We start from the raw sequence: 124,461 nt of genomic DNA on the forward strand, positions 1-124,461 counted from the left end.
GCAATAAATTCAAAGTAAAGGCATCGAAGCAACACAAAGGAAGATATAAGTTTCAGCAGTTGCTTTCAACTTTCAACATGCATATCTCATGGATAATTGTCAACACAAAGTAATATGATGAATGCAATAAGCAAGTATGTAAGAATCAATGCACAGTTGACACAAGTGTTTGCTTCTAAGATGGAAGGAAGTAGGTAAACTGACTCAACATAAAGTAAAAGATAGGCCCTTCGCAGAGGGGAGCAGGGATTAAATCATGTGCTAAAGCTTTTCAAGTTTTGAAATCATATAGAGAGCATAAAAGTAAAGTTTTGAGAGGTGTTTGTTGTTGTCAACGAATGGTAATGGGTACTCTAACTACCTTATCAACCAGACTTTCAAGAGCGGCTCCCATGAAGGACGTTATCTCTACCAGCAAGGTAGATCATCCCTCTTCTCTTTTGTTTACACATGTACTTTAGTTTTATTTATTAGATGACACTCCTCCCAACCTTTTGCTTACACAAGCCATGGCTAACCGAATCCTCGGGTGCCTTCCAACATTCACATACCATGAAGGAGTGTCTATTTGCAAAGTTAAGTTGCTTACTGATAGATCAGAGCAAAACATGTGAAGAGAATTATTAATGCAAGTTAATTAATTGGGGCTGGGAACCCCATTGCCAGCTCTTTTTGCAAAATTATTGGATAAGCGGATGAGCCACTAGTCCATTGTGAAAGTCTGTCAGAAGTAAATGACAAGATCGAAAGATAAAACACCACATACTTCCTCATGAGCTATAAAACATTGACACAAATAAGAGATAATAGCTTTTGAATTGTTTAAAGGTAGCACATGAAGTATTTACTTGGAATGGCAGGAAATACCACATAGTAGGTAGATATGGTGGACACAAATGGCATAGGTTTTGGCTCAAGGTTTTGGATGCAGGAGAAGCATTTCTTCTCAGTACAAGGCTTTGGCTAGCAAGGTTGTTTGAAGCAAACACAAGTATGAACCGGTACAGCAAAACTTACATAAGAACATATTGCAAGCATTATAAGACTCTACACTGTCTTCCTTGTTGCTCAAACACTTTTACCAGAAAATATCTAGACCTTAGAGAGACCAATCATGCAAACCAAATTTCAACAAGCTCTACAGTAGTTCTCCACTACTAGATTTAAACTACATGATGCAAGAGCTTAAACATGATTTATGAGAGCTCAAAACAATTGCCAAGTATATATAAAATTATTCAAAACTATATGAAGCATTTTCAAATTCCAACCAAATAGCAACAAGTGAAGCGATCAACTTTCGCCCTTGAACATTAAAAGTAAGAATGAAGAACACTAGTGTTCATATGAAAAAGCGGAGCGTGTCTCTCTCCCACATGAGCATGAATTTATTCAGAGAATGAAAATAACAAAACGAAAATAAAAGCACACAGACGCTCCAAGTAAATTACATAAGATGTGATGGAATAAAAATATAGTTTCACTAGAAGTGACCTGATAAGTTGTTGATGAAGAAGGGGATGCCTTGGGCATCCCCAAACTTAGATGCTTGAGTCTTCTTAAAATATGCAGGGATGAACCACGGGGGCATCCCCAAGCTTAGACTTTTCACTCTTCTTGATCATAGTATATCATCCTCTTCTCTTGACCCTTGAAAACTTACTCCACACAAAACTTAAAGCAAACTCATTAGAGGGTTAGTGCATAATCAAAAATTCACATATTCAGAGGTGACACAATCATTCTTAACACTTCTGGACATTGCACAAAGCTACTGGAAGTTAATGGAACAAAGAAATCCATTCAACATAGCAAAAGAGTCAATGCGAAATAAAAGGTAGAATCTGTCAAAACAGAGCAGTCCGTAAAGACGAATTTTACTGAGGCACTTAACTTGCTCAAACGGAAAAACTCAAAACTAATGAAAGTTGCGTACATATCTGAGGATCACGCACGTAAATTGACAGATTTTTTTGATTTTTTACAGAGAGTTCTGCGCAAATTCGTGACAGACAGCAATTCTGTTTCTGCGTAGCAATACAAATCTAGCATCAACTTTACCATAGAGACTTTACTTGGCACAAAAAACATGATAAGGAGAGGTTGCTACAGTAGTAACAACTTCCAAGACTCAACAATACAGTAATAAAATAAAACATGGGTTATCTCCCAAGAAGTTCTTTCTTTATAGCCATTAAGATGGGCTCAGTAATTTTAATGATACTCTCGCAAGAATAAGAGTTGAAGCAAAAGAGAGCATCAAGAAGCAAATTCAAAACACATTTAAGCCTAACCCACTTCCTATGAAAAGGAATCTTGTACACAAATAAATTCATGAAGAACAAAGTGGCAAGCATAGAAAAGCAACACAAGTGCAATTTCAAGATTCTCAACATAAAGAGGGGAAACTTAATATTATTAAGATGCATATAACCATGTTTCCCTCTCTAATAATAACTTTCAGTAGCATCATGAACAAACTCAACAATATAAGTATCACATAAAACATTCTTGTCATGAGCCACATGCATAAAATTATTACTCTCCACATAAGCACAATCAATTTCATTAGTTGTAGTGGGAGCAAATTCAATAAAATATCTATCATTATTATTCTCATCACCATAATCATCATATATAGGAGGCATATTGTAATCATAATTAACTTTCTCCTCAATAGTAGGTGGACTGAAAATATCATATTCATTATTGCAAGCATCATATATAGGAGGTAAAGTATCATCAAAGAAAATTTTCTCCTCTATGCTTGGGGGACTAAAAATATCACAACCAGCTTCCCCAAGCTTAAATTCTTCCATAGCTTTAGCAATAATGGTGTTCAAAGAGTTCATGGTAATAACATTGCTACAACTATTTTGCAAACAAAGTTCCATGGGTTTTTTAATTTTCTCTTCAAACACATCATGTCCTAATTCAAGATATAGTTCATAAAGATCTCTGATTTTTTTGTTGTTTTCCATTAAGCCTAACTAGTGAAAATAAAAACAAGAAACAAAAATATTTAATTGCAGGATCTAAAGGAGATACCTTCGAGCACTCACACACCGGCAACAGTGCTAGGAAATAGCTTAGTAGTCGGAGGATGTGAATACCTTTTACCTTACCTCCCCGGCAACGGCGCTAGAAAATAGCTTGATGTCTACGGGTGCTTCTATTCTTGTAGACAGTGTTGGGCCTCCAAGATCAGAGGTTTGTAGAACAGCAGCAAGTTTTCCCTTAAGTGAATCACCCAAGGTTTATCGAACTCAGGGAGGTAGAGGTCAAAGATAGTCCTCTCAAGCAACCCTGCAATTAAGATACAAGAAGTCTCTTGTGTCCCCAACACACCTAATACACTTGTCAGATGTATAGGCGCACTAGCTCGGCGAAGAGATAGTAAAACACAGGTGGTATAGATGAATATGAGTGGTAATAACAATCTAAAATAAATATAGCAGCGAGTAAACATGCAGTAGAACAGTAAGTAAGCGGTGTTTGCAGTATTGGAAACAAGGCCTAGGGATCATACTTTCACTAGTGGACACTCTCAACATTGATCACATAATAAATTAATAGCTTCTCCTCATTTGTGCTACATATACTCTTGTTGGATGACAAACACCATTCATTGTGTAGGGCTACAAGAGCTCCCTCAAGCCGGAGTTAACAAGCGCCACAACATTCAGCATTCATATTTAAGTAACCTTAGAGCATAATAGATCTTTGCAATTTAAACCGAGTACTAACATAGCATACACACTTTCACCATTACACTATGAAAGGGGGAATAGATCACATCAATACTATCATAGTAATAATTAACTCCATAACCTACAAGAGATTATGATCATAACCTACGCCAAGTACTTCACGATGCACACACTGTCACCGTTACACCATGAAGGAGGAATAGACTACTTCAATAACATCACATGAGTAGCACATAGACTAATAGCGATACAAAGCTCATCATATGGATCTCAATCATGCAAAGCAATTCATGAGATCATTGTATTGGAGTACAGAGAGAGAGATTAACCACATAGCTACCGGTACAGCCCTTAGCCTCGAGGGAGAACTAGTCCCTCCTCATCATGGGAGACAGCAGCGTTGATGGAGATGGCGGTGGTGTCGATGGAGATGCCTTCCGGGGGCAATTCCCCGTCTCGGCGGCGTGTCGAAACAGAGACTTCTGTCCCCCGAATCTTGGCTTCGCGATGGCGGCGGCTCTGGGACTTTTCTTGTATCGTGGTTTTTCCGTGTCGAAGATTTAGGTCACGAGGCATCTTATAGGCGAAGAGACGGAGTCAGAAGGGGTCTGGGGGACCCACACACTAGGGGGGCGCCCCCCCTTGGGCCGCGCCGCCACCATGTGTGGTGGCCCTGGGCCTCTCCTCTGGCCCCTCTCAGGTGTTCTGGAAGCTTCGTGGAATTATAAGATACTGGGCGTTGATTTCGTCCAATTCCGTGAATATTTCCTTACTAGGATTTCTGAAACCAAAAACAGCAGAAAACAGGAACTGACACTTCGGCATCTCGTCATAGGTTAGTTCCGAAAAATGCATCAAAACGATATAAAGTGTGAACAAAACATGTAGGTATTGTCATAAAACTAGCATGGAACATCAGAAACTATAGATACGTTTGAGACGTATCACAACCCTGCAATTAAGATACAAGAAGTCTCTTGTGTCCCCAACACACCTAATACACTTGTCAGATGTATAGGTGCACTAGTTCGGCGAAGAGATAGTAAAACACACATGGTATAGATGGTGGTAAACGGTAATTGCGATCTGAAGTAAATATTGCAGGAAGTAAAGATGCAGTAAAACAGTAAATAAGCGATGTTTGCAGTATTTGGAAACAAGGCCTAGGGATCCTATTTTCACTAGTGGACACTCTCAACAATGATCACATAATAAATAAATAACTTCTCCTCACTTGTGGTACTTTCAAACACTCTCTTGTTGGATAACAAACACCATTCATTGTGTAGGGCTACAAGAGCACACCTCAAGCCGGAGTAAACAAGCTCCACAACATCTGGAGTTCATATTAAAGTAACCTCTAGAGTGCATAATAGACCGTTGCAATTTAGACCGAGTACTAACATAGCATACACACTGTCACCAATAGCTATGAAAGGGGGAATAGATCACATCAATACTATTATAGTAATAGTTAACTTCATAATCTACAAGAGATTACAATCATAACCTACGCCAAGTACTACAGGATGCACACACTGTCACCTTTACATCATGGAGGAGGAATAGACTACTTTAATAACATCACTAGAGTAACACATAGATTAATAGTGATACAAAGCTCATGATCACATAAAGATCACACCATGGGAGAGAGAGATGAACCACATAGCTACCGGTAGAGCCCTCAGCCTCGGGGGAGAACTACTCCCTCCTCATCATGGGAGACAGCAGCGGCGATGAAGATGGCGGTGGTGTCGATGGAGATCACTTCCGGGGGAATTCCCCATCCCGGCGGCGTGCCGGAACTGAGACTTCTGTCCCCCGAAACTTGTCTTCGCGATGGCGGCGGCTACGGAACTCTTCGTGAAATATGACTTGATTTTTTAGGGTTTTCACGACGGAGAGAATATATAGGCGGAAGGGCGGCCTCGGAGGGGCCAGGGGGTGCCCACACCACATGGCGGCGCGGCCAGGGGTGGGCCCGCGCCCCCCTATGGTGTGGGTCCCCTGCTGGCCGCATCCGACTCTCCTTGATGTTCTGGAACCCTCCGAGGAAAATAGGACCGTGGGCTTTTGTTTCGTCCAATTCCGAGAATATTTCCTGTGTAAGATTTCTGAAACCAAAAACAGCAGGAAACAGGAACTGACGCTTCGGCATCTTGTTAATAGGTTAGTTCCAGAAAATGCATAAAAATGATATAAAGTGTGAACAAAACATGTAGGTATTGTCATAAAACTAGCATGGAACATCAGAAATTATAGATACGTTGGAGACGTATCAAATATCCACCATAATCTAAACATGATTATGCAAACACAACAATCTGAACAGAACATTCACAATAAGCTAAAAAAACACAACAATCTAAACAAAACATTCACTATAATCTAGGTAGAACATAAGACTAGTCATAGTGGTTAGTAACATCAAAGTAGTATCATAGATGATTTCATTAATTAGATTATAGACTCATTGTACATTGAGTAATGCAAGTAACTTCACTAGTAACTAAGTGTCCAACTCAGTAAACTTGTTTATGTGGCAGTGAGTTAATGACGAGCGAGGAGGATGAAGTAACATAGCTAGTTATTGTAACGACACACTTTCCAAGATACAGTGAGTCTATAAGCTAATTAATAAAGACATTTATGATAGTACTTTGATGTTACTAACAACTATGAATGTAGTAACATAGAGTAGTAACATGCATGTGTTACATGTTACTACTCTATGTTACTTCCCACTATGACTAGTCTCATAGTAGAAGTAACATAGATAGTAACATCACACACCCCAATAAGTTTTGGTGACATGACATGACAATAAATGAAAAAGAAAGTGAGGTGGTAACTAGCTATGCTAACATAACATCACACATTTTTTCAAGATAAGATGAGTCTACAACCTAATAAATATGACTTTGCATGATACTACTATATTTTACCACCCACTATATATGTAGTAACATGTGCATGTTACTACTCTATGTTACTCCCGACTATGACTAGTCTAGCAAATTAAAACAATATTATGATAACAAAATATTCACAATAACGTAAATAAATAAAACACCTACAGTAACCCTAGCTATGAAGAAACCTAGTTCATCGGCATGATGACCGTCACAAAGATTATACCTTCAAGTCGGCGGGAGTTCTTCGTTGTGCTTGGTCCTGTTGGTTCTTCATTGACGGTGCCGCCCGCGGATCGACACACCATGGGATGGAGGATCTATCTGTGTCGCTTTGTGTCAGTGTCGAACTACACCACACAAATGAGACTTCAAATGCTCCAGGCACTAGCTGGATGCACCCACTGTCGGTCGGATTCATTTTCGTCGTCTCCCAGGCCACCTCCTGCCCGTCACGACTAGATCTGGCCAAAGAGGAGGACGAGGAGGAATCGTTGTGCCTCGACATGGAGGATAGCAATAGGACGCGATAGACAACGAGGTCTCTGTGAGCACCGCCTCATCGCGTCCAAATTCTAGAGTTATCATTCACACGTGACAAGAATGTTAAAGCAAAGTATGTGATAGCTCTTGAAATTGGTGGAGCTAATGGCTCATTGGTTGAAAGATTCCAAATAACACATTGATAAAAAAAAATGTACAAATAGATGCCGCCGCATGTTAGATACAATGAAAAACTTAATTCACATGAGTATGTCATAGAAGTATATTAGCCACACCATCAGATGAACACTAGAAATTCATTGATCATGGGTGTAAAAGAATCATAACGTTGAACACGATGTAATTATAATGTTTCAAGTCACATGCTAAATCTACGCTATAGGTTGACAAAACAACCTAGGCAAACAAAAAAGTAAGAGGGTTAGCGGTCGACATGTTGTGTTTGTTTCGTGTTTGATTAGTCTACGATATCACAATGTTGTTTTCTTTACTTTTCTCGAGTCAAATGATAGCTTTTATATGGCAATAAGCACGTTATTTATAGGACCAAATTTGTTGCTCGCTCCGGCCCAAATTAGTTGGACAGAGGTAGCATTGACCAAGTGAGGGGTCAGAGACTGCAAACATCATTTTAGGGGCAAATTCCTTTGAAAAATTCCTTTGCATTGGTATCACCTAAGATAAGATTTGGAATTGTTTCGCGAGAAAATGAAACGGAATTCAACGAATTTCTAAAAGTTGGACTCGGCGGCGAAGCCGTCAAGCCGGTGATCGCCGGCACAATCAAAACCAACGCCCACCAACCTTCCACGCCGAGGAGTCAGCGGCCGCCGCCGCTCCAGCTCACAAGTCCGGCCGCCACCACGTGTCGCGCCGCGCCAAGCACCGCCGGGGCATCTGTAAAGCCCCCCTTGTCGCCGCCCGGAATCCGTCCTCTCCCACCACCCGCGCATTTATTCCCCTCCTCCCCGCGTCATGCCCTTCCCAACGCCCGCCGCTCCTCCACCACGCCTCTCACCCTGGCGCCCTCCCCCGCCGCCGTAGCGCCCACCATGCCTCCCGCAGCGATGCCCGGCGTCGGCGAGGAGGAGGAGCAGCAGACGAAGCAGGGAGGCCCCGCGCTCGAGGGCCTCGTGGTGGGGAGCTACTGCCACGACGTGCTCCTCCGGGGCGGCCGCGTGGTGGGCGAGACGCTCGGCGGGGCGGCGGCCTTCGTCTCCACCGTGCTCGACGCCGCGTCGCCCCCGGGGGCCTCCTTCTCCGTCGTGTCCAAGGTCGGGCCCGACTTCGCGTACGCCTCCGCGCCGGCGCCCGCGCGCCACCCGCCGCTGCTCTGCCCCGCGCCGACCACCTCCTTCCACGCCCGCTTCTCCGCCGCCGCCGCCCACGACGCGCCCGACCGCCAGCTCAGCCGCGTCCACGCCTGCGACCCGATCTACCCCGACGACCTCCCCGACCGCCGCTTCGCCTACGGCCTCGCCGTCGGCGTCGCCGGGGAGGTGCTGCCGGAGACGCTCGACCGGATGGTCCGGCTCTGCCGCGCGGTGCTCGTCGACGCGCAGGCGCTCATCCGGGTCTTCGACGCCGCCGCCGGCGGCGGCGGCGGCGCTGCCGTCCGTCACGTGGCGCTGGAGGGTACGCCGTATGCGCCGCTCCTGCAGCGCGTAGCCTTCCTCAAGGCGTCGTCGGAGGAGGCGCCGTACATAGGGGTGGAGACTGCGAGGCGGCGTTGCTGCGTGATCGTCACAGAGGGGAAGGAAGGGTGCCGGCTGTACTGGGACGGTGGGGAGGCTCGCGTGGCGCCCTTCTCCGCCGTCCAGGTGGACCCCACCGGCGCCGGAGACAGCTACCTCGCTGGTTTCGCCGCCGGGCTGCTATGGGGGCTGTCAGCTACGGATGCCGCGCTGATCGGCAACTTCTTCGGCGCAGCTGCTGTCTCCCAAATTGGCGTTCCCACATTCCATCCCGAGATGTTGCAGGTTTGTACCCGTGATACTTACTCCAGACATCAGTACTCAATTTAGACAATTCCCTTTGTGGAAGTTCTCGGCCGATGAACTAAATGGGAGGCAAAATAGTAGCCTTAACAAGGCACAACCTAGAACTACCTGCAATATGTACATGCATTTTCGTCAATAGCATTTCAGAGTGGAGCAGCAATTGATATGTAGAAATTTGCATGATTTGAGCGGCCTATGTGATCTATATGATGTTGCATTTCCTCTATTAGTTCTCTTTTTGGATTTGCAAGAGACACAACTCTCTGGCATGTTCTCGAAAACCTTTTCACTCATCCGGATGATTGTAGGCCTAGACCTGTTCTTGAGCCGGTTTATCCAGATTAGTTCCTGGAAGATCTTCTGGCGATGCATTAGCATGGCATACAGTGTGGTCAGTTCTGTGTAACCAGCAGATGTTCTGAAAATCTGAAGTCAGAAGATAATGTTAGAGAGCTGGTGAAAACTAGACATGACAGATTTTGCCACGGAGTTCTACAGATCATCTTGCTCATCCATGTCCAAGGCACAATTAATATGTCCAAAATGGTTTATCCAAACATTGCTAGGTTTATTAGGTTTGTGATGGTAACATGCAGATGTTGTTAAGTTGGTTTCGGAATTACTTGGGCCTGAGTGTTACACGGTGAATATTTTGGTCATTTTGAATGGGGTAAATGGTGTTAACAATAAAACATGGGAGATACCGGGAGAGTGGTTTAGTGTAACTGTGGCATATCATGATTCATCAGTTAAAATGAATTGAATGCGGTTTCCTAGAGTTCCATGTGCTGTATCATGTTATCCTCGTTTTTTTCAAGTGAAATGAATGTCTAGTGGAATTATTACGGAGAGAATTGTTAACATGGTAAATAATATAGAGTTCTACGAATATATCAGGCCTGACAGACCTCATCTAGGAGCATGAACCCAAGCAGGTGTTTTAACTGCTTGGCTGATCTTCTTATGTGTTGTTTTCATGCACGCTCAGTTCATGTTTGCTCTGTTTTGCATAATGTTTATCATTATATCCTCTTTGCCATGAAACTAAGCAGCAAAGTACCCCAAGTCTGCTTTCCTAACTCTACCTTACAGTCCACATTGGGAAATTTGGTTGCCTCAAGGATTGTAACCATGTGTGATAATCAATAAAGTTTCAAACTTGGTAGAACTTAGTACAATGAAAGTTTGACAAATCCATATTCTGGTATTACTATACACTTAACAGCCATGTGCCTAATGTTACCTACAATTTGTTGGTTTTGTAATGACTGATAAATACTGCAAATTGGTGTACTGTGTGGCACAGTATCAGTTATGTAATTATTATATGGTTTATATATACTCAATCCTCATTCCACAAGGATTAAGGAATATATGACAAATCAGATTCACAAATTTTACAGTCAAGTGTTGTATTAGATCCGACAGTACAACCTTGTCTGGTTTTGAGTTTTGACCCAAAATAGACCTGCTGTTGTGGTTCATAGATCATAAGGATTATACAGATATTGTTTGTGATTTAACTAAGATTTTGTGTTTTCAAATTCAGCAATTCGAATTTACCAAACGTTAATGACCTTTCATTTATTTCGATTTGTTGCAGGCTGTCAAAAAAATACTGGAGGACAAGGCGATACAACGGTCTAGTCCATGTATAAACGGCGCTATGTTTACCTTCCAGAGATCAATTACGCATGATGAGCTACACGCATCTCTGGAGGAAGCGGCGAGACTGATGTGCGAGCAGAAGCAAACTGATCCGGCAACTAATAACTGTGACTAATGTCGCTCGGCGCAAGAGCCGACTGCACGGCCAAGTGGATGCTGAGTTGAAGTTTGCCTGCAAAATTATGGGAAACTGCCTTCCCAGATTTCACATTGAGATCTGTACTGTATATGGCCAACAAATGAAGAGTGTATACAATACAGATGTATCCTGATGCTCGTTTAATAGATTTGTTCTGTTAGAGCTTTCAGTCATTCGTGCGGTTCGTCTTGTCAGGCATGCCGTCGATGCTGCCATAGTGGCACACAACGCCCCCACCTTGCACGAGCCCATCATACCATGTCTGTCACCATGAGGCCACGCTGAGACTCGTCATCATTGACGTGGTAGATGCACACCACTCCACCTCCTGCCTCCGTCATCCATCGTCTGCTTAAAAAACGATGCTCTCCAAAGGTAGAGCGACGCTATCGGCCGATCCAGATAACTAGATCTAGGTTTTCCCCAAAGCATCACGAGTGAATAGACGACGGTTACGACGGCGATTCCTTTAACAAGGTAATGACTCCTACAGGCCCGACATCGGCTGGGTGTGGCGGATCCTTAGTCCCACATCTATTTTTTGCCACAAGTTGGGGAGGTAGTGAAAAGGAATCCTTGAATGTGATGTGCTGTCCCAAATCTAGGTGGTTGTTCGCCTCTTTTTTCGCCGCCACGATGGTGTGGAGGTCGATGGATGATGTTTTGGCGAAGCACAGGTTTCTCAAAGAGTGAAATTATAGTTTTACTTCTTACGAGTTTTTTTGGGCAAAATTGATTGACGGGCATGTTTTCTTGTGTGGGTATATGTAATCTAGTCTAATAAAATATATGGTTAAATTTAAAATTAAAACAATGTGGTTTCAGCAAAACCCTATAACTTTTATATAGGTAATAATATACGAACGCTTGTGGGAAAACTTAAAACGAAAACCGAGCTACACGTAGCCGTTTATTTATAAACACTCGTAACTTGTATTTCAAAGTTTCAAAAAAAATCCGAAATAAAATTCTAGAGATAGTCAAGTGTGTATACTATAATGGTGTAAAATCTTAATACAAACTATTTCATATTCTAGGCTACACAAAAATAACAAATTCTGATAAATTTTATAGTAAATAGTGCACTGAAATTTTACACCATTGCAGCATATTAGCAACCTCTAGAATTTTGTTTCAAATTTTTCTAAAATTTCGAAATAAATTTTTTAACTGTTTAAAAATAAAGAGTTACATGTAGCTCAGCCTTCAAAATGCTGCAATGGTTCTATAGATCGCAAGACTGGAACGTTTTCCTAATGAAACACAAAAACATCTGAGATTAAATGATACATGTTCAGGTTAGAGGTAAAATGGCTGAGATTAAGTAGTCTATGACCATATACTACCAAATAATACCTTTAAACATATCTAAGATATTTGTTTATGGATACATGGAGTAGTTGCTTAACCAAGAGCGAATAGTTGCCACTTGCCACTACCAGTACCAGGGAGGATACGGTTCTCGAGGAGCAAAAATAACCTCGCGTTCTGTGGCTTCCCGTTCCCTGTGCGGTGAGGTTTCTCCTTCGTTATCTCCCCAGCCACCGTCTCCCGCCTCCCCATCCTCCATTTCCACCACCAGGCACCAGCACCAGCTGCAGGTAATTTCACGGGGCTCAAGAACCGCGCTGCAGTTTCCCAATCCATTACTCAACTCCTCACACTCTGCTTCTCAATTTTCAGGTGGGCGCGGGCAGGCGGCCACCATGGAGCTATGCTGCTCGGGAGTCGTCAGCAGCGGCGGCGGCGCCGGTGCCGGGACACCCCGGTCCCAGAAGCCCAGGAGCTCTCCCGGGTTCGTGGTTGCCCCGCCCAAGAGGCGGCCAAGCAGCCGCGCCGGCAGCCGCCAGCTCTGCGACGAACGGGTGGCGGGCCGGCCCGGCGCGGAGGACGTCGTCCACATGCTCCGGTCGGCCGCCGACCCGGCGGAGGCCCTCGAGCTGTTCAGGTCCGTCGCGCGGCAGCCCAGGGTCGTCCACACCACGGCGTCCTGCAACTACATGCTCGAGCTGATGCGCGCCCACGGCCGGGTCGGGGACGTGGCCCAGGTGTTCGACCTAATGCAGAGGCAGATCGTCAAGGCCAATGTGGGCACCTTCACCACCATCTTCGGCGCGGTCGGCGTCGAGGGGGGCCTCCGGAGCGCGCCGGTGGCCCTGCCGGTGATGAAAGAGGCCGGGATCGTCTTGAACGCCTACACCTACAACGGCCTCATCTATTTCCTCGTCAAGTGCGGGTGTGAGAGGGAGGCGATGGAGGTGTACGGGGCGATGGCGGCAGACGGCGTCGTGCCGACTGTCAGGACCTACTCCGTGCTGATGCTGGCGTTCGGGAAGAGGAGGGACGTCGAGACGGTTGTTGGGCTGCTGGGCGACATGGAGGCTCGTGGAGTGAAGCCCAATGTGTATAGCTACACCATCTGTATCCGGGTTCTTGGACAAGCTGGAAGGTTTGAGGAGGCGCACAAGATTTTTCGGAAGATGGAGGAAGAGGGTTGCAAGCCGGATGTCATCACCAATACTGTGCTGATACAGATTCTCTGCGATGCCGGCCGACTTACTGATGCCAATGATGTGTTCTGGAAGATGAAAGCCAGCGATCAGAAACCTGATCGAGTGACCTATATTACTCTCTTGGACAAGTGTGGTGACAGTGGTGACTCGCGTTCAGTGAGTGAAATATGGAACGCAATGAAAGCTGATGGCTACAATGACAATGTTGTTGCTTATACTGCAGCTGTGGATGCGTTGTGCCAGGTTGGGAGGGTCGATGAAGCTTCAGATGTTTTCGATGAGATGAAACAGAAGGGTATAGTGCCTCAGCAGTACTCATACAACTCCTTGATATCTGGGTTTCTGAAAGCCGATAGGTTTAAACATGCTCTGGAGCTGTTCAACCATATGAATGTTCACGGCCCTACTCCAAATGGCTATACATATGTTCTTTTCATAAATTACCATGGAAAATCTGGCGAATCTCTGAAAGCAGTTAAGAGGTATGAGCTTATGAAGAGCAAAGGGATTGTTCCTGATGTTGTTGCTGGTAATGCTGTTTTGTATAGTCTTGCTAAATCTGGTAGGCTTGGAATGGCAAAAAGGGTCTTCGATGAATTAAAAGCTATGGGGATTTCTCCAGACATCATCACCTACACTATGATGATCAAGTGTTGTAGCAAGGCATCCAATGCTGATGAGGCTATGAAGATCTTCTCTGAAATGATTGAAACCAGATGTGTTCCTGATGTTATTGCAATGAATTCGTTGATTGATATGCTCTACAAGGCAGGCAGGGGAAATGAAGCCTGGAGAGTCTTCTATGAATTGAAAGAAATGAATCTTCATCCCACCGACTATACTTACAACACACTTTTGGCAGGATTAGGAAGGGAAGGTAAAGTCAAGGAGGTAATGCATCTGCTTGAAGAAATGAAATCTAAAAGCTTTCCACCTAATTTAATAACGTACAACACAGTTCTTGATTGTCTATGCAAAAATGGGGAGGTGAACTATGCACTGGACATGCTATACAGTATGTCAATGAAAGGTTGCATGCCCGACCTTTCATCTTACAACACTGCTATGTGTGGCCTTGTTAAAGAGGACAGATTGAATGAGGCATTCAGGATGTTTTGTCAGATGAAAAAGGTCCTTGCTCCGGATTATGCAACAATGTGTACTATCCTCCCGAGTTTTGTAAGAGATGGACTGATGAAGGAAGCTCTGCATATTGTTAAAGAGTATATTCTTCAACCTGATGCTAAAGTGGATAGATCTTCGCTCAGTGCACTGATGGAAGCGATACTGAATAGGGCTGGCACAGAAAAGTCAATTGATTTTGCCGAAAACATAGCATCAAGTGGTATTCACCTGGATGATTTCTTTCTGTGCCCAATAATTAGGCATCTCTGCAAGCATAAGGAGGCTCTGGCTGCACTTGAACTCGTCAAGAAGTTTGAGAATCTTGCTGTGTCGCTAAAAACCGGGTCATATAATGCTCTTATTTGTGGCCTTGTGGATGAAGACCTGATTGAGATCGCTGAAGGTTTGTTTGCTGAGATGAAGAGTCTGGGATGTGACCCTGATGAGTTTACTTACAATTTGATTCTCGATGCCATGGCGAAGTCAATGCGGATTGAGGACATGTTGAAAGTCCAAGAAGAGATGCATAACAAGGGATACAAATCAACTTATGTGACCTATAACACGATCATTTCTGGTCTTGTAAAGTCAAACATGCTGGACGAGGCTATAAACTTATACTACCAGCTAATGAGCGAAGGCTTCTCTCCCACACCATGTACATACGGTCCTCTTCTTGATGGGCTGTTAAAAGATGGAAACATAGAATATGCAGAAGATCTTTTTGAGGAGATGCTGGAGTGTGGATGCAAACCTAATTGCGCCATCTACAATATTCTGCTAAATGGTTACCGAATAGCAGGTGACACAGAAAAAGTCTGTGAGCTCTTTGAGAATATGGTCGAGCAGGGAATAAGCCCGGATATAAAATCATACACAGTTCTCATCGACACCCTCTGTGCGGCCGGGCGGTTGAATGATGGTTTATCTTACTTTGAACAGCTGACAGATGTGGGAATTGAGCCTGATCTCATCACCTATAACCTGCTGATTCACAGTCTTGGTAAATCCGGAAGGTTAGAGGAAGCCGTCTCCCTCTACGACGATATGGAGAAGAAAGGAATCACCCCGAACCTGTACACGTACAACTCACTGATTCTCTACCTGGGACAAGCAGGGAAGGCTGCTGAAGCCGGCAAAATGTACGAAGAACTGCTGGCGAGAGGCTGGAAGCCCAATGTTTTCACATACAATGCCCTGATAGGGGGATACAGTGTTTCTGGCAGCCCTGATAACGCATTTGCTGCCTATGGTCGGATGATTGTTGGAGGGTGCCGGCCTAACTCGAGCACCTACATGCAGCTTCCGAACCAAATGTTGTAACTTGTAACTAACAATTAACAAGCTAGTTGTTGGACGAGCTGTTTTATGTATAGTTTTTTTTTCTAAATGGAGAAATGATCAACTGTAGATAGTAACCAGCAGTGACATGTATCTGAGGGTACACTCCTAGATGTATTCTCACTGATGTTCCACTTTTGCTGGCAAAAAGTTCCGCGACACGCGGTTTAGTGGTTTGTCTTTGCCCTTTCTGCTTTCTGTTCGGGCTTTTTGGCCTGCTATTTGGCTCATTTGACGTCTGCTTACTGGCTTACTGCTGGTGTTTTCCTTGATCTCCGACATGGCTTCTTGCTGTATATTTTTTCTGAACTTTGTTCTAGCTGTCAGTTGAGTTACGCTGTGCCTTGGTTTGCTTGTACTACTACGTTGTATGTTGATAGGGTCTAGGATTTCAGCCTCTTTAGAGTTAATTTGTTTACGCGTAATGTCTCCGTGCTATTGAATTATCTCGTCTTTTCAGATGGAGCTTGTCTGTTGTTGCGCAGGGCTGCATTCATGGGCGGTTTGCTGCTACTGTGCTACACACTACTACTAATCTAGAGTAGGGGCGGTGAGAGGGGCGGTGAGTAGCAGGCAGCGACGAATTTGTGACCATACGGAGTGCAGATGGGCGGCAGCCGAAAGGGCCGATCCAACAGCGTTGTAAATTCGAAAACTGTTTTTTAACCCCAGCACAGACCTGTCCCGTTTTTGATAAAACTGAAACATCAGTAAATATTTTTTCACAAGTTTTAGACATGTTTCACAAATTTCAGACATATTTCACAAACTTTTAGAAACTAGATCAGCACATGGGTGACATCAGCATGACATCACCACTCCGGTACCTACCGTAGCTGGTAAAATCGTTGCGTTCGTTGTACATCTTTGTGTGCTCTAAACTAAATCAACCTACATACTTGAATCTTAAACTAGGCTCTAAAAATTCTAATTAGTGAAGATAAGAGAAATGTGGTAAGGGCAGCTTCACTCCAAAGCCTTGCTTTCTTTAACCAGAAATTTCCGAAATAGATGAAGTAAGGAAAAAAGATCACACCGGGAACATCAAACATCTAGATGTGGGAGTGGGCAGCCGTCCTAAAGTACATAAAAGCCCCCACAAAACAAAGAAAATACAAACATGCCCTTGGAATCACTCTAGGGCTCCAGCGTGGTCATGTCCGAGGGGAAGACAAACCAGACCGGAGCAACCGTCTATTTATCCTTTAGATATGTAGACAAAACTTCATTGGAGTCGCTGTAGTATCCACCTGCCGCGTATGGCTAGGTCCGAGAGAATAGATGAGGCACATTGCAATTATACGGATGTCTAGAGGGATATGTTGAATAAATGATTTGAAACTTCTACGATATTGGCTTGAAATATGCAAAATAAAACTAGAGTTTAATTTGTTAAGCACAAAATCCTAGGCTCAACTTTGTGCATCAACAAGCTATGCTAAACAAGGTAAGCAACTATGTGATAGTGATGCATGTAAAATGCATACATGAACTTTGTCCTTTATTAGAATGAATTCCCACATATTTGCAACATATATGATGATAATACCATGTTTTACATTGATTTATATGGATTTACCAATGATCCCCTTTATTTGGTTTATAACTCTGCAGAATAGGAATTTCCTATTTTGTGTATTTTTCACTTTCAGAGACCTATACGGAGTCAAATTGAGCTAAGATTTCTGGACAATCATTTTTTTATCAGGAGAAGCAACCTGGGCCTGGAAGCACACCTGGAGAGGCCCAAGACCCAAAAGAGACTAGTTGGCGCGCCCAGACATGTAGAGCGCGCCACCCCCTCTTTTTTGGCTGTCTATCGTAAATCGCTTGATTCTTTCGTCCACCGACGTATTTTGTCCTAAAAAACACTATATATATCTAGCCCCCAAGGGTTCTTGGAAGGAGAGCGCCACGGAAACAAAAAAAACAGAGGTTGCAACAACAAAGATTGGAGGGGAATACTCCGTCGGAGCGACCGCCAGAGGGATCTCCACCTTCTCTAACGTTTTCCTCATCATCACCATGATCAAGGGGGAGTAATCCACATCTGAACTACGAGTTTGTGGAAGTAGCTTGATCTATTTCTCTAATGTTCTTCATAGTTTTTAGTGACATGTAATACCTATGTGGATGATCTTTATTCTATGGTACGGTACTATGAGATTTTGCTATATTTTGTGTAAGATGTATTGATAGATGCAAAGTATGTACCCCGTTCTTAAGTATTGGTTCTGATCCAACTTGTATGCAAGAACGTCTGTGGGGTGATGTGTGTGTTAGATGTAATAGCATGGTTTTAGTGATTGAATAGTGACAACAAATTCATGATCTATTATGGCTTTTCCTTTTCTTTTGCTATCTCACTAGGGATAAAGTGAATGCATGTGCTATGTTCATTATGTGACAAAAGTAATGATCTTATTTGTTCAAGGTAGCATATTTGATATTCAAACATCATGTCAAGTTCTTATGGCTATACTCTGTTAATTCTTAATATCGTATAAGATTACTTGAAGTTATTCCTATCCTGTGGAGTATAAGAGGGATGTGTTGCATCATCTCTATGCTATGACATGATGCCTGATACGTCTCAAACGTATCTATAATTTATTATGTGCCATGCTACTTTTATTACAATACTTGAATGTTTTATACATACTTTACAGCATTATTATACATTTTCCGGCACTAATCTATTAACAAGATGCCGAAGCGCCAGTTGCTGTTTTCTGCTGTTTTTGGTTTCAGAAATCCTAGTAAGGAAATATTCTCGGAATTGGACGAAATCAACGCCCAGGGTCCTATTTCTGCACGAAGCTTCCAGAAGACCGAAAGGGAGACGAGGTGGGGCCACGAGGTGGCCAGACACCAGGGCGGCGCGGCCTGGGCCTGGGCCGCGCGGCCCTGTTGTGTCGGCCCCTCGTGACGCCCCCTGACCTACCCTTCCGCCTACTTAAAGCCTCCGTCGCGAAACCCCCTGTACCGAGAGCCACGATACGGAAAACCTTCCAGAGATGCCGACGTCGCGAATCCCATCTCGGGGGATTCAGGAGATCGCCTCCGGCACCCTGCCGGAGAGGGGAATCATCACCGGAGGGGCTCTACATCATCATGCCCGCCTCCGGATTGATGCGTGAGTAGTTCATCCTTGGACTATGGGTCCATAGCAGTAGCTAGATGGTTGTCTTCTCCGCTTGTGCTTTCATTGTTATAGATCTTGTGAGCTGCCTAACATGATCAAGATCATCTATTTGTAATGCTACATGTTGTGTTTGGCGAGATCCGATGAATATAGAATATTATGTTAAGTTGATTATCAATCTATCATATATGTGTTGTTTATGTTCTTGCATGCTCTCCGTTGCTAGTAGAGGCTCTGGCCAAGTTGATACTTGTAACTCCAAGAGGGAGTAATTATGCTCGATAGTGGGTTCATGCCTCCATTTAATCTGGAACAGTGACAGAAAGTTCTAAGGTTGTGGATGTGCTGTTGCTACTAGGGATAAAACATTGATGCTTTATCTAAGGATATTTGTGTTGATTACATTACGCACCATACTTAATGCAATTATCTGTTGTTTACAACTTAATATTGGAAGGGGTTCGGATGATAACCTGAAGGTGGATTATTTAGACATAGATGCATGCTGGATAGCGGTCTATGTACTTTGTCGTAATGCCCTGATTAAATCACATAGTAATCATCGTTGATATGTATTGAATCTTTATTTGTCAATTGCTCGCCTGTAATTTGTTCACCCAGCATGCTAGTTATCTTATTGGAGAGACACCACTAGTGAACTGTGGACCCCGGTCCATTCTTTTACATCTGAATACATTCTACTGCTTTTACTGTTCTTTGCAAACAAACACCATCTTCCACTCGATACGCTTAATTCTTTGTTTTCAGCAAGCCGGTGAGATTGACAACCTCACCGTTACGTTGGGGCAAAGTACTTTGATTGTGTTGTGCAGGTTCCACGTTGGCGCCGGTTTCACTGGTGTTGCGCCGCACTACATTCCTCCACCAACAACCTTCACGTGCTTCTTGGCTCCTACTGGTTCGATAACCTTGGTTTCTTTCTGAGGGAAAACTTGCCGCTGTGCGCATCATACCTTCCTCTTGGGGTTCCCAACGGACGTGTACATCTACGCGCATCAAGCGACTTTTTTCTGGCGCCGTTGCCGGGGAAACTGAAAAAAAGTTACACCACAGAGAATTGCCTCCCACGGCAACAGCTTTTTTCTGGCGCCGTTGCCGGGGAGATCAAGACACGCTGCAAGGGGAGTCTCCACTTCAAATCTCTTTACTTTGTTTTTGTGTTGCTTTATTTTATTTACTACTTTGTTTGCTGCACTTAAACAAAACACACAAAAAATTAGTTGCTAGCTTTACTTTATTTACTGTCTTGTTCTCTATATCAAAAACACAAAAAAATTAGTTATTTGTCTTTACTTTATTTGCTTAGTTTACTTTGTTGCTATAATGGGTACTCCTGAAAATACTAAGTTGTGTGATTTCACTAGCACAAATAATAATGATTTTATATGTACTCCTATTGCTCCACCCGCTACTACAGCAGAATTCTATGAAATTAAACACCTTTCTTGAATCTTGTTATGAGAGAGCAATTTTCTGGTGTTAATGCGATGATCTTCTGCCCATCTTAATAATTTTGTTGAACTCTGTGAAATGCAAAAGTATAAGGATATAGATGGTGATATTATAAAACTGAAATTGTTTCCTTTCTCATTAAGAGGAAGAGCTAAAGATTGGTTGTTATCTTTACCTAAGAATAGTATTGATTCATGGACTAAATGCAAAGATGCTTTTATTAGTAAATATTATCCTCCTGCTAAGATTATATCTTTGAGAAGTAGCATTATGAACTTTAAACAATTTGATAATGAACATGTTGCTCAAGCATGGGAGAGAATGAAATCTTTGGTAAAGAATTGCCCAACCCATGGACTGACTACTTGGATGATCATCCAAACCTTTTATGCAGGATTGAATTTTTCCTCAAGGAACCTATTGGATTCAGCTGCTGGAGGTACGTTTATGTCCATCACCTTGGGCACCGCAACTAAACTACTTGATGATATGATGATCAATTACTCTGAATGGCACACTGAAAGAACTCCTCAAGGTAAGAAGGTAAATTCTGTTGAAGAAACCTCTTCTTTCGGTGATAAGATTGATGCTATTATGTCTATGCTTGCAAATGGTAGATCTCATATTGATCCTAATAATGTTCCTTTAGCCTCATTGGTTGCTCAAGAGGAAAATGTTGATGTGAATTTCATAAAGAGTAACAATTTCAACAACAATGCTTATAGGAATAATTATGGTAACAACAACTATAGGCCATATCCTTCTAATAATGGTAATGGTTATGGTAATTCTTATGGTAATTTTTACAACAATAATAAGAGTGTACCCTCTGGTCTTGAAGTGATGTTTAAAGAATTCATTAGTACACAAACTGCTTTCAATAAAACTGTTGAAGAAAAACTTGGTAAAATTGATGTTCTTGCTTCTAAGGTTGATAGTCTTGCTCTTGATGTTGATCTTTTAAAATTGAAAGTTATGCCTGAGAAAGTTGAAGATGCTAGGTTTGCTAAAACAAATTACATCCAAGTTAGAATTAATGATAATATTAGATTGTTGGCTGAATTGCATGCTAGGTGGGATAGAGAAGAAAAAGAAAAACTTGCTAAAGAAAATAATGTAGCTAAAGTATGGACTATTACCACCACTAGTAATGTTGATTCTTCACATGTTGCTGCACCTCCTACTATCAATGGTAAAATAATTGGTGTTGGCAATGTTTCTACTCCTAGTGCAAAACGTACAAAACTGCCTGAAACTGCTGAAACTGCTGTTTGTGATAAAACTGCTGAAATTTTTCAAAATATTGGTAACAATGATTTCATTGCTGTAGAACATAATGGTTTAGATTTTGATGATTGTCATATTACTGAAGTTATAAAGTTCCTACAAAAACTTGCTAGAAGTCCCAATGCTAGTGCTATAAATTTAGCCTTTACAAAACACATTACAAATGCTCTTATTAAAGCTAGGGAAGAGAAATTAAGACTTGAAGCTTCTATTCCTAGGAAGTTAGAAGATGGTTGGGAGCCCATCATTAAAATGAAATTCAATGACTTTGAGTGTAATGCTTTATGTGATCTTGGTGCAAGTATTTCTGTTATGCCTAAAAAGATTTATGATATGCTTGACTTGCCACCATTGAAGAATTGTTATTTGGATGTTAATCTTGCTGATAATGTTAAAAAGAAACCTTTGGGGAGGATTGATAATGTGCGCATTACGGTTAACAATAACCTTGTCCCCGTTGATTTTGTTGTCTTGGATATCGAATGCAATGCATCGTGTCCTATTATGTTGGGAAGACCTTTTCTTCGAACCGTTGGTGCTGTTATTGATATGAAGGAAGGTAATATTAAATATCAATTTCCTCTCAAGAAAGGTATGGAACACTTCCCTAGAAAGAGAATGAAGTTGCCTTTTGATTCTATTATTAGAACAAGTTATGATGTTGATGCTTTATCTTTTGATGTTACTTGATTTGCACTTTCTGCGCCTAGCTGAAAGGCGTTAAAGAAAGCACTTCTTGGAAGATAATCCATGTTTTATTTTATTTACTGTATTGTTGAGTCTTGGAAGTTGTTTACTACTGTAGCAACCTCTCCTTATCATGTTTTTGTGCCAAGTAAAGTTTCTATGCTAAAGTTGATGTTATATTTGGGATCGCTGCGCAGAAACATCATTGCTGTCTGTCACGAATTCTGGCATAAGTCTCTGTAAAAAATTCGAAAAAATCTGGAAATTTACGAGCGTGATCCTCAGATATGTACGCAACTTTAATTAGTTTTGAGTTTTTCCATTTGAGCAAGTTAAGTGCCCAGTACAGATGCATCTTTACGGACTATTCTGTTTTTGACAGATTCTGTCTTTTATTTCACATTGCCGCTTTTGCTATGTTGAATGAGTTTCTTTGTTCCATTAACTTTCAGAAGCTTTGTGCAATGTCCAGAAGTGTTAAGAATGATTGTGTCACCTCTGAATATGTAAATTTGTGGTTATTCACTAACCCTCTCATGAGTTTGCTTGAAGTTTGTGTGAAGGAAGTTTTCAAGGGTGAAGAGAAGAGGATGATATACTATGATCAAGAAGAGTGAAAGGTCTAAGCTTGGGGATGCCCCGGTGGTTCATCCCTGCATATTTTAAGAATACTAAAGCATCTAAGCTTGGGGATGCCCAAGGCATCCCCTTCTTCATCGACAACATTATCAGGTCACTTCTAGTGAAACTATATTTTTATTCCGTCACATTCTTATGTTCTTTACTTGGAGCGTCGGTTTGTTTTTATTTTTGTTTTGTTTTGAATAAAGTTGGATCCCGCCATTCTTATATTGGAGATATTACGCTCCGCGTTTTCTTATGGAACACTTGTGTTCTTAATTGTGCTTTAATGTTCATGGCGAAAGCTCATTGCTTCGTTAGATTGCTATTTGGTTGGAATTGGAAAATGCTGCATATGGTTTGGTAAATTTGGCAATTGTTTGAGCTCTCATAGATCATGTTTAAGCTCTTGCATCATGTAGTTTAATCTATTAATGAAGAACTACTGTAGAGCTTGTTTAATTTGGTTTGCATGATTGGTCTCTCTAAGTCTAGATATTTTCGGGTAAAGTGTTTGAACAACAAGGAAGACAGTGTAGAGCCTTATAATGCTTGCAATATGTTCTTGTGTGAGTTTTGTTGTACCTGTTCATACTTGTGTTTGCTTCAAACAACCTTGCTAGCCCAAACCTTGTACTGAGAGGAAATGCTTCTCGTGCATCCAAACACCCTGAGCCAAAATCCATGCCATTTGTGTCCACCATATCTACCTATTATATGGTATTTCTTGCCATTCCAAAGTAAATTACTTGAGTGCTACCTTTAAATTTCATTCCTCTACCTTTACAGTATATAGCTCATGGGACAAATAGCTTAAAAACTATTATGGTGATGACTATGTAGTTATGTGTCTTAATTCTTATAGGTTGCTTGTTGAGCGGTAACCATGTTTTCTGGGGACGCCATCAACTTTATCTTTGTTGGATATCATGTGAGATGCTATGCATGTTCGTCTTGTACGAAGTAAGTGGACTTCATGATCAAATGGTTTGAGTATGCATATGTTAGAGAAGAACATTGGGCCGCTAACTAAAGCCATGTATCATGGTGGAAGTTTCAGTTTGGACATACAACCTCAATCTCTTATGAGAATATTAACTGTTGTTGAATGCTTAAGCATTAAAAAGAGGAGTCCATTATCTGTTGTCTATGTTGTCCCGGTATGGATGTCTAAGTTGAGAATAATCAAAAGCGAGAAATCCAGTGCGTGCTTTCTCCTTAGACCTTTGTACAGGCGGCATAGAGGTACCCCTTTGTGACACTTGGTTGAAACATATGTTATGCGATGAGAATCCGTGTTTCCGAGCTAAGTAGGACAATGTGCGAGCACTATTAGTACTCTATGCATGAGACATGCAACTTGTAGGAAGTATTATGCATAGCACATATGAATTATTACTACCGTTGACAAAATTGTTTCTATGTTTTCAAAACAAAAAGCTCTAGCACAAAAATAGTAATCAATGCTTCCTTCTGCGAAGGGCCATTCTTTTACTTTATTGTTGAGTCAGTTTACCCACTTCTTTCTATCTTAGAAGCAAACACTTGTGTTAACTGTGTGCATTGATTCTTACATGTTTACTTATTGCACCTGTTATATTACTCTATGTTGACAAATATCCATGAGATATACATGTACAAGTTGAAAGCAATTGCTGAAACTTAATCATCCTTTGTGTTGCTTCAATGCATTCTACTATGAATTTATTGCTTATGAGTTATCTCTTATGCAAGTCCTGTTGATACTTGTTGATGACCCACAAGTATAGGGGATCGCAACAGTCTTCGAGGGAAGTATTACCCAATTTATTGATTCGACACAAGGGGAGACAAAGAATACTTGTAAGCCTTAACAGCGGAGTTGTCAATTCAGCTGCACCTGGAAACAGACTTGCTCGCAAGAGTTTATCAGTAGTAACAGTTTTATGGCAGTAGGAATAGTGAAATAACAGCAGCGGTGAAATAAAGACAGCAGTAGTGATTATAGTAAACAGCAGGATTAAAATACTGTAGGCACAGGGACGGATTAACGGGCGTTGCATGGATGAGAGAAACTCATGTAACAATCAAAGCAGGGGCATTTGCAGATAATAATAAAACGGTATCCAAGTACTAATCAATCAATAGGCATGTGTTCCATATTTAGTCGTACGTGCTCGCAATGAGAAACTTGCACAACATCTTTTGTCCTACCGGTAGGTGTGGCCAAGGCCTCTAGGGAAACTACTGGAAATTAAGGTACTCCTTTTAATAGAGTACCGGGGCAAAGCATTAACACTCCGTGAACACATGTGATCCTCACATCACTACCATCCCCTTCGGTTGTCCCGATTTCTGTCACTTCGGGGCCATTGGTTCCGGACAGCGACATGTGTATACAACTTGCAGGTAAGATCATAAACAACGAATATCTTCATGAATCAATAACATGTTCAGATCTGAGATCATGGCACTCGGGCCCTAGTGACAAGCATTAAGCATAACAAGTTGCAACAATATCATAAAAGTGACATCTACGGATACTAGGCACTATGCCCTAACAATCTTATGACTATTACATGACCAATCTCATCCAATCCCTACCATCCCCTTCAGCCTACAGCGGGGGAATTACTCACACATGGATGGGGGAAACATGGCTGGTCGATGGAGAGGCGTTGGCGGTGATGGCGGTGAAGATCTCCTCCAATTCCCGTTCGGCGGAGTGCCGAACGGAGACCTGGCTCCCGCGACGGAGTTTCGCGATGTGGCGGCTCTACGGAGGGTTTACGCGACTTCGACTTCTCCCCGTGCGTTTTTAGGTCGAACCCGATAAGTAGTCCGAAGGGGGGCGTCGGAGGCCAGCCGAGGGGGCCACACCATAGGGCCGCGCGGGCCCCCCCTAGGCCGCGCCGCCTTATGGTGTGGGGCCCTCGGGCCTCCACCTCTCTTGCCCTTCTGGCTCGTCGCATATTCTGGTAAAATAGGGCCTTCTGCATAAATTCCGAGGATTTTCCCGAAAGTTGGATTTCTGCACAAAAACGAGACACCAGAGCAGTTCTGCTGAAAACAGCGTTAGTCCGTGTTAGTTGTATCCAAAATACACAAATTAGAGGCAAAACAATAGCAAAAGTGTTCGGGAAAGTAGATACGTTTTGGACGTATCAACTCCCCCAAGCTTAGCTTATTGCTTGTCCTCAAGCAATTCGATTAACAAGCGAGCGATAAAAAGAACTTTCACGAACACATTTGCTCATATGATGTATATATTCTCATGCTATGGCTAATACTTAAGCAGTTCATAATGAGACACATGCAAATAAGATCATCCAACAGTTATGTCAATCATGGAGAGGTACCAACAATTAATAATAAGCATCATGAATCATGTATATAAGCAGGATTGCAATGTTCATAAGAGAATATGGTAAAGTGGTATCTCGCTTGCCTGTATTTGATCGGCAAAACATAAATGCCGAGCCACCTCTGGAGTTCATAGAAAGACTAGAAGTAGTGATTGTCAAAGATAAAAGCATCAAAGTTATACCACAATCAATCATATTTTGAGACAAGCATATTATACTAAGAATGACAGTTGTGCTCTCAAGATAGTGCTCAAAGAAAGAATGGAGACACAACATAAAAGTAAAAGATTGACCCTTCGCAGAGGGAAGCAGGGATTAACATGCGCTAGAGCTTTTTATTTGTAAAGCAGGAGTAAAATTATTTTGAGAGGTGTTTGTTGTTGTCAACGAATGGTAATGGGTACACTAACTACCTCATCAACCGGACTCCCAAGAGCGGCTCCCATTTTATTTATTTTTGGGTGGCACTCCTTCCAACCTTTCTTTCACAAACCATGGCTAACCGAATCCTCGGGTGCCTGCCAACAATCACATACCATGAAGGAGTGCCTTTTTATTTAAGTTTTATTATGATGATGACACTCCCCCCAACCTTTGCTTACACAAGCCATGACTAACCGAATCCTTCGGGTGCCGTCCAACAATCACAAACCATGGAGGAGTGTCTATTTAAGTTAATTAATTCGGGACTGGGAATCCCATTGCCAGCTCTTTTTGCAAAATTATTGGATAAGCGGATGTGCCACTAGTCCATATGAGAGTCCGTCAAAAGTAAATGACAAGGTTGAAAGCTAAACACCACATACTTCCTCATGAGCTATGAAACATTAACACAAATTGAGAAGCATTTTGAAAGTTTTAAAGGTAGCACATGAGAATTTACTTGGAATGGTTTGAAATGCCATGCATAGGTATTTATGGTGGACACTTTGGAACAACTTGGTTTTCAGGTGTTTGGAAGCACGAGCGGCGTTCCCGCTCAGTACAAGTGAAGGCTAGCAAAAGACTGGGGAGCGACAAATCAAGTGAGCAGTAACTGTCATAATCATGCTTGCGGCAAAATAAATTAACGGAGGCATAAAAGTGATACAATAACTCTGAAGCAATATAAATCATCGAGGCTTAATTGACTTTTTGTTCAGTCATATGCATGCGTGAGCATGTGCCAAGTCGATATAAATGAATTATTCAGAGGAGGATACCACAATGCCATACTTACTTATGAATAAAGCAATACAAGCGAACATCCATGACATGCTACTCATATTAATAAATTGGAGCTAAACATGAGAGATCATGAACTACTAGACTTTCTCAAATAACATATACCTCACATGAACCAACTAAGCATGCCCACATGGATGGGTATATGTACAAAAATGAAAGCAAATAGAGTTCATACCAGCCTCTCACCACAATCAGATTGTCGTAGATCGTCATTATTGCCTTTTCACTTGTGTAGCTTGGATAATATGAAATGAAAACCACGCTCCAGCCACCGAAGACCATTGAACTCATGATGAACTTTACAAACCAAAGAAGAACAGCAAATATTTTTGGTGTTTTCGAATTGGAAACAAGAACAAAAGAAAGCAAGCAAACAAAGCAAAATCTTTTTGGGTTTTCTCATAACAAACCAACGATAGCAAATAAAGTAAACTAAGAGCAAAGAACCAAATAAACAAATGGTGAAGAGAAACAACAGAAATATTTTTGGTCCTTTTGTGTTTTAAGAAAGAAACAAAGCGAAAAAAAAGAATGCAAACTAACAGAAACACAGAAAAGCAGGATGACAGAAATCTGCCAAATCCTGATAGCAGTACAGAAATCGAAATTAACAAAAATCTTCCATTGGTCAGCTCAAAAAGTGTTAAACTAATGAAAGTTAGATAACTACCTGGGGAACATGCTCAAAAATTTGCAACTCAAAATAACGTTCTGGCTGTGCGTACGAATTTTTTTGGTAACAGCACAGAATCTGTTTTTGGACAGCACTTCCCCAAATATCATCTCCCTCTCATTAGAAAACCACTCTAAGAAACTAAACAAGTATGTACAAGTATCCAGCAACCATAATATGCAAAGAATGAGTGATGCCGGTATACCTCCCCCCAAGCTTAGGCTCTTGGCCTAAGTGGAGTTCATTCCCAACGAGGGTCGGAGTTCCACGCCGGTGGATCATACATGGAGTGGTAATAGGGTCCCTGTGCAGAAGAATATCGTGGAGGTTCCACATGCCCATGATGTTGATATGAGGAGCTCGCTGCATCGGATGAAGAGTCAGGGTGCTCCTCGGCCTCCTCCACATCTTCCCTTGCACGACGGCTTTCCCTTTCTATGTATGCGTTTAGCTCATTTTCTGTGATCGACCACCCGTTCCTGGCATCAAGGTTAAACAAAGCAGGTGCAGGCAAGCGTACTAGTTTTTCAATTTTCTTAGTTATACTCCAATTTTTCTTATACAAAGTTATCTTATAATGCAGGTTGTTCAAATTAGATGCATCTGAAATAAATTCATGTTTAATCATGGAAACAACATCAAACTTCTCTATAGAAAGCGGAATATCTAAATGGTGAGGTCCTACACCATGCATAGCTAATAGGCGAGAGGCGATAAGACCTCCACAAATTCCTCCTTTCTCGCGGTTAGTAGCAAGTCTACAAGCTATTAAAGCACCCAAATTATAAGTCCTATCCTGTTGCAAAGCAGCAGCTAAGAAAGCCAAATCTTGGACAGATAATTTACCTCCGGTCCTTCTCGCAAGAATACACTTTGTAACGAAATAGGCAAAGTAGCGGTGGCTGGCTGTTGAATGCTACTAATCTTACCACTATCATTGGAGAAGCTCCTCCCATTACAAATCATTGTATAAAGATTTGAGAGCTCCCGCGGTGTTCCCCTGATCTTCTCGCAGGATCCCCACTGCGGCACTCTAATTGCTGTACAAAAATCACTGAAAGGCAAGTTGATAGTTTTGTTATAAATCTTGTACCGGACCATGGGGTTAGTTTGAGACCGATGAAATTTGAAATCCTGCACCACCGACACCGTTAGTTTAGCATATTGGTGAGGTTCACCAACAGTGAAGCCTTCCAACCCTGCATTTGAAATCAGTGTTTGAACATCTTGCAGGATTCCTGCATTCCGCATAAAATCCGTGCATGGGTAATAAGAGGGGTATACTCCCTCTTCACGATGGACTCTCATGACTTGATGTACCTCCAACTCTTGTTGGTTAAGCTGGTGCACACTCCCTTCCATTTTCTGAAATTTTTCAACAATCATTATAAAATTTGATTTCAAAGTATATAATTGAAGGGAACTACTATAGGAACTTGCTAGAGTACTACACATGCATCAAAACTAGTTTCTTCCACTTAGAACAAGCATGCAAGCTCACTAAACATGTTATCTACAGCATCAAAATATTCAAGATATACTCAACCAAACAAAATTCTAATTGGACAATCAAAGGAGTCACATACCAAGGAGTAAATGTGCCAAATTTCAAACAGAAATCTGGGCTGAGCAAGGAGATCGAAAAATCGCGAGTTCTTGAGCAGAAACACGAGTGAGAGGAACTTGGTACGAGTTTTTTCGGGAGAGAGAAGATGCTGGGAGGAAGAGATGATGTAGTGGGGCAAGGAGGGGCCCACACCACAGGGTGGCGCGCCCACCTCCTTGGCCGCGCCGGCCTGTGGTGTGCCACCCTCTGGTGCCCCACAGGTCATCCTCTGGCACTCCCAGGTGCCTCGTTGAAAAATAGGACCAATGGTGTAATTTTTGTAATTTTTTTGAAAACTTTGAAAAATGCACATTTCTGGGTATTAAATTAATGATTACTGCGCAGGAAAATGATTTCTAAAATCTTAACAACTAAAACATATTGCAAAACAAAAGTGCTACATCAAGTAAAATAAGTGGAGGGAGAAAGAAAGAAAGAAATGTTGTTTAGCTCTCTTATGCAATAAAATATACTTGTTAACAAGGTTGATCAAGTCTTGCTACCAAATAAATTTTATATGACATAAGAAGAAATAAACCTCAAATCAATCATGTTACCTTATATTGAATTGATATGGATCCAATCACAAGAGTTTGATATTCTTCTTTAGGCTCATATATAGGACAATCAATGGATCCCACTTTGATAGTTTTCACATTAAAAATTGTATTAACTCCGCATACTTTATCAATCCTCTTGGGAAAATAGACAGTATGTTCCTTATCATCAACATTGAAAGTAACCATGCCTTTATTGCAATCAATAACAGCCCCTGCAGTATTAAGAAAGGGTCTTCCAAGAATAATAGACATATTATCATCTTCAGGCATTTCCAACACAACAAAATCAGTTAATATCAAGCAATGCTGAGTAACTTGAACAGGAACATTTTCACATAAACCAACAGGAATAGCAGTAGATTTATCAGCCATTTGCAAAGATATATCAGTTGGTATCAACTTATCTAAATCAAGTCTCTTATAAAGAGAAAAAGGCATCATACTAACACCTGCTCCCAAATCACATAGAGCAGTTCTAACATAATTATTCTTGATGGAACAAGGAATAGTCGGTATACCTGGGTCTCCAAGCTTCTTTGGAATCTTACCATTGAAGGAGTAATTAGCGAGCATAGTGGAAATTTCCTCATTGGGGATTTTCCTTTTGTTAGTAACAATATCTTTCATATACTTTGAATAAGGAGGCAATTTAATAGCATCAGTCAAAGGGATTTGCAAAAATAAAGGTTTCATCCAATCACAAAATTTATTATAATGTTCCTCCTCCTTTGATTTTAATTTCTTAGCAGGAAAAGGCATTTGCTTTTGAACCCAAGGTTCTCTTTCATTACCATGTTTCTCAGCAATAAAATCTTCTTTAGTGTATTTTTTATTTTTAGCAGGCTTTTCAGGTTCTTTTTCAATTTCTTCTTTATCAGGAGTATCATTCTTATTACTATCTTCCTCATGTTCATTACCACTTTCAGTTTCAGCATCAGAAATAGAAATACTATTAGGATCATTAACAGGTTCAGAGGATTCTACAACATTCTTATGTTTCTTTTTCTTTTTCTTAGATGGAGCACTAGTTTTAATTAGTTGAGAATCTTGTTCAACTCTTTTGGGATGCCCTTCAGGATATAGAGGATCCTGGGTAGAAACACCACCTCTAGTTGTTACTTCATAAGCATGTTTTTCTTTAGAATTATTTCCCAACAAGTCATTTTGCACTTTAGTAAGTTGATCAATTTGAGTTTGAACCATTTGAAAATGTTTAACAAGTATCTTAACATCATTGGAGGTTCTCTCCACAATACCATGCAATTCACTAATAGCTCGAGAATTTTCCATTAAATGATTCTCTACTCTCATATTAAAGTTTTCTTGCTTAACAATATAATTATCAAATTCATCTAAGCATTGAGCAGGAGGTTTTGAATACGGAATATCTTCCCTAGTAAAGCGTTGAAGCGAGTGTACCTCAATCACGGATGAAGGGGGAGTTATCTCACATAAATCTTCTATAGGAGGTAAATTCTTCACATCTTCAGGTTTAATACCCTTCTCTTTAAGAGACTTCTTGGCTTCCCTCATATCTTCATCATTTAATTTAATCATACCCCTCTTCTTCACTATCGGTGTCGGGGTTGGTTCAGGTGTAGACCAATCATCATGATTCCGGCCTATTTTAGCCAATAATTCTTCAGCGTAAATGCGGAGTTCTTTTCCTGAAAACACAACCAGCACAACTATCCAGGTATGCCCTAGACTCAATAGTTAGTCCACTATAAAATATATCAAGTAAATCATGCTTTTCCAAATCATGGTCAGGCTGAGCTCTAATAAGAGAGCAAAATCTAGCCCAAGCCTCAGGCAATTTCTCTCCATCTTCCTGGTCAAAATTATAAATTCTCTGCAAAGCAGCATGTTGAGCACTAGCAGGAAAGTATTTTCGAAAGAAAACATCACGCAAGTCAATTGGACTTTTAATAGAACCAGGAGGCAAATTATTATACCAAGTTTTAGCATCATCCTTTAATGAGAAAGGAAAAATTTTAGCAACAAAATAAGTACGCATCTTGACATCATCAGAAAACACGCTACTCAGAGTAGATAACTCAATCATGTGTTCAACAGCACTTTCTTTTTCAGTACCACAAAAGGGTGTTTTCTCAACAATAGCTATATGAGATAAATCAAGAGAAAAATCATAACCTTTATCCCTAATGTTTATAGGAGATGTGGCAAATTTAGGATCAGGAGATGGTTTATATCTAACAGCATGTTCTGCAAGCAACTTTTTAATTTTTCTTGCATCAGTAGTAGCATTGCATTTTTCAATAAAATCATCATCAAGCTCTACATAATCTTCATCAAGATCATCACTAGAATATTCAACAGACTCAGGTGAATTAACAGGTGTAGCAGCATTTTCATTAGGAGTTTCAGTATTTTCAATTTGTCTAGACTTAGCAATTGTAGCATCTAGAAAAGATCCTAACGAACCATCATTATCAAGCAATGAAGCATCATCACAATTATGAGAGGAATTTTCAGATTCAGCAGAAGTACCAGCATTCGAAGCTTGTGGTGGTGAAACAAGTTTACTTATCACAGATGGTGAATCAAGAGCAGCAGAGGTACTAAGAGTTGTACCTTTTCTTGTAGTGGATGGTAATATGGCGATCTTAGTATCGCTAGGTTTACCCATGATGGAGAATTTGCAGCGAACAATATCAAACCAAGTGAACTTCCAAATAAAGCTATGCTCCCCGGCAACGGCGCCAGAAAATAGTCTTGATGACCCACAAGTATAGGGGATCACAACAGTCTTCGAGGGAAGTATTACCCAATTTATTGATTCGACACAAGGGGAGACAAAGAATACTTGTAAGCCTTAACAGCGGAGTTGTCAATTCATTGCACACAGAAACAGACTTGCTCGCAAGAGTTTATCGATAATAACAGTTTTATGGCGGTAGGAATAGTGAAATAACGACAACGGTGAAATAAAGACAGCATTAGTGATTATAGTAAACGAGGATTAAAATACTGTAGGCACGAGGGACGGATTAACGGGCGTTGCATGGATGAGAGAAACTCATGTAACAATCAAAGCGAGGGCATTTGCGAGATAATAATAAAACGGTATCCAAGTACTAATCAATCAATAGGCATGTGTTCCATATTTAGTCGTACGTGCTCGCAATGAGAAACTTGCACAACATCTTTTGTCCTACCAGCCGGTGGCAGCCGGGCCTCTAGGGAAACTACTGGAAATTAAGGTACTCTTTTTAATAGAGTACCGGAGCAAAGCATTAACACTCCGTGAACATATGTGATCCTCACATCACTACCATCCCCTCCGGTTGTCCCGATTTCTGTCACTTCGGGGCCATTGGTTCCGGACAGCGACATGTGTATACAACTTGCAGGTAAGATCATAAACAACGAATATCTCCATGAATCAATAACATGTTCAGATCTGAGATCATGGCACTCGGGCCCTAGTGACAAGCATTAAGCATAACAAGTTGCAACAATATCATAAAAGTGACATCTATGAATACTAGGCACTATGCCCTAACAATCTTATGACTATTACATGACCAATCTCATCCAATCCCTACCATCCCCTTCAGCCTACAGCGGGGGAATTACTCACACATGGATGGGGGAAACATGACTGGTCGATGGAGAGGCGTTGGCGGTGATGGCGGTGAAGATCTCCTCCAATTCCCGTCCGTGAGTGCCAGAACGGAGACTTCTGGCTCCCGCGACGGAGTTTCGCAATGTGGCGGCTCTCTGGAGGGTTTCTGGCGACTTCGACTTCTCCCCGTGCGTTTTTAGGTCGAACCCGATAAGTAGTCCGAAGGGGGGCGTCGGAGGCCAGCCGAGGGGGCCACACCATAGGGCCGCGCGGGCCCCCCCTAGGCCGCGCCGCCTTATGGTGTGGGGCCCTCGGGCCTCCACCTCTCTTGCCCTTCTGGCTCCGTTAGTATTCTGGTAAAATAGGGCCTTCTGCATAAATTCCGAGGATTTTCCCGAAAGTTGGATTTCTGCACAAAAACGAGACACCAGAGCAGTTCTGCTGAAAACAACGTTAGTCCGTGTTAGTTGTATCCAAAATACACAAATTAGAGGCAAAACAATAGCAAAAGTGTTCGGGAAAGTAGATACGTTTTGGACGTATCACTTGTCTTGAAAGTACTATTCATGAAAAGTTTTGCTATATGATTCATTTGTTTAGTCATTATCTTTGTTAGCAATCTTTTGTTCAGATCACTTCATTAATCTCATATGCTTTACAATAATGTTGATCAAGATTATGTTGGTAGCATGTCACTTCAGAAATTATTTGTGTTATCGTTTACCTACTCGAGGACGAGTAGGAACTAAGCTTGGGGATGCTTGATACGTCTCAAACGTATCTATAATTTCTTATGTTCCATGCTACTTTTATTACAATACTTGAATGCTTTATACATACTTTACAACATTATTATACATTTTCCGGCACTAACCTATTAACAAGATGCCGAAGCGCCAGTTGCTGTTTTCTGCTGTTTTTGGTTTCAGAAATCCTAGTAAGAAAATATTCTCGGAATTGGACGAAATCAATGCCAGGGTCCTATTTTTGCACGAAGCTTCCAGAAGACCGAAAGGGAGACGAGGTGGGGCCACGAGGTGGCCAGACACCAGGGCGGCGCGGCCTGGGCCTGGGCCGCGCGGCCCTGTTGTGTCGGCCCCTCGTGACGCCCCCTGACCTACCCTTTCGCCTACTTAAAGCATCCGTCGCGAAACCCCCTGTACCGAGAGCCACGATACAGAAAACCTTCCAGAGACGCCGCCGTCACGAATCCCATCTCGGGGGATTCAGGAGATCACCTCCGGCACCCTGCCGGAGAGGGGAATCATCACCGGAGGGGCTCTACATCATCATGCCCGCCTCCGGATTGATGCGTGAGTAGTTCATCCTTGGACTATGGGTCCATAGCAGTAGCTAGATGGTTGTGTTCTCCGCTTGTGCCTTCATTGTTATAGATCTTGTGAGCTGCCTAACATGATCAAGATCATCTATTTGTAATGCTACATGTTGTGTTTGGCGAGATCCGATGAATATAGAATATTATGTTAAGTTGATTATCAATCTATCATATATGTGTTGTTTATGTTCTTGCATGCTCTCCGTTGCTAGTAGAGGCTCTGGCCAAGTTGATACTTGTAACTCCAAGAGGGAGTAATTATGCTCGATAGTGGGTTCATGCCTCCATTTAATCTGGGACGATGTGAGAAAGTTCTAAGGTTGTGGATGTCTTTGTTGCGACTAGGGATCACACAGTGATGCTTTATCTACGGTGATTTGTGTTGATTCCATTCCGCACCATACTTAATGCAATGCTCTATGGTTTTCAACTTAATACTGGAAGGGGTTAGGATGATAACTTTGAAGGTGGATTATTTAGGCATAGATGCATCTTTGGATAGCGGTCTATGTACTTTGTCGTAATGCCTTGATTAAATCACATAGTAATCATCGTTGATATGTATTGAATCTTTATTTGTCAATTGCTACTTTGTAATTTGTTCACCCAGCATGCTAGTTATCTTATTGGAGAGACACCACTAGTGAACTGTGGACCCCGGTCCATTCTTTTACATCTGAATACATTCTACTGCTTTTACTGTTCTTTGCAAACAAACACCATCTTCCACTCGATACGATTAATTCTTTGTTTTCAGCAAGCCGGTGAGATTGACAACCTCACTGTTATGTTGGCGCAAAGTACTTTGATTGTGTTGTGCAGGTTCCACGTTGGCGCCGGTTTCACTAGTGTTGCGCCGCACTACATTCCTCCACCAACAACCTTCACGTGCTTCTTGGCTCCTACTGGTTCGATAACCTTGGTTTCTTTCTGAGGGAAAACTTGCCGCTGTGCGGATCATACCTTCCTCTTGGGGTTCCCAACAGACGTGTACATCTACGCGCATCAATGCCCATATGGATGTTTATCTTATACATGTTAAAGTTTTTTTCTTCATATCTCATTGATAAATTGTTATTGTCCACAACAACTTAAAATAGAAAATAGTTAAGTGAATCCATGAACCTCGGTCACTTTTCTATCACTTTTATCTTTTTTTTTTAATTGTAATAACACTCCTAGCCCTCGAGTTGGTGGAAATTAGGCAGCGATGCCACTGGATATATCGCCTGTCAAACCGGCCCGCCACCCACGACCCCCTCCTTTCCGGATTCCTTTTCCTCACACCTCCTCTCCCGACTCCCCACATTGGCGCAGCGCAGCCCTAGGCTCGTCGCCCCGAACTATCTCCGGCGAAAATCGCCCATCGTCTCCGGCGTCCGCCCCGCAGCTTTCACCTGCGCCGCCGGGCCGGACCTCGCCGCCGCCGACGCGCTCCCTCGGAACCTACCCCGCCGCTCTCCGAAACAAGCCTGTACTCTGCTTTTATTTTTCCAATCAAGCAATACTATGTGCTATCCAAACTAGAAACGGACCCGGAATCCATGTGCTCGGCGGTTTCCTTTCCGCCGTCCCACCTTTATTTACCCTTCCTCTCTCCCGAATCCTGACCCACCCAAGCCCCAAACCCGACCGCCGTGCCCTAGAGCTGCCGCCGTGCCGCGGCGTACCGTCGGCCAGCCCCTTCGCCTCCAACGCGCGTCGCCGCCGTCGCCGTTTCCGCTCCACCTCATCGCCTCTCGACCCCGTCCGCAATCTCGGCGATTGGTTTTTTGGGGGTACGTACGAGTTTTCGGCATCGGTTAAATATCACTGAACTCCACCAATTTCCGTCGGCGCACCATCTAGATCCGCCCCGCAGGGAGCGAGGGTTCCGGAGAATCGAATTGTGGAGTCCAGCAGCCAGGCGCCGGTGAAGACAAGGACTCGGTCTGCTTCTGTTGTCTTGGGGCAGCGTCGATGTGTTAGTGTGTAGGCTCACTCACATTGATTCTGATTTCATCCTACTGCTGTAATATTTTTTTTTGTTTTTGGTTTTGTTCTGAACTCCACCCTGTAAGCTGGTATCTCCGGCATCCCCCTTTGCTTTATTATATAAAAGCTTGTTCAATCGACCGTTCGTCGAAAATATTAAATAAAAAATATAAAAAATAATTGAGGAGCCATGATGGCGAAGAACAATGCTGGTTATCTTGGCGTCTCCGAGCCAATATCACTAAGCGGGCCGACCGAGAAGGATCTCATTCAGACGGCCGAGGTCGAAAAGGTGCGTAGCCTGCGGTATACGTGTATCAGATAGATCAAGAATTTGCAATTTTTCTGTTGTTCCCATGTTGAATAAGTTTTGCTCATCTGTTGTTATTGGTGTTGATTGATTCAGTTCCTTGCTGACGCGGGCCTGTATGAGAGTCAAGACCAGGCCGTCTCGCGAGAAGAGGTCTTAGGCAAACTTGACCAGGTTCGAGAATGCTCTGTCGATTGTGCTTATATTTTGGATTATAATTTGGGTAGGCCGGTTTCAAGACGAGCTGTTGTTTGTCCTCGCAGACTGTGAAAGCTTGGATTAAGAAGGCCACTAGGGTGAGCGGTTACGGCGAGCAGTTTGTGCAAGAAGCAAATGCCAAGATCTTCACATTCGGTTCATACCGCCTTGGGGTACTCTGTTATGCCGTTTCTTGCGCACTTCTGTTTCTAAAGAAATACTTAATCGTCAGATGTTACTGTGTTTTAATGCTTTTTTTCCCTGTTCTCTATGTTCTTCTATCGAATTATATTAGCGCGTTAGTAATCATGCATACATCTTTGTAGAGTCTGATGGTTTTAGGTAGGTATACTGGTATGGATATATATGGTTGCCGCTTTTACGAGGTTTTCCATCTCTGTAACCTAAATTAACTGTTGTGATTCTTCTTAATTTGTTGCTTATTGCCCAGGTGCACGGTCCTGGCGCTGATATTGATACACTATGCGTTGGTCCAAGACATGCAACTCGAAATGTAAGAGGATCTGTTACTGAAATTCCAGTGGTATTTGCAGTCTTTACTGTGTCAAATGTGCATTTCATTTTATGCAGGACTACTTCTTCCGGTGTCTTCACGATATGCTAGCTGAGATGCCAGAAGTTTCTGAGTTACATCCGGTACCAGATGCTCATGTGCCTGTTCTGGGGTTCAAACTTTGTGGGGTGTCCATTGATCTTTTATATGCAAACCTTGCACATGTGGTGATTCCTGATGTAAGTTTGTTTTACAGCTTTGTTACTTCAATATTGCAGTATTGCATGCCGTATTTATCTTGGTACTAATTGTAATAAATGAGTAGAGAATGTAGCAGTATCCATCTGAAAATGAAAGACCATATAGATGGAGCTTAGCATTTTATTCCATAGTTTTATTTGGCTTGCGAATCATTTCATGACATGTTTTGATGATGTTTGATAGAGATTCCTAACCATGGTACATGATTCCTTTTCAGGATCTTGATCTTTCTCAGGACTCCATACTGCACAATGTTGACGAACAGGCTGTCCGTAGTTTAAATGGGTGTCGAGTTACTGATCAGATCTTACGATTGGTCCCAAATATTCCGGTATGTGTCCTTACGAATGCCTGTTTCTCAAGTAAACATGTTAATATTATTCTAGGGACTAAATCCCACTTCTTTTCTCAAATCCAGAGTTTCCGCACAACCTTAAGGTTCATGAGGTACTGGGGAAAGCGTCGTGGGGTGTACTCAAATGTATGCTTCTTCTTGCTGCAAGAGAATTCTTTAAACTATTATCATACATGCATGATCAGGGAAACACTGGGAGCTTTATGTGAGGAGACCAACAGAAGAAGAGAACATTTAGCTTCATTCTGAAAAAAGACATTAAGTTTCATTTGGTTTTAAGCAAAGGGTTGACACCAAATGTAACAATAGACTGCCTTATTTGTCTTCCATTTATCTGCCTATCATACTGTTTTGAGGTCAACTGTTCAAGTACTACTGTGGTAAAATGAGACAAAATATAAGGAAACGGGAGAACTAAAAAGCTTAACGTTTGCTTAAGCTGTTCACCGGTATTTGCAAAATACTGTTTGCACATAAAAACTGGTGAGGTGAATAAAACGAATTGCACCATGGGGAGCCCATAATATATAGCTATGCCCCATTGCAGGATTACATGTTTACATTATGATGCATACACATATCACTATCAATATTATGATCTATGAATATGAAATATATACTCATATATTGCTTGCTTGTCCAGGTTATAGGATTTTTGGGTGGCATAAATTGGGCAATTCTTGTTGCTCGAATATGTCAATTGTACCCAAATGCATCGCCCAGCATGTTGATATCTCGGTTTTTCAGAGTCTTCAGCCAGTGGAAGTGGCCCAACCCTGTTATACTTTGCCATATTGAGGAGGGTCCTCTTGGCCTCCCTGTTTGGGATCCAAGAAGAAACTTTAGAGATAGGGGCCATCAGATGCCTATAATTACACCCGCATATCCTTGTATGAATTCTAGCTATAACGTATCTAGTAGTACTAAGTATGTGATGATCCAAGAATTCACACGAGGATTTGAGATCTGCCAGGTACTTGTTATTTCAGAATGATTTTTATATCCTAACAGGAAATCATCAGCAAATCAAATCATTCATGCATTTAGGGCTGATATATATAATATACTCCCTCCGGCACGAAAAGGATGTCGCAGTTTTGTCCGTATTTAGACTAATCTGAGACATCCTTTTTGGGATGGAGGGAGTAATAGAGATCAAATGGTTATATGTGTAGTGTCTAGTAGTCGCAATATTGATCCTAAGCGCAAACTGTACTCCCCATTTCTGTACCTTAGGCTGCAAATGTTTCGATAGTTATTTTTTTTTGCGGGGGAGATAGTTATTATTAATGTAGTAGAGTTATGCAAATTCATTTTGTTGTAGAGTTATCTTTAATTATCTGATTAAAATATATAATGTATGTGATGCCTGTGTTTTCACTGTTAACTTAAACTATACATGAGCAGATTCTTGAGATTATGTGGCTTGTCTGTAGCAACTACTTTGTATTTATGTTTAGAACTTCAATTTTGAGTTCATTCTTATGGATGTCTTGCATCAGACTTTATTTAACCTTGATGTATAAACTGTAGGCAATAGATGAAAATAGAGCAACCTGGGATGATCTATTCGAGCCATATCCTTTTTTCGAATTATATAGAAATTATTTAGAGATTGGTATCACAGCGAGAAATGAAGATGACCTCAGGAATTGGAAAGGCTGGGTAGAGTCTCGTCTTCGCCAACTTGTACTGAAGGTGAATAACTTGGAATAAAACTTCCATTCTTATTAGTTTTAGTGTGCACTGTGCTGTCCTTTAATATGTGATTTTGGCTGCTGATGTAGTTTGAGCGATATACACATGAGATGCTCCTTGCGCATCCTCATCCCAGAGATTTCTCAGATGGATCCAGGCCGTTGCATAGCTTTTATTTTATGGGTCTTTGGAGAAAACAAACTGCCCAACCTCAAGAAGCTGAGCAATTTGACATCAGAGGAATCGTAAATGAGTTTAAGATTTCAGTTCTTGCTTATGTACATCGGAGAGAAGGAATGGATATTGAAGTCTCCCATGTAAAAAGAAAAGATATCCCCTTGTTTGTTTTTCCTGGTGGAGTACGTCCTCCACGTTCTTCCAGAACAGCAGGCAGGAACAGCCGTGCTGTTTCTAGGAATGATGTTACACCTGATCGTCATGTTGGAAATCCATTGGAGACTGAGAGTTGGAGTGATCCTCAGTCTGCTCAAGATGGTTCTGGTGGCTATCAAAGTACTTCGTTGTTGCCCTCTAATTTATCAAGTAGAGAAACCCAAAATATTTTGAACGGGCATTTGAATCTCCACACAGAAACTGTTGAGCATGAACATCCAGGGCGTTTTCTTGGAAGTCCACCTGCTCCTGGGGATAATGCTGTGGTGGATGTGGTTACACAACCTAACAGCATGCCATCTACTTCAAGCAATGGTGGTCCAGCAAATGGGTTGGGCATTTGTTTCAACAGTTCACAAAAGGAATCTGAGGGGATTCGTGTAAATAATCTTGTGAGTTCCCCTCCTGCTCCAGTTGATGAGCTGGTATCATATCAAGCTAAGCCTGACAATAAACATGGACCTCCTCATGGATCTGAGGGGCAAACATGCAACCTGAGCTCCCATGGTAATAATCATTTGAAGCGCAAGGCTGAGGACGAGCTGGAGGTATATTCTTTTTCTAACTCTTTTCATATGTATTTAGGATTTTTGTATGGCCTCGAGTCCTCGTTTTTCCTCTGCTCTTACTTAGAGTTGTAAGCTTGCATAGATGATAATTTACTGCTTTGCCTTCTGTTCCTCTTTCATGCGTAAATACATATGTTAGATTGTCAAAGAAACCCCTGTTGATTTACAACCACAGCACATACTTTGTCGTAATTATCTAGTTTGTAATGATATTTCAATGAATGACATTACACTATTGTTACATGTTCTGCCAATTTATTTCACAAGAGCCAGGACACAATGCATATTAAGTTTTCTGAAAATTCGATATGCTAGGACCATTTGATACACTAAAGAGCAATGTAGGAAAAGCAATAAAGGAACTCACAAATTGCGGTCTCTCTTCGGTCACCTGTTCACTGTGACGAATGCAACGATACCATTTACACATTTTCAATCCAGATATTTTTAGTACATACAAGTGGTCAAAGTTGTGCACCAAAGACCGTGCAAAAAATTTGTGCCTTATATTTTTGGACGGAAGGAGTAATTCCTTATCAGAACGTGGATAAAACAAATGCCTCAGTATATTAAAACAAATGCCAACCAGCATTTTATGATGGCTGGGTTATTTTGCATTCACTATGAATAATTTACTCATTCAACATCATTGATCGATAGAGCTACACCATGCCACCTTGTACAGATTCATTAGCTTATTATGTTTTATCTCTGAATGCGTATTGTGACTTGGCTTATTTGCTTGTATTTTAACATTAGTCATGATTTCCTTTTGTTTTTTATAACAGCCACTTGAGCTTGCTTGCCCGTCAGTTCGCGCTACTCCTGCATCGACTGTCCAAAGAAAGCCCCTCAGGTACCCCTGTACTACCTATATTTGGAAATAGATGACGTCATGGAAAGCATGCAGTCAAACTTTTCTAGACTCCTCTAGTTAATTAATATGCTAACATATGAAGTATTTAGATTGATCAAAGGAAAAGTAACAATCCGTTGGTAGTATGATTTGTCACGAAAAATGCTTCCATAATATGATTTATAAATGTATAACATATGCATTTGTGAAGTAAGTCAATCTAGTATCTTGGAAACTTTACTCATGTCTGTAATTTTCTTATATTGGTTAATTTACGATTGGTGGGATCAATATTTTGCATGGTCATTTTGCTCCATTTATCCAACGGATATTGGCAGTTCCTACTGTTCCTTGATTTTCCTGGTTGCTGTGAGATGTTACGCTGCTAATAATATTTCTTAATTTGTTGAAGGCTTCGATTGTCAACTTTGCCGCAACCAAAACAAGCTGAATGAAGCCCCCGAATCCAATACCAGGCCAAGAAGTGAAGATACAGAGGAGGATCGAACAACAAGATCTTTCGTTTTCTCATTTTATCATGTTCAAAATGTAAACATGCCGAATTGTGTACTGCAGAGAAAGTTAAAAGGAAAATGCTGTAATGTTGAGATATTTTTACCCCTGGCATTTGCATCTGCTAGCTCGAAATCTTCTCTTGTTTGACTGGTACTCGCTGTAATAACATATGTTTGGCAAATATTAAATTGTTTGGCAATAAATGCCAGCCTTGTGTATAAATTGAACTGATGAACTTGCCAGAACCAACTCTAGCTTCGGTGGCGTTGTTACACCTGGGTATGACGTTACTCACAAAAGCGTTTTGATGCCGTATGTGCCTCGTAAAATCCACAGAAGAGCGTCTGCCTTGGAGGTGTCGTGGACGCTAGTCTTTTGGTGGATGGATGTTCCTTGTTTTAGGTTATGTTAGTTACAATGTGATCCTCTCTGCCCTATATCTCTCTCAGTTGGTGTGCCTAGTGTCAACGAAGGGTGCGTGGAATTAGGTGTTGGTGTGCCTAGTGTCAGCGAAGGGCGTGTGGAACTAGGTGTCTTCTTTGGAGCCTTGGTAAATTCTACTATTATAATCTTTGCTCAGCTTCGATGATTGAGCTATGAGGATGACAACGCGCTTTCAGGTAGTCGTCGCTAGGTGTTTCAAGGACATATTCATTATTTTTTATTACTTTTAGAATTCCACTTGCCATCTCGTTGCTCCTTCCATGATAAGTGTCATTGTTTTAGCTTACTTTTAGTTAAATTTAAAACAAAACAATAATTATTATGGATCAGAGGGATATGTGATGTGTGAGTGCCTCTAGTCTTGGGTAGGCTTCTACTTGTACTTCTAGAAGAACAGGAGAACTTCTGTTTAATGCAAAATTGCAATACTAGAGTAGGCAGCTTTGACTTTCCTCACTTCCTGGTGACGTCTTTTTTCATTTGCCAAATGATATACCAGACCGTTTTGACATTAAATTCTTACAAGCACGTGGACTGTACAAGCAGGCCTCAATTTCCTTCTTTTTAAGCTGTTTCCAGTAAACCAGCTAATCGCAGAAACATTAATGCATGATCTCATGAAGAAAATTTGCTCAAGAGCTAATCACATAACTCAACTCCAGTATTATAAGAAGTGACCCATACAATTTCTTGCTTGTTGACTGAAAACATAAGTAGCTAGGCAACCACAACATCTCGAAACAAGGGGAGATGGGTACAGGTTCTTTGCGTGCAGAAAACTGTCTGATCTGATATGAAAAATAAGGATTCAGCAATACACACAGAGCAGGCACCAGCCGCACGCTCGTTGCTCATGCTTGAGGTGATGATGGTTTGCCCTTATCGCATGTCGCCTTCTCTCCAGCTGTCTTGTTTTGGGTGTTGTTTGCCCCTTCTTCGACCAGAGATCCAGAGCGCATTAGTTCCTTGACCTTGCGGAATTCATCATAGTGAGCACGGCGATGATCGTTAAAACTTACAGATCCTTTGTCACCTTCTGAGTCTGCATGAACACCAACAAATCACTTGTTCAAAATAGCGCCCTGGACTTCGGTTATAAGCTTATTATACCCAGTACCAGTATAGTATAATGATAAAATATATCTTAGAAAAGCACTATGAAAGCTTTAGATAAGCTAGGAAACTGAGAAAAGCTATATGAGTGGTCATTAGTTGGATCACTTATGGACTTCATTGCAGAAAGTTTGATACCATAACAGTCCCTGTACCATAACACGGAGTTACATAACTCAACTTGTAAAATAGATTGCACAGTGGCAAATGCTGATTTACTCTAGAAACTAACCATCAAACAAATAACACCTCATGTAGTAACAGCTATATATATTCTTGATTTGTCATCACAATCTTGAACTAACACATGGCATAACCTTTGAAGACTAATCATCCATGCAGTCACTCGAAAAACAACTTAGTTTTTTCACTATAAAGCAAGTGACAAAAATTTCTCTCGTTTAAATCGACTCAAATGGAGCAGAACAATGTAATAGAAAATTACTGTAAGCAGAATAACCACATCAAAATGGCAACTGAGCAAGAAGCTACCAACCATCATCGTGTTCCATGGCATCTGCATCATCATCTGAGGTTGCCCAATCATCATCCTTTGAATCATTTTTACTCGAAGAAGCCACACCATTTAAAGCAGTTAAAATAGCTTCAGCATTAACAGTCTCCTCTAGACACCTGTCGAAAGGGCGTGTTGGCGATAGTGACCCTAGACAGAAGTAGTGGAAGAAATGTTCAGCTCTTGCACATTATGAACAATAACGGTGGTCAGGTTAGATAAGATAAAGGTAACAAGATATATACCATCATCATCTATCATAGGGTGATAGGGTGTCTTGGGCTCAGTTATCTTCTGCCTCACTGGCTTGTTTGATTCAATCTCATACAGATTGTCCTCATTCCACTTCACACGATTAGAGCTGGAAACAAAAAAAAAGGTCAAACTATTGGAAGCCAAATAAAGCAACTTGAGTTCTAGCTCACACTTATGCAGTCAGTTCAATCGTTTCTTTACCTCTGTATCGTAGCACAGCAATTTGTGCCAAAAAACATGGTTTCATGTGTATATGCAAAACCATAAATAATGCAAATGGGTCTACAAAATCACATTCATTTTTTCAAAGTGCCACATCCCTGTAGATGTCACTAGCTAGTCAGTATCCTGTTTAAGCATGCAACAGAGCAATGATGTTTTCTAAGTCTTCATAGTACCATCACATGCAAGAGCGAAATTGGGAATTTTGTATCCCCCTTAGAGAGATAGCTCTACAGTTTACCATTTAATGTAAACTGGGATAGCTGGGGTAAACCAGTTTTAGTTTACCACGTGATGCTGCAACTAAAAAATGAATTATATATTCCTCAGCACTTATCAAACACATTCACTGATCACTTGTTTACAAGATGATACACAAAAATGAGATTATGCTCTATCGTTGTGCTAGTCCAGAGATAATATTTGAAACAAGTCCAGTCAAGTAATGTAGTAACTAAAGAGTCTGAAACCGAATAGATAAACCACACATATCTGAATAAGTCAGTATGCACGTTCAAACAGGTTTTTATTGATTCAAAGGATGAACTAAGACTACTAACCTCATGCTTTAAGATTGCTGCACAATTTTGACAAAGCAACTCTGTTGAATGCTTGAGGCCAGATAACAGCACACCACCTCTTTTAGCTTTCCTGCAGAAAGAAAACTTTCAGACAGTCAGAGTAAGCCAGATAACGGAGCATGTGTACCATCTATTTAACTGAATCATACTTCTTATATTAAAAATACACAAAACGTGACACGGTAATAAGCAACTTTGCTACATGACAGTGTAAAATGAGAGCAAATGTGCTTGACACGGAAATGGCGGCCATCGGTTACAGCTACTGTACTAATATTGTGATGGCCAGCAAGAGGTCTGCACAAACTGCCTAAGTTAATTTGCCTTTCATCCTCCTAGCACAGCTGCTGAAGAACAAGCAGTCTTCGCTCGGCGTCGCACCAGCACACATTGCTGCACAATTGCTCTCCGCTGGCTTGTCGCCTTGCCTTCCTACAAGCAGCGCTCGCCGAAGGCCAAACATGAAACCGCCAGGCATGATGATGTTCAATAAAGGCAGTCTTACTTCGCTGCTGGGCGCACTCCGATCTGGCTCGATGCCATCCATGCCGGGCCGTGTAGGTATGTTAAGATTACTACTAGAGCGAGGTGAGGCTAAATCAGAGGATTCGTACTGTGGCGGTGAGCAATTACGGAAGGGCAACACAATCCCCTGAAAATAATAATAGGGTAAGTGTACTACTACAACAACAATCGCTCAGTGTGTTGTGGCCGACGACCATCATTCTGGAGCGGCAGACCCCATGATTCTGTACACTTAATAACGGAGATATTACCAAAATTAAAACTGTAAAAACGGAAGATCATCATCTACACGTCGTGCGAAAGCATGCCATAGCAGGGGCGGATCTGGAAGGCGTGCCAAAACCCGTAGAAAGGGTTGCTTTGGGTTTAACTAACTAATCGTCCATCGATGACCAGAGAAATACCTCGAAAATGGATGTCCGGGACTGCGGGCGGAGCGGAGATGAGGTGGAACGGCGAGCCCGGCGAGCGCGCGTGGGAGGCGGGAGGGTTGGTTGGGGAGCGGGGCGGGCGTCGGCGATGGCGCGGAGCTAGGGCACGGCGGCGGCGGCGGTGGACTTGGGAGAGATTCTAGCGCCGCATCGGACCGGATTGGGGAGAAGAGGAAAGGGCACGGGATGGTGGCGGAGAGAAAAATCGCTACGGAGAGAGGGACTTTTTGACGTGCGGAGAGAGCGATTTTGACCAGGCAGAAAAAATCAGATGGGGATTTTGACTTGAGATGCTGATTAGAGATTTGATTTTGTATATACTCCCTCCATAGATAAGCTTGCGACATGTAAATTAGTTTCTGCAAACAAGACGATATGTTTCTGCAAACGTGCACATCTGTCTGAGACGCCACGGTAAAAAAAAAGTTTCGGTCTCTTTCAGAACAGAGTGATTCTCAACCAATACTTTCAGAATAATGTGATGCTCAACAAAGAAAAGTAAAACGTCGAGGCAGATTGTCTTGATTGTCAGCAAACTGATGGCCAGAAATGCAAACGAAAAAAAGCCCAAATGAAGATTAACTCTAGCAACTTTACTTGACACAGCCAGGCAGTTCTGTATCATTCCTGAATATAACAAAGTAGCATCCAAGGTTGTACATCAATATAGCATCCAATGATGTCTCTCCCCATGTCTCTTCGCAAAACAAAAAAGATGTCTCTCCCATCCCATGTACCAATGAATAACGTACATCAATATACCATCCAATGTTTGACACCTCAGGTTTCTCTCCAGCCGCAACGAACAATTAAGTTACTCCAATAAAATCATGAAGTTATTACAGAACACATAGAGCCCGTTGGCACTGAACCTGCAAAATGCCTAGAAGGCCACAGTAAGCTGCCTCGTCTCTAAATTGCTTGTCCTTGACCAAGGCCTAAGCTGGTTAGGAGATCAACTCAGCATCGCTGATGCAATGGCTCGAGAAGTCGGAGTCGAAGTCTGGTCATCAACCGGAGAGCCTGAGTAGACTAAGATACTCCTATCATAACTTGGTCGCAGGATAAAGCTAAACGCATGACAACGGTGCAGTACAAGTCCTTACCACCGCATTTTCCAGAACTGGTTCTCACACAGCACAGCTGCCCTTACAAAGGTACTTACTGCCGGGCATCACCAGCAGTCCTTTTTGATTTGTGCTTCGGCTTCTTTTCTTTCTTCTTGTGCCTATACAAATTTCCATATACCAGGGCATGAGTACACAAGGGTAACAGTAATGGAGGACATGCAGGCTTGTAAAGAGATGCGAGGGCTTACTCATCCAAGCAATGTCTCAGCTTGCGATCAGCATGTTTCATGTCTTCTTGAGTAAGTATTTGAAGCCGGTCAACCTGCAGAAATACGCAAAGAGTACAGCACATTGATGATTAGATGTCGGAAAATCCATCAATCTAACAGCTCTGGGTGTTACAGAATGTGGGGTAACCCTCTGATGTATAAAAGTAGACCCTCATCAAGTATCATCCGCATGCAAACTGTCACATATGTATAAAAATAAACCCTCAAGCATCATCCATGATGTCTATGCGATCGAAGATGCAAGCAAACAAGAACGGATGGTACTCTCTGTCAGGTCAATAGATAACCAATACCCTCTGGAACAGTCACATATGTTAAACAAAGCACGGAAGCACCACCTTATCTAATCCTTTTCTGCTAAAACTACATGTTTGTGCAGACCGGTGAAATGAAACACGCAGTTAAAGAACAATTCTTGGTGGGAGTTCACATAATTATGCCAAACTGTATTTGTACCAAGCCAGGTAAAAGTCCTCACCAAGTAATTAATCGTATTCATTATCTGAACAAACTGTTCGACTGGACAATCAAGGCGTTGCCTTGAAAAAACACTTTCCAAGTATCTGCAAACAATCAATGAATTTAGCAAGATCAACAATGAATAAATGGAAAATCGAACATCATGAAACACAAAGTTCCTACATGCTAAGGATAAACATTGATAAGAAGCTTATGACCTTTCAAAATCGAGGACCTTGAGTGCGTCATTGGACTTGTACAGAGCAGCCAATGCCAACTGTAAAAATAGGAACACTATTTAATCAGGTCATATAAGATATGGGTAGAAACTGAGGTTTGAACACGTCAAGCTTGACACATAGGATAAAGCTTTCTTAATTAGACACAAATTAACCAAGTAATTTATGAAAATGGCAGTGTTGTAGCAGTTTTTTTTTAATATTTTAGACAAAAACAGATTAACTGAAGATTATCTATATTATTGATAGCTCAAGATTACCTGTCCAGGAGTATAGAGAAGAGGTGCGTCGGTCAACATCATTCTGTCAACATGAGAATTCGCAGTTTGGTACAAATCCTACAATACAAGCATCTGATGCATAAGCAGGGCAGCCATACAACTTTTGCATGTTTTTTTTTAACTTCCAACTTGCATTTTTGTTATTTGTACTATCTATCTTTCGTTCCATATAAGGAACAAGCTGAAAGAGCATTTTTTTTACATCGAGCCAAATTTCCACATTAGGACTATTTTCCATGTAATGGATGGTTGAATTATTGTTTGAGCAAGTGACACAAAAAAGTTACAATATTTATTTGCCTCTTAGCCTATGTGGCTAATTAACTAGTCGTAATACTTATATGATGTATCTTACTGTCGACTAGAAACAAGTGATAAAAGTTAATGTTCAACACAAGCCAGTGTGAGGTAGAAAAATTGATAGACTTTTATGTTTTCGGCATCCTTTTGCCGATGCAATCCCAAATCAATTCTGACACCAACTCAATTTTCACAGCTAACATTCATCTGTTATCCAAACAAAGGGGATCCAGAGGTTGTAGATAAAATAATTCAATCTTTTCCTTATTCTTATATGACAGTATTTAAAAAATGATCCTCAGAAGTTAATGCTACGATCTTGATACTAGCAATTAGTAAAACCATTAGTGTACTCAATTGCCTTCACCTACAAGTTTCAGGGTTAACCAAACCAGACATTCCTCATTAAATCATATTATTTCTCAATGATTAGGATTGCATATAATGTGTAACTGCCATTCATAGCATACTAGGGTGGAAAGATTAAGTAAAATATAGAACATATTTTTCCTACACATGTAGTAAAGGGTAACACAGTAAACATTTAATTATTGTGCTCTTGAACAGTATGGCAAAAGGGTCAAAGAAATGTATGACCTTCAACCGTTGGTGTGCACCATTCCCTGCCCTACAAAAATCCTTTGTAGGAAGGAAAAAAAGACTGGCATTAGCCAAAGGAGCCATACGACAAGCTCAAATATGATGAATTTATAATGCTGACTATCATGAAATGTTCACACGGAACTTACATCCATGTCATCAATAAACCCTTCGATAGATCGATATGGAGCAAAAACGATCAGATCAAAATCTAAAGACTGGAAGAAACGAAGAAAATTAGTGTCACATTCTGTTTGCTTGGAAACGCTAAAAACTCGATATGGAAATGGCTTACTTTCAGAACAATCATTTCGTTATTTAGAATAATCTGGTGGTCCTGGTTAATCCCTTTGCCAAGTTCCTCAGCAGAAACATGATTTTCTTCCACTTTGCAAGAAGAATATACACAAGTTAACCTGTCAAATTAAAATCGATTAACTTGGTCCCTGGCAACATACTAACAGGGTAAGGAAAGACATTGACTGATAGGGATATAAGACACTACAAACACCCACACTTCTATCTTCAATTAGAACACATAAATCATCGCCTTGAATAGATGTATAAATGGTTCCATTTGTTTGCATGGTTTTTTAGTTATGTTTGAGAGACAAATAATCTCAGCTGAGTATTTGATACACCAGGATCTTGTCTATTCTGAACCACAAAACTATTCATTCTACCAATGTTGCTTACATAATATGCTTTGGGTGATGCTCCATTACAGACCACTGTAGGTAGAATCTCTTGAAATATATTATTGCTGTAGCCTGCAAGGCAATAACTGACAGTTAGCACATGATCATTAAGCTAACAACGACACTGTATACTGAAAGAGGAGTGCTTAACCTGAATTTTGTGGGGGAACTTGAATGCTTTACACACTTCTTGAATCTTCTGCTCGTAAAATCTCCGCATCATTTGCTCCTCTTCGCAGGATAGAGGCTTCACACTCGAGCTCCCGACAACTGAATTCAAAACAGTGATTTAGCATTTTTACATCCAAATGCGAACACTTCGCACAAACTTACATTGCAATGAACATTGGCCAAGCGCAAGCATAAGTATGAACAAGTATGAAAGAACAAAACTTTGAACTGAAAGTAGCACAAACACAATATTGCTTTCGATGCTCATGTGTACCAATCAAAACTTAATAGGCAGCAGAAACCATCGAATGTCACGTACCATGATCGGGCGCAGGTTCCGGGTTCGATATCGACCCGTCGACAGGGTCCACCTTCAACCGCGTCGTTCCATACTTCACAAAGAAAATTAAAGGAAAAATGAGCAGCCATTACTCATCTATAAACAAGTGAACTGAATGCAATGACGGCAGGAGAACCCAACCTGCGCGAGGGTCTCGGCGGAACGCCGGTTCACCCCCGTCCACTTATCTATCTGCAAGCATAATTATTACAGGCATCAGCATCATACCATGGGCAGGAGTCAGTAGGCTATAGGTTAGCCGTCCCAGGATGGCCAAAGCAACCCTGGGGCACCGAGCGCAGAAACAGAAACAATGGATCGGGAAGGGTCACCAGGTCTTGAGGCTGGAAGATCCACCGCTCCCGGTGCGTGGAGGTCTGGAAATCCGACATCTTCGCGGCTCCTACCCAGTGGCGGATCTAGGAGTTTGAAGCAGGGTGGTCCACGTTAATAAAAAAAATTAAACACACATAGGACAATGTCAGCATACTAACATATAATTTAACACTAACCTTATTGTCTTACAAACATATAATAATACATGGTTAAATGTAAATTTTACATAAAAATTGGCCTACATACTTTCGAAAGCTCAAAGAAGACTACTTTTTTATGGGGCTTGGTCCTCTTCATTCTTAAAAAAATTCGACAACGAAAGTGTTTCAATCTATTTTAATAATTGGCTGCAATACATTTGACATCGATCCTAAAGAATCAATCATTCCTAACTTGCAAATAATTTGTAAAATGTCTACAATTTTGAGTTGCCAAAGCAGAAGAGCAAAACTGCACAAGCCAGAAGGTACCTAATTCGTGGGACAGTGGGGGTGGGGCGCTGCCGGCCGGCCGGACCGCCGGAGACGTGCAGCGCGAACGCCGGCCTTCTTCTCTGTCGGCTGCCGCTAGGGTTCGGGGGGACCGGGGAAGGGAAGGGGAGGCGCTGGGCGGCGAGGACCTGCAAGGTTCGGGGGCGGGAGGAAGATCGGTGGCCGGAGGTGGCGTGCCGGGAATGAGGTGGCGCGATACTACGGCGTCCTTCGGGCGGGCGCGGGCGCGAGCGCGGTGGCGGCAGCGGCAGCCGGCCGTCGGGAAGCAGGAAGAAGGGGTTTCGACTTTCGAGTGGCGCCGGTTGGGGAACAGAACGCCACGGAGCTCCTCCGGTCCGGTGATATCGAGCTAGAGTCGGTTCGTGGGCCTCACCGGCCTGGATCATGAAAATCCGGCCCGCTCTACGCGTGTGAACCGGCCTAGTAGTAGACCGGGCCGAGATGGGCCTGGTTCTCGGATCTTTTCACCGTCCACGCGCTTTGATCTCGTCGGCATATCCATATTCTTACCTGCTCCAGCCGGTCGCCGTTGGACCGGCGACAAATCCCTCCAAGAGCCGCCGGCGTGTGACCGCCGCCGCCGCAGCAGCAGCAGCCAGGATGGGCGACGAGCGAGTGAAGGCGGAGGCGCTGCAGATCCTGGGCCTCTTCCAGGTGCTCCCGCGCCTCGTCGTCTTCGACCTCGACTACACCCTATGGCCCTTCTACTGGTCCGTGTGCTCGCCCCCCTCCTCTCCATTACTAGGATGGTAACTCACCATGGTCGACTGCCTTTTTCTCGTTCCTCAGCGAGTGCCGCTCCAAGAGGGAGTCGCCGAGCCTGTTCCGGCACGCCAAGGGCATCATGTGCGCGCTCAAGGAGAAGGGGGTCGACATGGCCATTGCGTCTCGCTCGCCCACCCCCGACATCGCCAGGGTGTTTATCGACAAGCTGGACCTCCAGCCCATGTTCGTCGCGCAGGTAAAGCTCGTCTCGCCGCTGGTTTTCATACAGGCTGGAGGCTGCACTTTACCTTGCTCTCAACTCCATGCTTGCCTCGACGCACCAGAATTTGCTTTGTTAGCAATCGGCCTTGGGATGTAAGTAGCTAGAAATTTTGATGTAAATGCACCATGATTGTTAGCAATTGGATTTCGTACAAACTAAAATTGGAGTAAAGGACGTACTACTTTACAGGGAAATGTTTTTCTTCTTTTAGCTTGATCACATACAGCTTTTCTTTCTTCAGTTTGACCGGACAAAAATAACGAAAACATTAGGCTGACCGGAAGCAGAATCAAGAATGCGTGAAGAGGATTTTTTTCTAGTATTAAATCTAAGTTTAGTGCAGAACACACATATCATTGATCCACTGGAAGTCTCACATGATATAGATTGTTATTGGGATAATTGCCCACATGCCCAGTTTTACTGATTGAGAAAATTGGGAACAGGCATTTTACATATTTTTTCCCTTTAATCTGATTACCGCAAACTCAAGGACGTGTCAAGAGGATTTTGTTGTTCATATTAACTTTAGTACACAGTTGAAAAAAGAAACACGTCCCATTAGTATAGTAGAAGAGCATTCTGTATTCTATATAAAGGTGCAAACATGTGCGAGTATGCATGGTACAAAGGAAAACATGATGTATCGCTTACTCTTGGCCATTGTTGTATGAAGGAAATATTCTCCAGCTGGACTCACAAGACAGAGCATTTCCAAAAGATCCAGAGAAAAACTGGGGTTCCGTATAAGTCTATGCTCTTCTTTGACGACGAGGACAGAAATATTGAAACGGTAATGTGCTAATTCTGTCTGCAGTTACTTTATCCAAAACAAATATCCATGATGTTGAATATTTTGGTTTAGAATTTTCACTGTCTAGTCTCCAGTTGAGTGTTTATTCAACATGCCAGGGTTATCATCAGCTTTTTGGGGGAATATCTTTTATTGAGCACACATAATATTCTTGAAATTGCCATTCCATCAATATGTTGATTAAATATTTGTTATAAGCTTCGGAAGTTTCGATTACGTTTGTTTCGGGCTCTTCAGAGCTGAAAGTTATTTGATAAGCTAGCTTAGTGTGGTTTAGTATTTGCTTTCTACTTCCGAATTTTCAATTTATGCGGGTATCTAGTGGGAAGTATGCTTCAAAAGAAGTCCATGATCTGGCTTCAAGATTACATAACCATTTAAGCTGGAAATATGTTGTTTCATGTTTTCAAGGAACAAATCCTTTTAGATTTATCCCACACCAGATTTTTGAGACTTCTTTGGCTTTCTGTTTCTAGCTGATGGTTTTATTCTTGATGGTGTGTGATATTGCAGTCAGTGATTACGCACATGTGAATTCTTTTATACAAACATTCATGTGTCTGACTGATTTTAACGACTAATATCTTCTTCCCTTGCTTCAGATATCAAAAATGGGGGTTACATGTGTTCTGGTAGACAATGGAGTAAACCTTGACATGTTTAAGTTGGGCCTTAGTAACTTCGCTACCACTGCTACCACTGTCGCTGATGCTGCTGCTGCTGCACCACAAGACAAGTAGCCTTATTGTAAGTAGAAACAACAGACGATAGACTTATGGCTTGCTAATACTTGTGGAAAAGAAACTTGTATTTGTTGTGATTGATTGCCTTGCTCATGAGTAGTAGAGTAAGGATGACTTGGAAAGTGTGGAAGTGCATAAACTATTCTTCATGGTAGTTTGGTTCCTTGTTACAGGAGATAAATTTGGAACCATTGGACTGGCAGTGCTACAGATAGTTGGCCTTGGCCAACTTATGGTGTATGTTTGCGAATTGCTACATTTGGAATGTATTGCTCTTCAGTGTTGTTTCTAAGGCTTGAAGCAACAACAGTCTGCACCTTTTGTATCTTGTATGTCATATAGCTGTTCTGGTTGCCGTCGTCAGTGCATTGTGTTTCATGGGGGGTGCGAATGAAGCGGGTGTTTTTCCGCCAATTTGGATATGGAAGGAGGAATGAATGTCCACCACTCCGGAAGTATCAGTGTTCGACCTTGACTCGGATAAAGAAATGTAGAAGGACACCGCAATGCGACCTAGTCGTCGCCTGGTTGCTCTGATCATCTAAATCCTAGGGGGATGAGCACTTATTACTCATCCGGCACCGGTTAGCCGTCATCGATTTTTGTGTTGCACCTGCTTATGTCGTAGTACATGATATACTTGATTAGTACTTTCTCTGTCCCAAAATGTAATGGTTATTCGACCTTTTTGATAATCAACGTACAACTTTACTATGTTTTCCACTTATAATTTTCATAATACAAAATATAAAATAAAATTATTTTACAAGACAAATACAGCGATACCATTTATATAGCTTCACTCCGAAAAACTTCCGTATAGCCAAAGTTGTGCATTGAGACCATGTGAAGTCAAGAGCGCCTTTTGCACTTTGAGATGGAGCAGTATAACCATATTTTTTCCAATTGCAACTTTTTTTTGCCAAGACATTCCAATTGCAACCTGGCAGTTTACCACAAGGTTACACAGCTTTTGATGAAAGGTCAGTGGCCTCTTGAGTGGTTCTGGCATTGGAGCTGGCCTATCACACTTTACATAATCTGGAAAATATTGCTCCCTCCGATCCATATAAAGTGTCCCTCGGAAGTGTACCTAGTGACTTTTAACATGGATCGGAGAAAGTATATCAAAATATCAGAACTATATCGATAAACTGAAATGATGGCAGATGAAATCCATCGTCACTCAAAAACTTGAACAGCTGAAAATTTCCCTACATCCCTACATACTCCCTCCTGCCTATTTTATGTTGCGCATAATTTTTCATGCAAGTTAAAATTTGATAAAGAATTTAGATAATAATACAAGGATCTACTATGACAAATGCGTATAATATGAAAATATATTTTATGACAATTTTTAAAGGGTGTGTCTATGTCTCAGTCAACTGAGAATTTCTTAAGTCTCAGTCACCTCAGAAAAGTGCAACTGCGGTTCAAAAAAATGTGCAACTCGGATCAGTTGCACTTTTTTGACAGAAAAGTGCAACTCAAGTGCATTTTTGTGATTGACTGAGACTTAAGAAATTCTCAGTTGACTGAGACATAGCAAAACCGTTTTTAAAATATTATTCTTTTGTTATATATATATATGTTTATATTTTTATCAATATAGATGATAAAACTTTACGAAGTTTGACTTTGATCAAACCTTATATGCAACACATTTTGGGCAGGAGGGAGTATTATAAATCCAAAAATTTAAATTCCTGCTAAATCTTTTTTCTTTTTGCGAAAACCCCCCCAGCTAAATCGATTTAATAGAACAACCCAAACCCCTAGACCTAGGCGCTTCGTTCCTTTGAGATTTCGCGGAGCGCCGGCTCGTCTCGTCTCGCCGCCTCACCCAGCCGAGACTGCCCAGTAGGATTTCTCCTCGCCGATCTCGCCGCCTCCTCCTCCGCGGCTCCGCTCTCCCACGCCGGGGCGCGCCCTCTCTCCCGGGCGCCGCAGTCACCCGGAGCCACAGTTGATGCGGTAGCAGCCCGGCGCGGGCCGTGGGTGCGCGGATGGAGGCGCTCCCTTCGTCGCCGAGGCATCCTCCCAAGTACGGCAGCGCCGCCGTCCAGGTCCGTACTTCCGCACCCCTCTCCTCTCATTCCTGGATTTGGTGCTTGTTCGTCTCTGAATCCTGTCCTAGACTAGACTAGAGTCCACTAGTTACTACTCTCCACAACAGACTCCGGCTCTTCTCACAGCAACAAGCTACTGTAGTAATTTACTTACATGGTAGTGCGCCGAATCGGTCAAGGGCAAACAGTTTTGGTCAGCACCGGAAGACGTTGTGCTATGCTAGCCTCACATTGCTGGTAGATGGTAAATGTAGTCACCAGTTAGTAGTAGCAAAGGACTACATATATCAGCAAACCACATGGCTTTCTTACTAAACTAGTGTGGCTATGCCCTAAGGCTGGACATAATTGTTGCACAATATCGTAGATATACCACCAGCTAAGCTCAATTCCTGTGCGCCTGGTAGTTTTTACAAAGGGGAACGGCTTGCTTAAGTTGCAGCGATTGTCTTCATCATTTCATTTGCCTGTAGCCGTAGTTTTGGATTTGCTGCGGGTACACGATCTCACACGATTCCGTTCACATGCCAAGCAGCAAATCTGTGCTTTAACTATTTGGGTGTGCATGTGAATTCAACATTTCATTTCTGTTTGTTATATGTATCTCGTAGTGCTCATTTACTAATCTGTATGTTGGCAGTTAGTTAAGTGGGTAGAAGTATCAACTTTTACTTTACTTATATGTTTGCCGCTCGAATGAGGCCCATATAGGGTTTACAAAACATAAGTGCATTTGTATGTGGTAAAATGCTCCCCTATTGCATAGTTGCTGAAAAATGAAATTTATATTGGCAGAATGCTTTGGAGCAGTTGGCGACCATTGATCTCATTGAGCTAAGCAAGGAGGCTAGAATTGAGCACTGCCGTGCAACTAGGGACTTGAGTAGCTGCGGCCGCTATGTCCAGCACGTGCTGAACTCATGCGGGCACGCCTCGTTGTGTGCTGAGTGTAGCCAGAGATGCGATGTCTGCCCAATTTGCAGAAGTCCGATACCTGATGATGGGAATAGGGTGCGGCTCCGCCTCTACCACAAATGCTTGGAAGCCGGGCTCATCTCTAAGCAGCACGATGAAAGGTTCCAGGAGAGAGAAGGCCACGGTGATCCTGTTAACATGGATGTGCAGCGGCTGCATTCCTTGTTTGATGTTGCGCTTCAGAATAATCTGGTCTCTCTGATTTGCCACTGTATCCTCTTTAGAAGGTTACTTATGCTTTAATTTGATAAACACAGTTTCATTGTCATTGTTTATGTGGTGCCTTTTTTTTTTCTCCTTCTGTTACCTTGACATACAGACCAGATATTACCGATGTTTGTTTGGATGAGAGTGCTGTGTCAAGTGATCCACTTCTGGCTTTTCTTTTGGACGAGGTGGTCATCAAGGACTGGTGCAAGAGGGCTGTAAATGCACTCGTATCAGAGATAGGCATGATCTGTATCCACCAACATTTAATTAATCGGTTCTAGTTCCAATTACAGATTTTTATGTCTTTTTACGAGCCTTGCATCTCTTGATGCAAGCACAGACACGCTTGTTGAGGGGGAGGTAAGGGTTATTCTTATATTGTTTGTAACACCTTGACCACACCTTAGATAGATCTGGATTAGAGATAATGAAGTCTAAGTTACCCCAGCTGCAGAAGCTTGCAGTTCAGTTGGCAGGAATTTGCAGCGTTCTTGAAGCTATGATCGCATCTTTCAGAGAAGCAGCTCACGTAAGTGATCTGCATCAACTCATTGAGAACACAATGAAGGCAAAACAGGTATTGTTTCTTAACTTCAGTGCTGGGATTTTATGTCACTGACTCGCTGTCAACAAACCAATAACAAACCCTAAAACAACAAACTATAAGTAGTTGCGAATTGCTATAGGACGATTATGCTGGGAGGTGTAGTTTCATTGAGCAGTTTGCTTCTATTTATGGTGTCCTACGAATGGATTTGGATACATAGATCATGTAAGACTGGAATACGGATAGCTGCAGCAACATTCATCCCTCTTTATCCTCTCTTTCCCTTTTAGTTTCTCCAACTCATTCATGTATGTCGACCATCACTTTTTTTTACTGAAAGATTTTCAAAGAAAAGTAATTAGATATTTCTTACACTATCATTATTTCTTCATGAAGTGTTCATTTTGGAGCTTTTCCTACAGCATTTGGAAGCCATGATTTGGTGCATCAGGCATGAATTTCTTGAGAAGATTCCCTCTCGCTATGCTAGTTTTGCAACTTGGAGTGCTGATGTGATTAAAAGAAAAACATATGCAGAGGAGCGACAATGGCCTGAAGTTTCTGGTAAAACATCAGGTTATGATGAAGCCAACCAGGGTATACTTTTCATCGAGCAGGCGCTACAAAACCTTGGGACTCAACAAAGTTATATTGATAATGAGGAAGAGGGGGAACTCACCTGTTTGCAGAATGAACAATCATCATCTATGTTCCGTTCCATAATTGATCAGTCTAATGTCAATAGTTATCCATTTAAAAACTTACGTGAGGTAGTTGATATACTCTTTCTGAACGGAGGATCTGACATGGTGGTTGCAAAACAAGCAACTGTATCCTTTTCTGTTATCAGATAGCGAATTTTACATTTACAAGGTTACTTGCAAAAATTTGAAAGATGCTACTTTTTCTTTATCCTTGACATTCTTTAGTTCTTATACTACATATTTGATCGGCATTGGACCAGACCAGATTCAGAATGGAGGTATCTTGCGGATGATTTTGCTGCTACATTTGGCATCTCTAGTAGAACTTTGCTTGAATGCCTAGTGTTTTGTCTTTTGGATGATCACTCTTCACAGGCTTTGGAGGTAACTGTCACACTCGTCTTTTCTGGACATGATGTTGTTACTTGTTACTATCGCTGCATGCGTCGTGCAAATATATAATCTATCAATGTTGCCTTTGCTTCCAAGTCATTTATCTGTTCTTATTGTGCTTGAGAGTTTTAACAGCTATTTGAGTGATCAACACCTCTTTCCGAATTACCTGCCTATCCTATTTGACCAAAGATTCACATTATATCTTCCTTGGTCACAATTGCTTCAAGCTTGCCTTTTGTACAAAGACCCTTTTGGAATAATTGGGCTTCCTAGTCTTCTTTGAATGCTGAAGTGCAGTTAGTCATGCATGTTTAATGGGATCAGATTGTTTACTTGGAAGTCAACTAACTAAAATGCCACTGTTACATATGTTTATTTTATCGTTCTATGAAGTTGCTTTGGAGGACAATATTTTGAAAAAGAGAGAAATAGTGCTTTCAGTAATTCAGCTGACAGGGTGCCATTTTAGCATACATCTATGGAGCCTGTTAGTATATCCCATAGTATTTCAGGTGTTTCCCCCTCCGTTATATATGCAAGTCATGTATAGTTCTGCATTCACTTTTGGAGTCTAATCCCCTGAAATATAACTTGCTTATTTGTGTCAAATACATGATCTGAACTTCTTGATTTGTACTGTTGTTGTGGTAGTGGCTACCATTAACCAAAAATGATGCCCCTGCTAGGATTGTCGATTAATTTAGCAACTCGTACACAGTTTATATTTTTTTACAGTACTGAATAAGCATGTAAATCGAGAGGTGTGTTGCATTGGACTGTCCCTTTAGGTGCTGCCTTCCTTTTCATCCACCCTTTGCATTGAAGTGTTGTTTATGATGCATGCTACTTCAGTGTTTAGAACAATCATTTGTTTTCTGAATTCCTGCGGAATCCCTCTCTCCACTTATGGTGCCAGTGGAACTTGAGTTCTGCTTGTAAATACTGCAGCTTGCTTATTCACTTGTTACTGATCTTGTATTTGAACTTTGTGATGCCATCTACTCTGTGTGCAGGAGGCATGCTCTCTTCTTCCTAAGATTTGTAGCAAGGAAACACATCCAAAGATAGCGCAAGTTCTTCTTGAACGCCACAAACCTGATGTGGCACTAGTCGTGTTAAAGTGCACAGGGTGTGATAGCTTCTCCGCTGCTGCAAACATTGAGAAAGATGTGATGTTATGTCTTAGTGAGGCAGTGACTGCACTTCGTGTAAGAATTGAATACGGCCATGTAACAGAAGCATTTATGTTCCATAGGAGCTACTGCTCTAGGGTAAAAGAGCAAAGACCAGCAGATACGGCTCATGTTGAAGATGTTCACATAAATTCTTGGATGTATCATGTTGAGGTGATGATGACTGAGTTTTGTGATATCTGCATTGATCGAAACATAGTCGAAAAAATGATTGATCTGCCTTGGGATTCTGAGGAGGAGAAACATCTTCACAAGTCCCTCTTTGATTCTTCTCGTGAGAGGCCCACAGGGCCATGTGGTAGCCTTCTCGTTGTTTTCTACCTCCAGGTAAATGGTCTATATGCCTGAGTGAACTAAGGTCTTCAGGGTCATGCTTACATGATACTATACCTGTATGATATCCTGGTGTCATGAAATTATCATATGATTCATTTCTCATTTACTTACATGCTACTTCATATTACAATAGCCACTTACATCTTTCAGCTGTCAAATGAACAAACATAACAGTTAGAATTCTAAGTGGCAAAGCCTAGCTACTGCAGCATATTTTTCATGAATACAGAAGTTCCTGTATGCTATTGGATAGTAGATTTTGTACATGCGGGTCTTGGCTGTAGTTTGAGTTGTAGGTACTTATGTGTATTGAAAATTCTCGAAATAAGTATATATGTGTCCCATGTTAGAATTTCTACACCTGTGAAAAAACCATGCAGAGTGCCCTGAAAAAAATCAATAGATTCAGTTTTTTTTTTAACTGTGGTGTTACAACGACTTGTCTTTCTTGTTCTGACGCATTGCGTTGCAAAAATTTGTTTAGGACTTTTTTGCATTGCATTTAATTTTTGCAGGTGCACATGTTCTAACATAATAAACATCTACTACTTTTTGCTAGAATTTGTTTTTAGATGCAGAAGTACTGAAACCATAAACTTAAGCATCTGCACATTTGCAAAAATGATTCTTACTAGTTTGTACATGTAGAGATACTATCTGTATTCGAATAATATAATGAGTAAAGTATTAATCAGTGGCGCTGTGATGTTAGAAGAAGTGATAAATTGGAAGTTCGCACCCAATGTGTCTCTTGTCTGTACTCTGTAGGAGTCTTTTCTTGCCCCGTACAGTTTCTATTATCATGCTTTATGGAAATCTTAACATTTGGTGCGTAAAAGCAACATTCATTTTGTTAAAACTTAAAATAATTTTATGATTTTGATATTGTGGCCCTCCTCTTTAGATTTTTGTATGTTGCCTGTGGCCTCACTTTCATTTGCGAAATATACTCTATGTTTTTAATTGCTGTAGTCTAATTGAATTTGTAATAGAAAACTAAGCATTAGTGTTGTCAGTTCAATTCAAAGTACTACCATGAGCTACTGATATATGCATATATTTCCAAGTTCCCATCAAACAGAACACATCAGAAGCTAATTATCCAAGGACTTTCTGTTTTTCCTTATTGTTCTTTCAGCGTTATCGGTACTTGGAAGCATATGATGTTCATCGGAGCCTTCAGAGCTTTGAGCAAAATGTGCTGGAATCCGCTGGTGAAGAGGTTGCATCCAAAATCAGTACAATTGCTCAATGGAGAGAAGGTTTAGTGGTAAGTACTTCCCTACTATAGTTTTGTTTTGACTTGCATGTCTTGTTCTTCCTATGCTTTATCTTGCCAGGAAAAGAATTTGTGATTTGTTGTCTTCACAATATATGCATAGGAAATTGCTGGGACTTAATTTAAGACTTCTCTCTATGTTGCCATTTTAGAATGTGTGCAGTCAGCCACTTAAATGTTTGAAAGCTAATGTACAGAAAGAAATTCGCATGTGCAAATGTTGTTACTAGTTTGGTCATGATTTTTTTTTAATTAAATGTAATGGGTAATAGCTGGATCCCTCCATGACCCTATCTGGCCACTCTGTGGACCTCCAAACATGATATACTGCAACTAATACAATACTGCCTCCATTTGGAGAGACATGACAATTTAGAAAGCGTGTGATCACATATCTTTAACTTTGACTACTAATAATTTATAAAAAGCTAATTGGATTGATCACATCAAAATAGTACCAATAGATTTTCATGAAATATATTTTGACAGAATAGCAATCTCATAGTTGTTCGCTACATATCAAAAGTTACATGCTTAAGATTGCCAAAGTCACAAACGTCCTATATTGTTGAATAAAGAGAGTGTTTGTTCAACACAAACGTCCTATTCCTTTTGGATGAATGGAAGAAGCCTATTTTCTTCAACACCTTATAGGCTCTACCACATGATTCTTTTGAGGTGTCAACACAACACTCAGTATCGTTGTATATATGTTTTTACAGGCTAAATGCCTTGAGATGCTTCCTGAGGTCCAGAGGGAGGATGCGAGGGCCATCAGCAGTGGAGACCAAAGTCAATCTGCTATCCGAACCATGCAAACATCTTCGCCAGTTAATCCTTCGGTTAAATCACCTAATCCTGCCATTGGGTTGAGCTCGTCCTTCACCACTGCTCTTCAGAATAAGTCAAACCTTCTCCACCCCAAGAACATTCATGCATCGACTGATTCTGGTGCTCTTATCAGTAGTGTCCGTTCAGAGTTTGGCAGAAAGGTTCCATCTATTCTTCAATGTAGGCCAGTTCCCCCAGGGACGCCTACATCCAATATGAGGTCGACTGCAGGGATCATGTTCCCCTCTGTGGGCCAAAATGGAACAGGGACAAAAGAACTCGGGTTTATGAAAGGAGAGTCAGGTTTTAAAAAAGGAACCAAACCTGCTGGTCATGATTCAGTTCCTACGTATTTCAACTTGGGTGCTGGTGATACACCTATGAAAAACCAAGGAACAAGTTTGTCGAAAACTGAGCGCAACAAAACCACTTTCTTTCAAGGAAAGGATTCTGTCAGAAAAGGAGAGTTTGACTTCGGTGTACGTGCTGAGAAGCCTTTTATCTTAAGTGGCACCAATGCTGGTCAAAATGGCCACACAAAGGTATCTGAGAGTGTTGGATTTCATGAGGGTCATATGGGAAAAACAAAAGTTCCAGCGACACCGAACATTTTCAGGTACTCACTTTTCTGTGTGTGGCAATATCTTCAGTTATTGTTTTACTCGATGGTGCTTATTTAGTTACTATTAGTTGACACGGTAACTTCTGAGGTCTAATACGATTTGAAAGCAAAGTTCCATAGATCTAGGGTTTAGAGTGATTGGTACTTGATTGCATAACACTGGTTGGTAAAAAAGGCAGTTCCAGGAAATCATGGCCCATGGGTGGTTCCTGCGGGAAACGGTTTTTGCTTGCGAAGTTTAATTTTGAAGCTGACACCATTATCTGTGGTACTGTCAGTTTTAGTATTCGTATGATAAAATGTAAAATATATGGATGGTTTTACCTTTAACTTACCTGAACCTGACTGTGATGGGTGGTTCCTGGTGTTGTGTTTGATCTTTGTCCCTGGGCTGTCAAGGTGGGAAGTTTGGTGAGTACATCATACCTGCTAGTCCACTAGTGTGCAAGACAATTGCCAAGAATCTGGATACTTAGAAATTTTCAGGTAGATAACAATTTGCTAGCCTCATTGAAAGAAGTTTGCATGGGAAGACTAAGGGTTTGTTTTGTCACTGCCCATACTTTGTCACATTTCTGTGTCAGAGGTTTCGCAAACCAGGTTTTTTTGTGAGGACAAGTTTGGTGGCTACGGGCTTCTGGCAAAAGTTGGCTAGCAAATGGGTCTTATCACAAGTAGTTGGAAGGCTAGAAAAAGTACGTTTGCTACAGCCGTGACTTAGAACCAGACAGTGTCACGAAACTTCAAACTGCCTAACTTGCTGAATCAAAGTTTGCAGTGAACCAAATAGGCCTAGCATGGCTGGATTGATGTAAACCATCCATATGTGACCTAACACAGCTCAACATAGATACTGACCTCAACTGGTATGGCCTGCCATTGATGACATAGTTGGCCTTCACTGGTGGTTACCTGAACCTCCAAGTGGTCACAGTAATTACCGTGAAAGTTTTTTTTCACTGGGCATGGATGTCTTATACATTGATGAATATGATGGTTTAAAAATATCCATTTTTTCGCTCTTATTTGAAGCTTTGGCAAGAAGTCTTCTGTTGGTGAAGGAGCAGCTGGTAAAGGTGGGTCAAGGTGGAGATCGGATGAGTCTAGCGAAGATGAAGACGAGAAAAGAACTGGTGGGTACATGGAGAGTGGAGCTTCCCTCAAGACCCGAAGGCGACCGAGATTTTCAAGAAGATGATAGATCATCTCAACCGATCCTAGGATTCTAGCCACTTCAGGGGATAGCTCTTTCGTTTTTCCAGTCTCTCTAGTCCCCTCAATGTAACATGCATTTGTTCTAGCCGGAGGCGCATGGCCCATGTGTTTGAGTGAAAAACAGAGACCAATCTTGGGAATTTTACGCCGCTGTGGTCATGATGAGTGTTTGAGAGAGCTAGAAAATGGAAAAGTGCATACTTGTTGTATCGAGAATTTGAGTTAGTCAAGAGCTGTTTTGAGCACCTGATTCGTTTCTTGGGTCTCGCACAACATTCCTCTATGAAAACTTAAGGGATACAGTCTTTTTTTTTTTTGAACAATAAGGGAGACAGTCTTGTTGTCATGTTGTGGGATGTGCGTGTATTGCTAGAAGTAAAACTCCAGTAATTTGCACTACGTATTATACTACGGTGGATGATGTCGCGTGGCAACGGAGTTGGATGTATACGACGATGAGGTGGGCAACCTGGAACACGACAGAACGGATAGCATCCGGTACGTCTGAACCACTCAATCCAAAATGGAGATGGTGGTACTCTCGGAAAAAAATGGACATGGTGGTGGGTATATTACCACCGTGGTAACAGACGATGGGAAGCCCGAAATGTTCTCTCCTCCCACAACCGTATTTCAAGCTTCCAAATGCTACCAGAACAATAATGCGTTGGGTAGAAACTTGCTCCATGGAGTTTTGGTGACAACTTCTGAAAATTCGTGAACTGCCTTTTGGAACCTGGTACGCTACCGAAATACTGCGCGATATATACAAATGGTCATATTTAAGTTTCAAATTTTACGTGCATATTGCCGTATCCATTCTCTACATGCACGATTTTCTCGTAATTTATGAAGCTTGGAAATACGTATTTTCGTTACCTTTATTTCATAATGATGTGCTTTCGAGTTCAGCCGTGCTCCCGTCGAAAAAAATTAAATCCTCTGGTAGCAGACGATGAAATCGAAACGTCAATGCTGTGAAAACTAGGAAGAACATGTTGAGCTGTACGCATTGTGTCTGATATCTGTGCGCTAGCCCTGCGTGTCAGGCTAGTATACAAGTACCGTATCCATTATCTGTGGCTGCTGCCCTGGTGCCGTCTGGAGCGGGGAAGTCTGCGGCGCCATGGCAGTTCCTCCTGCCGCATGCGTGGACTCCCGCACGTGCATTGCCAGACCTTGCCACTCGGCTAGGGCCTCCAACTCCGACATGATGGTGCCCGGCCTGAGGGCTTCATCGTCGTCTAGGTTGAATGGTTAGGCGGGAAGCCCCTCCTTCTTCACGACCACCAGCTTCTTTTTTTTAAGGATACGTCATATCAGAATCAAGAAGAAAGGCCAGAAGGCCTAAGATACAACACGTTCGGGGCACAGACGCCCGCGCAACGCAACCCCACTACCCAGAGGGTAGCACACACACGGAACCGGACTACTCGCGGCATCTCCACTTATCTACTAACGCAAGAGAGCCTCTAAAAATCCCAGTGATTCTCCACATCTCCGCCTCAATGGCGATCGCTGAAAGCACCACGGCTTTGGAAGGAGCGGCCTTTTCGAACACAATGTCGTTGCGATGTCTCCAAAGACACCAGCAAACGAGGGCAACTCCTGTCCAGAGGTCGCGATCCCCTCCAGGTCCACTACGCTTCTCCTGCAGCCAAGCCACGAAGTTCGAATCCAACTGCGGCATCCAGTGCAGCTTTTCCCACCAGCGTAGGCAGGTTGCCCAGACATCCCGGGACAGCACACAACCCATGAGCAGGTGGTCTAGAGTCTCGGTACTCTGATCACAGAAGGGGCATGCAGCCAGCTTCTCACACTCCCATGCGAGGAGGCCGAGGTAGTTGAGGGTGTCATACCGTTGCTCCTCGCACACAATAATTCCGAATCAAAGTGCAAAAGGGCACACAGTTCATGTGAGTAGACAAACTATTATAGATATGTGTGATCACGCATCTTGTTGGCGGATGATGGCTTTCTTCTTCTCGAACAAGCCCTTTGTTCAGGCTCTATGATGCTTAAGTCGGCGAGCATGATCTGGTTCTCGTTCACGAGTAATTTGGCATCGACCTCAATGAACTTTGTATGTGCATTGCTCTCTTCAATTTCAATAGCCCTCTTTGTGAGGTCCATGAAGCTAGTATATGCAGCCTCTTTCTCCCGACGCCGCTTCTCATCCCTATTGACAAGTGTGTCCTCCTTCTCGGCCATCAACCCCGTCAAGGTGTCACTCAATGCAAGTGCAAAAGCATCACATTTGAGATCGGCCTTTGTAGCCTTGTGGCTCCTTGGCCGAGATGGAAGGACACCATTGCTTGGTCCTTCCTCTTCGAGATCAATGATCAACGACACATTGCACCCGCCATTTTTGAGACTCCGTTGCATAGCCTAGTTTCCACTTGGGAAACTTATTGAGCTCCCTCCAACAATGGACCAACGGGGTAGGACTTGTTTTCACGACATGTATTGATGTACTCCAAAGCAAGGGGCCACCTACACATATGCAAACCATTAGAGGTACCCACACATGCCAATGTGCATAGCCATATTACAAATGGCCGAGGTCTTACCGTGTTCGCGACGTCGAGGCCGCTCACAAGGCGCTGAAAGGCATGCTCGATCGCACTGCAAAATTTGTTGGTCTCAAGTTGGATGAATTCTCGTCTTGTTTGAATTGACAATCGGCTAGGACCGCTATGGATTTTGAAGGGACCAAGTTGCCTAGGCTCTTGAAAATCTTGGGTAACCTTCCTCCAACACGATTTTTCTTTTCGCTCGAGACACAGCAAATAGGATCTTAGCTAATTTCCAACCAAGACCGACAAATGCACTAGTCCTCCTTTAACGTGTATAATCTGGTTCTTTGGCTTTCTTTTGGTGCCTGTGTCGGCATCGGCCACATCGTGACATCATCATCCACAATGGTCGATTTACCTAGCGATGACTACATGCACTAGCACGGTGCACGACGAGTCCACAGACACATTTCCATCCTAATTTTGGGTCTGGAATACGTCGTCATAAACATCTCGATCCGTTTATGTCAGACTGCTAGCTAGGTTTTTCCTATCCTCCTATCACACCAGAATGAACTGATTTAGTCTATTTGCGTCGAGCCCCGCGCCTGAGGACCGAGATAGGTCAGTGTCGGAGACCATTCTTCCCCTCCCCCTCGGCTGACCAGGCCTCCTACTGACACGATAGTGAGCGGGCCAAGTGGCGGGAGTATTAGTGATAATAAAACACCCAACTTGACACGAAAAGATGCAGGAATCCCAGGGAATCCGTGACATGGTCACGCGGCCCCACCCTATCCGATCCGCACCCATGCTGGCCATGGCCAAACCCCACCAATCCAGACAGGACAACTACTGTGATTAACTTTACCTCCGCCAGCCAGTCGCAGTGTATTTCCAGCCATTTCACGGTCAGTTAACACGTCGGCGTCAGAGGAGTTTTTAGCATATAACAGCACTTGTTGGTGCCCTTTTTGCACCAAACCACAACCCAAACTTTTTGTTGCAAGGAACACCAATGTTTGAGTTAATTATTTGCATGGAGCACAAACACCCATAGTTAGCTACTTTAATGAATAATTAGATCGTTGGGCCCACTGTCAACAGACGTGGCATCACTTACTGTCCAGCCCGCCGGCCTCCGTCATTCACATCTAGCCCTATCGCCTACTAGCATAGCTCTTCCGCCTCGGTCACCTGCGTGATCCCTGCTGCACCTGGCCCTAGCCAGCCTCGGCTACTTGCCGGCGAGGAACCGCACAGGTCTCTGCCACCCCGCCTGAGGTGCGCTCCTAACCTAGCTGCGACGTCGAGCCGTGAGACGACACATCTAGGTGCAGCTCCACTGCGCTTGCGTCGCCCAGCCAGTCTCCTCCATCTCCATCCTCTGCGCGAAGCGAGCGAGCCTCCTCAGCCACCACGAGTCTAGTGCACATGCACACTATTTTAAACCTTGTTTGCACCCAATGCAAAGGCATCGGAGGGAAACACACGAGTCACTGAGAGTCAATTGATGGCCACACTCGGCACTCTCCTCCATATTGGCCAGCCCCTCGTCCTCGTCCGCTTGATCTATTCAGCCAGTCTATGGTCTCCGTCCATTTCCATGCCGTAGTTCACCGCAGTTCAGCTTTGTCCCCTTTCTCTCCTCCTAGTCGTCGGCATGCAGCTGCCACCGCCACTGCAATCTACCACTGGAACGAGGCTCCGTTTGTCGATTTGGTTCGTTCAACCGTAGTGGTTGCCACATATGTCCTAACAGTGGGCCCGGCGAGCTAATTATTTGTCAAACAAGCTAATTACACATTTTGTGTTCTGTGCAAATAATTAACTCAAATGTTGGTGTTTTTTGCAACAAGAAGCTAATGTTGTGGTTCTGTGCAAAAGGAGCACCAACATATGGTGTTATATGCTAAAACCTCGCGTCAGAGGGTCGCACATCACACGCACCTGCCCTCCTCCTCCCGTTCGCCATCCATCGCCACTTCTTCCTCTCGCAATTCCCCGGCGCGGCCGACGGTGTGCAAGGGCATCGGGACGGCGACGGCAGTTTTGTTTACGTGCGCCTGCGTCCTGTGACGCCGACCTGACCCCGACCCGACCGGCCGGGGCTGCCGTCGCCACCATCCGGTGTTGCTTCCTCTGCATTCCTGCCCTCGCAATTATTGTCACCGGCGATACCAGGCACACTGTTTGGCAGCACATTTTCTTCTCCTCTGCCTCTCTGTGTGCGCGCGCGGGTATATATGCGCTCGTACTTGTGCACGACCTCTGCTCTTTGTATGGTCGGTGAGGCCATATGCACCTAACGTGTGCCCACATCCCCACTCCTTTGTGGTGGGTACTCAAAACATTTTCAACTTTTACTACTTCCTCCGATCCACGATAAATATCTAAATTTAGTTGCGAACTAAATAATATAAACTAAAACCACAAAACTTATTATAGATCAGAGAAAGTATTTAAAATAAAATTGTTAAGTTCATCATGATGTGGCACGCACACACGAGAGTGGCCAAATGGAAACCAGGATACTGTTGCCGTTTTAAACAATTCTAAAATCATATTTCAAAATTTCAAGAATTCTGAAGAAAATCTTGGACATTGCCAATGATGTATCCTACAAGCGTGCAAAATTTAATGTGAAAATCTTTGTATTCAAGGCTACACAAAAAAAAAGGAAAAATATGATAAGTTTTATAGTTTTGAATGTGCATATTGAAATACACACATTTGTCAATTTTATGTACCCTAGAAGAGAAAGAAATTCACGTTGAGGTTTTGCACGTTTGTAGCATAATAACCTCCGTTCCAATGAATAAGCCTTGTACTCCATCCGTCCATAAATAAATGTCATAATTTTCTAAATTTAGATGAATCTACACACTAAATAGTGTCTACAGACATTCTCACAGGCTTTCATAAAACTAAGACATCTATTTATGGACAAATGTAGTATTATTTTTGAAAAGGCATACCATGTAAAGTTTGGCCAAGTTTTTACAAAATTATCAACATGAAAAACACAAAATCAATACGATTAGATACATCATGAAATATATTTTCATATGATATCAACATAATATCATTTTATTGATAGAATTTTCCAAAAAATTGTCAAACTATATTTGCCTAGACTTTTTCAAAAAGAACATGAGCGGTATTGAGTGGAAAAGAGGGAGCACAACATTGGCTAAATTTCAAGATTTTTTCCTTTTTAAAATTTAAATGTGATATTCAAATTCTTGACAATAAAAAGGTACATGTAGCTCGATGTCCATTTGTAGCTTCCGCACATACACTTGTAAAATTAGGTACAAATATATCACCAGTTCCCCCCTCGCCCACCCCTTCCTAAAGAAACCTAGCCTAAGAAAATCCAATTCGACTCACGAGTTCATATGAATCTGTTGTTTGAAAACACATTTCAAAGTGTCAAAAAACTTGGAAAAATTGTCTTAAATTACATAGTATACCGATCAGTAAGTTACATAAAAGTAAGGACAGAGAGTTTCCGTTAGCGGTTCATTTAGAACTTGTCATTTTGCTCAAACTACATACTTTCAAATTTAAGCATAAAAATATGGCACGGGCATACATCCGTGCATACTCTACGTGCAAAAAAATTGTTCGAAGTTTTTGAAATGTGATGCAACTTTTATTCTTCTAGGTGTTTATGATGATATTTCTATTTTATAGTATTTTAATCTACTATAATAATAAAGTGTCCTTTCTTGGTGGGAATATAAAGTGAGATCGTTGGCAGAGAAATACCCGGAGGAGTGAGTGCGTGTGTATCCTGTGATTACTGGCACTCCAGTTGCACTGAAATTGCTCAAGAAAGAAACTTGTACAACCAGCCTCGAGAAAGCGTAGCACTGAAACAAAGGCTTCGAAAGTCCAAAACAAAATGATAAATAACCGAAACAAAAGTGGAGACAGGCCGGTGTGGATAAGACCGGACTACTCACTCATCACATGACTCCACCTCACCTCGAGAGAGCGTGTGAGCGTCTGAGTGTCGCTTTAATTAGCAGGGCTCGTCACTCCCACCATCGCCTCCCAGCAGCACAAGTGTCCCTCCCCTCATCTTCTTCCTCCACCCGCAGCTCCTCCGGAAGCGAAGCGAAGCTCGGTCCCGCGGCTACGCAGGTAAAGCGGCCCGTCTCTTCTCCCCCTTTGCGTGGATCGATTAGTACTAGCTGCCTAGAGACGCGACGCTGCTGGTTAGTATTGGTTCTGATTTCTGAAAGAAACACGACGCTTCTGATGTGCGTCTACAGTGCCTGCTGATGCCATCCTGAAGTGAGCACCAAAGGGTCAGATGGCTGTACTTCCCGTGTTGTTTCTCTTGGTTCTTACACGATCTGTTGTTTTCCTCTCGTTTCTGCTAGCAGACTAGTTGTTCATCTTACCAGAAGAGCTGTTCAAAAGCTGGGCAAGGTAGGATTTTTTGTAGGAGGAACAGAGGTGCTTGATGTCTTCTGTTTGTTAGAGCTTGATCTGTTCCTTGTGGGGTTTCATAGTTTTTGTTTCCCTGTTCCAGTTAGCAAGTGTTTCGTAATTCTTAGTGGGCTGTTCGTACTAATCAGCTTATTTTGATGGTTGGCTGATTTCTTATCTGGATCGGTGAAGACTTGATCCGGATGTCCTAAAAAGTGCAGTTTGCGTAGTTGCAGAAGTAAAAGTAGGAGTTATTTGGTCCCGAAAGTTCCTTTGAGGCGTGTCACATCCTCTTTTGTGGTTCATGCGTGATTCGTTTGTCCATTTGATTCTTGCGGCGGCAGCGAGTTGATAGCACCAGATCGAATATCACGGGCACCCCGAGTGCATCGAGTTTAGTGTTCTGGGTGAAGGCGTCAGTTGGATTCTCTCTTTGTTGCTGATTCCTTATTGTTCTGATTGTGACATGAAATAAATGTTTCTGGGTAGCGAACTCTGAATATGGGCCTCCAGAGATGTCTAAAGATGTTATTATGTTAAACACATCACATCAAGTAGGGTGGACATATTGGTAGTGGATTTCTCTAAGAAATACTACGTCAAAACGAAACTGATTAATAGGTAGGACATGCCACATGACTATGTCGACGTGCATAAATATTCAGTTCTTAACAGATTATTATTCAACCAAAAAAAAGTATAGACTAATTCAACGAATTTTCTGCGCATAAGTTTCCTTTTTCCAGTAGTACTACACTACTACTTATCTCTCTACTGGCTAAAGTATAAAATGGTAGATAAGCTCGACATCCTTTTCACTGCATCAGCCTAATGTAAACCAGTTCTTTTTTGATGTGGCGTTCCCTGTGGGATTGAGATAGGGTTGTTTGTTTATGCGGAATGGTGAGACAGCTGCATTATTGTTTCCTCGCACTGTGTTGGTCAACAGCCATCGTTATATCATATGTTTATGAGCTAGTGTCTTTGCTTTGTCTGACGGCCTCCTAAGTCCTAAATTTTAGCCAAGCCCGCCTCTAGTCCTGTAATTTGATCCTCCTATTGGGCTGTGATTTTAGTCTGTACTGTGGCTTTTGCTGATGTTCCCAGAAGGAAATATCTGCAGTGTAAATTAACCTGTGAACACCTCTTTTTTACTGTCACTTGTGTTTCCTTGAGTCATGACGGGTGTTGGCAGAAACTTGGTTTCAGTCTGGTTGTCGTGTTAGTGTTACCTCCACTATTTCTGCTTCTTTCGACAGTTCAGTTACGTGCCATGAGCGTAGCCCTATCTATTTCCGTATCTAGTTTACCTCCTCTTCACATTATATCCAGTTACTGTTCCCCAATAATGTGGTTACCTACTACAAGAGTTGATCTGCTTGAAAGAACAAAATTTTGATATTATTTACTAGTTAATTTTTGGGTGTTAATTTTTGGGTGTTAATTTTTGTGGATTTATCAAGAATCTGGGTTGGTCTATGTTATTCAAATTTTGAAATTTTAAACTATTTGGAAAATCTCCGTTCTAACTGAAAAAATAGTTCTGTTATATAGAAGATAGTTACAGTCAATCATTTTCTCCATTAAAATGATTTTTGTGTGTGTATGATCTGACAGATAAGAAAATGCAACGCGCAATTCAAGCTATTGGATCACATGGCAGTGTGCTCAAATCTGCTGTTCTGAAACACATCAGTGTTGCGAAGCCTGCTATGCTGCCTGCTGTGTTTCCGCGTTTCATGTCAGTGTCATCTGCTCAAATAGAGGAGAGTGGATTTGAGAGCGGCACTATTGCTGATATTCTGAAGTCTAAAGGGAAGAGTGCTGATGGATCGTGGCTCTGGTGCACCACGGACGATAGTGTCTATGACGCTGTCAAATCGGTATGATTTCTTACTGGTCATATTACTTGCTACGTATACAATTTTTAGGCTTTGAATGATGATAGAGTTTTAACAGATGACTCAACACAATGTGGGAGCTTTGGTGGTTGTTAAACCTGGACAGGATAAATCAATTGCTGGTATCGTCACTGAGAGAGGTAAACTGCTATCTAAACTCTGTGTGATGAAAAAAGAATAAAATATATAACCACGTGCTAAAGGAATAAAGGATAAATACTATTGCTAACTTCAATTTTTACGCTATATATTATCTGGCATCCATTATTCTTGGATTAAGTCCTTCTCTTCTGCATAAAAAAATGTCTGAACACTATTTCATGTTATATAGAAAAAATAAACAGCATATTAGGAAGATAATGGCCGTAAGTAAGAACGTTAGAGTGAAGTTGCAAATGCTTGATAACAGACAAAATCACTTGTTTTTACATGAATTATAATTCTGGATAATGAAGAGCTTTAGGATTGATGAATAAATCTCATAATTTTGTATTTAATGCATCATGCACAAAAAAACTGCAGATTGTTTGGCACATGCCCACGTCTAGTAAGTAAAACATACACATGAAACTATATGCGGTAGTATTCTCATGCCGCACTGCAGTCACCAAGTTTACAGTGAGTTCCCAATAGAAAACTATTAAGTTGGTTTAGGTTATGTCCAACAGTTCAAGGGATATTTCAGGTCTGGAAAGGAAGTGTGTGCTTTGAACCATTTATATTGTGCCCTGAAATGGTCGAACTTTCATCCTGGACCTCCAACTACCATAGGCTTAGACCCACTTATTATTGTGCTCTTAATGGTCGAACTCTGATCGTGGACCTCCAGCTACCATATACAACCCTTAACTTCTTCGAAGTCACATGAACTTTAAGGTTTGCCAACTTCATGCCCACCACTTTGACACTCACAAAGTCACACAGATCTTGGTCATTTACCTATTATCTCATTGAGCCATCATCCGAATGCATAATATCCAGGAATAGTATCAGCCAGCATCTCAGTACCTACTCTGGTAAGATATATGAAGATGCTCCTGAGAACAAAACGAACACACATGATCAAAGAACATGACAGCAAACATGTCCAGCTTGTAAGCAAGATTGACCTATGTGACTAACACTTTATTCTGATACTTGCCTGTTCAGATTATCTCCGGAAAATCATTGTGCAGGGTCGATCCTCCAAGTCAACGAAGGTTGGAGATATCATGACTGAAGAGGTAATTAGTACAGAACCTCTAGTTGCACGCATGTACTCCATTGACAAATCATCATTTGCCGCTGAACTGCATTGACATGTCATCATTTTGACAGAACAAGCTGATCACGGTGAAACCTGACACTAGAGTGCTACAAGCAATGCAGCTGATGACAGGTAACTCATGAGTTCTCTTGTCAATGGATACGAGATGTGTGTAAAGCACTGAACTTAACTAGCCATGCCCATCGCTGTTTGCAGAAAAGCGTATTAGGCACATCCCAGTGATCGACAGCACGGGCATGGTGGGGATGGTCTCCATCGGTGACATCGTCCGCGCGGTGGTCAGCGAGCACAAGGAGGAGCTGAACCGGCTCAACGCCTACATCCAGGGAGGATACTAGGACCCTATCCGGCCAGCGTTCGCTGGGCGTCCCTTTGAACTCTAATAATGATCAGGGTGATGATGACGAAATGTAGGCCGTGTTTTTCTGTAGACAATGGCCGTTGTTGAACTTATATTTGTGTGCGATTTTCCCCGCTTTGTTCATGTTATGTGTATATCGCCGCGACTGTGGATCGATTGGTTCCATAGCCAGCGTGCAGACTGCAGACCATCTCAATCTAGCAGTAAGAGACGCTGAATAAAGTGTTGGAATGTCTCAAGACAGGATACCGAGTTTCATTTCTTTCCGATGTTTGTTGTTCTAGAGATGCAAAATCTTTTCGGTGTATGAACGCTTGTGAACTGGGACAGCATGCTTGCGTATCTGTTCTTGTGAATAAATCGTCGATTGTGCTCGAATGTGTTTTCTGTTCTCTGGTGACGACATCCCAGTTATGTGCTTTTGCCTATGCTTTTCCACCAGAGGACTGAAGAACAGATGAAAGAGTAACACCGCCTGAGCTCTACAGCTTCATCGGCAGGAGGACTCGGAAACGAGCGCATTGTTTGATATTGGTTCATGTCGTACATGCACAATGGGGCTTACCGATTTGCTGGGTGAATGAGCACCACGGAGCAAATATGAATGGCCCCGGAAGCGCAGCAGCCAGCAACAACGGAGCAAATATGAATGGCCACGGAGCATCTCCAGTTGCGTCCCCCAAAGCAATTTGAGGCGCGTTGGACCAAAAAACGGTTTCAGCCGCGTCCCCCAAAGATCAATTTTGTCCGGCGCCCCGATACGGTGTCTGGCGCCCCGAGGCCGTCCCCGTCCCACAGGGGACGTACCGGGCACGCCGGACACAACGAAAAGCGAGGCGTGGAGTGACGGGCCCCCACATGTCGGCGACGTGTTGCATAACCGTTGATTCGCGCCTTTTTTTCTCGTCGCTTCTTCCTTCCCGCGTCTCCCACCCCTCCGCCGCCGCCGCTGGATTTGCCGGCCGTTTGAGCGTCTGATCTCTTCTGAGAGTTGGCGCCGTCGCCGCGGCAGGCGCTCCCGCCGGTCGTTCCGCCGCCGCCGCTTGGCCATCGCGTCCCAGAACGAGGCGTCGAATCCGCCCCACCTCCGCGCACACAAGGTGCTCGACGACTTGCCAGGTAGGCGCGGTTGGCCGCTGTTCGTTGCATCGTCTGCCTCGACGCAATTTTAACCATTGATTTTGCTTTTAGACATGGATAGCGACGATGAGATGGCTGCCCTGCTGCTGGAGGACGAGCAAGCCTTCGACGACGACCTCCAGGAGCATTTGCTGATCATCGCGTCCCTCCAGGACATGCTTGACGCCGAGGCGGAGAAGAGGAAGAGGCCGCGCCGCAGAGGATCAAGGCCGGGGAGAAGGAAGTCCAAGCCCCGACAGAGGATGGAGGGGCATGCCATGCTGCACAACGACTACTTCGCCGACGATGCAACACATGCCGACAATTTTTGGCGCCGGTACAGGATGAGCAAGGGGTTGTTCATGAATATCCTCCACGGCGTTCGAGAGTTCGACCCCTACTTCAAGCTCAAGCTCAACGCTGTAGGCGTTGTCGGGTTCTCGTCGATTCAGAAGTGCACCGCCGCCATGAGGATGCTTGCATACGGAGCACTAATGACCCACAAGTATAGGGGATCGCAACAGTCTTCGAGGGAAGTAAAACCCAATTTATTGATTCGACACAAGGGGAGCCAAAGAATATTTGTAAGCCTTAACAACGGAGTTGTCAATTCAGCTGCACCTGGAAACAGACTTGCTCGCAAGAGTTTATCAGTAGCAACAGTTTTATAGCAGTAGCAGTAGTGAAATATAAGCAGTAGTGTAACAAAGACAGCAGTAGTGATTATAGTAAACATCAGGATTAAAATACTGTAGCCACATGGATGGATGAACGGGCGCTGCATGGATAAGAGAACTCATGTAACAATCAAGGTAGGGCATTTGCAGATAGTAATAAAACAGTATCCAAGTACTATTAAACAATTATTGGATGTGTTCCATATATAGTCGTACGTGCTCGCAATGAGAAACTTGCACAACATCTTTTGTCCTACCAGCCGGTGGCAGCCGGGCCTCTAGGGAATCTACTTGGTAATTAAGGTACTCCTTTTAATAGAGCACCGGAGCAAAGCATTAACACTCCGTGAACACATGTGATCCTCATATCACCGCCTTCCCCTCCGGTTGTCCCAATTTCTGTCACTTTGGGGCCTCGGGTTTCGGACAGCAATATGTGTATACAACTTACAGGTAAGATCATAAAGCAATGAATATCATCATGAATTGATAACATGTTCAGATCTGAGATCATGGCACTCGGGCCCTAGTGACAAGCATTAAGCATAACAAGTTGCAACAATATCATAAAAGTACCAACAACGGATACTAGACACTATGCCCTAACAATCTTATGACTATTACATGATCAATCTCATCCAATCTCTACCATCCCCTCCAGCCTACAGCGGGGGAATTACTCACACATGGATGGGGGAAGCATGGATGGTCGATGGAGAGACGTCGGTGGTGATGATGGCGATGATCTCCTCCAATTCCCCGTCCCGTCGGAGTGCCAGAACAGAGTTTCTGGTCCCGAGACGGAGTTTCGCGATGGCGGAGGTGTTCTGGATGTCTTGTGGCAATTTCGTCTAACCCCCGTGCGTTTTTAGGTCGAAACCCTTAAGTAGTCGAAAGGGGGGCGTCGGAGGCTGGCCGAGGCGCCGCCACCATAGGCTGGCGCGGCCCAAGGGCCCACCACGCCGCCTTGTGGGGTGGGCGCCTGTCAACACCCGGATTTTTAAGTCCGGATGCCTATTATGTCATACATCGCAATCCCAGGAATATTGTTGTTGCGAGGCATAATAGTTAAGTATCACAGTCATCATTCATTACAACTCATAAAGTCTTACAAATTGGAATCACATGATCCATATTACACAAATAGTTGATCTAATGATCAACGAACAAACACAAGTTCATAGCGGAAGCGTAAGATACAAGGACTCTATAGTCCACAGGCCAACGCTTGACGTTAGCAGACTCCTAGTTGTTGTAGACTTCCTGCTGACCGTCCTCCTCGTACTGCTGCTCCTCTTCATAGTCTGGCCATTTGAATAGCCAGGGACACAGCCGTGAGTACTTTATGTACTCGCAAACTAATACTAGTGTAAGTGCTAACATTTCTAGTAAAGGGGGTGCTAAGCTCTAGTTTCTTTGCATAAAGCTAGTTTTAGTTCACAAGTATTTATTAAAGACTTATTTATGTGCTAACTAACTCAAGTGGGAACATTAGTGTCATTCCCACAACTCTGTTGTGTTTTCAATATAATCAAGTCATCATTCACCATCCATTTCAACAACCATGATCAAAGTCTAATACTGGAAACTGTATGGCCCTTCCAACCGTCCGTAACCGTGGACACGGCTATTCGAATAGATTTACACTCTGCAGAGGTTGCACACTTGTGCCACAACATTTGATTTCATCCGTCGGGATTTCCCCGAATCATCGTAACACAGTACGCGGATCATCAACCATAACCTTTCATTTACTAACCCTAGTATGAGCACCTCTCCCCATGAGCTTGGCCTCCCAGTGAAGACCAACTGTCAACCTGGGAACTGCACAGGGCTTGGCCGTACAATTCACTTCACATCATTTCTCAACAACGGAGGCAGCCTCGGCATAACCCCTATGATGTGTGTTCAGAGGGAACTCATACTAAGATACATAAACTTCTAGTTAAGCCCTTACCCATAATCAGGTATTGTGGGGGTACTCAATAATTGGAAAGGTATCGCATCCAAACCAATACTAGTTTTTAATCAAAAATCACCATCTTCTCTTGGTCATATTCACCTTCAAAAATCATTTCAACATTTCACCACACATGTTCCCATCTAGAGTAGTCATGTTTAATTTAGCACTAGCATCTAAGGATGAGGGGTGCTAAGTAATTTGCTTTGCTCCTAGGCTAACTTTGATACTCTTGTACTAATCTAACATTAACCCTATGGAATTATGAAACAATAGTACAAAATAACTGTAAGTAAAACTTAAAAATAAAACTGGGAATTAGGCTCATAATATAAAGTAAACTGGGTGGTGCTTGGCTCAGGATGAGCTAGCACTTTGCAAGAGTATTATCTTGCCTTGGTTGGGAAACTGGTCAAAGTGGTCTTCTTCTCCCTGACAGTAGACCTCCTCCTCCTCTGGATACTCCTCGGTACTAGCGTCTAAAATACGAATACGGGATACACAATCATCACACCAATCTATTTACTAAACTAAGCACACACATGATTCACACAAATTAAACTAGCATCACATATCACTATTATGTTGGTGGATGGGTTTTTCTTATTAATTAGGAAAAATAATTTCCTCTCATAATAATCTTAAATGTTACTTTTGAATTATTCAGAGAAATAATTTCCTCTCATTATCCTTTTAAGATTTAATTTCTCTTATGTATAATATGTGACCTAGGTTGACCCAAGTCAACCTCTTCACACTTATCATTTTGAGAAAATGATTTAAATGGGGTGTAGCACCCCATACAATTTAATTCTAACATGGTAATGATTTAATATCATCAACAAACCATATGAGATTTTTATGATCAGAGTCTTCACCTCATATTGGATTGTTCATGACAAGATTTAAATGGAAGAAAAGCTCCCATATGATTTACTAATATTTTTGGACAATAGTTTTGACTAGAAATAGTCCTATAGTCCTTTAATTTAACTAGGCCATGATCATACACAGTAAGCATGGCATATTTTTGTAGAAACAATTAGTATAAGTAAAATGTGAAGTATAGGAGTTGGAATTAACTTAAAAGCATGTTTGGTTGATTTTTAATAATTATTCTAAGGCAGAAAAGTCCCTGCCTTGTTTATTTTGTCATTTTAATTCTACAATAGATCTAGGGTTCTATCCAGTGGCATTGTGTAGATAATTTCCTAAGGTTTCCAAATATATAAAGTTTGTAAAATTTGGCTGAGTGGATTTGTCTCTATTAAATTTCAAAGTCAGCATCAGATAGCATATTCTAGTTATTACGGAAATTCGAATTTGAATAGTTGGGCTCGCGGGAAAGTAACTCGGGCTGCACGGGGGACAGGGAGATGGGCCGGCCCAGCTCTGCGTCTGGCGCAGCGGGCCGTCTGACTGGCGGGGGCCACAAGTCAGTGGGGCTTGGCGCCCGAAGCGGTACGGGGAAGGGGAGCCGTGCGATTAGAACACGATCGCACGGTCCACGCGCGTCGTCGTCGACGGCGGGCGAGGAACTCACCGGCGGCTGCAGTAGGGGGTCGGAGGGCGCCTGGGGGCTCCGGCGGTCGCCGGCGGGGTGCGCCGCGACGTTGTCGAGGACGAGGATCCCCACGGTAGCAGCGGCGCTTCGGGGTGGTCTCCTTCTCCGGCGAGCGTCGGCTGCGGCGGCGGCTCCGAGCTAGCGATTGTGGCGAGGCGGTGGCTAAGTGATGAAATTGGAGGGACGGGAGGAGTTGTGGTGAGGAGGGGAAGCGAATGGCGTGCTCGGATCGGTGGGAGGAGTCCCCCTTTTATAGCATTGAGGGGTGGCCGTGGGGGCGGAGCGGCGGTCGTCGATGGCGCCGGCGTTCCAAGGTCGCGAAGGGGCAAGGCGTGGGCGCGCACGGTGGCTGGTGTCCCGGTGATGCTGACGAGCGTGATCGTGGCGCGGCAGGGGCTCTGCAGTGGTGGTGAGCTTGACGGGAGCGCGCAGGGCATGGCGGAAGGGCGCGGAAGCTCACGTCGTCTGCGGCGTTCCCGCGGGCCACCGGCCATGTCCTGGCGGTTCCTGGTGTTGTCACGCGTCGGCCGGCGCTGATAGCAAGGGCGGAGGTGGCGCAGAGCTCCGGTCCACTGGCGCTACGGCGCGTCCGGGGTGTGCGCCATGCGCGCTGCGGCGCGGCATGGGCGTGCTCGGGCGTGTCCGGGCGCTCGTGTTCTGGCCGTTCTTTGTGCGAGAGAGGGTCGTGGCTTGGGTGGGCAGCCTCAGGTGAGTGTGAGGGAGGTGATTGACAAGGTGTGACATGCTGGAATTGACCAGAGTGAGAGAGAGCATGAGATGGACTTGCCATGCCACGGCATGGCAAGGTTTGATTGAATTGATCTCTCCTTGACCAGTGCAAGTGGTGGTGATGGTGTGGTGAGGTGAGAGGGAGGTGTCAGGGTGCAGAGAGGGCAAGGTTGGACCAAGTCCAAGGTAATATTTCAGTATGGGCTCAGTTTTACTTCCGCCGCTGTGTGTTTGTTATAATGCCCATAAGAAAAATATTTTCGAATTTTGCAAATCTTTTTGGTGGGTTGTAATAATATATTCAATAGAGTATATTGGTGGTGGTGGTGGTCAAAATGGAATTGAAATGCAAAAATTTATTTTGCATATGATCTTACATATGTGAGTTTGTCCCAACTTTGCATGCTTCTCATTTGAAATTGGTACAGAATTTGGGGTGGTGGATTTGGGCAAAGTTGTAGTGCTTGATGTTGTCTTGGATGAGGTGAAAAGATTTGACCAAGTGTAGAAATGAAAAGTGAAAATACAGGGGCCCAAAGTGAGTACCAGAGTATAAATGTCACATATGACCATATCACATGTGAGCTCATATTTGTTGCAATTTTGATTTAAATTGGGTTTGATTGTTTCCAAAGTTGTTAATATATGTTTAGTAACCAAATACACCTAATGGTGCAAACCAAAATGGTCTCTAACAAGGATTTGTAAAAATGGCCTAAGCCTTATGTGTGTGTGAGATTTATTTTTTTTATTTCTTTTCTCTTTTCTTTTTATTTGACTTTGGATGATCAAGTGATCATTGCTAGGGTTTTAGAGTGAGAGAGAACACATAAACAAGCATCATGGCAATTGCACACTCAAGAATAATTAATATGGTGATCTACATGCATAAACCTATATGATGAGAAAAAGTTTTTGTTAACTCTAATTTTTGGGTTCTTGAATTTCTCTCTTGTTCATTTTATTGAAATTTGGGATGTTACAAACCCTTCCCCCTTACAAAAGATCTCGTCCCGAGATCGAGAGAAAACTAGGTACTAAAGAGATCGGGGTATTCTTTCTTCATGTCTTCTTCGCGTTCCCAAGTGGCTTCGTCTTCAGTGTGATTGCTCCACTGAATCTTCAAGAACTTGATACTCCTGGTGCGGGTGGTTCTGTATGCTTCTTCCAGGATGCGGATTGGTACTTCGCGGTATGTCAAGTCTGTGTTAATATCCACCGAACGATGATCTATATTCTTGAATACTTCCGTCTTCTCCGGTACTTCAAGGCACTTCCGGAGCAGTGAGATGTGAAACACATTGTGCACAGCTGCCATTTCTTCAGGTAGTTCCAGTTGATAAGACACTTCGCCTCGGCGACTTAGAACTTTGAATGGTCCGACATATCGGGGTGCGAGTTTTCCTTTCAGCTGGAATCTCTGCATTCCCTTGAGGGGGGACACCTTGAGGTAGACAAAATCTCCAATCTCAAAGGTCATCTCTCGGCGTCTTTTGTCAGCGTAGCTCTTCTGTCGGGATTGTGCAGTCTTGAGGTACTCGCGGATCTTGTGCACCTTCTCTTCGGCTTCTCGAAGAACATCTGGTCCAAAGACTTGGCTTTCTCCAACTTCTGACCAGTTCAGAGGGGTACGGCATTTCCTTCCGTACAGAGCTTCAAAGGGGGCCATTTGCAGGCTGGCTTGATAACTGTTGTTGTACGAGAATTCTGCATAAGGCAAGCAGTCTTCCCACTTGGATCCATATTCCAGTACACAGGCTCTCAACATATCTTCTAGTATCTGATTGACTCTCTCGGTCTGTCCGTCAGTCTGCGGGTGATAAGCGGTGCTGAAGTTCAGACGGGTTCCTAGTCCTTCATGCACTTTCTGCCAGAATCTTGAGGTGAACTGTGATCCTATATCTGACACAATTGACTTCGGGGTTCCGTGCAGGGCTACTATCCTTGAGATGTATAACTCAGCTAACTTTGGGCCTTGGTAGGTGGTCTTGACAGGGATGAAATGTGCAACCTTGGTCAACCTATCAATGACAACCCAAATGGAGTCATTTCCTCTGCTAGATTTGGGCAATCCTGTGATAAAGTCCATACCGACAGAATCCCATTTCCACTCAGGAATCTGTAAAGGTTGCAACAGTCCTGCGGGTCGTTGATGTTCTGCCTTGACTCGCTGACATATATCACACTTGGCGATATAACTTCCTATCTCTCGCTTCATTCCGTGCCACCAGAATTGTTCCTTCAGGTCTTGGTACATCTTGGTTCCTCCGGGATGAATGGAATACAGGGTGTCGTGAGCTTCCTTCAGTATGACTTGCTTCAATTCTGAATCTGACGGTACACACAGGCGACCGTTGTACCAAAGTACTCCTTCTTCGTCGATGGTGAATCCTGGTGCCTTTCCTGCAGCTATCTGACCCTTGATTCCGTCAATGCTGGCATTTCCCTTCTGGGCTTCTTTGATCTGTCCAACCAAAGTAGGCTGCAGTTCTATGCTGGCTAGGTATCCTTCACTAACGAGCTCCATTCTGAAATGTTCAAACTCTTGGTGTAGGCTAGGCTGTTCATTTGCTATCATGGAGTTTAACTGACAAGGCAGTCTACTCAGGGCATCTGCTACTACATTGGCCTTGCCGGGGTGATAGTGGATCTCCATATCATAATCCTTGATTAACTCTAACCATCTGCGTTGCCTCATGTTCAGCTCTTTCTGGGTGAAGATATACTTCAGGCTCTTGTGATCCGAATAGATCTCGCATCGATTACCCATGAGGTAATGACGCCAAACTTTCAGGGCTAACACTACGGCTGCGAGTTCGAGGTCATGGGTTGGGTAGTTCTGCTCATGCTGTTTCAGTTGCCGGGACAAGTATGATATCACTTTGCCTCCTTGCATCAACACACATCCAAGACCAGTCTTGGACGCATCACAGTAGACATCAAATGGCTTGGTGATATCCGGCATGATCAGTATTGGGGCTGTGGTCAATCTGTTCTTGAGCTGTTGGAAACTTTCTTCACATTTGGCAGTCCATTCAAACTTCTTGTCCTTCTTTAGCAGTTGAGTCATGGGTCGGGCTATGCTGGAAAATCCTTCAACGAATCGGCGGTAATATCCCGCTAACCCGAGAAATGCGCGGACCTCGGTCTGAGTGGTTGGGGCTTTCCATTCTGTGACAGTCTTGATCTTGGCGGGATCTACAGCAATTCCTCCTGCTGACAATATATGTCCCAGGAATCCTACCTCCTTCAACCAAAACTCACACTTACTGAACTTGGCATATAACTTGTGCTGCCTCAGGGTTTCTAGGATTATTTCCAAGTGTTGTTCATGTTCCTCTTCTGTTTTGGAGTAGATAAGAATGTCATCGATGAACACAACGACAAATTTATCCAAAAAGTTCATGAAGACTTTGTTCATGAGGTTCATGAAGTAGGCGGGGGCATTGGTTAATCCAAATGACATGACATTATACTCATACAGTCCATATCTGGTGGTGAAAGCAGTCTTTGGGATATCCGTTGCACGGATCTTCAGTTGATGGTAGCCAGTCCTAAGGTCAATCTTGGAGAATACGGTGGCACCGGCTAGCTGGTCAAACAGATCTTCTATCTTTGGCAAGGGGTATTTGTTTTTGATGGTGACATCGTTAAGTTTACGATAATCCGTACATAACCGATTGGCACCATCTTTCTTATCCACAAATAAAACTGGTGATCTCCAAGGTGACGAACTTGGTCGAATCAGACCTTTATGCAACATATCATCCAGTTGCTTCTTCAGTTCTCTCAATTCTGCCGGGTTCATGCTATAGGCTCTCTGGGCTATAGGTCCTGTTCCAGGAATTAACTCGATGATAAACTCGATATCCCGATCCGGGGGCATACCGGGTAGATCATCCGGAAACACATCAGCGTATCGACAAACGACCCTGATCTGATCCAGAGTTGGTTTGGCTACTCCTTGGTTGCAAGTGAAATTTCTAGGGAGTTTTTCAGACACATGTTCTATTGTTATTCCGGTGCTACTAGTCATGGTGATGGCCTTCTTGGCGCAGTCTATCAATCCATGATGTTTCGCCATCCAATCCATTCCTAGTACTACTTCCAATCCTTTTGTTCCCAGAACAATTAAGTTTGCAAAAAACATTATTTCTTGAATTCTGATGGGTACTTCTTTGCAAAATTTTCTAGCTTTAGTTGTTGATCCAGGTATTTGCACTATCATGACATGTTTCAAGCTGATTGGTTGAATCTTACTAGTGCTCACAAAATCTTCAGTAACAAAAGAATGTGATGCTCCGGAATCAAACAACACTCTTGCTGGTACTGAGTTAACAGAAAACATACCCAGCACCACATCTGGGGCTTCCTGGGCTTCTTCGGCGTTCATGTGGTAGAGGCGACCTCCGCGGTTGTGCGGGTTGTTGGGGGCGAACTTCTTGCCGGTGGAGACACGGCGTTGCTGCTGAGCAGGTGCAGCGGTGTTGCCGGCGAGCTTGGCCAGCCTTTTGGGGCACTCATTGGAAAAGTGTCCCACCACTCCACATTCATAGCAGGTGATTGTGGACTTGTCTTTGGCTCCAACCGGAATAGCATTGCTTCCGGTCCTTGGTGCAGTGTTGGTGTTGGTGTTGTTGGTGTTGGGGGCTCGCGGCGGAGCGCGGTTGAAGTTGCTGTTGTGGTGCACATAGGAGTTGGGGTTGTTGCTGTTGTGGTGGGGGCCTCCTGGCCTTGGGTTTCCTCCGCTCCGGTTCTGAAAACCGGGGCGCGACACTTGGTTCTGGGGCTTGTTGTTTCTGGGGGCGAAACCACTGCTTGAGCTAGGGCGGTATCTCGGGGCATTGCTGGGCCCACTCTGATTCATCATGCGGCGCTTGCGGTTTTCGTTGGCCTGGTGCAACTTGCCTTCCATTTGGATGGAAGAATCCACTAAGGCTTCAAGGTCAGCAAAGGGAATGTTGACCAGTACTGTCTGCATCTCGTCGTGCAGGCCGTTCAGGAATCTCTCCTTCCTTTTCTCATTGGTGTCAGTTTCATCGGGGGCGTACCTTGACAGGGTGAGGAACCTGTCGCGGTATTCTACCACCGACATCCGGCCTTGCTTCAGTTCCCGGAATTCATCCCTCATCTTCTTGATCAAACCTGGTGGTACATGGTACTTGCTAAACTTGAGCTTAAAGTCAGCCCAAGTCATCATCTGTCCGGCATTTAATGCACGGGCGCTAGTCCACCAAGCTCTTGCTGGTCCTGCTAAGTAGTGCGTAGCAAACAGCACTTTCTCATTCTCATCCACTCCAGCTACTTCCAAGTTATTCTCCATGGTTTGCAGCCAATCATCTGCATCTAAGGGTTCTTCAGTCTTGCTGAAAACAGGTGGGTTGGTGTTTTGGAAATTCTTGAGTTTGGATCCTGGATGGTCATGGTGTCCATGGCCCTGCTGGTTGTTGGCTAAGCGTTGCGATCTTTGCGAGGCTGGCTTGACGTTCAGCTCGGTCTGTCTCCCTGTCTGCCATCAGGGTCTGCAGCAGTTGCATCATCGCATCTGAGTTCGCGTTGCGGTGAGCCATCTGAACAGATAGATAGATCATGAGATAAGAGGGAATTTTTCTATGGCTTATTTTGGGTAAATTTTAAAATTTAAAGACTTTTGATGATGCATATAACACACAAACATTCATTCATTCATAACAAGCATTACAGATTACAAGCTAACACACTAAGGGTTTTAAGAACCCTTCTTCTTCCTTCTACGATACAAGGGACCGGATACATACTCATACCCAGGGTTTTAAGAACCCTTCATGCTACGATACAAAGGACGGGGTACAAGCCATTCCTACACATGTGATCTAGTGCAACACTACTCGTCATCTTCATCCACATCAATGGGAATGATCCCATCTTCCGCGGCTTCCAGAAACTCGTAGTCCTCCTCATCAGTGAACTCATCATCCTCAAAGTCGTTGTCATCACTCAGGAAGTCATCGCCTCCCTGAATGTCATCTCCTTCTTCCTCCATCTCCTGGATCTGGTCCTGCTGGGTACGGACAGTCACCTCCAAGGTGCGGATCTTCTCGCGAAGGCGGCGGATAGTGGCATCCTTCTTGGCGCGCTGCAGGCGGAGTATCTTGCGGTCCTTGGCGAGCATCTGGATAGCTTCTGCATGGTGAGCCACAGTCATCTGGGCACGGTGGTTGTGAACCCGCGTCCGCTCCAGGTCCTTCCGGGTCTCATGAAGCATGAAGTCCAAGTGCTGCACATGGATCATGAGCACCGGGTGCGAAGAGGGTGCCATGGGTTCTCCCATGGTGTCGTGCCTGGCGAAGTAGGCGAAGCGGCTTCCCCGGAGTGCGGCGATGTGCTGTCCGCACACCCGAGCAAGTCCCTCCTGAAGAGCGTGAGCAAGCCCGTCCGGCCAGTTGCATGCCTTGAAGGAGAAAAGGATCCTCTCCGAGATGGGAGGCTCCGAACTTCCCTTCAAGTCAGCGGTGATCATCCACTGCTGTTCCCCGGTGGGGGTGTCGTGGATCCGGACGCCATGGAACTTGGGAGGTGGACGTTCGAGCCTCTCGGACACAAGGTACAAGTCGCGCTCGAACACCAGACTTCCTCCGTTCTCCAGGTCGTAGGTCTCCGTCTGGACGTAGGGCTCCATCTGAAAGTGAAATGGATGAGTAAGTTAGAGATGTGACTAAGTGTGGCAATATTTTAGATGTATTTAAAAAGAAGAGCATGGTCATCATTTTTGAAAAGATCCGGTAGAAAAGAGAATGAGTAAGTTTTTCCCAAGTATTCACTCACTTTGTTTTAGAAACTAAATTTTTCGGAACGTCCATTCTAAACTAGGGTCTCCTAAGGTCAAACAATGGCTCTGATACCAACTTGTCAACACCCGGATTTTTAAGTCCGGATGCCTATTATGTCATACATCGCAATCCCAGGAATATTGTTGTTGCGAGGCATAATAGTTAAGTATCACAGTCATCATTCATTACAACTCATAAAGTCTTACAAATTGGAATCACATGATCCATATTACACAAATAGTTGATCTAATGATCAACGAACAAACACAAGTTCATAGCGGAAGCGTAAGATACAAGGACTCTATAGTCCACAGGCCAACGCTTGACGTTAGCAGACTCCTAGTTGTTGTAGACTTCCTGCTGACCGTCCTCCTCGTACTGCTGCTCCTCTTCATAGTCTGGCCATTTGAATAGCCAGGGACACAGCCGTGAGTACTTTATGTACTCGCAAACTAATACTAGTGTAAGTGCTAACATTTCTAGTAAAGGGGGTGCTAAGCTCTAGTTTCTTTGCATAAAGCTAGTTTTAGCCAAGTATTTATTAAAGACTTATTTATGTGCTAACTAACTCAAGTGGGAACATTAGTGTCATTCCCACAACTCTGTTGTGTTTTCAATATAATCAAGTCATCATTCACCATCCATTTCAACAACCATGATCAAAGTCTAATACTGGAAACTGTATGGCCCTTCCAACCGTCCGTAACCGTGGACACGGCTATTCGAATAGATTTACACTCTGCAGAGGTTGCACACTTGTGCCACAACATTTGATTTCATCCGTCGGGATTTCCCCGAATCATCGTAACACAGTACGCGGATCATCAACCATAACCTTTCATTTACTAACCCTAGTATGAGCACCTCTCCCCATGAGCTTGGCCTCCCAGTGAAGACCAACTGTCAACCTGGGAACTGCACAGGGCTTGGCCGTACAATTCACTTCACATCATTTCTCAACAACGGAGGCAGCCTCGGCATAACCCCTATGATGTGTGTTCAGAGGGAACTCATACTAAGATACATAAACTTCTAGTTAAGCCCTTACCCATAATCAGGTATTGTGGGGGTACTCAATAATTGGAAAGGTATCGCATCCAAACCAATACTAGTTTTTAATCAAAAATCACCATCTTCTCTTGGTCATATTCACCTTCAAAAATCATTTCAACATTTCACCACACATGTTCCCATCTAGAGTAGTCATGTTTAATTTAGCACTAGCATCTAAGGATGAGGGGTGCTAAGTAATTTGCTTTGCTCCTAGGCTAACTTTGATACTCTTGTACTAATCTAACATTAACCCTATGGAATTATGAAACAATAGTACAAAATAACTGTAAGTAAAACTTAAAAATAAAACTGGGAATTAGGCTCATAATATAAAGTAAACTGGGTGGTGCTTGGCTCAGGATGAGCTAGCACTTTGCAAGAGTATTATCTTGCCTTGGTTGGGAAACTGGTCAAAGTGGTCTTCTTCTCCCTGACAGTAGACCTCCTCCTCCTCTGGATACTCCTCGGTACTAGCGTCTAAAATACGAATACGGGATACACAATCATCACACCAATCTATTTACTAAACTAAGCACACACATGATTCACACAAATTAAACTAGCATCACATATCACTATTATGTTGGTGGATGGGTTTTTCTTATTAATTAGGAAAAATAATTTCCTCTCATAATAATCTTAAATGTTACTTTTGAATTATTCAGAGAAATAATTTCCTCTCATTATCTTTTTAAGATTTAATTTCTCTTATGTATAATATGTGACCTAGGTTGACCCAAGTCAACCTCTTCACACTTATCATTTTGAGAAAATGATTTAAATGGGGTGTAGCACCCCATACAATTTAATTCTAACATGGTAATGATTTAATATCATCAACAAACCATATGAGATTTTTATGATCAGAGTCTTCACCTCATATTGGATTGTTCATGACAAGATTTAAATGGAAGAAAAGCTCCCATATGATTTACTAATATTTTTGGACAATAGTTTTGACTAGAAATAGTCCTATAGTCCTTTAATTTAACTAGGCCATGATCATACACAGTAAGCATGGCATATTTTTGTAGAAACAATTAGTATAAGTAAAATGTGAAGTATAGGAGTTGGAATTAACTTAAAAGCATGTTTGGTTGATTTTTAATAATTATTCTAAGGCAGAAAAGTCCCTGCCTTGTTTATTTTGTCATTTTAATTCTACAATAGATCTAGGGTTCTATCCAGTGGCATTGTGTAGATAATTTCCTAAGGTTTCCAAATATATAAAGTTTGTAAAATTTGGCTGAGTGGATTTGTCTCTATTAAATTTCAAAGTCAGCATCAGATAGCATATTCTAGTTATTCTGGAAATTCGAATTTGAATAGTTGGGCTCGCGCGGGAAAGTAACTGGGCTGCACAGGGGACAGGGAGATGGGCCGGCCCAGCTCTGCGTCTGGCGCAGCGGGCCGTCTGACTGGCGGGGGCCACAAGTCAGTGGGGCTTGGCGCCCGAAGCGGTACGGGGAAGGGGAGCCGTGCGATTAGAACACGATCGCACGGTCCACGCGCGTCGTCGTCGACGGCGGGCGAGGAACTCACCGGCGGCTGCAGTAGGGGGTCGGAGGGCGCCTGGGGGCTCCGGCGGTCGCCGGCGGGGTGCGCCGCGACGTTGTCGAGGACGAGGATCCCCCTGGTAGCAGCGGCGCTTCCTGGGGTGGTCTCCTTCTCCGGCGAGCGTCGGCTACTGGCGGCGGCTCCGAGCTAGCGATTGTGGCGAGGCGGTGGCTAAGTGATGAAATTGGAGGGACGGGAGGAGTTGTGGTGAGGAGGGGAAGCGAATGGCGTGCTCAGATCAGTGGGAGGAGTCCCCCTTTTATAGCATTGAGGGGTGGCCGTGGGGCGGAGCGGCGGTCGTCGATGGCGCCGGCGTTCCAAGGTCGCGAAGGGGCAAGGCGTGGGCGCGCACGGTGGCTGGTGTCCTGGTGATGCTGACGAGCGTGATCGTGGCGCGGCAGGGGCTCTGCAGTGGTGGTGAGCTTGACGGGAGCGCGCAGGGCATGGCGGAAGGGCGCGGAAGCTCACGTCGTCTGCGGCGTTCCCGCGGGCCACCGGCCATGTCCTGGCGGTTCCTGGTGTTGTCACGCGTCGGCCGGCGCTGATAGCAAGGGCGGAGGTGGCGCAGAGGCTCCGGTCCACTGGCGCTCTGGCGCGTCCAGGGTGTGCGCCATGCGCGCTCTGGCGCGGCATGGGCGTGCTCTGGGCGTGTCTGGGCGCTCGTGTTCTGGCCGTTGCTGTGCGAGAGAGGGTCGTGGCTTGGACTGGGCAGCCTCAGGTGAGTGTGAGGGAGGTGATTGACAAGGTGTGACATGCTGGAATTGACCAGAGTGAGAGAGAGCATGAGATGGACTTGCCATGCCACGGCATGGCAAGGTTTGATTGAATTGATCTCTCCTTGACCAGTGCAAGTGGTGGTGATGGTGTGGTGAGGTGAGAGGGAGGTGTCAGGGTGCAGAGAGGGCAAGGTTGGACCAAGTCCAAGGTAATATTTCAGTATGGGCTCAGTTTTTACTTACTGCCGCTGTGTGTTTGTTATAATGCCCGCAAGAAAAATATTTTCGAATTTTGCAAATCTTTTTGGTGGGTTGTAATAATATATTCAATAGAGTATATTGGTGGTGGTGGTGGTCAAAATGGAATTGAAATGCAAAAATTTATTTTGCATATGATCTTACATATGTGAGTTTGTCCCAACTTTGCATGCTTCTCATTTGAAATTGGTACAGAATTTGGGGTGGTGGATTTGGGCAAAGTTGTAGTGCTTGATGTTGTCTTGGATGAGGTGAAAAGATTTGACCAAGTGTAGAAATGAAAAGTGAAAATACAGGGGCCCAAAGTGAGTACCAGAGTATAAATGTCACATATGACCATATCACATGTGAGCTCATATTTGTTGCAATTTTGATTTAAATTGGGTTTGATTGTTTCCAAAGTTGTTAATATATGTTTAGTAACCAAATACACCTAATGGTGCAAACCAAAATGGTCTCTAACAAGGATTTGTAAAAATGGCCTAAGCCTTATGTGTGTGTGAGATTTATTTTTATTATTTCTTTTCTCTTTTCTTTTTATTTGACTTTGGATGATCAAGTGATCATTGCTAGGGTTTTAGAGTGAGAGAGAACACATAAACAAGCATCATGGCAATTGCACACTCAAGAATAATTAATATGGTGATCTACATGCATAAACCTATATGATGAGAAAAAGTTTTTGTTAACTCTAATTTTTGGGTTCTTGAATTTCTCTCTTGTTCATTTTATTGAAATTTGGGATGTTACAGCGCCTCGTGGCCCCCCTCCTTCTGGTCTTCTGGCTCCGTCCCTCTTCTGTGAAAATAGGCCCATTGGAATTAATCCAGGGGATTTTCCTGAAAGTTGAGTTTCTGCACAAAAACAAGACACCAGGGCAATTCTGCTGAAAACAACGTTAGTCCGTGTTAGTTGTATCCAAAATGCACAAATTAGAGGCAAAACAATAGCAAAAGTGTTCGGGAAAGTAGATACGTTTTGGACGTATCAAGCACCTGCCGATACACATGACGACTATATTCGCATGAGTGAGTCTACTGCCATTGAGTGCATGTACAAGTTTTGCCGAGCTGTGGTGGGAAAGTTTGGCAAATACTAGTTGAGAGGGCCAACTGAGGAAGAGACTGCAAGGATCATGGCACAAAATGCTGTCAGAGGATTTCCTGAAATGTTTGGAAGCATCGATTGCATGCACTGGGCATGGAAGAACTGCATGTTTGCTTGGCAAGGTATATACAAAGGGCGTCATGGATATTGCAGTGTGGTACTTGAAGCTGTGGCAGATTATGACCTGTGGATTTGGCATTCTTTTATTGGCATGGCGGGATCACACAATGACATCACGTGTTGCAGCAGTCTCCGGTGTTCAGCAGACTAGTGGAAGGGCATGAATATACCAAAGGCTATTATCTAGCCGATGGTATATATCCAAAATGGGCCACTTTTGTCAAAACAATCTCGAATCCATCAGGTCTGAAGAATTCCCACTTTGCTATGCGACATGAGGCTTGCAGGAAGGATGTCGAGCGGGCATTTGGTGTGCTTCAAGCACAATTTGGCATTGTCCGGTACCCTGCTCTAAGCTGGTCTCACGACCAAATGTGGGAGGTGATGCAGGCTTGTGTGATCATGCACAACATGATCATCGAGGATGACCGAGAATCATGCCAGGACACATGTTGGTCCCTATTAGTGTGAGGGCCCTCTTGCGGAGGTTGATCATGAGTTGCCTGCAGATTTTGCTGATTTCCTCGCCATGCACGCAGAGATCTGTGACAGCAATGTTCATGATCAACTTCAAGCTGATCTCGTTGAGCATTTGTGGAGGATCAAAGGAAATACCGTGGCACGTTGATCTAGCATCTAGCCCTATTTATTGTTTGTTGTATTTTAATTTGAAAACAATCCTCGCAAACATTTTTATTCATATACTATATTTGATCGCCGCTACTATGATCGCGACGATTCGGCGGGAACGATCTCTTTTGAATGCAACAATTTGAATATTCATTTGGGGGCGGCGTTTGGGGGACGCGGCTGGGGAGCGACGTCCCCAAACGCGACACGAACAAAACACGTCCCCCAAACGCTCAATCCGGCGCGGTTTGGGGGACGGTTTGGGGGACGCGACTGGAGATGCTCCCCCAAAGGGATTTGAGGCGCGTCGGACAAAAAAACGTTCCCAGCCGCGTCCCCAAAGCCGATTTTTGTCCGGCGCGGCCCAATACGGTGTCCGGCGCCCCAAGCCCGTCCCCGCCCCACAGGGGACGTTCTGGGCACGCTGGACACAACAAAAAGCGAGACGAAGCGACGCGGGCCCGACCCGTCAGTGACTCGGAAGCCTAAAATCCCGTCGCCTACCTTTGGTCAAGCGACGTTAATGCCGTCCCAGTTTTCCCAGGCGAAGCAGGGACGCGTCTCGTCGTGCATGGCTGCGTGGCCGTCCGCTCCGGCGTTATTGCCTGCAACCACCCGCTGCCGCCGTTGTACATTAAGAGGCCCTGCGGTTCGTCCCAATCTCTCACCGCTCCCAAACCTTCTCCTCGCCGCCCCAGATCTTCTCCTCGCCGCTCCAAGCAATGTCGTCCTCGTCCTCCCGCAAGATCGCCGCGGCGAACGGCTTCGGCCGCGGCAGCCTAATCGTGATGGAGGTGTGGGAGCTGTACCACGCGGGATATCCTGCCCCACCGGACATGCGCCTGCCAAGCAATGGCGGCTGGAAGATGGCCATGAACGGCATTGGCGTCCTGCCGCCGCCGGGCACGGAGCGCTGGAAGGACGCCATCAGGGCCCGGCGGGCTGAACTCAGCGCCGAGCACCGGGCGGATCCGACCTGGGCGGCCAAGAAAAACGATGACTGGTGGGCCACGTACTTCAAGACCAAGTACGACGTGGAGATGCGCAGCACCACCGGCCTCCTCGGCGGGCCGAACTGCTGGAACAGAGACGGGCGCGCCCAGCTCTGGGGCGTTCCGGGGCGCACCCTCGAGAGCGTCATCCGCGGCATCCGCAACGGTGCTCCAAGGTTGGAGGCGCCGCCCTCACCGCCACCGTCTCCCGCAACGCAATGGCAGCCGAGGAGGACCACGTACTAGTCCTCCTCGTACTCTTCTTCCTCAGGACCGGCCCGATCGACGTCGTCCTCGTCGTACCGCTCGGCGCCCTACACCGTCCCAATCGCGTGAAGGAGGAGTTGTCGACGCCCGTCAATCCGAGGCACGGTGGCAGCGGCAGCCGGCGCCAGCAAGAGAGGCGGGGCGGCGCCCTCCTCATCCCGAAGCCGAAGGTGAAGGAGAAACCGAAGGAAGCGTCGCATGCGGCGCTGCTGGCGGAGTACGAGCGGCAGCAGCACCTCATCGCCTGCAGCGACGACCCCGAGGACTGCCCAGGGCAGCGACCGGCATACTTGGCGTCGCTGAATGACAAGGACGCCTGGTGGGGCGACCTTGACACGGCGATCGCCATGTCCATCCGCGACACCGGGAAGCCGCTCGTGGACCTCTCCGACGACGGCGAGGCAGGACCAAGCGGCCTGGTGAAGGACGAGCCCGTCGAGCGCGTCAAGTAGGAGATCATCACCGACGACATGTACAACTTCCACCAGTACTACGATGCCTTCGGCCACCGCAGGTACTTCTAGATTAGGTTTAGTTTAAATTTAGTCGAATCACGTTCGAATCTATGTAATATATATATGTCAAGTTTGGATGAATTTAATCGAATCTCGCTTCAGTTCAAAATTTCCGAAATTTTGTTTGGGGGACGCAACTGGGGAGCGACGTCCCCCAAACGCGGCACGAACAAAACACGTCCCCCAAACGCTCAATCAGGCGCCGTTTGGGGGACGGTTTGGGGGACGCGACTGGTTAGAGCATCTCTAAACAGCCGAAAATCGAATAATAACCGCGAGTTTAATGGTTCGGTTCAAAAAGCGACGCAGATCAGTGACCATAAACTAGTCAAAACGAAAAAAAAAAGTTTCGGGTCGAGACCGAAACCCCAACTCGGCCTGTATTTGTAGGGGCCGAACGAGTGAACCGAACACAACCCGAACGAAACCCCTAGTTTCCGCGCGACGGAAATTTCACCTCCTCCTAACATCCACCGCCGCCACCGATATGCGCGCCCTCACCGTCCTCTGCGCCACCGTCGCTCGATCTCGCAGGCATGAGTCTCGAATCGACCCCGCCGCCCACCGGAGCTAGCTCGCAGGCCCTGCCACCCTATCTCGTGGCCGCCGGAGCTCCCGCCACCCCCACCGACGTCGTGAACCTGGTCGCGTCCACGAGCTTCCTCAAGCGGCGGCGCGCTGGAACACACGTGATCTCGCAAGCAGGTGCTGCATCCACCGGTGCTGTCACGGCTGTCCCCGGCTGGGCCAAAGGGGCTGGCGCAGCCAAGCCAACAACGGCGCCGAAGACATTCCGCGCCAAATCGAAGACTTCGGCGCTGAAGAGGACAAAGTCAATGAACACGATGAGCCGTGGCGGCCCAGTCCCGCTCCCAGCCCCATCGCCGCCGGTGGGTGCCAATGCGAACGACGCCCACGACGTGCTTGACGACGGTTCAACAAGGTAAAAAGAAAATTTCAACTCCAAATCGGTTTAAATTGTGAGCAGAAATTGAGCTCGATTATTGGTAGGAACGTCAACGGATCGTATATGGAGATGTTAGAGGAGGTTGACATTGCTCCACTCGCTTGGTTCGACGTTGGGGTGGACGGAGATGGGGAGGAAGACGAGGATGGATGGTAAGAAGGGGGACGAAGGGGAAGAAGATGAAGGCGAGGAAGGTGTGGTTGAGGTCGAGGCCAATGGAAAGAAGAAGAAAAGAAGGGCCAAAAACTACATGGAAATAGAAGACACAACGTTGTGCCGAGCTTGGGCGGCCATGGGGATGGATGAAGTCTTCCGCACCGATCAAACTGAGAAGCGGTACTGGCAACACATCAAGGACAAATTCCATAAACTGATGGGCGTTCGCCATCCTGTCGATCGCACGTACCGATCCCTCCAAAATCGTTGGGACGCGATTAAACCGGCATGTAGACGTTGGGCGGATGCAATGGATCAAGTATAGTGAAATCCTCCTAGGGGCGCAACAGTTGACGAATATGTGAGTGAATTTTCTTACTTTGTGTTTGCACAATTTGTGTTTGGTTTGGTGATCACACCTAGACGATTTCATCTTTGTTTTGCAAATGTAGGATCACATTGCCGATGCTAGGTACATAGACATGGCCGGCAGCAAGGGCAAGAGCTTCATAATGAGACATTTCTTTGATGTGCTCCAACACCTCCCGAAGCAGCAATTGAGGGACGAAGAAACGACACCCAAGAAAGTTGCAATGGTTGCGCTGGACAATATTGAGGATGAGAAAAAGGATCGGAACAATGACAAGCCCGAGGGAAACAAGAAGACTAAAGAGAGACTGAACCTTGAGGGGGAGACAGCATTGTTGAGGGACAAATTTGATCAAATGATGAAGTCGAAGGAGGTTGGCGGCGAAGACTTTGGAGACAAAGCTTGTCATTACCGAGAAGAAGAATGAGGTGAAGCTTGCAAAGGTTGAAGCCAGCCGAGAGGAAGCAAGGAACAAGGCCAAGTTGGAGGAGATGAATATCAATATGAAGAAAGCCAAAACAATGAAGCAACTATTGGCCGAAGAGAGGGAGATCATGATGATAAACACAAAAGACATGAATGAGCAACAAATGTAGTGGTGGAAGGAAGCCTCGACGGAGATCATGGAGAGACGGAGACTAGCTCATGAAGGGGCACGTGGTGGTGCATCGCCTACGCATGGAGGTGGTGGCGATGATGGTGACGACGGTCCTACCTCCGTTTGATGCAGGTGGTGAGAGGAGATGGTGAGGAGATGCAACAACTTTTTGCTATGAACTATGTACGATTTGCTACGATTGTGTCGACATGATTTGATGTAAAACTATGAAATGTGCATCACTTGTTTGTATTTGGTAGTTTGATTTGCCGAATTTGTGAAAAATCCTGCATTTCACTTTTGGTTTACTGTCTCTGTTCCGTGCCACCTCTTTCTTGACCCATAAACACGAAATCGGTGAACCGAACTCCCGCTTTTCAGATCGCCTATTTATGGAATCTGTTAGAGAATAGTGATGTTGTTAGTTCAGTAATAAACAGTAATAAACATGAGCATTTCAGCTGAAACCCTCACCCACAGGCACAGCAAAAGCGGCAGGCTGACCAGCTGACAAGGTATTAACTTGTCAATGCCTACGTATTGTAGACTAGGGTTTGGTTGGAAGTAGAGGGCAAGTAGATCTCGAAGGTTTCAGCCGAAAAGTACTCGACGATTAAGAAACTAGGGTTATGTTGACAATGGATTCGATCCTCTCTTTGTCCCTCGACTCCCCCTTATATAGGAGGCGGAGCCGAGGGATTCATAATACACAAGTTACAGAGTCCGGGAGGGTTTCTAACCCGTCCCGTAGAATTACAAGTCTCTATATTTCCTAATACAACTCTAACTTTCCTTAACATTAACTGGGCTTCCGAACTTCATTTTCTTCGACTTTTGGGCCTTCAGTAAACCCCGGGTACCATCTTCGGCAGGCCCATTGGGGATGCCTATGTCAGTAGCCCCCGATATTTTGCTTGAATCGAAGATTCAGGAAAAATCTCCAACTTTATAATCGTCAAGTAACTTTTTTAAGCCACCACATATCTTTAAGTAAATAATTATATATTGTACAGGGATAATGGTAGTTGGGGATAGTTCATCTGACGGATCAGGTACTAGTTAACTGCTCTAGTGGCAATCCGCAAAAACCTACTTCAAGATCACATCCCTGGACATGATCTCGGGATACTGGTGTTAACCCGACAGGTGCCGCTTAAGGCCTTACCATCTGTCGAGTCCCAGTCATATTTTATCGGGTACCTAACGCGTCCGTTAGGATTTTTCTTCGTATCTGTTGATACGGAAAAAACTAGCAAACCGACGTCAGAGACGGTGCCACGCCGCTCAGAACGGATCTGGGGTCTTACCTTCGCAAAGTTTTGCGGCATTCAGAGATTATTCGCGACTTTAAGCGCTCTGAGAATATATTGTCGAGTGCTTTTTCAGCTGTTGGAATAGCACATTTTATTGAGTCAACGGATGACTTATCTTGTCTTCCCGATGGGAGTATATGAAGAGTTATTTGCATAACTCGAAATATACGCATTATACTTTTTCAATTTCATCGGGCACGTGAACAGCGTTCCCGATGGGAGTAGCCCCCGAGGCTACAGCCAAGGACTTGTACTTGGTTGTAGGCTCAACATTTTAATGCCTGATGTCGCTATATTGTCATATCTTTTTGAGTTTCTATTTCTATCGGGTGCGCGACCAGCGCTCCCGATGGGAGTAGCCCCCGAGGCTATGAACAAATGCTTGAATTTGATCATAGGCTCTCACCATTTCTATTTTGTCATACTCGAAATTTCCTTCTTTCAAAAGTAGCCCCCGAGCATTTGATTAAAAAATTGTTTGTGATCAAAAGCTCTCGAAATTTTCATCACTTGTAGTCTTTTGACCGGTCTTTGTTGCTGTCGAAAATTTCCTCTACCAAAGTGACATCAATGCTGACGTTAGCCACGGCCTCTTTATTTAAGAGACACGAATTCTCCTCTGCCCCAGACTGGTGGACCCAAAATCCGCAGCAGTTTGACACGTTTGCGCAAGTGGGGGCACACGTTCTCCACTTTTTCTGGCACGCGCACTGTGGCGCCTGTCCAGTTCCATCTTCGCGAAAATACATTTTTACCCTCTTGTCCACGTGTAATCCATCAAGTTCATTACCACTCCATCCAACGGTTCATCGACCCGCACGCTTCCTATAAAAGGTTGTCTTCCTCCTCTGGCCGCCGCTTCGCTGCGCCGCATCTTTGCTTTCTCTCCTCAAATCCCCCATTGCGCCCAGCACTTCCTGAGCTCAACCACACTCTCGCTTGCGCCTACGCCTTTGTTGATGCCACCACGTAGACTCACCAGGCACAGTACTCCTGAATCCAAGATGGCGGCGCAAGATCTGGGGACAACTGAGTGGAAAGATCCAAGATTTCCAATCAGGATCTCAACCTGATGAAGAAGCTCGGGCTGATGAAGAAAAAGGACGCATTACGCTTCCCCAGCGAAGAAAGCTATCCATCGCCTCCTATCGAGTATCGGGTCAGTTTCGTTGACCATCTTATCCGCGGTCTTTCTACCCCCATTCATGATTTCCTCCGTGGTCTTCTCTTTGTTTACGGGTTGCAACTGCATCAGTTGACTCCCAATTCCATCCTCCATGTCTCTATTTTCATTACTCTCTGCGAGTGTTTCCTCGGAGTCCATCCTAATTGGGCTCTGTGGAAGCGTATCTTCTGCCTCCGCCGCAACGGCTCCCACAACATCGCTTACAACATAGGCGGTGTTGTTATTTGTGTTCGCCCTGACGTCGAGTACTTTGACGTCAAATTCCCCGACTCCGTCCAAGGGTGGCGCAAAAGATGTCTTTATGTGCGCGAAGAAAGCTCTGACTCGATGGAGTACAACATAGCTCCTTTCGATGGAGGTGCCAAAATTCTTCGACGCCGCTCCTGGGACGCAGAGGCCACTGAAGAAGAGATAAAGGCGACAGAGGCTCTGATGTCTCGTATTCACGAGCTCCAGAATACTCGCGGCAAGGAGTTATCTGGTATCCAAATTACAACATACTTTCTTAGGATCAGGGTTCAGCCTCTTCAGGCTCGCAAGAACCCCCTCTGGAAATATAGTGGCGAGGAAGATGTCGACCGCCTCTCCAAAGATCTTTTAGTGAAGGATTTGGAGAAGCTTGTCCGAAGAATCTCCTCATTGAGCAAGAAAGATGCCGTTCCATCAACTTGTCGCGTGGAGCCGTACAGTAGCACCAACGCCCTCCCCAAGGTAAATTTCCATCCTTCCGAATTTTTATTATTTGTCGAATACTATTTTTTGATGGCATCCTGTGTAATCTTGTTGTCGCCATATCTTGCCTTTGTAGGAACACCGAGTCCTATCTTCTCTTCATCCCCTTCCTGAAGGCGGTGAAGTCGAAGAACGGACTGTCGACACCGACGAACCCCAGGGCACTTCTCGCCCTGAGAGCGAAGTTGCTTGTTCTCATAAATCTGTGGCTTCCTCTGAAAAAGAAGTCGAATCTGAGGCTTCCGAGTCCACGCATTCTATCCCCTCTGCTGTTTCTCCAAGGAACAAGCGGAAGAGAGAGGATGCCGCAGACTCAGGCACCTCAAATACCAACAAGTCCCCTCTCAAGGAAACTTTACCCGAAGAGGAGGACAAGCCCTTCAATCCTTACGTCGATGCCCTTGTCAGCTCGTAAGTCTCTATCAACTTTCCCTTTGTATCCGGTAATTTTGCCTATCTTTGTTCCTTATATTTTTCCCTGATATGATAGTGGTGACGAGGAAGAAAATCCTCCTATTGACGTGACTGCTCGGACAAGCACGTATCGCACTTTAGTTCTCTCTGAGACTCGTCCTGAAGCAGACGAAACCTCGCCTCCTCAACAGGATATCGGACATCCTAGTCCTGCTGTGAGTGATGGGGTTCGTTGCATAGAAAACAAAAAAATTCCTACCGCGAAGACGAATAAATCCAAGATCTAATCTATGGAACACCCAAGATCTAATGTACAAGATCGAAGCAACGAGATGGAGATGAGACTAACCCTCGAAGATTCCAAAGCTTACGAGATTAATCTCGTTGTTGGTGTAGACGATCGTCCCCGGTGTTGCAATCCGGCAGCACTTCCGTACTCGGTCGCGCGTACGGTGTCAATGAAGCTCCTTCCTCTCCCGTTCCAGCGGGCAGCGGAGGTGTGGTAGATCTCCTCCAAGTTCTAGCAGCACGACGGCGTGGTCGTGGTAGTGGAGGAAGAAAACTGCAGGGCTTCTGATACGTCTCCAACGTATCTATAATTTCTGATGTTCCATGCTAGTTTTATGACAATACCTACATGTTTTGCTCACACTTTATAATGATTTTATGCATTTTCCGGAACTAACCTATTAACAAGATGCCGAAGTGCCAGTTCCTGTTTTCTCCTGTTTTTGATTGCAGAAAGGCTGTTCGGGCAATATTCTCGGAATTCGACGAAACAAAAGCCAAACCTCCTATTTTACCGAGACGGACCCAGAACACCAAAGGAGAGACGGATAAGGGCCAGGGGGCCCCACACCACATGGCGGCGCGGCCAAAGGGGGGCGTCCCCTATGGTGTGGACCCCCCCCAAGCACCCCCTTGCGCCGCCTCTTCACCTATAAAATCCCTCGTGACCTAAAAACCCGATAACAATTGACGAAACTCTAGAAAGACTCCAGGGACGCCACCGCCATCGCGAAACACCGTTTCGGGGGACAGGAGTCTCTGTTCCGGCACGCCGCCGGGACGGGGAATTGCCCCCGGAGTCATCTCCATCGACACCACCGCCATCTTCATCGCCGCTGCTGTCTCCCATGATGAGGAGGGAGTAGTTCTCCCCCGAGGCTGAGGGCTCTACCGGTAGCTATGTGGTGCATCTCTCTCCCATGGTGTGATCTTTATGTGATCATGAGCTTTGTATCACTATTAATCTATGTGTTACTCTAGTGATGTTATTAAAGTAGTCTATTCCTCCTCCATGATGTAATGTTGACAGTGTGTGCATCATGTAGTACTTGGCGTAGGTTATGATTGTAATCTCTTGTAGATTATGAAGTTAACTATTACTATGATAGTATTGATGCGATCTATTCCCCCTTTCATAGCTATTTTTGACAGTGTGTATGCTATGTTAGTACTCGGTCTAAATTGCAACGGTCTATTATGCACTCTAGAGGTTACTCTAATATGAACTCCGGATGTTGTGGAGCTTGTTTACTCCGGCTTGAGGTGTGCTTTTGTAGCCCTACACAATGAATGGTGTTTGTTATCCAACAAGAGAGTGTAGAAAGTAGCATTTATTTATTCAGTTATGTGATCAATGTTGAGAGTGTCCACTAGTGAAAGTATGATCCCTAGGCCTTGTTTCTAAGCATTGAAACACCGTTTCCAACAAGTTCTGTTACATGTTTGCTTGCTGCCATATTTATTTCAGATTGCAATTACTACTTACAATCATCCATTATACTTGTATTTCACTATCTCTTCGCCGAACTAGTGCACCTATACATCTGACAAGTGTATTAGGTGTGTTGGGGACACAAGAGACTTCTTGTATCATAATTGCAGGGTTGCCTGAGAGGGATATCTTTGACCTCTACCTCCCTGAGTTCGATAAACCTTGGGTGATTCACTTAAGGGAAACTTGCTGTTGTTCTACAAACCTCTGCTCTTGGAGGCCCAACACTGTCTACAGGAATAGAAGCGTGCGTAGACATCAGCTTCGCCTAAGCCGGAGCAGCGTATGGTGGAGGAGAGAGGCGGCCAGAGGAGGGGCAATGATGGGGTAAGGTGGCCGGCCACCCCCTCCCCTCTTTATATAGGGGGCAGGTCGGTGGGGTGCCCCCCCATCCCATCCAGGGTTAGGGGGGCGGCGGCCAAAGGGGGAGAGGGATTTCCCCTCCCCCAAGTTGATCCCCCCTAGGGAAACCCTAGGGGTTGGCCGGCCTGGGCCTTGGGGGGCATGTGCCCCCGGCCCATTAGGCCAGGGGGCATCCCCTTGGCCCATGCTAGCCCTCCTAGGTCGTGGGCCCCATGGTGGACCCTTCCGGAACCTTCTAGAACCTTCCAGTCAACCACCGGAAAAATCCCGAACTTTTCCGAAAACCCAGAAATCAACTTCCCTTATATGAATCTTATTCTCCGGACTATTCCGGACCTCCTCGTGACATCCTGGATCACATCCGAGACTCCGAACAAACTTCGTCTCCATACCATATTCAAATCTACTTATGCGACATCGAACCTTAAGCGCGTCACCCTACGGTTCGCGAACTATGCAGACATGGTCGAGACTCCTCTCCGAGCAATAACCATTAGCGGGATCTGGAGATCCATAATGGCTCCCACATATTCAACGATGACTTAGTGATCGATTGAACCATTTACATACGATGCCAATTCCCTTTGTCACACGATATTTTACTTGTCCGAGGTTTGATCATCGGTATCTCCATACCTTGTTCAACCTCGTTACCGACAAGTACTCTTTACTCGTACCGCGATATGTCATCTCTTATGATCAAATCATATGCTTGCAAGCTAATCAGACGACATTCCACCGAGAGGGCCCAGAGTATATCTATCCGTCATCAGGATGGACAAATCCCACTATTGATCCATATGCCTCAACTCACACTTTCCAAATACTTAATCCCATCTTTATAACCACTCATTTACGCAATGGCGTTTGATGTAATCAAAGTACTCTTCCGGTGTAAGTGATTTACATGATCTCATGGTCGAGGGACGGCAACTATGTATCGAAAGCTGATAGCAATTTGAACTTAATGACTTGATCTTATGCTACGCTCATTTGGGTGTATGTCCATTATATCATTCAACCAATGACAGAACCTTGTTATTAATAACATCCAATGTTCATGATCACGAAACCATGATCATCTATTAATCAACAAGCTAGTTCTACAAGATGCTTACTAGGGACTCCTTGTTGTTTACATAACACACATGTATCAATGTTTCGGTTAATACAATTATAGCATGGTATGTAAACTTTTATCATAAACACAAAGATATTATAATAACCACTTTATTATTGCCTCTTGGGCATATCTCCAACAGTGAGCCCCCGTGCGTCGTTACCAAAAAGAGCCAGAACTGATCAAGGAAAAGAGCCAAGTCTCTTGACCGATAATTTGGCGACCCCTCCTATGGATGATGTAAGTACCTTTCTTGCTGTCTTTTTGCTGTCGAATGTTTCCCACTATTTTTTATTATCGCAATTCGTCGACCTTTCTTTTTTATTCTGCGTCATTTTTCAGCCTTCAATGAAGGAATTTGTAAGCCTTGGTACCCAATTTATCGGGTACCGTGACCTTGCCAATGAGCTGAAAGGTATTCTTTACTTGCTGCATTTCATCGAGTAGATTTACCTCTTCTATTTTGCTGCAACTTATGTTACCCTTTATTTTGCTAGAATCCCTTTCTAAGGCAAACAAGCGTGCTGATGACCTTGCCTGCGAGCTTGAAAAAATTGAAAAAGCTCGCGAGAAGGCTGAATTAGATGCTGCTTTTGTCGAGGGTCTTAAAAAGAGACTCCATGACGCAGAAACTGCCTTAAGTGAAAACATGACTCAGCAGTTTGCTCGCGAAGAAGAAATTATCACACGCTTGGAGTCACAAAGCCGGCGCTTTGTTAGTAAGTGCTCCACTATTTTGACTTCTTCAGGCGTAATTTTCTTTTGCACATTTGTTGACAAGCCAAATTTTACTTCATCAGGAAGAACACACCAAGATTATGATCTGGAAAATCCTGAAGGTGATCGCCTTCTCGGCGCGCTCTCCCTCCTTGAAATTCATGGAGACGAGGCGCGCCAAGGCCTTGCTGACGCTAAATCAGGGATGTCGCGGCTTTTTCCCTACTTCTTCGCGAAGAAGGAAGAACCCGAGACGTTCACTGCACTAGCCCGGCACTTCATCCCTAAAGAAGATCTTGGGCTAAGTCTTCGACGGGAAGGCTTGAAGATTGGCGTTGAAGGCACCATTGCTTTGGTTGCCGAAAGCCAACAAGTTGTCGATTGGACGAAGGTTGGTGATATCGGGAAGATGGAGACGAAGAAGTGGCAATCTATGATTAAAGCTGCTAAGCCGAACTCGAAGAAGATCCTCTCCTTCCTTGGGTGCAAACCAACTCCTTCCCCTAGCTCGACCAAGCCAGAGGTCAAGTAGACCGTCCTGTCCTTTTATTTTGTTTTTGTTCTTTTCCTTTTTTTTTAGTGTCACCGCAGTAGCTTTGCCGACAACTGCCCCTTTGGTTCACTAGGAACCCTCTTTTGTAATGCCCATGTAAATATTTGATCCAATCAATGAAAAACTATCTTGCCAAATTATTGATATTGAAATATTTCTTTCCAGTTGATTTTTGACAACTATACCGTGGTGCCTCGTTCTTCGGGCGCATTACCCGCTGTGTCCTTCTCGAAAAAAATCCTCCGCTGTCGAATTTGTTGAAGGTTCTTCAAGTGCTGCACAAAATGAAGACTTGAACGATCTTCGATAACAACTTCAATCTATGAAGAAACAAACTCTCGTGATAATGGGGCAGCCTCGAAAATCTTCTGAAAGGGAGAAACTTGCTCTTCAACAAGCTCAAGAAGCCCTAGCGTTGAAGGAAACCGCGGTTACTGAGGCTACCGAAGCTTCTTCACGAGAGAATTACATGTTTCAACTGATGAATGACTCCAGCTTGGATATGACAGGTATACTTCGTTCTCTTGACCGTACTTGATTTTGTTCTTGCTGTTTTTCCTTTCTTCGCTGATTCCTCCACTGAAACAGGTTCTTTTTTGGATACCGCTGCCGAGGATCAACGTGTTGAAGCTCGATCCAATGCTCTTCTCAGACTTGCATCGGAACATGGTTCTAATTTTTGGGTTACGCCTGAACGTACCCGCCAAATCGTCAGATTTCAAGATCGCGCGAGTCAGGTCCGTGATTTCCTCGACTTCTGCACAAGGACTTTGTCCTTAGTTTATGCGGTGACCCAGCATACCACTGCATGTTGTAGTATACAAGTCGTTGATATGATCTTCATGAAGGGACTTCTTCACAAATATCACATCCCTCAGAGTAGTACAACAGAAACATTGCAAGTCATAACACTCGATAATATATTACAATCATGGTCTTAACAAGTTGGTATTCTCACAGGTCCGATGAGAACACCCTACAACATTAGGTACTATTACAAACCAACATAGATAAGAAAAGATCTCAGCAACTTATTTAAGTATGCCACTACGCTGCTCGGCTCTATACTACTAAGGTATATCACTACTCCTCCACCTCCATGTCATCGGGTCCGTAGACTATCGGTAATGGCCTCCACTTCCGTATCACAGTCTAGCAAGGGTGTCGAAAGAAAGTGAGTACAGGGGTACTCAGCAAGTTCAAAAGAGTAAAAGGTGTTTGATGCACTAGCTACGACCCTCAATCAGAAAATCTTAGGTCAATGCATGTTTTGAAATCATTTCTTCAAAAGGTTTATTTTATTCTGAAAACTATGCCCGTCAGTCTTCACAGGTTGACTAGAACTTCACGGAGTTCCTTTCTGCCGGCGTTCGCAGCTCCCTTCCCTAACAGGAGTGACAGCCACAATTTAATACACTCTGCAGAGGTGCGTTACTTTTCCCATAAGAGATCTCACCCTTTTTGCCATCCGCAGGGACTTGCCCCCGTTCACACTTCCTTGGTGTGAGGCCAGGTATAAAGATCCAAGCCCACACCGCCTTCTCCGCGACCCTGCAAACCCACCCTTTTGTCCATCCGTACACCCCCGGTAGACATCTCCCGATCATACGGCTTTACCCACGGTGTGCGTCGGACAATCCTTCATAGACGGTAGAGCCTCTCATCCAAACGTCCGGATGGGGATTTTAAAGGATTTCCCAACCTACGGCAGTGCCTCCAGCACCCCGCCAGGCTCTATCAAGTCCGTTGGCGTGCAGGAGGGAAAAGATACAGCTGGCTTCCCCAGAGCCATTATAGATCTTATGGTCAACGCGATATGTACGGCGCTAGAATCACTGGACGGCATTGGTACTTAGTCCTAGATGGATAGTACCCTTGCAATGGAACCTCCACCAATCAACACTTACCATGGTTCCATTGCCAGCCACATAGTCATATTCATAATTGGAAAAGTAACATTTCATTTTCAATGCAGGAATGATAAGTCATATAGCTTTGCATTAAATTAATAGAAAATACTCAAATTGACATGAGCAAGGGTGAACTTGCCTGTGGACTGCGAGATAGTGCAGTTCAATGCGTTGGATGGAACCTGGACCTCGGGTTCTGTAAAGAAGCATCATTGTCCGGTAAGGACAATGTTATAAAATCCAAATGATGCATGCATGGATGTATTATTTTATGTTGAATTCCTTTACCCCAATGATTTATTACAATTTAGGGTTGAGTTAAGACTTATGCCTTTGGCAATAATTTGCAATTGTTTTAATGTATAAACCACTTTAATTCACATAAGGTAACATAATTCAAAGTAAAACTACTTTATTTTGGTGATTCATTATTTATTCCAAAATAATTTGAAATAGTAGAGTTGTCTCTATATTTTTGAGAATAAAGAGGAATAGAATATCTTCCTTTGGAAAATACCTTTTTCAAATAGAAATGACTTGGAATAATAGAATTTCATTTTGAAATATTTAAAAATAAGTATTTGAAGTTATTTGGGATTTTTCCTTGATTTTTAAATACAAGGAAATAATAGTTTGAAATTCCAAGTAATTATTTTAAATTCTTTAAATCCATAATTTTGAATTTGTTTCTTAAATTTTATTTCATATTTTATTCTGGTTAAGATTTATGTTTCATTCACTAATCCAATTTTTAATGGATTTTTAGAGTTGTATTTTATTTACTAAAAATTGGTGAAATTATGGCCTTTTTCTAAATTGTGAAAAGACTAAAATACCCCCTGGACCCATATTGGGCCCAGCCCAATAACCTAGACCCATGGGACAGCCCACTAAGGCGTGCCCCATAGCGGCTCGGTGGAGCCGAATGGCCCACCGCTCTCACTCACTCGGCCCTCTCTCACTTTTCGTTCCTAACCCTAGCTTCTCTCTCGCGACGCCCTGGCGATGGCGTCGCCGCCGTGGCCGCCGCCTCGCTCCGGCCATCGCCGTGCTCCTCCGCCGTAGCTACCTACCAAACCTGAACCGCCGCGTGCAGATCTATCGATCTGTCCGCCTAGTTTTCCCCTTCTCTTCTTCTCCTGGCGAATCGCCTCCGATCTAGATCTCATGGAGAATCGCCTCGACGAACTCCGGCGAGATCTCGTCCTCGCCGACGATGGGTACGCGCCTGGAGTTGACCTGGCGCGGGTGCTGCTTGCAGTACTCGTGCCGTCGCCTCAGGTGCTTGCTACGGTGGTGCTGGTTCGTGTCTGGGTTCGCCGGCGTAACGTCGGCGCCTACCCTGGAATTGCAGCTGTTAGGGCCGCGCGAGCACTGCCTCGCCATGCCCTAGCCTCTGCTTCCAGGCGCAAGTAAGTGTTGCATCTCTTCCTTCTCTTCTGTGCGCCTCCCCTTGTTACTGTTCTTCTTCCTCCTCATGCTCTGCTGCTCTCTGGTGATCCTGTGATCACACAGAGCCATGCTATTCCTATGCAATTTGTCTGTGCTTTGATTAATTGCAAGTTCAAGGTGTACTTGTGTTGCATCTGTGACACTTGTGTGTGTGCCAGAGGTGCCTGTGATATGCTTCAGTGCTACCCCTGCAAGCCAATGATCCATTGGATCATTCTTTGCTTGTTGGCTAACCTCTCTGTGTAACTTGGCTTGCTATAATTGATCCATTTGATCAATTGATTGTCAGTGATGGCTTACTGGCTAATACTGTGGCTAAATGATTCAATTATCTGGTGATGCTGATGCTCAAGCATCACTGTGTTGTTGCTTACTTGTGCTGTTTCTTATCTTAGCTACCTAGACTTGCTCTAGTGGCTATAGATTAACTGTGTTGCTCAACAGTGTGCTACTGTCAGTACTTAGCATGGATCTGTGATAAATTCATGCTTGTATTAATTAGATTATGATGAACTGCTTATGCAGTGATGATTTAATTACTTGTTTGTGTCTGAGTTTGTTGTTCATGATCATTTTTACAAGCACTTAGAGTCTGAATCCATTTCTGGATAGTGATGCTTTGTATTTGGCTTTCTCTTAATTGGTGCTAAGTGTGATGTGACCTCAGTAGCCTTGCTAATGACTGGTTGCTCACATGGTTGGTTGGATCTTGTTGGCTACTCATCTTTGCTTGTATATTTGGGGATCATAGTAACTATGAATGCCAATATGCTTGCCTGTGAAGAAATCTAGGGTTTCTGATGGTTGTATGCTTAGGATTTATTGTGTAGTCTTAGCTGCTAATCCTTGCCATCTACTGGTGCTATCTATGCATCAAATCTGGCTAGTGTGTGCATCTGTGCATATGTGCTAGTTTCTGTGTATAAGATCTGTACCTAGATGCTTTCTATTTTAGTGGCTTTTGGCTGGCAGTAATCCTTGGGGAAAACCAGGTGATGATCTACCCATATGAGCATCTGCTCATCCCATGGTTATTTCATGCATATGATGGATTAGATCCATGGGATCTTTTCCAGGAACTAGGTATACCTTGTTCCAGCTCCTAGAAAGAAATGTTTTGTTGATGCAGACTTGGGTTTGTGTCACAGCCCTTCACCTCCAGGTCTTGGATGATCTTCTCAGGTCACCATGATTTCTGGTGGTTGAGTGGGTGTGTATGTGTTGGTTCTGTTCTTGCTCAAGAACTGGATGAACTGAGCTTGTTCTTGCTTCACCCTTACCTGGTGAATCTTTATCTGGTCGACTGGTTATGATTTCTAGGGTTTGTGCCCCTTTTATATGAACCCTGCTTCTATCCTTGCATTGACACACAAGCCTGGCTTGCTTTGGTGACTAAGCTGATGCATGGCCTTGTCAGTATCGCCAAAGACACTTGAGCTGTGTGCTCTCATATGCTGAAACTTGAGCCCCTGGTGTGTGCTCAGGTTTGGTCTGTTGTTGCCCTTATCTTGTGTTGTCCATGGTTTTGGACCAGCACAAGTGTGCATGACACTTGCTTCTGTCCAAACTGAATTATTTGACTAACACTAACATTCTGGCTAGTGTTGGTGTTTTACTTTGCAGGTTTTTGAAGATGGACATGGCCATGAAGAAATACTTCAAGTCATATAGTCTAGATTTTAGTTTAGGAATAATATTGTAATCTTCATTTTTATTTCTGTTTCTTATTCATCAATTCTTGTATCAAGAATTTTGTAAAGACAATGTAATTTGTGTTGTGATATCAATAAAGCCCAAGTTTTTGTTTATGAGCTTTTGATATATGTAATATTTATTTTCTGGAATAAACATTGTATTTATGATTCACTTTGAAATTCAAAGTTGTTTGAATTCATAAGTTGTGTTTAAATTATGCATTCCTTTTATATTGTTCAATGCTTATTGTTAAATGTATTAACACTTGTCAAATGAAATCAATTCCCCAAATCAACAAGATACAAAAGAGATCATGTCGAAATTTCCCTAACTCACATTGCCTAAACCTAAGTGCAAAATGAGAGAGAACATCGATCCCTCTTAGGTTTAGTTGCAATAAGGCGCGAAAATTTCCCCCGTTTTGCGATGAAATGCACATCCCATTTCTAAATCTACCCTTCGTTGTTCCTATGTTCTGGGTTATTACAGCCTCTCCCCCTTAACAGAAACTTCGTCCCGAAGTTAAGATTGGTACCTGAATAACTCGGGGTAGGACTTCCTGAGCTCTTCTTCGGTCTCCCAGGTTGCTTCTCGTTCAGGATGATGTTGCCATTGTATCTTGCAGTATTTGATTGCTCTATTCCTTAACTTCTTCCACTGTACTTCCAAAATCTTTTCAGGCTTCTCCACATAAGTTAAGTCTGATTGTAGCTCTATTTCTTCATGTGTAATGGGATCATCAGGTGCCTTCAAACATTTTCTGAGTTGTGATACATGAAAAACATTGTGAATTAGAGAAATTTGTTCCGGTAGTTCCAACTCAAAAGCTGTTTCTCGATTCTGACTGAGTATCTTGAATGGTCCTATGTATCGAGGACTTAGTTTTCCTTTTACTCCGAACCTTTTGAGTCCTTTCATTGGGCTAACTTTCAGATATACCATGTCTCCTACTTTCGGTTCCCAAACTCGCCTCTTCTGGTCGGCATAACTCTTCTGTCGACTTTGGGCTATCTTGAGTCTGTCTCTGATAACCTCGATGACTCCTTGTCTCTCCTTGATGTAGTCGGGTGTAAATTCCTTATTCTCACCTGTCTCAAACCAACAGATTGGTGATCTACACTTCCTTCCGTACAATGCTTCGTATGGTGCCATCTGGATACTACTCTGATAACTATTGTTATATGAGAATTCCGCCAATGGTAGATGGTCCTCCCATGAGCCTCCAAAGTTTAGAGCACAAGCTCTAAGCATGTCTTCAAGTATCTGATTGGTTCTTTCGGTTTGTCCTCCGGTTTGGGGATGATAAGCTGTACTGAAATCCAACTTGGATCCCAAAGCTTCTTGGAGTTGTTTCCAAAATGCTGATGTGAAGATCGAACCTCGATCTGAGACTATCTTCTTTGGTACTCCATGCTTACTAACTATTTCTTTAACATATATATTTACCAGCTTCTCAGAGTCATCTTTCTGGTTTACTGGTATGAAGTGAGCACTCTTGGTAAGTCTATCCACGATTACCCAGATCATATCCTTCTTTTTACTGGTCATCGGTAAACCCGTAACAAAATCCATTCCGATTTCATCCCATTTCCATTCTGATATCTCTAGAGGTTTGAGTAATCCAGCAGGACTCTGATGTTCTGCTTTCAGTCGCTGACATGTATGGCATTCAGAGACATATTGAGCTATCTCTCTTTTCATGTTGTTCCACCAGAACATTTCCTTCAAATCCATGTACATCTTAGTACTTCCCGGATGTATTGAGTAAGGGGTTTCATGTGCTTCCTTCAATATGATTGACTTCACTTCTGGATCATCCGGTACACATATCCTCTTCTGAAAGTATAGAGAACCAAACTCTCCGAGATTGAATTCTGACGGTTTACCCTCTCCAATCCTTTTGATTTCTTCTTGGATGAATAAGTCGTCTACTTGTTTCCGAATGATTTCATATTTTAAGTCTGAGTACATTTCATCCATAATCCTCAGGGTTGCTATGCTTCCCACTGTATCACCTTGGATAAACAGAATCTGAGCTTCTTCTAGTTCTTTCCGAAGTTCCTTCGGAATCTCCCATTCCGTAGGTTGATTCTCAGTACTCTTCCTGCTTAAAGCATCTGCTACTACATTAGCCTTGCCTGGTGTATAGTTGATTGTCAATTCATAGTCCTTAATCAACTCTAACCATCTCTTTTGTCTCATGTTTAATTCCTTCTGAGTGAAGAAATACTTCAAACTTTTGTGATCCGTATACAACTCACATTTGGATCCATAAAGAAATTGCCTCCAACTCTTCAAAGCATACACAACTGCCGCCAACTCTAAGTCATGTATTGGGTAGTTATGTTCATGTGGCTTAAGTTGTCTTGATCCGTAGGCTATCACCTTACGATCTTGCATTAGAACACATCCAAGTCCATTCTTGGAAGCATCACAATACACCGTGTAATCCTTTCCGGGTTCCGGAACTGCTAACACCGGTGCCGTGGTTAACTTCTCTTTGAGTGTTTGGAAACTGGTCTCACACTCATCAGTCCACACAAATGGGGTATTCTTCTTGAGTAACTTGGTCATTGGTCCTGCAATCTTCGAAAATCCTTCAATGAATCTCCGATAATAACCCGCCATACCAAGGAATCCTCTGATCTCCTTAGCATTTTTAGGTGATTTCCATTCCAATACTGACTGAACCTTGCTTGGATTCACTGCTATTCCCTCTTTGGTTATGACATGTCCAAGAAATTCAACACTATCTAACCAAAATTTGCACTTGCTAAACTTCGCATATAGCTGATGTTCCCTCAAAGTTTGCAGAACTATCTTCAAATGCTTGGCATGTTCTTCTTTATCTTTGGAATAGATTAGAATATCATCTATGAACACGATCACAAACTTGTCCAAGTACTTCATGAATATCTTGTTCATCAAATTCATGAAAATAGCTGGTGCATTTGTTAGTCCAAATGGTACAACCAAGTATTCATGGTGTCCATACCTCGACACAAACGCTGTTTTTGGCACATCTTCCTTCTTGATCTTGATTTGGTGATATCCTGACCTTAAATCTATCTTCGAGAAGACTCCAGCTCCTTGAACTTGATCAAAAAGATCTTGTATTCTGGGTAAAGGGTACTTGTTCTTGATGGTTACATTGTTAAGATTCCTGTAATCTCCACACATTCTCTTTCCTCCATCTCTTTTATCCACAAAGATAACTGGTGTACCCCATGGTGACACACTTTCTTGGATAAATCCCTTCTGTTCCAGTTCATCTATCTGAGCCTTCAGTTCCACTAACTCCTTTGGCCCCATCTTATATGGTGGTTGAGCTATTGGTGCTGTGCCTGGAATCAGATCTATGGTAAACTCGATCTCTCTATCGGGTGGCATTCCCGGTAGTTCCTTGGGAAATACATCTTGAAACTCATTCACTACAGGGATATCTTCAATCTTCGCCTCCTTCAGACTATTCAGCTCCAATCCTATCTCCAACTGAGTGTACTTGTCTCCTTGAAACACTATCTGACCTCCTATGGAGTTTCGGAGTGATACTGTCTTGTCTCCACAGTTGATTACTGCGCCATTCTCCGTTAACCAGTCCATTCCTAGGATGACTGATATGTCCTTCATGGGGATGATGAATAGGTCCGCGAAATATACACAGTCACAAATGGTTATGACCTGTGCTTCTTTCACGTGGGTTACTAAGATCGTTCCCCCCGCAGATAAGACAGTTATAGGTGTTTCTAACTTAGAACATCTAAGCCCGAATTGTTCCACAAATTCCCGTGCAAGAAATGATGTAGTTGCTCCAGTATCAAATAATACTCTGCCAGGATGGGTAAGGATGCTGAGCGTACCTAAGACTGCTTGGTCCGATTCCCCTGCTTGCTCCAAAGTTGTGCAATTCAGCTTCCCATATGGCTTTCCCCTCTTGTTGTTGTTGTTGTTGTTGTTCCGGTTGCTGTTGTTGTTGTTGTTGTTGTTGTTGTTGTTGTTGTTGTTGTTGTTGTTGTTGTTGTTATTACCTCCACCTCGTCCTCCGGAGCTTTGTCCACTCCATGACGCCTTGTTTGGACACTCTGGCTTGATGTGTCCCTCTTTCCCACAACCATAGCATATGATCCTGGGCTTCTGACAATCCTTCTGAACATGTCCCCTCTGGCCACAATTATGACAGAGTATCTGGTTCCTTGGATTCTGATTCTGACCTCCCCGGTTATACTGATTACCAGTAGGTCGGAATCGTGGTTTGAAACTCCGATCTGGAGTCGGTTTACTGACTGGGTACTTCCTTGGCTCGATACGAGCCCTCTTCCTCCTATCCTCCTGGACCTGCCTGTAGTCATCCTCGAAAGTGATTGCCGAATCAATCAGTTCCTGGAATTCTGCAGTCCGTGCCAACCTCAGTTGCATCTTCATGTATGGATTCATGCCTTTCATGAATCGTTTCTTTCTTTTCTCCTCAGTGTCCACTTCCTCATGTGCATATCTTGACAGCCTATTAAAATCTCGGACATACTGCATGATAGGTGCAGTATTCTGATGCAGCTCGTCAAACTCTCTCTTCTTCAGCTCCACCACGCTCTCCGGAACATGGGCATCCCGGAACTTCTTCTTGAATTCCTCCCAGGTGAATGATACGTCTCCAACGTATCGATAATTTCTTATGTTCCATGCTACTTTATTGATGATACCTACATGTTTTATGCACATTATATGTCATATTTATGCATTTTCTGGAACCAACCTATTAACAAGATGCCGAAGAGCCAGTTGTTGTTTTCTGCTGTTTTTGGTTTCAGAAATCCTAGTAAGGAAATATTCTCGGAATTGGACGAAATCTTCGCCCAGGGTCCTATTTTTGCACGGAGCTTCCAGAAGACCGAAGAGGGAAGGAAGTGGGGCCACGAGGTGGCCACACCATAGGGCGGCGCGGCCCAGGCCCTGGCCGCGCCGGCCTGTGGTGTGGGCCCCTCGCGCCGCCTCTTGACCTGCCCTTTCGCCTACTTAAAGCCCCCGTCGCGAAACCCCCAGTACCGAGAGCCACGATACGGAAAACCTTCCAGAGACGCCGCCGCCGTGAATCCCATCTTGGGGGATTCAGGAGATCGCCTCCGGCACCTTGCCGGAGAGGGGATTCATCTCCCGGAGGACTCTTCATCGCCATGATCGCCTCCGGAGTGATGAGTGAGTAGTTCACCCCTGGACTATGGGTCCATAGCAGTAGCTAGATGGTCGTCTTCTCCTTGTTGTGCTTCATTGTTGGATCTTGTGAGCTGCCTAACATGATCAAGATCATCTATCTGTAATACTATATGTTGTGTTTGTCGGGATCCGATGGATAGAGAATACTATGTTATGGTGATTATCAATCTATTGTTTATGTGTTGTTTATGATCTTGCATGCTCTCCGTTATTAGTATAGGCTCTGGCCAAGTTTTTGCTCTTAACTCCAAGAGGGGGTATTTATGCTCGATAGTGGGTTCATGCCTGCATTGACACCTGGGACAGTGACAGAAAGTTCTAAGGTTGTGTTGTGCGGTTGCCACTAGGGATAAAACATTGATGCTATGTCTAAGGATGTAGTTGTTGATTACATTACGCACCATACTTAATGCAATTGTCTGTTGCTTAGCAACTTAATACTGAATGGGGTTCGGATGATAACCTGAAGGTGGACTTTTTAGGCATAGATGCAGTTGGATGGCGGTCTATGTACTTTGTCGTAATGCCCAATTAAATCTCACTATATTTATCATATCATGTGCATGCATTGTTATGCCCTTCTCTATTTGTCAATTGCCCGACTGTAATTTGTTCACCCAACATGCTTTTATCTTATGGGAGAGACACCTCTAGTGAACTGTGGACCCCGGTCCTATTCTTTACATAGCATACAATCTACTGCAATTGTGTTTTACTATTTTCTTGCAAACAATCATCTTCCACTCGATACGTTTAATCCTTTGTTACAGCAAGCCGGTGAGATTGACAACCTCACTGTTTCATTGGGGCAAAGTACTTTGGTTTTGTTGTGCAGGTTCCACGTTGGCGCCGGAATCCCTGGTGTTGCGCCGCATCACATTTTGCCACCATCAACCTTCAACGTGCTTCTTGGCTCCTCCTGGTTCGATTAAACCTTGGTTTCTTTCTGAGGGAAAACTTGCCACTGTGCGCATCATACCTTCCTCTTGGGGTTCCCAACGGACGTGTACATTTACGTGCATCAAGCCTGTTTTCTGGCGTCGTTGCCGGGGAGATCAAGACACGCTGCAAGGGGAGTCTCCACTTCTCAATCTCTTTACTTTGTTTTTGTCTTGCTTTATTTTATTTACTACTTTGTTTGCTGCACCTAAACAAAACACACAAAAAAATAGTTGCTAGTTTTACTTTATTTACTGTCTTGCTCACTATATCAAAAACACAAAAAAATTAGTTACTTGCATTTACTTTATCTAGTTTGTTTTATTTACCTTTGCTAAAATGAATACTCCTGAAAATACTAAGTTGTGTGACTTCACAAATGCAAATAATAATAATTTCCTATGCACACCTATTGCTCCACCTGCTACTAGAGCAGAATTCTTTGAAATTAAACCTGCTTTACTGAACTTGGTTATGAGAGATCAATTTTCTGGTGTTAGTTCTGATGATGCTGCTGCCCATCTCAATAATTTTGTTGAACTTTGTGAAATGCAAAAGTATAAGGATGTAGATGGTGATATTATTAAATTGAAAGTATTTCCTTTCTCATTAAGAGGAAGAGCTAAAGATTGGTTGCTATCTTTGCCTAAGAATAGTATTGATTCATGGACTAAATGCAAGGATGCTTTTATTGGTAGATATTATCCTCCCGCTAAAATTATATCTTTGAGAAGTAGCATAATGGATTTTAAGCAATTAGATACTGAACATGTTGCTCAAGCATGGGAGAGAATGAAAACTTTGGTAAAGAATTGCCCAACCCATGGACTGACTACTTGGATGATCATCCAAACCTTCTATGCAGGACTAAATTTTTCTTCGCGGAATTTATTGGATTCAGCTGCTGGAGGTACCTTTATGTCCATCACTTTGGGGGCGGCTACAAAACTTCTTGATGATATGATGATAAATTACTCTGAATGGCACACGGAAAGAGCTCCACAAGGTAAGAAGGTAAATTCTGTTGAAGAAACCTCTTCCTTGAGTGATAAGATTGATGTGATTATGTCTATGCTTGTGAATGGTAGATCTAATGTTGATCCAAATAATGTTCCTTTAGCTTCATTGGTTGCTCAAGAAGAAAATGTTGATGTGAATTTCATTAAAAATAATAATTTCAACAACAATGCTTATAGGAACAACTCTGGTAATAACTATAGGCCATATCCTTTTGCTAATGGTAATGGTTATGGTAATTCTTATGGGAATTCTTACAATAATAATAGGAGTGTACCCTCTGGTCTTGAAGCTATGCTTAAAGAATTTATTAGTACACAAACTGCTTTTAACAAATCTGTTGAGGAAAAGCTTGATAAAATTGATATTATTGCTTCTAGAGTTGATAGACTTGCCTCTGATGTTAATCTTTTAAATTTGAAAGTTATGCCTAATAATGATATTGATAATAATATTACTACTACAGCAAATGCCATCCAAGTTAGAATTAATGAGAATATAAGATTAATGGCTGAACTGCGTGCTAGGTGGGATAGAGAAGAAAATGAAAAACTAGCTAAATAGAATAATGTAGCTAAAGTTTGGACTATTACCACCACTAGTAATGCTAATTCTTCACATGTTGCTGCACCTCCTACTACCAAAGGTAATATAATTGGTGTTGGCAATGTTTCTACTCCTAGTGCAAAGCGAACAAAACTGCCTGAAATTGCTAAAACTGCTGAAACTTCTTGTGATAAAACTGCTGAAATTTTTTCCAACCATGGGAACAATGATCCCATTGCTGTAGCTCATAATGATTTAGATTTTGATGATTGCCACATCTCTGAAGTTATAAAGTTCTTACAAAAACTTGCTAAAAGTCCTAATGCTAGTGCTATAAATTTAGCCTTTACAAAACATATTACAAATGCTCTCATAAAAGCTAGAGAAGAGAAACTAAAACTTGAAACTTCTATTCCTAGAAAGTTAGAAGATGTTTGGGAGCCCATCATTAAAATGAAATTCAATGACTTTGAATGTAATGCTTTATGTGATCTTGGTGCAAGTATTTCTGTTATGCCTAAAAAGATTTATGATATGCTTGACTTGCCACCATTGAAGAATTGTTATTTGGATGTTAATCTTGCCGATAATGTTAAAAAGAAACCTTTGGGGAGGATTGATAATGTGCACATTACGGTTAACAATAACCTTGTCCCCGTTGATTTTGTTGTTTTGGATATCGAATGCAATGCATCTTGTCCTATTGTGTTGGGAAGACCTTTTCTTCGAACTGTTGGTGCTGTTATTGATATGAGGGAAGGTAATATTAAATATCAATTTCCTCTCAAGAAAGGTATGGAACACTTCCCTAGAAAGATAATGAAGTTGCCTTTTGATTCTATTATTAGAACAAGTTATGATGTTGATGCTTCTACTCTTGATGTTACTTGATTTGCACTTTCTGCGCCTAGCTGAAAGGCGTTAAAGAAAAACGCTTATGGGAGACAACCCATGTTTTTACTACAGCAATTTTTTGTTTTGTTGAGTCTTGGAAGTTGTTTACTACTGTAGCAACCTCTCCTTATCATGTTTTTGTGCCAAGTAAAGTTTCTATGTCAAAGTTGATGTTATATTTGGGATCGCTGCGCAGAAACAGCATTGTTGTCTGTCACGAATCTGGGCACAGGCCTCTGTAGAAAATTCGAAAAAATCTGCCAATTTACGAGCGTGATCCTCAGATATGTACGCAACTTTCATTAGTTTTGAGTTTTTCCATTTGAGCAAGTCTGGTGCCATTTTAAAATTCGTCTTTACGGACTGTTCTGTTTTTGACAGATTCTGCCTTTTATTTCGCATTGCCTCTTTTGCTATGTTGGATTCATTTCTTTGATCCATTAATGTCCAGTAGCTTTATGCTATGTCCAGAAGTGAAAATAATGATTGTGTCACCTCTGAATGTGTGAATTATTAATTGTGCACTAACCCTCTAATGAGTTTGCTTGAAGTTTGGTGTGAAGGAAGTTTTCAAGGGTCAAGAGAGGAGAATGATATACTATGATCAAGAGGAGTGAAAGCTCTAAGCTTGGGGATGCCCCCGTGGTTCACCCCTGCATATTTTAAGAAGACTCAAGCGTCTAAGCTTGGGGATGCCCAAGGCATCCCCTTCTTCATCGACAACATCATCAGGTTCCTCCCCTGAAACTATATTTTTATTCAGTCACATCTTGTGTTCTTTACTTGGAGCGTCGGTTTGTTTTTGTTTTTGTTTTGTTTGAATAAAATGGATCCTAGCATTCACTTTGTGGGAGAGAGACACGCTCCGCTGTTGCATATGGACAAATATGTCCTTAGGCTTTACTCATAATGTTCAAGGCGAAGTTTCTTCTTCGTTAAATTGTTATATGGTTGGAATTGGAAAATGCTACATGTAGTAATTCTAAAATGTCTTGGATAATGTGATACTTGGCAATTGTTGTGATCATGTTTAAGCTCTTGCATCATATGCTTTGCACCCATTAATGAAGAAATACATAGAGCTTGCTAAAATTTGATTTGCATATTTGGTCTCTCTAAGGTCTAGATAATATCTAGTATTGAGTTTTGAACAACAAGGAAGACGGTGTAGAGTCTTATAATGTTTACAATATGTCTTTTATGTGAGTTTTGCTGCACCGGTTCATCCTTGAGTTTGCTTCAAATAACCTTGCTAGCCTAAACCTTGTATCGAGAGGGAATACTTCTCATGCATCCAAAATCCTTGAGCCAACTACTATGCCATTTGTGTCCACCATACCTACCTACTACATGGTATTTCTCCGCCATTCCAAAGTAAATTGCTTGAGTGCTACCTTTAAAATTCCATCATTCACCTTTGCAATATATAGCTCATGGGACAAAATAGCCTTAAAAACTATCGTAGTATTGAATATGTACTTATGCACTTTATATTTTATTAAGTTGCTTGTTGTGCGATAACCATGCTTCTGGGGAACGCCATCAACTATTGTTGAATATCATGTGAGTTGCTATGCATGTCCGTCTTGTCTGAAGGATCTATCATTTTAGTGGTTGGAGCATGCAAAATTGTTAGAGAAGAACATTGGGCCGCTAACTAAAGCCATGAATCATGGTTGAAGTTTCAGTTTTGGACATATATCCTCAATCTCATATGAGAACAATAATCATTGCTACATGCTTATGCATTTAAGAGGAGTCCATTATCTGTTGTCCATGTTGTCCCGGTATGGATGTCTAAGTTGAGAATAATCAAAAGCGAGAAATCCAAAATGCGAGCATTCTCCTTAGACCTTTGTACAGGCGGCATGGAGGTACCCCTTTGTGACACTTGGTTGAAACATGGCATGCAAAGATCCGGTAGTCCAAGCTAAGTAGGACGAGGTGCGGGCACTATTAGTATACAATGCATGAGGCTTGCAACTTGTAAGATATAATTTACATAACTCATATGCTTTATTACTACCGTTGACAAAATTGTTTCATGTTTTCAAAATAAAAGCTCTAGCACAAATACATCAATCGATGCTTTCCTCTTTGAAGGACCATTCTTTTATTTTTATTGTTGAGTCAGTTTACCCATCTCCCTCCACCTTAAGAAGCAAACACTTGTGTGAACTGTGCATTGATTCCTACATATTTGCATATTGCACTTGTTATATTACTTTATGTTGACAATATCCATGAGATATACATGTTATAAGTTGAAAGCAACCGCTGAAACTTAATCTTCCTTTGTGTTGCTTCAACACCTTTACTTTGATTTATTGCTTTATGAGTTAACTCTTATGCAAGACTTATTGATGCTTGTCTTGAAGTACTATTCATGAAAAGTCTTTGCTATATGATTCACTTGTTTACTCATGTCATTACCTTTGTTTTGATCGCTGCATTCATTACATATGTTTACAAATAGTATGATCAAGATTATGATGGCATGTTACTTCAGAAATTATCTTTGTTATCGTTTTACCTACTCGGGACGAGCAGAACTAAGCTTGGGGATGCTGATACGTCTCCAACGTATCGATAATTTCTTATGTTCCATGCTACTTTATTGATGATACCTACATGTTTTATGCACATTATATGTCATATTTATGCATTTTCTGGAACTAACCTATTAACAAGATGCCGAAGAGCCGATTCTTTGTTTCTGCTGTTTTTGGTTTCAGAAATCCTAGTAAGCAAATATTCTCGGAATTGGACGAAATCTTCGCCCAGGGTCCTATTTTTGCACGGAGCTTCCAGAAGACCGAAGAGGGAAGGAAGTGGGGCCACGAGGTGGCCACACCATAGGGCGGCGCGGCCCAGGCCCTGGCCGCGCCGGCCTGTGGTGTGGGCCCCTCGCGCCGCCTCTTGACCTGCCCTTTCGCCTACTTAAAGCCCCCGTCGCGAAACCCCCAGTACCGAGAGCCACGATACGGAAAACCTTCCAGAGACGCCGCCGCCGCGAATCCCATCTCGGGGGATTCAGGAGATCGCCTCCGGCACCCTGCTGAAGAGGGGATTCATCTCCCGGAGGACTCTTAATCGCCATGATCGCCTCCGGAGTGATGAGTGAGTAGTTCACCCCTGGACTATGGGTCCATAGCAGTAGCTAGATGGTCGTCTTCTCCTTGTTGTGCTTCATTGTTGGATCTTGTGAGCTGCCTAACATGATCAAGATCATCTATCTGTAATACTATATGTTGTGTTTGTCGGGATCCGATGGATAGAGAATACTATGTTATGGTGATTATCAATCTATTGTTTATGTGTTGTTTATGATCTTGCATGCTCTCCGTTAATAGTAGAGGCTCTGGCCAAGTTTTTGCTCTTAACTCCAAGAGGGGGTATTTATGCTCGATAGTGGGTTCATGCCTGCATTGACACCTGGGACAGTGACAGAAAGTTCTAAGGTTGTGTTGTGCGGTTGCCACTAGGGATAAAACATTGATGCTATGTCTAAGGATGTAGTTGTTGATTACATTACGCACCATACTTAATGCAATTGTCTGTTGCTTAGCAACTTAATACTGAATGGGGTTCGGATGATAACCTGAAGGTGGACTTTTTAGGCATAGATGCAGTTGGATGGCGGTCTATGTACTTTGTCGTAATGCCCAATTAAATCTCACTATATTTATCATATCATGTACATGCATTGTTATGCCCTTCTCTATTTGTCAATTGCCCGACTGTAATTTGTTCACCCAACATGCTTTTATCTTATGGGAGAGACACCTCTAGTGAACTGTGGACCCCGGTCCTATTCTTTACATAGCATACAATCTACTGCAATTGTGTTTTACTATTTTCTTGCAAACAATCATCTTCCACTCGATACGTTTAATCCTTTGTTACAGCAAGCCGGTGAGATTGACAACCTCACTGTTTCATTGGGGCAAAGTACTTTGGTTTTGTTGTGCAGGTTCCACGTTGGCGCCGGAATCCCTGGTGTTGCGCCGCATCACATTTCGCCACCATCAACCTTCAACGTGCTTCTTGGCTCCTCCTGGTTCGATTAAACCTTGGTTTCTTTCTGAGGGAAAACTTGCCACTGTGCGCATCATACCTTCCTCTTGGGGTTCCCAACGGACGTGTACATTTACGCGCATCAGTGAACACCTTTTCTGGAGGGTGTACTGCCACAAGATTCTCCCACCATGATGCTGCTGGACCTGACAACAGATAAGTGGCATACCGATTCTTTTCTTCATCATTGCATCCAACGGTCCTCAACTTTCTTTCAGTGTCCATGAGCCAGTCTTCGGCATCCATTGGTTCTGGGGCTGATGCAAAAGGTAGTGGTCTTGCATTCTGGAAGTCTGATAAGGTTACTCCCTTGCCTTCATTACCCCTATCATTGATGACGTGGGTAAAGAAATCTTGCATGTTCTTGTTTTGACTCTCCTGGTACCTCCTCCTATCTTCTTCCATTGCCCTCATGTACTGTTGGAAATCTGGATGCATCATTGGGTGTGGTGGTGGTGGTGCATCCTCTGCTCTAGCTGCGGCATCCGCTTCCTTTTTTTT

General features: G+C 43.4%; 8 protein-coding genes across 8 annotated transcripts; 6 read left to right on the forward strand and 2 right to left on the reverse strand.

Annotated features, from left to right (window-relative positions):
- Positions 1-7,904: 7,904 nt before the first annotated feature.
- Positions 7,905-11,109, forward strand: LOC127293657 (inositol 3-kinase). The gene is made up of 2 exons (XM_051323301.2): positions 7,905-9,108; positions 10,733-11,109. Exons 1-2 carry the CDS (start codon positions 8,182-8,184, stop codon positions 10,910-10,912), a joined length of 1,107 nt encoding a protein of 368 aa, XP_051179261.1. The 5' UTR covers positions 7,905-8,181; the 3' UTR covers positions 10,913-11,109.
- A 1,519-nt stretch (positions 11,110-12,628) lies between these two features.
- LOC127293656 (uncharacterized) lies at positions 12,629-16,097 on the forward strand. The gene has a single exon (XM_051323300.2). The coding sequence runs from the start codon at positions 12,643-12,645 to the stop codon at positions 15,895-15,897; it is 3,255 nt and encodes a 1,084-aa protein (XP_051179260.1). The 5' UTR covers positions 12,629-12,642; the 3' UTR covers positions 15,898-16,097.
- Positions 16,098-37,288: 21,191 nt separating this feature from the next.
- Positions 37,289-43,201, forward strand: LOC127293655 (nuclear poly(A) polymerase 1). The gene is made up of 12 exons (XM_051323299.2): positions 37,289-37,729; positions 37,844-37,921; positions 38,011-38,118; positions 38,397-38,459; positions 38,537-38,698; positions 38,938-39,051; positions 39,139-39,201; positions 39,719-40,048; positions 40,609-40,773; positions 40,863-41,714; positions 42,524-42,591; positions 43,004-43,201. Exons 1-12 carry the CDS (start codon positions 37,628-37,630, stop codon positions 43,044-43,046), a joined length of 2,148 nt encoding a protein of 715 aa, XP_051179259.1. The 5' UTR covers positions 37,289-37,627; the 3' UTR covers positions 43,047-43,201.
- Positions 43,202-44,169: 968 nt separating this feature from the next.
- LOC127293654 (protein phosphatase inhibitor 2-like) lies at positions 44,170-47,268 on the reverse strand. Its single transcript, XM_051323298.2, has 5 exons — positions 47,166-47,268; positions 46,216-46,306; positions 45,424-45,539; positions 45,161-45,328; positions 44,170-44,593 (listed from the first exon to the last, which is right to left on the reverse strand). Exons 2-5 carry the CDS (start codon positions 46,218-46,220, stop codon positions 44,403-44,405), a joined length of 480 nt encoding a protein of 159 aa, XP_051179258.1. The 5' UTR covers positions 46,221-46,306; positions 47,166-47,268; the 3' UTR covers positions 44,170-44,402.
- Positions 47,269-48,278: 1,010 nt separating this feature from the next.
- LOC127293653 (cyclin-H1-1-like) lies at positions 48,279-52,042 on the reverse strand. Its single transcript, XM_051323297.2, has 13 exons — positions 51,973-52,042; positions 51,782-51,832; positions 51,620-51,692; positions 51,281-51,399; positions 51,128-51,201; positions 50,727-50,847; positions 50,581-50,649; positions 50,429-50,470; positions 49,511-49,588; positions 49,230-49,288; positions 49,031-49,115; positions 48,511-48,584; positions 48,279-48,420 (listed from the first exon to the last, which is right to left on the reverse strand). Exons 1-13 carry the CDS (start codon positions 52,030-52,032, stop codon positions 48,354-48,356), a joined length of 972 nt encoding a protein of 323 aa, XP_051179257.1. The 5' UTR covers positions 52,033-52,042; the 3' UTR covers positions 48,279-48,353.
- Positions 52,043-53,009: 967 nt separating this feature from the next.
- Positions 53,010-55,321, forward strand: LOC127293652 (uncharacterized). The gene is made up of 4 exons (XM_051323296.2): positions 53,010-53,177; positions 53,257-53,428; positions 54,132-54,248; positions 54,872-55,321. The coding sequence occupies exons 1-4, from the start codon at positions 53,068-53,070 to the stop codon at positions 55,007-55,009; spliced, it is 537 nt and encodes a 178-aa protein (XP_051179256.1). The 5' UTR covers positions 53,010-53,067; the 3' UTR covers positions 55,010-55,321.
- A 1,696-nt stretch (positions 55,322-57,017) lies between these two features.
- LOC127293651 (E3 ubiquitin-protein ligase HOS1) lies at positions 57,018-65,651 on the forward strand. Its single transcript, XM_051323294.2, has 10 exons — positions 57,018-57,081; positions 57,880-58,270; positions 58,384-58,518; positions 58,677-58,846; positions 59,239-59,646; positions 59,746-59,904; positions 60,930-61,436; positions 62,584-62,715; positions 63,447-64,171; positions 65,210-65,651. The coding sequence occupies exons 1-10, from the start codon at positions 57,022-57,024 to the stop codon at positions 65,373-65,375; spliced, it is 2,853 nt and encodes a 950-aa protein (XP_051179254.1). The 5' UTR covers positions 57,018-57,021; the 3' UTR covers positions 65,376-65,651.
- Positions 65,652-71,905: 6,254 nt separating this feature from the next.
- LOC127293649 (CBS domain-containing protein CBSX3, mitochondrial) lies at positions 71,906-76,003 on the forward strand. Its single transcript, XM_051323292.1, has 6 exons — positions 71,906-72,060; positions 73,969-74,234; positions 74,311-74,392; positions 75,402-75,475; positions 75,570-75,630; positions 75,715-76,003. The coding sequence occupies exons 2-6, from the start codon at positions 73,977-73,979 to the stop codon at positions 75,855-75,857; spliced, it is 618 nt and encodes a 205-aa protein (XP_051179252.1). The 5' UTR covers positions 71,906-72,060; positions 73,969-73,976; the 3' UTR covers positions 75,858-76,003.
- The last annotated feature ends 48,458 nt before the right edge of the window (positions 76,004-124,461 follow it).

This window comes from Lolium perenne, chromosome 4 (assembly GCF_019359855.2).
Source record: "Lolium perenne isolate Kyuss_39 chromosome 4, Kyuss_2.0, whole genome shotgun sequence".
In the NCBI taxonomy this organism is placed as follows: Eukaryota; Viridiplantae; Streptophyta; class Magnoliopsida; order Poales; family Poaceae; genus Lolium; species Lolium perenne.

Excerpts from the sequence above, each read along its gene's own strand:
- LOC127293654 (XM_051323298.2), bottom strand. Across the intron at positions 45,329-45,423 it reads CCCTATGATAGATGATGATG|GGTCACTATCGCCAACACGC; the intron begins GTATATATCTTG and ends ACTTCTGTCTAG. Across the intron at positions 44,594-45,160 it reads TGCCATGGAACACGATGATG|ACTCAGAAGGTGACAAAGGA; the intron begins GTTGGTAGCTTC and ends GTGTTCATGCAG.
- LOC127293649 (XM_051323292.1), top strand. The coding sequence starts at position 73,977 with ATGCAACGCGCAATTCAAGCTATTGGATCACATGGCAGTGTGCTCAAA. Across the intron at positions 75,476-75,569 it reads GAGATATCATGACTGAAGAG|AACAAGCTGATCACGGTGAA; the intron begins GTAATTAGTACA and ends TCATTTTGACAG. Across the intron at positions 75,631-75,714 it reads AGCAATGCAGCTGATGACAG|AAAAGCGTATTAGGCACATC; the intron begins GTAACTCATGAG and ends CGCTGTTTGCAG.
- LOC127293657 (XM_051323301.2), top strand. The coding sequence starts at position 8,182 with ATGCCTCCCGCAGCGATGCCCGGCGTCGGCGAGGAGGAGGAGCAGCAG. Across the intron at positions 9,109-10,732 it reads TCCATCCCGAGATGTTGCAG|GCTGTCAAAAAAATACTGGA; the intron begins GTTTGTACCCGT and ends GATTTGTTGCAG.
- LOC127293655 (XM_051323299.2), top strand. The coding sequence starts at position 37,628 with ATGATGGCGAAGAACAATGCTGGTTATCTTGGCGTCTCCGAGCCAATA. Across the intron at positions 37,730-37,843 it reads AGACGGCCGAGGTCGAAAAG|TTCCTTGCTGACGCGGGCCT; the intron begins GTGCGTAGCCTG and ends TGATTGATTCAG. Across the intron at positions 41,715-42,523 it reads AGGCTGAGGACGAGCTGGAG|CCACTTGAGCTTGCTTGCCC; the intron begins GTATATTCTTTT and ends TTTTTATAACAG.
- LOC127293652 (XM_051323296.2), top strand. The coding sequence starts at position 53,068 with ATGGGCGACGAGCGAGTGAAGGCGGAGGCGCTGCAGATCCTGGGCCTC. Across the intron at positions 53,178-53,256 it reads ACCCTATGGCCCTTCTACTG|CGAGTGCCGCTCCAAGAGGG; the intron begins GTCCGTGTGCTC and ends CTCGTTCCTCAG. Across the intron at positions 54,249-54,871 it reads AGGACAGAAATATTGAAACG|ATATCAAAAATGGGGGTTAC; the intron begins GTAATGTGCTAA and ends CCCTTGCTTCAG.
- LOC127293651 (XM_051323294.2), top strand. The coding sequence starts at position 57,022 with ATGGAGGCGCTCCCTTCGTCGCCGAGGCATCCTCCCAAGTACGGCAGC. Across the intron at positions 58,519-58,676 it reads ATCAGAGATAGGCATGATCT|ATAGATCTGGATTAGAGATA; the intron begins GTATCCACCAAC and ends ACCACACCTTAG. Across the intron at positions 58,847-59,238 it reads ACACAATGAAGGCAAAACAG|CATTTGGAAGCCATGATTTG; the intron begins GTATTGTTTCTT and ends CTTTTCCTACAG.
- LOC127293656 (XM_051323300.2), top strand. The coding sequence starts at position 12,643 with ATGGAGCTATGCTGCTCGGGAGTCGTCAGCAGCGGCGGCGGCGCCGGT.
- LOC127293653 (XM_051323297.2), bottom strand. The coding sequence starts at position 52,032 with ATGTCGGATTTCCAGACCTCCACGCACCGGGAGCGGTGGATCTTCCAG. Across the intron at positions 49,116-49,229 it reads AAGGTCCTCGATTTTGAAAG|ATACTTGGAAAGTGTTTTTT; the intron begins GTCATAAGCTTC and ends GATTGTTTGCAG. Across the intron at positions 48,421-48,510 it reads CTGAGACATTGCTTGGATGA|GCACAAGAAGAAAGAAAAGA; the intron begins GTAAGCCCTCGC and ends AAATTTGTATAG.